Consider the following 121,896-nt stretch of genomic DNA (forward strand, 5'->3'; position numbering starts at 1 on the left):
CCTAGTATTTTATTGTATTCTGCTTCTGTAATTTTATTGTATGGAATTGTATGGCTTGACCAAGAAGCAGGGTATAAATAGGAGAAATGAACAACAAGCATTGTAACGTGATCTATTCTTTGAGCCCCATTGGAAATTTTCAGTTACACCCCCCGTCACTCCAGATGAGATACATTTTGCTTTCCCTTGCTCCATAAATATAATTATTGACATTTGAAGGTAATTTTAATGAAGTAATATTAATTGAGCAACGGCAAGTTTGCACCTGGGCTCCATTTGGTATGTTCTAATTGACAGCCAGATAAGCACTCCGACAATAAGTGAAAGAAATTGCCTTTATTAGTCCTAATGACTAGCTTAGACAACATTGCCTCTCCTATATCCAGCTTTGGAGTGTTTTTTCCATAATTCTGTTATGTTTAGTTAGCTATTGCCATGATCAAGATAACAATCATGTTCATAAAAGTGTGGATGTGGACTTCCCTTTTATATTAGCCGATAAATCTAGCTAGAAATAACTGTATGAAAACTCTTGCTGCCTGCATGTTTTCTGGAGAGATGCAGTGACTCATTTTGGCTCTCTTTATTACGTAGACACCATTTTCAGTTTTTATGTTTGCTTCTGTGCTTCCTGTGCACTGTTGCGAATCAATATACAGCCCAATAATTCAATAAAATTGGCCTTGCGGCAACATGAACTTCACAGACAGACACGTGTGCAGGCATTCCCTCTCCGTTAATTTTTCAGCAGTGCTGATTTGGGTTGTTTTCTTCATTTTTCCATTGTGTGGTTATTAAAACTTGCATTGCAGAGTGCCCATGAAATGGGTGGACTAATTGCCAGCCAAACGGCTCTTTTTTCTTCCTTTCTTGCTTTCTAACCCTTTTATGCACTTGTTTTTCTCTTCTGTCTTTAAATGTGCTTTGGACCTTGTCCCGACCCTCTTCTTGTAAATTCTTGTTTACCAAGAATTAAATCTTGGTAAACAAGAATGCTGAGGCTATTGAAGGTATTCTACAGCTGCATCTATATACAAAAGAAAAACTAAACATTTGATCAGTTCTATTGTGAATGAGTTTATGGCAGACTCTGGATGTGAGGATCTGAGCCTTAGGGCCAAATGCTTGAAAGGACATTTGTACCACAAAGACCTGCAGCCAAAGGTTTCAATGGGTAGTTAGAATGCATACGTGACATCCAGCCTCTCTGGAATCCCTGACTGAGAAACTGCTTCTCAGCATCCAAAGCTAGTACTTCGTTCCTGGAAACACCATATAGCTGAGAGACAGTATGGGGTAGTGGCTAGAGCAGCCTTCCCCAACCTGGTGCCCTCCAGATGTGTTGGACTACAACCAGTGGAGGCTGGTGGCTCTGCTTTTGGTGGGGCTGTGAATCCATTCTGGGTATTAGTCAGCACCAGCCAGAACTCTAAAGGAGCTATCCAAGGTACTGAACCTATTTGGGGGGTAGGTTTCAGCCCCTGGATAGTCCCTTTAGAGTTCTTGCTGGTTCTGACTGAAACCCAGAATGGATTCACAGGCTCAGCCCCATCAAATAGAGGACACATTCAAGTAGAGAACTGTTCTTCTGACAGCCGATCAAATAGAACAGGGCTCGCCAACCTTTTTTGGGCCCGTAGGCACATTTGGGAATTTGAGAAACTATTGTGGACACCACCACAAAATGGTTCCCACAGAGGATGTGGCTAGTCACATAATGGCTGCCATAGGGGCCTGCCTAATCAAAAGACAAGTAATTCACTCAAGAAACTGAGTACAAGCAGAGGAAGGGTCTGAACTCCAAAGCCAATCCACATATTTGACCTCAAAGAACCACAGCAAAGTACCCATTTCAGGATGCAAACCTATGCAAGCTTACGTGGATCACAGTGGGAATTACTTCTGAGTTGGCCTCCATAGGATTGCTTTCTCATCCTATACACACATACACACACACACACACACACTTTTCCCCAGCCCCAAATGACACTCCTACCTCCTCCTCTGCCATCAGAGTCCCTGTCTGGGAAGGCTCTGTGTGTGCGCGCGCGTGTGTGTGTGTGTGTGTGTGAAGAATGAGGGAAAGGGCTGGGAGGAAGAGCAAGGCTAGGAGCTGGGAGGGAGGGGAAGTAGTGAGAGAAAGAGCAAGGCTGGAGGCCAGGAGGGGGAGAAACAGTGAGGTAAGGAGATGGGGGAGAAATGGTGAGGCTAGAGGCTCAGAGTGGAGAGAAATAGGGGTGAGTTGGGAAGAGAACAAGGCTAGGGGCTAGGAAGGGAGAGAAATAGTGAGGAAAGGGGTTGGGGGAGAGAAATAGCGAAGCTAGAAGCTGGGAATGGAGAGGGAGTGAGAGCAAAGGGGGAAAGTTTGTGTGGTTAGAAGAAGCTTGGGCAAGGCCAGGAAGCAACTCTTTCCTTCTCTTTCTGCCCACCAAGCAGCTGACCAGCAGCAGGTTCAGGAACAGGAAGGAGAGAACCTGGCGCCTTCATGTTTCCAAGGTTTTAATTAAAAATAAATTTTTGAAGGGGCAGGGAGGGGAGAGCTTCATGGGTGCCACATTGGGGACCCATGCTCTAAAGAGTGGGGTGCTACTAGTCTTGCCCATTCTGCCAAATCATGCTAGCCACACCTTCTGTCATCAAGCCAAAACCCTTCCTACCTGCTCCACTCAAGCCCCTTGAATGGATCAAGAAGGAAGCCGCTTCTCTCGGCCATGATGGCTAAATGCAGTGGAGGCTGCTGGCTCCAATGTCACTGGGCTGGTGTGTCCATTCTGGGTTTCAGTCAGAACCAGGTATGAAGCACCTTGGATAGCTCCTTTAGAGTTCTGACTGAAACCTGGAGCGGATTCACCATCCCAATGACACTGGAGCCACCAACCGCCACTGGCTAAATGGAACCTCCAGAGGGAGTATGGTGCCGGAACCAATATCAGAGGAACGCTATTGCCTTCATGCCCTGCTGGTAAGACTCAGAAGAATCTGGCTGGTTATTACTGGAAACAAAATGCTAAATTAAATGAAGGCCAGGGGATTGCCTAGGAAGGTATAGCACACATTAATAATGTAGCTCATGTATTATTGAGATGTATGGGAAGGAGGAGAAATTAATTGAATGTCATCATTAGAATGTTGGCACAGCTTTATTAGATACTGGATTAGAATTAAATCATGTGAAAATGCGCGACAAAGCCTGCTAGCTATTGCTTAAATTTAATTTATGGTGATTGTATCTTATGCTCGTGTTTAACATTATGTCTAACTTTGCCTTTCTCTTGTGTCTCTTAATTAAGGGTGTATCAAGACAATAATGTTCTTTTATTGTTTTCAAAGTTTGCTTCTCTTTTTATTGTAATATGTGTATTACCTCCCCCAATGCTAATACACCGTTAAAAAACAGATATGTTTTTGGTCCAAGTCCACAAACTGACTAGAAGGCTGAAGTGGGCCTAAGCCCAGAATACCACACCCAGTTACAACTCCTTTGTCTCCATGTTTGTTGCACAACCAGGTTCATTTGGCTGTTTGGGGTGTGTGTGAGCCTCCTTTGCCCCCTAAATATTTTTAGTAACTGGAAGTTCCCCGAGTCTGCTGATACCCCCCCCCCCCCTTATACATGGGTGGTGCCATTTTGGCTACATAACCATTGGCACTCACAGCATGAACACTGGACATAGACAGAGTGATAGTTAAGTTGAACTGCCATGTTCAGGGACAAACAAGCAGGAGAGGCCATCACCTCCATGTTCCATTTGTGAGCTTCCTGACACATTTGGCTGGCTTTTGTTGGAAACAGGATGCTGGAATCTTGGTCTGATCCAGCTGGGTGAATCTTCTTGTATGCAACAACCAAACCGAATTGCCCCAGGTGTATAGAAAGTATCTTCTCTCTTTACAGGTTCATATCCTCCAGCATACCCCTTCAAATTCATTAGCCACTCAGGGTGTGTGTGTGTGTTGCAGATAAAGCAAAATAAACATTTATTTAACATCTCTCTCTCTCTCTCTCTCTCTCTCCATAGACTACAACTCCCATAATTCCCAGCCAGCATGGCCGTCTGGAGGGCACCAGGTTGGGGAAGGCTGATCTATCAATCTATCTATGCATTTTTCTCCTAGATCTGATCAATAATTCTTTCCTGGAGGAGAAAGCTATCAATGGCTACTAGTCCTGATGGATATATGCTACCCCCAGTATCAGAGGCAGTATGTCTGTGTACACCAGTTGCTGGAGAACATGGGTGGGAGGGTGCTGTTGCACTTGTGTCCTGCTTGTGGTTTCCTGGTCGACAGCTGGTTGGCCACTGTGTGAACAGAATGCTGGACTAGATGGACCCTTGGTTTGATACAGCATGGCTCTTCTTATGTTCTTGTGTTAAGTTCCCTTGCAATTTATTTTCCCCAAAAGTGATTTCTCCACATTAATTTCCCTCTTTTCTCCCTAATTTCCCCTTTAATTAATTTTCCCCTCCCCCCTAAATTTATTCCAAGTCCCAAGAAAAAAGAAAAATATCCCCTCACTGATCCTCCTCATTTGTTTCACCTTACTAATGTCAAGTCAGTGTAGCCCATCCCTGGGGGCTGTCTTCACGAGGGATTTCCTGTGGATTGGGAATGTTTTGAGGTCGTTTGGGGCTTGTCATGGCCAGTACACTGCCAACCAGTAGCTTCTGTCTCAAAAAGCTGCATTATCTGAAAGTCCTTTTACTGTCCCCCCACAGTTAAAGCAGTTCCCACATGGTTCCTCTGCAATGTGCTGCATTCCTCTGCATTAACTCCTGAGTGTGCCCTTGTGACATAGCTGTGACATGGCAGTGATGTGGCCAAAGGGTGGGGCCACCTCTTGCCCCCATTACTCATTTTCCCTATTGGCACTACTATTCCCAGGGAGAGCAATTAGAGTGACTACAGTAACTAACCTGCCTTTCCGACTCATCAAAGTGCTATTGCGCTCTGTCGAGCCTTCAGAATTGTGCTGTACTTCCTTTTCGCCAGTGAAAGTAACTAGCCTCCCTTTACCCATCATTATGCACTTCTCTGATGTTTGCCTGATGTTGTGTTGATTTGCTTCTCTGAAGTTGTGTTAATTCACCTCTCTGATGTTGCATTACTTTGCTTCTCTAGGTGCTTGTCTGATCCTTGTGTTACTTAGCTGCTTCTCTGATGTTTGCGTTATTTTGCTTCTTTGATGTTTGTTTTACTTTGGGGCTGGTCTGATCATTGCACATTGCTTTGCTTCCCTGCTTCTCTTTGTGTTGCTTCACTTCCCTGATGCTTGCAGTAAAGACAGCTTGGAAGCTATAACTCTGTGACAGTTTGCTGGAATGGAGGCGATATTGGGGGGTGCTATCAGGGGGAGCCTTCAGATGCTGCACTAATAATCCTGGATTTTGGCTTCTTCTTGGGAAAGTGAGGGAACAATGAGCTTATACTCTTTCCTTTGGCATTAAACAAATGCCTGTTAGGGCTTTATCACAGTAGCAATCTGCTGAGGTATTGGGATGATGGGAGCAGAAAAGCCTTTCATTGTGAGCAAGGAGAAAGTGCCCAGAGAAGGATAAAGGGGGTGGTGCCACAGTTTGCTGGAATGGGGCAAAATGGGGGGGCTGCTCTCAGGGGGAGCCCTCAGATGCAGCACTGGAGAATCAGGGATTTTGGCTTCTTTGTGCAAAAGTGCACACATTGGGGAAATGGGGGTGGAGGAGCTCTAACTCTGTGACAGTTTGCTGGAATGGAATTGTGAATTAGTTACTCTCCATTCATAATAATGTAGTAGCAGGTGGGAGCCTGGACAGGGGTGAGAAACATCCTCTCCCATTGGCTGAGCAGCCCCTGCTAATTTGATGATACTCAGTTATACTACGCCCACCAAATCCAGAAGTATGTTCCTTTCAAGCACTGTGTGACCTGTGAAAACCAGATTTTAATGATGCTGTACAGTCGGCTTCTCTTGCTTCATATGTTCCCGATAGACGACAGCCAATTCCATGAAAATCCAGATAATACTCCAACGCGCTTCTAATTCTGTTGTTGCGAAGATTCCTCCCCCCCACCCCCCGGTTCCATGCTGTATACCCAGTGTTGGGTGGCTACTTTTACATATGCCAAAAAATGAGGAAATACATCAACAAAAAAGAGGATGAAAGGAGATAGGAATTTCCATAAAATTTTCAAGAGTTGATGTATTATGTTCAAAAAGAAGAGGAGGAACAGAAAGGGAGGTGGAGTTGCACTATAAGTTAAAAATACATATCTTTGCACAGAAATACAGGAGGATGAGCTTGGTAGCCCCATCGAGAGCATCTGGGTTAAAATAAATGGAGCAAAGAATAAAAGGAACATGGTGGTCGGAGTCTACTACTGGCCACCCAATCAAGGAGAAGACAAGGATGAAACTTTTGAAATGCCAATTGCCAGTGTTTCAAGGAAGCATGATGTAGTAGTAATGGGGGACTTCAATTTCCCCGATATTTGTTGGGAGACAAATTCTGCAAAACATGGCCACTCCAGGAAATTCCTGACTTGTGTGGCGGATAACTTCCTCCTACAGAAAGTAGAGGAAGGAACTAGAGGATCGGCTATCCTTGACTTGATCCTAACCAACAGAGATGACTTAGTGGATCAAGTAGCAGTTAGGGCAACTCTGGGGGAAGTGACCATGTTATACTTGAGTTCTTGGTTCTAAAGGAAGCAAAAGTTGAGTGTAGCCAAATGTGTACCCTGGATTTTAGGAAAACCAATTTTAATAAGCTCAGAACAATTATTAGTAAGGTCCCACGGCAAGCAACTCTAACGAGAAAAGGAATCCAAGATGGGTGGGAGTTTTTAAAGAAGGAATTCTAAAGGCACAATTACAAACAATTCCAACAAGAAAAAAAGCGGAGGAAAACAGAAGCCGCCCATGTGGCTTCACAAAATGCTTAGAGATGACCTGAAAACAAAAAAGGACACATACAGGAAGTGGAAGGAAGGCCAAGAAGCAACAAAGAAAGAGTACAGGCAGGTAGCACAGAATTGCAGGGGTGGTGTCAGGAAGGCTAAAGCTGAGAATGAGCTGAGGTTAGCGAGGGATGTTAAAAGCAACAAAAAGGTTTTCTTCAGATATGTGCATAGTAAAAGACAGAGGAATGAAATGGTGGTTCAACTATTAAATAAGGATGGCAAAATGATAACAGATGACAAAGAAAAGGCAGAAGTGCTCAATTCCTACTTTGGCTCAGTCTTCTCCCAAAAAAAGGTCTATGACCCCCTTGGCAAAGGCGAAGTACAGGCTGAAGGGGCAGGATTGCAGCTTGAGATCGATAGGCATATGGTCAAGGAACACCTAATTACTTTGAATGAGTTCAAATCTCCAGGGCCAGATGAACTGCATCCTAGAGTAATAAAGGAACTGGCAGAAGAAGTCTCAGAACCACTGTCTAACATCTTTGAGAGATCATGGAGTATGGGTGACGTGCCAGATGATTGGAGGAGGGCTAATGTTGTCCCTATCTTCAAAAAAGGGCAAAAAGGAGGAACCTGGGAACTACAGAACAGTCAGTCTGACATCAGTCCCTGGGAAAATTTGGAGCAGATTATAAAGCAATCAGTCTGTAAGCACCTTGAAAACAATGCAGTGATTACTTAAAGCCAACATGGATTTGTCAAGAACAAATCCTGCCAGACGAACCTGATCTCATTTTTTGATCAGGTAACCTCCCTTGTGAACTGTGGGAATGCTGTGGACATAATATACCTCGACAAAGTGTCCCATGATATCCTGATGAGCAAACTAGCTCAAAGTGGGCTAGATGAAACAACGATCCGGTGGATCCACAGTTGGCTACAGAATTGGACTCAAAGAGTGCTTATCAATGGGATCTTCTCAACCTGGGGAGAGGTAACGAGTGGGGTACCGCAGAGATCAGTCCTGGGCTCAGCGCTCTTCAACATTTGTATTAATTACTTGGATGAGGAGGTGCAGGGAATGCTTAGCAGATTTGCAGATGACACAAAATTGGGTGGGATAGCTAATACCCTGGAAGACAGAAACAGAATTCAAAGTGATCTTGCTAGGCTGGAGCGCTGGGCAGAAACAACAGAATGAAATGTAATAGGGATAAATGCCAAGTTCTGCACCAAGGACAAAGAAACCAAATGCACAGTTACAAGATGGGCGATACTTGACTCAACAATACTACAAGCAAGAAGGATCTTGGAATTGTTGTCGATCACAATCTGAATATGAGCCAACAATGTGATGTGACTGAAAAAGAAGGCAAATGTTAATTTGGGCTGCATTAATAGAAGCATAGCTTCCAAATCCTGGGAAGTACTAGTTCCCCTCTACTCAGCACTGGTTAGGCCTCATCTGGAGTACTGTGTCCAGTTCTGGGTGCCACACTTGAAGAAGGATGCAGACAAACTGGAGAGGGTTCAGAGGAGGGCAACAAAGACAATCAGGGGACTGGAGACAAAGCCCTATGAGGAGTGACTGAAAGAACTGGGCATGTTTAGCTTTGAGAAGAGAAGACTGAGGGGAGATATGATAGCGCTCTTCAAGTACTTGAAAGGTTGTCGCAGAGAGGAAGGCCAGGATCTCTTCTTCATCATCCCACACTGCAGGTAGGGATGTTAGAGAATTCCGCCACAGACTCCAGGACCCAATTTCTAAAGAATCTGGCCCCCCCAGAGTCCGTGGCAGAACGGCGCAATCCCCCCCCCCGCAGAATCCCCCCTGGATGGATCCTACCTTTGTCGGCCATCTGCTGCCCTGCAAATGGCTGCCCTGGTCTGTGGCCATTTCCATTCCACTTTGGCCGTGATAGGCTATGTAAGTATTTATTAAGTAAGTATATATTTACGTAGCCTATCAGGGCTACCACAGGGATGCAAATGGCGGCCGCTACGGTGGCCACCATTTGCGGCCGCAGCCCAGCAGTGGATGAAAGTCCGGCTGCAGGCGGCCCTGGCCAGCGGCTCCCCAGGCTCCCCGCGGAGCTGGCTGGGGAAGATTCCGGGGGGGGGGGAGGGATGGATCGCCTCACCCCCCCCCCCAGCAGACAGCCCCAGCGGAACGGGGTAAGTAATTCGTATACCCCTAACTGCAGGACACGGAATAATGGGCTCAAGTTACAGGAAGCCAGATTCCGGCTGAACATCAGGAGAAATGTCCTGACTGTTAGAGCAATACGACAATGGAACCAATGACCTAGGGAGGTGGTGGGCTTTCCCACACTGGAGGCATCCAAGATGAAGCTGGACAGCCATCTGTCACGGATGCTCTGAATTGGATTCCTGCACTGAGCAGGGGGTTGGACTTGATGGTCTTATAGGCCCCTTCCAACCCTACTATTCTATGATTCTATGTATGGATGCCAATTTTAAAAGCATTGCTATGATTTAAATAGAAATATATTGCAGACTGGTGGGTAAGATTGTGACTAGGTGACCTGGGTGCTTGTTCCATCTGTTCTCCAGGTGCTAAGTGTTGATGGGCAACTCCACACCCCCTGCTCTCCCTTCTTAGGGTTCTTTATCTTTAAAATGGACTTAGACAAGATAGCCTTTCAATTAGATGATGCTTTCAAATAGAGGCAGTGGAGGCTGGTGACTCTGATTTCAGTGGGACTTTGCATCCATTATGGGTTTCAGTCAGAACCAGCAAGAACTTTAAAGGAGCTATCCAAGGTGCTGAGCCCTATCTCCCAAATAGGTTCAGAACCTTGGATAGCTCCTTTAGAGTTCTGGCTGAAACCCAGAATGGATGCACAGCCCCACCGAAATTGGAGCCACCAGCCTTCACTGAATAGAGGACTGTCCTCTTGAACCCTTTAAATAGAGCAGGGGTGGACAGATGGTAGACTGAGCCATACTGGTAGATCTCTGGGTGATTTATGGTGGGCGGGCAAGGCTTTCTGATGGTTTATTTGCTTCTGTGAGCCACTCAGAGAGTGTATAATGATGGGTGGTCATATACATTCAAAAATAAATAAAATAAATCTGCCAAATTGGAATTTAATAGCAAATTTGGAATGTGGTCTCAACAAATCTTAGGGATGGGTAGCTTGCTCCAGAAAGTAATTCGGTGCTTCCAGATGGAGGGGTCATGGCTCTAACAGATAAAAGGCATTGTGCAGCAATTTCAACTTTTCTTAACAGATTTTCCGTAGTAAGAAAAAAGACAGAGGAAGCACTGGGAAAACATGGGAAGGTCACAAGTTGAAGATGACATTGTCTGGAGCCCCCATTGCTTGCCTTTTTGGTCTCACTTTGTTATATATATATTCAATCTTCTCTGTAGGCTCTGGGTATACCTGTCCACGTGTGGCCACACTTCCCGCATCTGTCAAATTATAGTGCAATCCTCTATATGTCTACTTAGAAGTAAGACCCACTTAGTTCAGGCAAGTGGGTATAGGATTGCAGCTGTAGTCTTTAAAGTGCCTCAATACTCTTTTGTTTCTGCTGCAACGGATTAACACGGCTGCCACTCTGGAAGGGAGACTGGGTTATTTAAGAGAACAGGGGCTGTTCTACATTATTTTTTTTACTGGCATTGTAATGCCTGTCACACAACACCCGCCCCCCAGCTGTCATCCTCATGCTATTTCTCTGTCAATATTCTGTAGTTTTTCAAACTACCAAACTTATTTTTAAACCTCTGTTGCTGTGCACCATCGAAGGTGTGCATACTGTCAGCTGAGATCAGAAAAAGGGAAACGCCTCCTCCTTCCCCCACAATTGCATTTGTGTGTGACACTCTATCACATTATAGACATAATGGGTTCTGTGCTGTATTCATTGGCATGTGCCACCACAGCAGTGATTCCATTTTGCAGTAATACCAGCATGGCAATGCTTGATACATGAGAGGAGCTCTAATGTAGATCCAGCCCTGGAGACATTGGGTGGCTGTGGATGGATCTTAGCCTTATCCATTTTCCCAACAATTAAGCTGTTAGCTTTTGAGCACTGCAGGTAAGGATATCCTTTTGTCAGACAGGACAAGGAATAGTTACTTAATTGATACCCCAAACCAGATGCCTCATGGGTTTTTTCTTTTTTTTTCATTACTGTCTCTTCTGTACATCTGGTATGATGTGACATTTTACCCATTATCTGTGTGTGTGTGTGTGTGTGTGTGAGCAAATGAAGCATCTGATAAAAGTAACACATACCACTGTGTTTTACAGAAACATTCCCCCCATCCCCATGAAGGAGGCACCATTTCTTATGTGTCATTCTTTTCAGACTAATTTGAACAGCACTGGCTGTGTAATGAAAAGGAAGGAAATCAAGGAACTTGTCTGATTTGCTATGACAGTTGGAATGTACTTATCCAGCCAATGGAGAAAAGCAAAATATAGCTGCCTTTAGTGAAGAAGAAAATAAGTTAAAGACAGACACAGAAATGTTGTGATCAGTACCAGCAAGAAGAAAACAGAGTCAATTGGTTGCTGTGTCCAAATTCAACACAGATGACATTTCTCTCTCTTAGCTAAATAATTCCTTAGGAGACAGAGTGAAAGGTCAGGGCAGATATCATTAAGAGAGAGACAGCAGTTCCTGCAGTTTCTCATAATAGGGATTTCATTGATAGTTTCCTTACACATCTCCACACAGTATAGTTTGAAATAACTCCGTATGATTGGCTGAGGTACTGGCTTTACTGTGGACCCAAATGCCTCAACATGGTAATTGTAGGTCAACCAAACCAACAGAGCACACGTAAAGGATCATGGGGCCTGTTTCCACAAGTGATTTACTCCGAACTGGCTGCATGTGGAGGTTGTTAGGGATACATGACATCATGGCCATCTAGCAGCCACCTTGGAGCTTATCGCAGAAAAACCAGATTCCCTGAGACTACTTATAGTCCAATTCTTTGCCTTAATTTGGCTTGTCTGCGCTTCTGTTGTGGTGTACACCAACCCTCCACATTTACTCCAGTGTGTTAGCCCTGCCCAGGGGTGTGCCTTTCACCGTGACCCCAGTCAAGGGGTGTTTCCCCAATGTTTTCCCTGCCAGCATTTCCCTGATGCTTCTGCCATTTCCCGGCTGTCCACCAGAGCTCTTTTTTTTTAAAGTAAAGGATTAAACTGAAACAGCGCTTTAGGACTATGTTGCGAACCAGAAGTAAGCACTCCCCATTCACCAGCCACCAACGGTATCGATGCTGGACATTTAAAGTCTTAGCCTTAGTATAAGCCTTAGCCCCGTTACTCTATCAGGGGCTAAGGCTTACACTACTAAAAGAGCCAGGTGAGATGTGCACATATAAGTTCCTGGCCAGGCTGCAATTCCAGAGGTAGTTACTGCAGAATCCGCAGTTGCGCATTTAGAAGGCATCACTATCACTCAACAGTGAAAAAAGCCCCAGTTTTCCAGCAGCACCTCTACCGCCCTCTCTCGCTATCTCATTATAACACTATTTCACATTCTTCCATCAATACGCATACCCCCTACGTCAGTATCTTGCTATCACTCTATCATGAAATAGCAGTAACATGCCTTTGTGCTATTGCGCAACAGCGCATTAGTTCAGGAGGTCCTGCTAACTCCTGTTGTAGTCAATGAGGCTTATTCCCAAAAGTGCACTATCATGTGTTTGTGCTATCATGCGATAGTACATTTATTCAGGGGTGCCTGCTAATGCAGAAGCCCGGTATTTAGAAAGGAAAAAAAAAATGGGCAGAATTGGGCATAGGTCCAGGAAGTCTACTCAGAAGTAACTCCCATTGTGGTCAATGAGGCTTGTTCCCAAATTTACTGAGATTGCCATTGAGCCAAAAACACTAAGTACACCCAGGGTACATCATCTATTCATCTGGTGAAAGGCATAGTAACTCCCCTAATAGCTGTGAAGTGCTATTTCCAAAGCTGTGCATCTTTGCTGTTTGGTTCAAGGTTTTCTAGAGTAATTAATGCCAGCTTCAATCCTTTGCATCATTGCCTAAACAAAGGGGCAGGAAAAAGGGGAGTAGAGCCTGGAAGGGGGAGCCTGTCTTATTGGTTGAGCAGCCCCTGCCCATCTGATGATGTTCACTGCCAATCCCCTTGCACCTCAGAAGCGTTTCTGTCAGTGACTTATAATGGTGTGGTGCAGTCCTTCGTGGAGCCCTGCACGGAGCCCTGCTGATTCCATGAAAAATCTGGTATTCCTGTTTGCTTCACCCTTCTGTTGTCGTGGAAACATGGCCATGGACACACATGGAATATACAGAGAACCAGCTATGGGCACTTTCTTGTGTAGAAGGAAAAGCCCTGTTGAGTATGCTCGGGTGGGTAACGAGTCCTTATGAATGGATTTTGATGGATGGTGGGTATTCCGAACCACTGGAATTTGTGTCACAGCTCACCTCAATGGATGGGACCTTGGGGAAAAAGCAACAACCATCCTGGTAATTCAAATGTAGGCAGAAGATTGAAAGCCAGTCTGGAAACAGCCCGGAGCTTGCTGGAAGCAGTTGCTAAGAGGTTTCTGGCTTGCAGAAGCAGTTTTTTGAGGATATTGCACTGCTGAATGGATATTGCTTGGGGGCTACTACTGCCAGGCTGCATGCTTGTTGCTTCCCATCTCCTCAAATGTACATTTGGAAACAATTTACTACAAAAGGCACCATAAGTCTCCAGTGCCCTCTCCTTCCAAGGAAACTGATTCCAGCACCTCTGCTCAGGGCAGTGGCAAGCCCAACCCAGCCCCGTTGCTAATCCTATGAAGGAACTCAGACTTTGTCTCGGAGGCCCTACTGTTCATAGCTCAGTGTGATGGAGCACATGCTTGGCATGCAGATGGCCCCAGGTTCGATCCCTGGCTTCTTCAGGTAGGGCGAGGAAAAAATCCTGCCTGAAGCCCTGGAGAGCTGCTGCCAGTCAGTGTTGACAATACTGGGCTAGATGGGCCAACGGTCTGACTCAGTATAAGACAGCTTCCTATGTTCTGTGTTTAATTAGTCTGCCTATGTCTCTAAAAATTAGATTAAATCCGAAAAACAAAAACATAGATCAGGGCTGCTGAACCTCTTTCAGCCCAAGGGCCAAATTTGATTCTGGAGAAGCTCTTGGAGGCCTCATTCCAGTGGTGGGCAGGGACAAAGGGGTGGGACCAAAAACGATAGGGGTGGGACCAAAATTCCAAAAATGCCAGTGTATTTTAGCTTAAGCCTCTTACTGCCAATAACTAAGCCAGAGGCATTTCAGTCTTTTAGAATGGGAAAGAAACCGTGCAAAATCCAGAGGGCTAGATTAGGATCCCAGGCAAGCTGGATTTGGCCGTCAGGCCTGAGGTTCACCACCCTGATATAGACCCTGTGTACTTATCTATCATCTATTTATCGTCTATCTATCTATCTATCTATCTATCTATCTATCTGCACATACTGTTATTACGGGCTTCTTTCTCTCTGCAACTATTTCACTGTGAGCCCCAAACCTCAAAAGTAAATACATTTGTCACATTGCCAATACACTTGCTACTTTAAAGACATTAGGAATAAACCCGGGGCTTCAACCAAAGCATGTTGTACACTACAGTTTATGCCTGTGACTTTGACCAGCTGTAATGCATAAATATAATGCAGCAACTGACCACCCATGAGTGGGTTGCAACATTTCTGCAGAGACTTTTTAAAAAGGAAAACCTTTTCTTATTGCCAAAAGCTAATCTGTCTTTAAGTGCTTTAGAGTAATGGAAAGTATTGTGCCAGAAGTGAGAAGGGAAACATAGCATAACATGCTTGTTACTGGATGTGGTCAATTAAACTTAGCAGCAAAAAAGAAGAAAAAAGTCTGTCGACTTGCTTTCTTAAAATAAAAACAGGCTATTCACAGACCGATTTATGTAACCAAGATGTGTGGTGCTGTGATGAGAAGTCTCACTGTGGGCAAAACAGAATGCGAACATTTAAGACCATTCAGAAATGTTAAGCAATAGCTGCACATGAAATATGTGCTGTGCAAGTATCGGCAAGACCTGCTATGGAAGGCTACTGTTAAGCGATATATTCAGGCAGCAGATAACGGTAGGTGCATATGTGTGTGTGTGTAAGTGGAATGCTTAAAACTAGGGCTGTAACTTAATGAATGAAAGAAATGAAATAAAATGTTAATTGATTAATTATATGAGTTTTAGTTGATTAACCTATCAGTTAAATTTGCATACATTCACATACAGGCCAAAAAGTATTTCTGAAGTCAGAAGCATGCTTCTTTCTTTTAATATGATGAGCACAGGGGTCACTGCAGGCATCACCTTGTATTAGTGTAACGTGTACTACTTTAACATGCTATATGTGGAACTGCCTTTGAAAACTGTAGGGAAACTTCACTCAGTCCAGAATGATGCAGCCAGACTGTTGCCCAGAGCTGGGTATAGGCAGCACATGACTCCCTTGTTACAACAGCTTCACTAGCTACTGGTCTGTTTCTGGGCACAATTTAAACTGCTGGTTATGACCTATAAAGCCCTGTATAGCTTGGGAACAGGCTACCTAAAAGACTACCTTTTGCCATACAAGCCTGCTGCGGTTTTAAGATCTTCAGGGGAGGCCTTTCTCTTTGTACTACTGCCATCAGAGGTGTGTTTGATGGTGACACAGGAGCGGACCTTCTTGGTGGGTGCTCCCAGGCTCTGGAACTCCAAAAGGAGGCCAGGTTGGCTCCCTCTCTGCTGTCTTTCCGCTGGCAGGCAAATGTGTTTTTATTCAAGCAGCCCTTTGGTATTCAAGTTGTTCTGTTGGTTTGGGTATTTTTTTATTATTTTATTGTTGTGTTTTTAATTGTGAACATAAGAACATAAGAAGAGCCCTGTTGAATCAGACCAAGGGACCATCTAGTCCAGCATTCTGTTCACACAGTGGCCAACCAGCTGTCGACCAGGAAACCACAAGCAGGACATGAGTGCAACAGCACCCTCCCACCCATGTTCTCCAGCAACTGGTGTACACAGACATACTGCCTCTGATACTGGGGGTAGCATATATCCATCAGGACTAGTAGCCATTGATAGCCTTCTCCTCCAGGAATTTGTCTAACCCCCTTTTAAAGCCATCCAAATTGGAGGCCATCACTATGTCCTTTCCCCCCATAAAATTTATTATACAACCAACAAAACACACACACACACCATCATCATCATCAAATAGACAATAAAAAGTTACCAAACTATACACACAAAATATTTCCAAGAAATGGACAACCCTCCCTGTATAAAGCTCATACCCTTATTCTTCTCAACCTTCCATAAAAGAGCTTTATATAGATGAAAATCATTGTCAATACACCAAATCTTTCCATAGATTTACATGGGATATTGGTCTACTGAACTCGTCAGTATTCCTATTAGCATGAGAGAAAAACAGATGCCAAATGGCATAAAAGTCTCCCTCATGTCCCTTTTCATTTCCTAAGGAATGCACATATAACGCAAGTTTTTCCCTAAGCACAATTGACCATAGCTTATCCCTCCATTGTAATGGACAAGACATTTTGATTTCTCCAACTTTGTGTGATAATTAATCTTGCTGCTACACAACAAAAACTGATTGGGTCTTTATGCAATAGTGATTTGCTAGCATCTATAAATAGAGATAAAAGACCCAAAGAGGGAGATAGTTTTAGTGATTGGTTGGTAGTTATCTCTGTTTCAGCAAACACTTTGTGCCAGAACTTGAACACTCGAGGGCAATGCCACCACATATGAATATAGGAGCCTCTGTCTTCACCACAGTGCTAGCACTTATCTGGGACATCCCTGTTAATATACAACTTAATTTAACAGGAGTTAAATACCAGCAATTTACAAGTTTAAGGTTATGCTCCCTTAATATAGGGCCATCACTACGTCTTGTGGAAGTGAATTCCATAGTTTAAGTACGTGCTTTATGAAGCAGGAGAGGGAGAAAAATGTCTCCCTATCCTCTTTCTTCACACCATGCATAATTCTGTACACCTCTATCATGTCTCCCCTTACCCTCCTTTTTCCCATGCTAAACAATCCCAGCTGTTGTAATCTCTCATGGGAAGATACTCCAGCCCCTTGATCATTTTAGTTGCCCTTTTCTGCACTTTTTCCAGCGCTACAGTATTTTTTTTTAGGTGTGGTGACTACAACTGTACACAGTATTCCAAGTTACACTGCAAGATTCTGTGGCAGGCCCCACTTGTTTCTCATATTTTTCACATTAAAACCTTAAGTCAGGGCAGTTCTCATTTTCTAAGGAAACAGTCAGTCCATAACTGTAGGTACAAATTATTGATCTCTCAGAATGGAATAATTATAGCTTCCTCCCTGGGAATAGAAATTAGTGGTGCTAAAGGCGGGAACCAGAACGGACAGCTTGGAATTTTTCTTATAATGCTGTATTCATTCAGGAATTACCTTCCACTTGAATTGACTTAAACAAGCATTTCTTTAGTACTAGCCAATATGCAGTGAATGGAAAACCATGAATTGTTTTACAGCTTTTATTTCAAAACCTTTCACTACTCGAAATGCCTTCTTAGCTGCATCGAAAGTGCTCATATTTTTATTGTGGTCATATAAAATTGAGATAGGCTGCATTCTGCTAAATTCACTTCTCTCTCTCACACACACACTTTCCATGATCTATTGCAACAAACCAGTAATGGTATTTTAGAAATACTGTCGCTGAGCTGAACATCAAATCACATATTAGTTTTTGGTACAGAATATTTTGATGGTGTTAAAAAAAAGGGGGGGAAAGGGAAGGGAAAAGTAAGTTGGTTTTACAAAATACTTGCCCTGTGAAGTGCTTTTTATATTTCAGAGGTGAAACCCACATCTACCAGTACCATTTTATTCACTGGTGCAACTAGGTAGTTTTAGACTCTGGACTTAACAGTTTTATGAGGGACCCCTTTAGATGGCCTTGTGCATTACTTTTGTTGTGAAGCATGCAACTAATATTTCTGTGCCCCCCGACCCTGCCATTCCATGCTGTAATATGCTTCTACGTTCCTGTTATGTTAGAATGGGATAGGCAGCGTGCCTCTGGACACCTTTCTTGGTGCCTGCTGAGGTGTCCTACCCTTACCACTTTAAATGAAAAACAAAACTCTTTTTGCCTGCAGCTGGGATCACTTCAAAGCAAGGTGAGGACTTCCAGCTGCTGTCATCTTCATTTCCCATGAATGTCTCTGGGCCTCACATAGGGCTCAGATACATTCTTAAGAAATGAAGATGGCAGTGGTTGCAGGCGGATGCTTTCCTCTGCACCACTTCCAGCCCCGCAGAAAAAGAGGGGGAGAAAGGATAAGGAAACGAGTAAGACAGTCGCTACTGTCTGGGGATGGGGGGGTGCTAAAGACGGCAGCGACAGCTATGGAGAGCAGTGGGATGGGGCTAGGAAGGGTAGCGCTATGTCCCATGGGGGGTTAGGGAAGTCAGCAGGATGCCAACAGGATGGGGGTGGGGAGAGAACAGCAGGAAACCGGGGGGCTGGTGGAGCCAGCTGGGATAACCTGAGGGTTTGGAAGGGGTGTGGCCTTGTATGTATGAATGGATGGGGGCTGCGTGTGTGTGTGTGTGTGTGTGTGTGTGTGAGAGAGAGAAAAAGAGATTTGGAGGGATCCTGAAAAAGTGTAAGTGTGATGAGGACGAGAAGGGAAGAACGGGTGTGTAAGCATATATGTATGCATATATGATGGACAAATGGGATGCTTGCAAGTGTATGTATAAGTAAATGGATGGAGGATTGTTGGCCAGGGGCGTGATGTGTGTGAATGAGAGCATTTATGGGTGGTGAGCTGGGGGAGAGAGAGAGGGTGTATGGGTGATGATCCAGAGTGAAAAAGAAAAAAGAATTAGGGGAATGAGTTGGCTGGCAGGGGTGGGGGAGAGAGAAAGAGTCTACTTTCTGTGAAATAAGTTTCTTGTTGGCACTGAAACCTATGGATTAAATGGAATTGTTTTGGTATGCTGGGGTTCAGACCTCAACACTGCCTTGTACTCAGTGTTTTGGGCAAGCTACTTGTCCTTTGTGACTAGTTTGTTGGCATCTCTTTAAAATGCCAGGTGCCTAGAACAACATTCTGCTGAGGGCTGTCCACCACTTGACATTTTATACACTGTGTACAGGTACCCACCCAAAAGCACATCACATATTTTGAATGGCATGCATCTGTTTAAATTAGGACTGTCCAACCAAAGAAAGACTTCTTCATTGTTTTTAATCCATCTGAGGCTGATTAGGTTACTCCAAACATAAGAGTTTTCTGTGAGTTGTTTTTTAACTTCCCTTTTGGGAATGTACAAGCCAGATTTTTTTTTAAACAATGCATAGTTGTAAATGGCAGATTATGTACGCATATGGATCTCTTTATTTAATTTATGTCCCGCTTTTCTTCCTTGAAACTCAAGGCAGCTTCCCAAAACACCTTTAAGATCTGTTAGACTGGCTAGCACTAGGGACAGAGCTTTCTCAGTAATGGCCCCTACTACTTATGGATCAGTAACTGGTTAAAGAACAGAAAGCAGAGTGTACAAATAAATGGTAAATTCTCCCAATGGAGAGATGTAAACAGTGGGTTCCCACAGGGAATGGTATTGAGACTAATGTTTTTCAACATGTTCATAAATGATCTGGAATTAGGAGTGAGGACTGAAGTAGCCAAATTTGCTGATGACACCGAATTATATAGGGTGGTTAAAACAAAAAGGGGCTGTGAAGAGCTACAGAAGGATCTCTCCAAACTGGGAGAATGGGCATCAAAATGGCCAATGGGGTTCAATGTAAGCAAGTGTAAAGTGATGCACAATGGGGTGGGTGGGAATCACAACTTCAAGAATAAGCTGATGGGATCTGAGCTAGCAGTGACTGACCAAGAAAGAGATCCTGCGGTTGTGGACAGCTTGATGAAAATGTCAACCCAGTGTGCGGCTGCTGTGAAAAAGGCAAATTCCATTTTAGGCATAATCTGGAAAGGAACTGAAAATAAAACTGCTGATACCATGCTGCCTTATACAAATCTATAGTGTGATGACCACACTTGGAATATTATGTACAGTTCTGGTCACTGCACCTAAAAAAGGATATTGTAGGATTAGAAAAAGTGCAGAAAAGGGCAACTCAGTTGACCGAGGGGTGGAGCAACTCCCCTATGAGGAAAGTTTACAACAGCTGGGATTGTTTAACTTGGAAAAAAGGAGGGTAAGGGGAGACATGATAGAGGTGTACACAATTATGCACAGTGTGGAGAAAGTGGATAGGGAGACATTTTTTCCCCTCTCTCATAATACTAGAACCCAACGGGGTCATCCCATGAAGCCAATTGGTGGGAGATTCAGGACAGATAAAAAGAAGTAGGTCTTCACACAGCACATAATTAAACTATGGAATTCAATTCCACAAGATGTAGTGATGGCCAAAAGGGGATTGGACAAATTCATGGAGGAGAAAGCTATCAACAGCTACTAGTCTTGGTGGCTATGTGCTATCTCCAGTATCAGAGGCAATAGGCCTATGTATACCAGTTGCTGGGGAATTTGGGAGGGAGGGTGTTGTTGCACTCATGTCCTGATTGTGGGTTTCCTGTGAGCAGCTGGTCATTGGCCATTGTGAGAACAGAATGCTAGACTAGATGGACTCTTCTTATGTTATTATGGTCCTCTCTCCCCAGGGATGTGTGGTTGCCCCCACCTCAGTTGGAATGTTTAGAAAGGCACTGAAAACTTACCTGTTTTGAATAGCTTTTTTAACTGATGCGTTTCACTGGTCATGCTACTGTTTTATTACTGTGGCTCTGCAAATGTTTTTATACTGCCTGAGTTATATTTGGAAACATTGTTGGCTTGTTTCTATTTTGGCTTTTAAAGTTTTATCATAATATTCTATTGCCCTTTTATTTTTATTTTAAAAAATAAATTTTTATTTTATTTTTATTTTTTATTTTTATTGTGTGGCCTTGGTCCAGAAAGGTGGCTTATAAATATTTAAATAAATAAAATATATTTTTTAAAGTAGTTAACCATGCTGGACCATAACACACAAATAAACACAAGATCCACAACTAGGTAATACTAATATGGGGCACTGGTAAGAGTGTTGGACTGTCACTCCAGAGATTTGGACTGGTACTCAAGAGATCTGTGTTCTAGTCACCACTTGGCCATGAAGTTCCCTGAGTGACTTCGGGGCTGTCACTGACCCGATATGCACATCACTGCCAATTCCTGGGTTGTTATTGGTAAGGGCGATTGTGGGTGTGCCAGTCACCGTTTTTGTTTCCTGGATTGTTTCATGATGTCCAAACCTGTAAACTCTGGGTTGTTTGTGGGTTATAGTTGCTCGCTCCCATGTGCCCCTGCCGATTCCTAGGCTAAACAATGCAGGAATCGGCTGAGACATGCAAACCAGGTTACCGACTCTTAGCCTACCCTACCTCATAGTTCTCGTGAAGATAAAATGGAGAGGAGGAAGACCATGTAAGCCACTTCGGGTTCCCTGCAAGAGGAAAAAAGGTGGGGTATCAATCTAATAATAAATGCATTTCTAAAAGCCCTTTATTAGGAACAACCAAAAATGTGCGAGCTTTCGAGTTCGCCAGTAGCCCGCCTGGCCTGATGAAAAGCTCTGCGGAACTCGAAACCTTGCACATGCTCGTGAAATGTTGGTTGATCCCCACAAGGGTAAATAAATAACGTTGGCGCCCATTTTTATTACCGAATCCGGCTTGCGGATTCCCGAAGGGAGGTAAGTAGGAAGGCGGCGGCGGCGGCGGCGGCGGCGGCGGCGGGGGGGGGGGGGAGTGTGTGTCTGGGTTTTGAAAATCCCTCCTCGAAGGCAAGATGCCCGGCGCCGGGAGGATCCCGCTCGGCCCCGGATGGGCTCCCCGCACGCACGCGGGCCCGGCGGACGGCCTATGGCAGCGGCTTCTGCGCGCCGGGCCGCGGTTGCTACGGCGACCAGCGCCCGTTTGCCTCGCATCGAGCCATGTGACAGCGACTTTGACGTCAGCCGGAGGCCGGGGCTGGGCTGGGCTGGGCTGGCGGGCCACGGAGGCGAAGCCTTGCGTGAGAGCCTGGCGCATGCTGCCGGGCGCCCCGCTGCCTCGCTCGCTCGCTCTCGCCGCCCTCGCCGCTTCCTCCCGGGCTGCCCGAGCATGGAGGACTGAAGGCGCGCCTTTCTGCAGCGTGAGGTAAACAGGCGCCCAGAGCGCCGTGGCCCCCTGGCCCCTGCCCCGCGCATGCTCGTTTTGGCCGCGTCGCGAGCCCGGGCAGAAGGCGAAGCGTCGGGGCTGCTCGGATCGGGCGGCGCGCGGCGCGGCCGCCAGCTCCCCTCGGGCTTGTGTGCGCGCGGCGGCAGCGGCACGGCGGCAGCAGCAGCAGCAGCAGCCGGGCGAAGTTAAATGCGGGATAGTGGGCAGCGGAAGGGGGAGTACGCTGGAGGGTTTTTTAAAGCCGCCCCGGGATAAGGAGTGTCAGGGAGAGCGGGTGATGGAGCCCCACGACATGCGATTTCTCTGTCGGCCCCTCCCTCCCCATCTTTCCAGGCTCCGCGGGAGTCCCAGACCTTCGGTCGAGGCTTAAATATTAATTGAATTCCTGATCCGATTAAAGGGCCGTCTTGGAAGTGGGCTTCTTATGGAATCAAATCCCACGATGTTTGAGTTCCGACGCTTCCGATCCAGAAATATTTACCGATATCTCATCGATATCGATGGGATTTCCAGCCGGACGAGTTTCCGATCGCAGCCAGAGCAGGGCTCCCCCGTGCGAAACAGGCGCGCTTGGAAGGAAGCGCCATTCAACTGCATGGCAGCGAACTTCTAAGTAAGCGCGAGTGTTCGAAGCCGCCAGCAAAAGCTCGGAGAATTTATATTTATTTATTATTCCTCCCAACCCCATTAGACTAGATTCTGTGACAGATCGGGGAGGCCTCTTGTTTTTGCTACTAGGCGGGTTGTGAGCAGAGAGGAAAGCGTCTCGGGAGGACCAGCCTCAAACCATAATCTGAAATATTCCATGATACTAATTAGTGAATTCCGCCGCTCCTTTCCCCACTCCACTTACGGCTTTGCCTTTCAGCTTCTGCTCTGGAGGAAAAGTAAGTTGCAATAGCTAAAAAAAGATTTCTCTAGTTTTTTGAACGGTATAATCTCAGTCGAAAATACTAATAAAAAAAGACTGACTCCTCCAGTCTTCTTTGTTAAGGGGGAAACACAGAAAATAGATTGCTACCGTGCACAGAACGATTGTGATCAAAACTGCTGACACCTTGAGCAGTGTTTGAATGAGAGTTAGCATGGATGACTGCCTATGTAGATTGTTGTCCGTCTTTGGAACTGGGGAAGGCTGGTGTATTAGAACAATGACATGATTCACCACTTACTTGTCTCTTTATTGCCAAAAAGTGTAAGGCTTTATTATTAATAGCAATAGTCGCAGCTCTTTAAAAGAAACAGCATGTCCATGAAATTTCCTGTGGTATACTTTACTTAAGACATAGCCAGCTATTTTAAAACACACACACGTTAAACTAATGAGTAGAAGTAATGTGGTTGAAACTTTTCAGGTATGCTAAAGCAAACATAGCTCTGAAAAGTTATTGGAAATCTTTTCCTTTGGATGCTTCCAGACAGAGGGCTCCTAGCATTACCTATCAAAAGACATAGTGCTGCTATTCTATCTTTTCCTTGTTAATGGATTTTTTTTTTCTGGAAAGGGAAAAGATGGAAGAAATGATAGGAAAACACAGCACAGTCACAAAATGAAGATGATACCATGTTGACGTGCTGTAAAATTCTATGAATGAGTCTGGGTGATTGCGCAGTAAAAACCTCATCTGGAATCAACGGTAGTCTCAGTGGGCTTAGTATGTGAGAGAATATCTGTAGATTTGATGTTCTGGAAGAGGAAGAAATAAAGTCATTGTCTTTGATCAATATACTTCTGCTAAGATGCGTGCAAGTTATTATTTCTTATTAGCTTGTGGACAGTTTTCGAAACTCTTTTAAGAAACTTGTTTTTAAAAGGTTGTTTTCTGGTGGTTGCTCATCACTGGACATCAAGGGTTGCTGCCGAATTTATTTGCTTAGGTAGAATGTAGTTAAGCAGTCTAAAAGATTGCAGCAGCTTTAGAAGTACCATTGTAGGCAGTGTAATTTTACTGATCTATTAAAATTCTACATGGAATCCCTCTGGGGAGAAATGAAGACTTTTGAACACCCCACTGTGTATATGAATCAGCTCCTAGACTTGAAGGCTAGACTCTGAACACCTTATGCTCTCAAATAGTAGACAAGTTGTTCAGTTATAGGGAAATATTCCTTTGAATAATTGCCGTCAAGTGTATCGCGTTTATAAGTAGTCTAGCCCTTTAACTTCCTGAACTGCTGCACAGTCGATGAAATTCACAATCTTTTATTTGCTTCAGAATAGTCCTGTTGATTTGTCTCTTCAACCCAACTCTGAAGTAGTCCTGTTCTGAAGCAGTGGATTGTGGGCAGCGATGATTGCAGGGGTCGCAGCAACTAAGCTCAACATTTATTAAAGCTCATTCAGATGGGCCTGAGGCCAGATTTTATAAACACATGCATTCAATCTAACTACACTCTGTATCTGAGGCCCAGTCAATGAGAGTTATTTGGTTGATCTGTATTCTTTTTGTTGACTAGTACATGCTTTGCAGATGTGTAAATTAAAATATATCCTGGGCAGAACTGCTCCCTGAAGTCCACAAAGGGTCCCCTTAGAACAATGCTGGATCCATGGGCAAGACTCCCTCAATCCGCCAAAAGGCTCTTCTGTTTTAGCTCTTGCCAGTGAGCAAGCAGGCAGTGGCATCTACTGCTCCTCCTCCTCCTCCTCACCACTACCTTTGTCTGGGCCAGAGTGAAAGGCAGGTAAACAAGCAGGTTGCAATGGTGGGACAGAGGAACAAGTCCAGACGGCTTGCTGGGGTGTGGGCCCTCGGCAGGTGCCCAATCACGCCTGCCCTTGAAGCCGCCCTGTCCTAAAAAATGGAAATGGCTGTCACCCACTGTCCATCCTTAAGATTGGACTTGGCCCTTTGTTAGGGGATAGGACCAAAGAACCAATGCATGCTGTTGTAGCTAGCACGCATTAAGTTTGCTGCCTGGAAGCTGGAACAACCGGGGACACTGATACTCTGAAGCCAAAATTAGTCTTCAGAGACCAGAATTTCTCCAACTCCAAGGTCTTACCCTAGAATAAACCCAAATCCTAATGGGTGTTATGAGAAAAACAAGTTTGTGGATTTTTGCAAGGTTACAAAATCATAGCATGGTAGAGTTCTGTGTGGCATAGCTTGCTTAAGACATCTCTCTTCATTCTCTTAAGGGCAACTTCAAGTGTGCAAGTGGTTGCCTATTTTCATACAACAAAAAGATTCTTCTGCATAGTGGGCATCAGGTGTGGATGGCGTAATATATGTAACCTACTTCCCATCTGGATCCAGCCAGATTCCTTAGAAAGGCTCCATGCCAGTGCCTGGCATGGGGGCTGCCCATGTAATTGGGTAATCCAGATGGGTAAGCGGATTACCCACATTGTAGCTCTCACACTGCAGCATCTACAAGATGGTCTAAAGCAGCCTTCCCCAACCTGGTGCCCTCCAGATGTGTCAGACTGCCGCTCCCATAATTCCCATCCAGTATGGGCAATTGTCCACATAGGCAGGGCACCAGATTGGGGAAGGCTGGCCCTAACGGTGCTGATTTGATAGGGAGAAGGGGACGGCGAGGATGAGATGGCTAGATAGCATCACCCATGCAATGAATATGAACTTGAGCACACTCCGGGAGAGAGCGGAGGACAGGAAGGCCTGGCATGCTATGGTCCACAGGGACACGGAGAGTCGGACATGACTTAATGACTGAACAACACCACCACCTTGTACCTAAGTGCTCTCTATTGTAACACGTAACTGGATATAGTAGGCTGTGGTTTACATGGATAAGCATGTTTCAGTGTGGGCTGATCCTCTTTCAGTTCTTGGTGATGGGACCAGATGAGATCCTTTCTGTATATTTCAAAGCCTAAATTATGCATCTTTATGTAAATCATTCGGCTCAGTTTAGTTTGATTTCCATATTGGCTATAGGCGATAGCAGAAATGCAAAAATACAGTGTATAAAATGATGACAAGACTCCTGTCTTAAAGATCATTACAATGGGCAAAGAGGTGGATTATCCAAAATTAGTTCTCATTACAGCAGCCATGGTAGCAATTCACAATATGAGATTCAATAAAAGCTACATGAGATTTAGATAATGTTAAGCACAAGCTGCTGGTTTGAGTAATACTTGTTGAAATCTGTTAGCTAACCAAAAAAGCTATCATTTAGAGATAGTACCAAATCATAGTTAAACATAGGTCTGGCTTAATGGCATATGGTAGACCTTATCTATATAATTCATAGTCAGGAGTTAGTTGATCATCCCTTTTTGACTGCCTTCCCATTGACTGATTCTCATGAAACACACTTCATTGGAAAGCTCTTGACATGCAGATGCCACGAATAACAACACTTTTTATTGATGTCCATAAAGCTTTTTTTTTTTTAAGAATTAGGCTATCTTCTATAACAATGTACTATCAAGTTTTATTTTTAATACTAAGAAGTCAAGTATAAACAAACATAATTAGTGGGAAATGGGAGCAAAATGAAATATGAACACAAAAAAGGTCTCTGTAGACTTTTATACAGTACATATACAACAAGTACAATGATATGCCAGTAACATACGGTCTGTAAACAAATAATGAAGGGATCTGCGTTGTCATGAGTCATGCGCATTCAGTGGCAAACCTCAAAATTCAAGTTGTTGATGGACCAGAACAAGGATGTTACAGTAGCCGCCCTGGAGTTTACACTAAAAACATTGTATTTGAGGAAGTTTTGTAAAGATAAAAGATGTAACACTTTGAATGTTTCAGTAAATGCAGTTAGTTAAGTTAAACTTTTTGTTAAATTTTATTTTTCTCTACAAACTGTGTTTGTGGGTAACCAACTGGTTTGGTTTATTGTATTAATAAAATAGAAGAGCCTTTTGGTGAAAAGTAACCAACGAGCCATCATATTTTAAAATGGTTTGAAAGCAAAACTGGTTGGTTACATAGACCGCAACCAAATACTGTACAACCTTCATTCCCTTCCGCAGGACTTTTGGCATAAAATCCAATTGAAATGGAGACTGTAATGCTGCAGTGCTAGATTAATTCATTTATATTTATTATTAACATTTATATACTGAAACAACAACAGGAAGGCACTCATGAGCACACAATAAACAGGCACTTTTGTGACTTGTCACTTGTTTTTCTTTAAACATTTATATACTGCTTTATTTTCTAAAAAAAAACCCATCACAGTGGTGTGCAGCATTTTAAACCATAAAACAATTAAAAATAACATTAAAATGTTTAAACTACATAATTTTAGAGATTAAAAAGATGTGTCTTCACTCCCTTTTGAAAAGCCAAGATGGGGTGTATGTGTGTGTGTAGTTCTTGAGGGAGCAAACTGCATGCCACAGTTCGGGGGTGGGGTGGGTGTGTAAGACACAAGAGAAAGCCCTCGGTCCATAGGCTGTTGTGTTGAATATGCTTGTGCCTGTGGCCCCAGTGATCACTTTGCAGCTCTGCCAGCACCAAAGGTGTTTACAGTTTCCATATCACTCATGGTAGTTACAGTGTTTGGTTACTGTGGTTTCTCATTGCTACTACAATCATAAAATAAGCAGTAGCCATCCAAGAGAGATAAGTTAAAGACCGAGCCGGAACAATCCCAGGGACATGGTTGCCCAGCATATAATTATTTGAGGCTGGTGCTTTGGAATTTGACACAGTTGTTCAGTGCTGGACAGGGTTGTTGTTGTTCAGTCGTTCAGTCATGTCCGACTCTTCGTGACCCCATGGAGCATAGCACGCCAGGCCTTCCTGTCCTGCGCTGTCTCCCGGAGTGTGCTCAAGTTCATATTCATTGCATCGGTGATGCTATCTAGCCATCTCATCCTCTGCCATCCCCTTCTCCTTTTGCCTTCAGCCTTTCCCATCATCAGGGTCTTTTCCAGAGAGTTTTCTCTTCTCATTAGGTGGCCAAAATATTTGAGCTTCAGCTTCATTATCTGTCCTTCCAATGAGCACTCAGGGTTGATTTCCTTTAGTATGGACTGGTTTGACCTCCTTGCAGTCCAGGGGACTCGTAAGAGTCTTCTCCAGCACCACAGTTCGAAAGCATCAATTCTTCGGCGCTCAGCCTTCCTTATAGTCCAGCTCTCACAGCCATACATTACTACTGGGAAAACCATAGCTTTGATTAGATGGACCTTTGTCGGCAAGGGGATGTCTCTGCTTCTGACTATGCTGTCTAGGTTTGCCATAGCTTTCCTTCCAAGGAGCAAGCGTCTTTTAATTTCATGGCTACAGTCACCGTCTGCGGTGATCTTGGAGCCCAAGAAAGTAAAATCTGTCACTGCTTCCAGTTCTTCCCCTCCTATATGCCAGGAAGTGATGGGGCCAGATGCCATGATCTTAGTTTTTTTAATGTTGAGTTTCAAACCAGCTTTTGCACTCTCCTCTTTCACTCTCAACAAGAGGCTCTTTAGATCCTCTTTGCTTTCTGCCATTAGGGTGGTATCGTCTGCATATCGGAGGTTGTTGAAAATTCTCCCAGCAATCTTAATTCCGACCTCTGATTCATCCAACCCGGCGTTTCTCATGATGTACTCTGCATATAAGTTAAATAAGCAGGGTAACAATATGCAGCCTTGTCGTATTCCTTTCCCAATTTTGAACCACTCGGTTGTTCCATGTCTGGTTCTTACTGTTGCTTCTTGACCCTCGAACAGGTTTCTCAGGAGACAGGTAAGGTGGTCTGGTACTCCCATCACTTGAAGAATTTGCCACAGTTTGTTGTGATCCACACAATCAAAGGCTTTAGCGTAGTCAATGAAGCAGAAATAGACGTTTTTCTGGAATTCTCTTGCTTTCTCCATGATCCAGCGAATGTTGGTGATTTGATCTCTAGTTCCTCTGCCTCTTCGAAACCCAGCTTGTACTTCCGGTAGGTTAGCCCCCAAATAATCCTGTGATGGCTCCTTAGTTTCTGAAGAGTTTTTGCAACTCCAGTCGAGGATGGGGTGTCGTGTGGCTTCCTCAAGAGACATCTGTACTGGCCAACCCAGATCATAGCAGGAAGCCTTGCACCTTTACACAGGTATGAGCATCAGTGTTGCAAAGGGCTTGCACAGCCTCTGTGGGGCAGACTGCTTCTCGGAGAGTGTAATCAGGTTTGTCTCCAGGTATTGGTTTCTGCAAGGTCTGGTGCCGGAGAGAGGGTCATAGAACACATTGTACCCCTTTAATCCACAAGGAGTGCAGGAAGAACACCACACGGCCATGTGTGCAGATACCAACAGTGTATACACCCGTCTGCAGTGCAGGTAGACATGGGGGATGCCTTGTGGATGTTGTTCAGCTTGGCTGTGCATCACCATGATTTGATAACCTGATTTGCAAGTAATACTGGATGCTGTCAGTAGGGATTCTTGGAGTTCTTCAGTAGGGTAGACTACTCCTCGAGATTATTCCACACTCTCAGGGCTAACTTTTATGGCAAAATACTGGTTGTTAGGAAGCTGCCTTAATCAAGTCAGACCATTGGTCCATTAAAGGCAGCCGCCGGCGAGATCACATCACTCCAGTGCTGAAGGAGTTGCACTAGTTACCAGCTGTTTTCCGGGCCAAATTAAAGGTGTTGGTTTTGACCTTTAAAGCCCTATATGGTTCCAGCCCAGCCTATCGTAAGGAGTGCCTCCAGCAACACCAGACAGGCCGCTCAACAAGATCAGCCTCAGATGGCCTTCTCTCTGTCCCATCAGCCAGGGCAGCTAGGCTGGTGAGGACGAGGGAGAGGGCCGTTTCTGTGGTGGCCCTCACTCTGTGGAACTCCCTCCCTAGGGAAGTCTGCCATACCCCCTCTTTAATGAGCTTCCACCACGCATTGAAAACTTCGTTGTTCAGTCAGGCATTTGGAGTGGGTTAGGGAAATTTTAGAAAATGATGTTTTAATGTGTAATTTTATTGTTTTTAAACTGTTTGTATTATTGTAGATTGCCCAAAGTGTCCGGGTGGCTGGCCAGCTGGGCAATTAAGAAATTTCATTCATTCATTCATTCATTCATTCATTCATAAATAAAGATAGATAGATAGATAGATAGAACTCAGAATTGTCTACACTGCTTGACAGCAGGAGTTCTACGTTTCCAACAGGGGTCTTTCCTCAGTCCAACCTGGAGGAGTCAGGGATCAAAGCTGAGTCCTTCAGCATGCACAGTATGTTCCACCTTAAAGATGTGCCTCTTGGTGGGTGAGGTGGGTGACAGCAGTGGAGGCTGGTGGCTCTGATATCAGTGGGGCAGTGAATCCACTCTGGGTTCCAGTCAGAACCAGTCAGAACTCTTCGCATCTTGGATAGCTCCTTTAGAGTCAGAACTAGCTCCTTTCAGTCCAAACTCTTTGCACTTCAGATGGCTCCTTTAGAGTTTTGACTGGTTCTGACTGAAACCTGGAGCGGATTCACCACCCTACTGACATCAAAAACCACCAGCCTTCACTGGGTGATAGAGATGCTCTTGAGGCCTTTCACCACCTGCCAGAATGCCCCCCCCCGTTTACCCTCCCCAAACTCTTTTGAGGTCTCCATTGTGACCTTGGTAGGAGGAGCTGCTCTGGCACTTTCTGCAGCAATGAGGGTGGCAGGAGATCTTCTCCACACTTGTGGTTCTGTCTGTGGGCACAGAGGAGGAGATCCGTTGGATCCTATGTTGTCCCAGATGCTGTCTGGGGGTGATAGGATTACGCTTCCCAAGTTTAAAAGAGAATAAAACCAAAGCCAAAACCACAGTAAAAGCCAGCAACACTATAAAGATCTAAAAACGCAATAACATGTTTAAAAAGCAAAAATGAAGGAATAAAAAGCTGTATACTCTCTGCTGAGAGTAGCTTTGAACATATAAAATACTGGGGGTGGAGGTGAAGGAGAAATTATTTCCTGTTTTTGTACTTCCTCTCTTATCCACAGCAGACCCTGACCATCTTTCTTCACTGTGAGATGAGCAAGCTGGAGATGGAGACGTCTTTCACATGTGAGCACATGAGGAGATGTGCAAACTCTGCTTTGGATGTGAGAGTGAAAACATGGGAAGAAGCATGAGCTTCATCTCTCTTTTCATGTCTCCATGATGTCCTCAGATGCCCTGTGGTCTTCTCTTCAAGTTCTGAACAGAATCTATTCATTTAAAAAGAATTCTAGTACAGAGATAAGAGCTGACCTGCATATTCAGAAAGAATGTGGTATTGCGCTCCTGGTCACATAGTTAGATACTCCCCCATATCAAACACTCCAAATAGAGAGCTAGCTTGTCAAGGGAAAAGGCTAGACTAGAATCCTTTGCCCACACCTTCCACTTGATCCTGTGATTCTTCCATCCACATTCTGAGATGCGCAGCATAAGAAGAACTGTGCTATGCGATATTGAAACACGTAGGTTGGTTCTCAGTTTGAATATGGGAGGACAACCATTTCCAACATATTCTTCTGCATCAGAAAATCTCACTTTTGCTCTGAATATACCAAAAATGGACAGAGTTGCTTTTTTTCTTGGATGCAAAAAATCTGCGTCATTTGGCTCCCACTGACTTTTTAGATAGTGCACTACCTAACATAATTTGGTCAGTACAGTGTGACATGGTTGGTCCCAGTAAAGATATTGCTGTGTTATAGATTTGGGATTCTTTTCCTATGGACCAACATGGCTATCTGTATTTTTTCTGCATAATTTAAAATACATTCCCATCCCACTTTCTATAGTTTCCTTGACATTATTGACTCCCCAGGTTATACAAGGATTTGGCACGTGCCTCTCCCATTAGTCTTAATATGAGTTGCACGTGTCAATCCGTTGCACGCACTCCAGCATGAAACTGCTTGCCTTGTGTATAGTCTCATCTTTTAATCCAGGGAGATGACAGGCTTTTGGTCACTGTTATAAGAGAAAAACCAGCATTAAAGTGCACTTGGGCCTTATTAATTGAATTAATCAAAACAGGTAGAATTAACAACCACGCTCAAATGCTCCACGTAGTTTATTTGTATTACTGCTTTTTATGTAATGTGTGTGTGGTGACCATCGAAGAGTAGAGGTATAAAATACCAAGAATAATCTACATTAGTTTTTTTTTCTGTTACTGAAATGTCTGGTTCCCTCGTGCGGCACATAACAGACTCCTCAAACTGTTGTCGTCTTGTTATTTCTGCCCTTTCATCCCAGTTCTTTTCCCAAACTATTTTTATGACTTTAAAAAAAGTGCTTTCTGTGTGTCCTTTTTCTGGTTGGCCAAGTTGCCAACCTTGCAGTATTATAACTTGCCCTATTGGGGCTGGCTTTGAATTGTAGAATCAGTTTTGTACCTTCTTTTTGCTGGCTGTAAAATCATGGTTGTCCTCGATTTCCTCTCCTTTGCCAATGGGGGTGGTTGGATGGACACTCCTTTTCTTTCTTTCGGCTTGGTTTTAATGCTCAGCTACACACCTGCACAACTGTGAATAATTTGTATTTTGTATTAAAGCCTTCATTACTGCGCTGCTGCGCAGCTGTGTAGAACTGATACAGAGAAGAAACCTGTGCCTGCCCTCAAGGTTTTCACAAACCCGTTATTTGTAGCAAAACAGGAGGGGAAAAAATTATGTTGGTTGCAACACCACTCAAGCGTTTTTGCTGTAGGATACCTGCATAGTAATATAGCTGATACGGACTGGCTTCAACATGCGGAGTTTGACAATCAGTTTTACAAATCTTCACCTTTTTCCTCAGTGGGTGGCTGGGGGGTTCAGAGGACAAAGAATTATACTTGACACTATAACGATCGCCCTACAGAGCAGTGGGGTTCTCCATAATGGTAAAGTCGTCATTTTTCAGTGTTTCCTTTTATTTAAAAAATGCATTTCTGTGCTGCTATGCACCTGCACGTGCTTGTTATTTTTAAAAACGGACTTGGCCCATGCATCCTCCTATTTATCCTGCAAATGAAGTGCTGTAACATTGCTTGTGGCACTGCACCACATTATAAATAAAGGTGACAATGCACACCTGACCTTTAAAACTCCTCCCAGTTCTCCTGCACTTGCAACATTTTGCATTGCTGCGTGGCACTTGCATTATAAACAAGGCGTACACACCACTTACATAAATTCCAGATGTAAGGCATATGGGATTGTGAATTCAGATTCAATCATTGCCTCATAATCTCTAGGAGCCACAGGTAAAAAAAACCTGCACTCCGGAATGTTTTTGGTGTTCCTTTTCTCAAGAGACTGCTCTGCAGGGGGTCTGAAGTCTTTACTGCTTTTGATACTTCCAACAGTTAAATAGAAAAAGAATTGCTTGGGATACATTCTTGCTGTAGTTTTAACAGAGCAATTGTATGCTCACATTAAACTGGGGGTAGAGGAGAGATATGCAGTGGTTGTGAATATATGTAGCCCTTCCCACTTGGGGGTTACACTGGAACTATGTGGCTATGTTCGGACGATCAGAGGGGGGAAAGAATCCACCGTGGCTTCTTTTCTTTGCCCCATGCGTGCTGTGTGTATGACTGACATTTGCATAAGTACCCACACACTGCACGGGTTGCCGTGATGCCCAAACCCAGCATGGTGCGTGGTAGGAGTCTCTTCTTACCCACCTCACAACCCCTACTACAAGCCATGGGTTGTGGGGTGGGTAAGAAGCCACCCCTGCTGTGCACTACGCTGGATTCGGATGACACAACAACCCACACAGCATCGCAGGTAATTATGCAAATGGTGGTCACGTGCACAGCACATGTCGGGGTGGGGGAAGATGCCATGGTGGCTTCTTTCCCCCACATGATCGTCCGGATCTGGACACTGTGTGGTGACAGCTTGTTCTGCTCCTTCCACCTGGGCTGTGATCCTGCAAGGCAAAAGTGCTCATGAGTGTCAACCGTCTCAAGGCAAAGATGCTCATGAGAGAGACATGGGAGACAGTTGTAGCTGTTCTACTTTGCAGGTTGGTTGCCCTCTTCCCTTGCTTACTTGTGTGGGATATTCTGTCCTGACCCCCCAGTTTTTGGAGTGGGGATGGATTTTGGATGTTTGTGTCCAAAGACCTTAAGGTGAGGTAGCTCTCATGGGTTCAGCAGAGAAGTGTTAGGAAAGTGCTCAAGTTCCCATGTTGTCTTCTGGAGGCAGGTTGTGTTGTGCAAAGGGCCCTTCCTCTATCGTTCCCATCACCAAAGTTTCCCTTTGTAGGCTCTAACTGTGGACAATATGGAGCCAGAGAGATATACTGATGATTGGATGGTTATATATTGATAATTGTGCTGTGATTGGATGCTGAGTTATGCCCTATCCAATGCTGTGTCCCAGCCTTCCTCAACCTGGTTCCACAGGCTGGGGAAGGCTACTCTGACCTGGTGATGTGGGTGTGGCATTTATTTATTTATTGCATTTATACCCCACCTTTTTTCCTCTTGCAAGGAACCCAAGGCAGCTTACATTATCCTCCTCCTCTCCATTTTATCCTCACAACAACAACCCTGTGAGGTGGGTTGGGCTGAGAATCTGTGACTGGCCCAAAGTCACCCAGTGAGCTTCCATGGCTGAGTGGGGACTAGAACCCGGATCTCCCAGCTCCTAGTCCAACACTCTTGCCACTACACCACGCTGGCTCTCAGTTATTGAAATCAATGGGAGCAAAATTATTTGTGCCAGGTTTGAGTTTGGTGTAAAGTTGCACCATTGACTGGGATGTGGACTGGGAGGGGCTGTGGCTCAGTGGTAGAGCACCTGCTTTGCGTGTGGAAGCTCCCAGGTTCAATCCCTCGTATCTCCAGATTAGCGATGTCGGAGAAATCCATTTGCGGGGGTAGAGTTCGATGAGTTTTCCTAGGTTTGTTCCCCGCCGCCCAGACTTTGTTCCGGTTCCCACTGCAGCACCTGACCCAGTCTGCAGCGAGTTGGGCTAGTTCACAGATTTTCTGGACGTTTTGTGTATTTTTCCCTGCAGGTTCTGTAATTCATGTAAATTTCTGAGCAATTGGTGCGAAATATGGCCAAATTTGTACACATTCAATAGTAATTTGTGCAAATTGCCCAGAAATCTGCTCAAATTGTGGGACCTGCAGGAAAAAAAGCGCAAAGCAAAGTTCCCAGAGTTGGGGAAAAGCTCGCAGCTCGGCTCACAAATGCAAACCAAGTCATACATACATGCTCTGTCGAACTTTATCAAGTCAAAAAAGAACTGCATTTCCCAGTGACAGACATCTCCTCTCCAGACAGGGCTGGGAAAACTCCTGCCTGAAACCCCGCAGAGCTGCCACCGGTCAGTGTCAATAATACTTGGCTAGGTGGATTAGTGGCCAGACTCAGGATAAGGCAGCTTCCCATGTCCCTATTGAAGGGGCACAGGGAAAAGTGTGAGAGCGCTCCTCCCCTGTGTAAGTGTGAGAGCGCTCCTCCCCTGTGTAAGTGTGAGAGCGCTCCTCCCCTGTGTAAGTGTGAGAGCGCTCCTCCCCTGTGTAAGTGTGAGAGCGCTCCTCCCCTGTGTAAGTGTGAGAGCGCTCCTCCCCTGTGTAAGTGTGAGAGCGCTCCTCCCCTGTGTAAGTGTGAGAGCGCTCCTCCCCTGTGTAAGTGTGAGAGCGCTCCTCCCCTGTGTAAGTGTGAGAGCGCTCCTCCCCTGTGTAAGTGTGAGAGCGCTCCTCCCCTGTGTAAGTGTGAGAGCGCTCCCCTGTGCTGCCCCCGTCCTGCCCACAACTCCACCCTATTACAGCCATTCCACTGGTGTGTCTTCCCCCGTGGACCGGCTCTACCAACAGTGTGTTCCACTGGTGCATCCGAGGTGTTTCCCCAATAATGGCAGCGGTGATCTGGCGTTGCAGGGTTACTGCCGAAACCTATAGCCTAGCTTTTTAGACTTCAATCCCTATCACCCCCAGCCAGCATGGCCAGTGCTGAGAGCGCATGCAGTTGTAGTTCGACACATCTGAAGGGCACCAGGTTGGAGAAAGCTGCTAGAAGAAGAAGTATGGGATTGCACCCGAGTTCTTTCTCCCTAAATAGCAGGGAGTAAAAGTTGAGGTTTGAAGGACAGCAATTTTTGTAATTCTTTTTCACTGACCAAATAGTTTCTGCCGTCAGATTTGTATTTTTGTCAAAAATATGTTACGGAAATATAATTAGAAATGGAAGTTCAGGGATGATGGATGTAACATTTCCCAAAGGAACCCTTGTGAAGAAGCATCAAAATAGGAGCTAAAATCCTATAGTAAGAGGGGGGGGAATGTGCTCTTTTGGAATTCCTTTTCTATGATCTCCGTGCTTCTTTCGACTTTCTGATTTATCTTCATCCTTTCGGTAAACCTCATGTCCATGAAAACACATATTTAACGTTAAACTATCCTCCCCTTGGCGGTAGGCATTCAGGCTGATGTTCGCTACTGGATAGATTTCAACTGTCAATATGGCATTGAGATAATGTTAGGAATTTTGACTTTCACCCTGATATTAGTAGTGCTGCTTATTGCTGGGACTCTATTTGGGAAGTAACACACTAAGGTCCAATTCCCATGACTGCCAAACTCATGGCAGCCATGGTTTTTTTTAACATTCAGCCCACAAAAGCATCTTATGCATAGTGCACAGCTTGACTGCTTGTGGCAAAAAGCCAATCAGCAGGCACAAGCATGGTGATCATGTAAGGGCTCAATCCTATGCATGTTTAGACTGAAAAATCATATGCATGTTTAGATATATTTAAGTTGTGCCTTGAACTGGTTTTAATTGGAAGGGGGGAAAGGAGAAGGGGTGGATTCCTGTGGGCAATGCCCATATCAACCCTAGGCCTTGCTTGTGACTGATTCAATACATTTTCCACCTGAAGGCCTTATAGGGTTTCTATTTTTGATTCTGGCAGAGCACTTGCGGTTTTAAGAATAACCTAACATAATTTGACAGCGGGTGTGTGTTGAAGGAGGTGCTAGGAGCATCCTACATTAGCAGGAGTCTCTTTCACTGCTTAGACAAGATTACTGCTGTTTCTTACCTACAGTGGAAAAGAGGCCTCTGTTTCTTACCTACAGTGGAAAAGAGGCCTCTGGCGTAGGGATTAGTGTGTATGGGTGTCAGGAGCGCCCTAGTGGCCTCTTTCAGTACACTCCAGTAGCCAACTCAAGACACAGACGAAAGGATTCTTTTAAGGCTTTAATCCTTTTATAACTTAATGACTCTTTCAGATGCTATCACCAGCAACTAAGCAATGAACAGCAGAGAAACCTACGCTCCGGGTAGGCAGTTGGTCCCCGTTTGAAGGAGAATCACTTGCAGACCCTGAACTTATGGGCTAGGGAGAGATCCTCCCTCTTTCCCTTGGGTCCACGGGATGCGGCCGTTACTTGCGCGCCAAATGGGCGCTACGCCTCCTTTCCGCGCCCTCCATCGCTCGTCGCTCCCTGTGTCTACATCTAGCAAGCCCCCCTCCTGCACTCTCTCACTGCCCGGGTCACTATCTAGGAGGAATCTCTGCCAGCTGCTGTGCCTGTGAGGGATGAGCTGGCTCCTCTGCCACGGATTGCTGATCCTCCTCAGAATCAGAACTGCTCTGGGGTTCTTTCGGCTCAGTTTCCACCCTGACAATGGGATATAATGCCCACCAGAGGACTTGGAGATACTCTCCAGTGGCGAGTGGATTCGCAAATGCCTGACGCTGCATGTATGTTTGCTTTGAGTATGCTTAACCCTTTGATGAGTGTTGAAACCAAACCCCTTAAAAAAAAAAATTCCCCTCTGCTTTTTCCTCCTCCTCTGTACTTGTATAGATAAGCAGAGGCATTATTCTGCCATGGCTAGAAAGAAGGTCATCGTCAGCCCTGCAAGGTGGAACCCAAAATCCTGGATCCTAACAAAACCTCCCAGGTTACTTTCTCTCCTTCTCATCCCTGTTTATGGGCAGGTACATGTGCTGTAACAAGGCAGGGAGAACAACCTGCAGAAACTAGATGTGTGTAGAGCAGGCCTGCCCAATGTCTGACATCCAATGCTGAATTCAGCCCAACTTCCATGTGCTTTTTCTGTTACTGATCTCCCTGTTTTTTAATTTTTTTAAAAAAATTATTCCTAGTGTCAAGCTGGCACCAAAGCAGGAAGTTCATCAAGCCCCTGGTGGGCTACCATATATAGCTGCCAAGGTATGATCAGGTTGGTTGGTCTTAAGTTGGGCAGGGCTGGTATAAGTAGGCTTAGAGCTGGTGCCCACATTGGTGCCCACATGAAGCCCGTGGGCACCAATGTGCCTGCAGAAACCTCTCTTGGTGCCCGTCAGGCTCCCTGTCCCTCTTGTTTTGTTTTGGGTTTTTTTTAATTAAAAACAATTAACTGGGAAGCTGAGGGACATGCTGCAAAATGAAGTGCTGCCCTCCAGCACCATCTTTATTTGGGTTCAAAAGAGTGGTTTTGTGTTTTGAAGCTCAGACCCCACCTCTAATACTTAAATAGTTAAAATGTATTTAAGTTCTTGGCAAGTTACTTTTCTCTTAGCCTCACCAGTTTTCCTTCTAGGAAATGACTGTTTTGTGACTGGCCATGCTCACCATGGCACCCATTTTATGAATGAGCAAGTCCCCTCCCCCCAACACTGCCATTTTGTGAGAGCATTCATGACACTCTTTCAAAATTCCAAATGTGTCCACCAGCCCAAAAAGGTCAGAGACCCCTGGCATAGAGTTATCAGTCACTTTTGGAGCCCTGGGAAAACATGGCCTTGATAGGGTGGCCATGTGTCCTGCTTTACAGAGGACAGTCCTCTATTTGAAGGGTTGCCGGAAGACTGTCCTCTATTTTGAAGGTGTCCTCTGCTTAAGGAGCTGTCCATTGTAAGTCCAGTTTAAGGAGAAAGAACCCTGAGAAGAGAGAGCAGAGGCCTTGAAGTTGCCCATCAACAATTAGCACCTGGTCAGCAGACATAAGTCACCTGGTCAATCTTCTCCACTGTGGTGAGACATACTGATTTTATATTTAAATTACCATGATTATTTCTAAATTTTCATCTGTACATATAAATTAGCATATGCAATTTTTATGCAAATTGGTGTCATGGGGGTTGCATCTTCTCTTTTTTTTTTTTGCAGTTTATTGAATAAGCATGGAGGAACCGCATGCAGATTGGTGTGAAAACCCTGTGATGCAATCACTCTGCCTGCCTACATAGAATGCTATTTCATAGTTCTTTAGTCATGCTGTATTACTTTCTCTGGACTGTGTTAAGGGCTTACTGAAATCCCATGTGAAACATAAAGCTGGTTGAAAGATACAAGCTTCCCAAACTAGCAAACTTTTATAGCTTTTACTGAGTTGCAAATTTAGAAATAGCTCAGCGGTATCTTCCTGGGAATGTTTAAAATAGATATGTGAGCATTTGTTCCAGGGCTCGAGAAACACTAGTGAACTCTTAAACATAATAGTTCTAGCAGGTGCTGTTGAATAACCAAAAATCTGCCTTTAAGGGCTTTGTGCTGGTTTGTATGATTTTTTTTAAAGTGGGAATTTGAAAGGACACAAGATTAAGTAGCAATTATATTATATTAGACAAGCATGTAAAATAATGTAATTGCCGGCATTTGCATTGCTGGGTGGTAAATTTAAGATAGAAATGTTACTTGAACCTAGATCATAGTTGGATTTTTGGTTTTTAGGATTCCTTTGACTAAAAAGGCAGTGGTGTGGAAGAATTGCTATGCAGGTGTTGTGTGTGTGTGTTTTTACCAATGTTTTAGAAGTTCCAAATGCTCCTGAGGAAGTTGAGCCCTGGAAACATTTCAAAAGAAACATTCTGCGTGAACTCATGTCGGCTAGGAAATTCAAACGGTTCCATGTTTTGGGGGGAAAATTGGAAGCTCTGTCTGTTGACATTCTCCAACTCACTGATGCTTCACTCCTCGCGCTGTTCTTTTGTGAAAAGTGGCAGCATTATTGCAGGTTTCTCGATCACTGGCTTTATCATTTGGGTTAGTGGAGGCCCAATTAAAGCAATTTGTATTTTGGTGGTGAAGCTAGACTCTTTCTTCTGCCAAAGCCTCCCCCGCCCCCCAACATCACAGTTGTTTGGCAAGTCGTTGAGAAACCATTTTGACCTTGCTAATGTGTTCTCATTGACAAGTTTGTTTGCATCCTTATATACACATTGCAGCCAAGGTCCAAGTGAGAAGTGTTATCCAGTGGAAGAAGAATTCGTGGTCACCTCCTCTATGTGTAACCTACTTAAGGCCAATTCACACACACAGTATCTGGGCTTGTTCCAAACCACTTGACTTTGGTTTGTCAACCTGGCTGGAATTGGCTCCATAGTGACTGGTCATATGATTAAATTTGTTTGATTGTTATATTTTTATCCCATTTTTCAGACAAATAATTGTCTCCCAAAGCATCTTTCATCAGTCAAAAAATGAGCCTTGGGCCTTGCCCTCAAGTTTACAAACTTAAGAAAGAAAAAGAAGAAAAGGGAAGGGAAGGGAAACAGTAGAGGAGGGAGATCAGTTTGGCAATGCCAGGATGAAGGGGTGGGTTGTAAATAGACATTGATATCTAGTTGCAGCCAGGCTGATCTTTCCTTGCTTGTGTTCTTTCTTGGGCAAAAATGGCACAAGTACCCAGTGAACCGCAGTTCTCTCAATTGTGGCAGACGCCAGAATGCCCTTCCTCTCAGCTCTGCAGTCCCAGGGAAAACGGCAGTTGGAACAGAGTTCCTTATTTCTGATGCAAAGGAAGAAGTAAGCTCCCTCAGCTGACAGCTGGCCTTCCTGGAAGAGAGAGGGTGCAACCAGGGTTGGTATCAAGGGTAGGCATGGTCGGGCACCTGCCGCGGGGGACCACATCCCAGCAGGGGCCTGCTGATAAGAGCTCCCTGGACTTGCACCTCCTCTTCATCATTGCAACATGCTTGGTCTCCTGACTCTTGCTCTGGCTCAGAAAATGGTGGTAGAGTGAAAGAAGAGCAGGAGATGCCACTGCCTACTTGCTCACTGGCTCTCTGCCTGTCAAGCAAGCATGTGGTATCAATACTGAAAGAGAGGAAGAGGAGCAGTAGCAGCTGGTGACAGTGATGGTGCAAAGGTAGACTCGGTGAGGGAGGAGGCCCACTGAGGGTGTCTTGCACAAGGATCCTCAAAAACCTGGAGCTGGCACTGTGTACAGTCTCCCTGTGGCGCTTGTTCCTCTGGCTGATGGTAGAGGCTGATGTGTCCTTCTCCATGTTCATATCCCCAGACCATACAGCAGCAGCTATATCAGTGTTTGCATGCAGCCGCTGATGGGCATTCTAGTGAACTGGGCATCGGACAGACCCTTTCACATAAGCAGTTACTCAAATTGGATTCACAACAAAAATAAAAGCAATTTGAAATACACCTCTCACAACATGGTTATGTCAGTTATCCCTAAAGTTTGCTTTTGGGAATTACAGAGAATGTTCCATGATTATCAGCAGACCCTTAAAAAAGTAAGTATATTATCGATTTTAGCCCAACCTTGCTAGGCTGGAAAGAGTTTTATTGAGAGAAAAATTGCTTGCAATAAATTGCAAGGGGAAAATATACTCCTCTGTGGTACATTAAATCACTATTGGATTTTTCAAGAACACCTGAGTACTGATGTCAACCCTGTCAAAACTCTATAGCCTGTGACCTTCTGTCTCAAGAATATAGAACTGGGCCACACTGAATGGGCCCCCAGGCACATTTTCACAGCCTGCTACAGGTATTCTTTCCTTTGTTCTGTAAGATTTGATGACAGCATCATCCTTTCATTGAGGCATGTCTTGTTTATGTATTGATCTTGAAGATTTATACCCCACCTTTTGATCAGATGATTCTCAAGGCAGCTTATAACAGATTGCAATAATACAAAGCAGGCAAGCAAACAAAGAACACACACATATACTTGCAACCCAGCAGGCCCTTGTCTTCTGGGTGATGGATGGGGCCAGAGCGTGCTTCCCTTCAGCTCTGCAGTCCCAGGACAACTGGCACGTTGGAGCCCAGGATTCTTTCTGGCAGGGCAGGAGGAAACAAGCTGCCTGCAGCTGCACCTTCTCTGGCTGATAGACAGAGCCGGGCTGGTCTTCCTTCCCCTTGCAGTGATGTTCTTCCTGGGAGGTGGGGGTGCAACCACCCAGTAGTTCTCTGACTGACAGATGGGGCCAGAGCGTGCTTTCCTTCAGATCTGTATTAATCTCATCTCTGCATTCTCAGCAAGCTTCCGCTTACGCACTGACCACTCAGTAAGGTTTCTCCTATGTACCAAACTTATGACTAGCCCTTCCATCAAACAGTTTCCCAGGTATACTGTTCCTTCTTATCCCTTGCTGTGTCTGTTCTTGGAGATATGACTGACTTTTATCTGTATTGTACTGTGTTTGTGGCAGTGAAGTCTGTGACATGGATCGGCTGAGCAGGTATCCTGTGTGATGTCACAGAATATTTATTTATTTCATTTCTATACCGCCCAATAGCCAAAGCTCTCTGGGCGGTTCACAAAAATGAATCTTCATCAACATTCCAACTTCTCAATAAAGAGACCACTTTCAGAATGTTTGCATTTGGATTCAATGAGGGAAGTGAAAGCTGTCCCTATGGCTGGGATTAAAGCTCATCACAGGCCCTAAGGACAGGAGTAGCTTTGTGGGGCAGGCTAAGGACGGGGAAGGAATTCTGGGAAGTAGGTGAGTTAAAGGCAGAGAGCCCAACCATGTTTAGCTGAAGGAAGGTGCAAAGTAGGCAGTGAACTGAGAAAGATGAGAGGCATGAGGAAAAGGACAGAGGAGAGAGGGAATTCACTGAGGCAAGAAGATGCTAATGAGTGTTCTGACTTTACAGTGCTTAAGGTCAAGAGGGGATGTATGCTATAGGTGGCAGAGGAGGGAGTTAGGAATGCTAGGGAGGCTCATCCAGAAATACAGTGGCTAAGGAAATTGGAACACTGAAGGGAGAGGGCTAAAAAGCAGAAGGTGACAAAGATGTGGAGCTGAAAAAAGGAGGAGTTAAGAAGAGAGTAAGCCTGGGGTAAAAACAGGGAGTCAATCCAAACCTGAACAAAAACCTGGAATGAAACTTTATTTTTTCCTGAACCGGAACAGAACCTGAACCATTATCTGAAAGCCTGGTGAATCTGAACTGAAAGAGAACCCCCCCCCCCATATATGTGTGTGTGTATTATATATTGTGCAACCAGTTTAGAATAAGGATTCAGCCAAACAACAAAGCACCTGATGTGGTACACTGAGTGGCTCACTGGTTCCACCAAAACCAGAATTAGCACATAAAATAAAACCAGTATCTGGGAGGATTTATGTATGTTGACTTTGTACAGGCTTCTATACCCTGCTGTCTTCAAGAGCTGGGCCTGGGAGGCATTACTCAGGGTTTCGACTGGAGGCCTGGCCTGCTTCCTCTTTGTGATAGGGGTTTGGTCAACATACAAGTGGCAACATGGAAGGGATGGATATGCAACATGTACGTGAGGTGATACAACAATACAAGGCAGGTGACATAGGACGTATTTGGTGTCTGTCAAATGGTTTTTACATGCATGGTACAATGAGTATATAATGAAAATACAAAATGAAGAAGGAATATGTTTGAAATAGGGATTAATCTCTGAACCCAAAATTAAGGCAGGAAAACAAGAAAGACCAGGATTACAGAAAGACAGGAAAAGCAGAGATATGGCTCAAACGTGGCCCATTCAAATATATGTGGACACAAATCTTGCTGGTGGAGGAGGTGACAAACCTAAGGATTTTCAGAGCACCTATTGGAGAAAGGAAAGGAGTGAGGAGGACACTTGCTGAGCAAATTATCCTTACAAATAACGTGCCTTATATTTACATTTTCTCATGTGAACCAGAACTGAATTGGTTGGTTATGTGTGCCGAACTGGTTACAGAAACCTAATTGGCCTGAATCCTAACCAAATTGGAACAATCTCAGCTGAACATGAACCAGAATGAAACCAAAACATTTAACAGTTTTGACTCCCTGGGCAAACCTGCACATAGTGCCGAGGGACAAAAACAGCTGTGCACTATTGGGAGAAAGAAAGCAGAGAGGCAAAGGAGGTTTGGCAGGATGGGGACTGTGGACTAGGGAGCAAAGGGGGCGTAGGAATTCTGCCAACATGGCTCCTACTGTTACTCCAGCTTTGGGAAACTCTAAGGTGTCAAGGAAAAACAAGAAACAGCAGAGGGTGTGCTGAATTTCATAACTTGATTTAAACTAACCAACCAATTTCTCAGCTGTAGGCCTCCAGTTCAGTATTTATTCCTCTCATCTCCTCACCTGAGTCAGCCATATTGAATAGCTAGATAACCTATGGTAATAAAAGAGGATGTGTGTCTGTCTGTCCATCCATCTGCGCCATAGCACCCAGACAGTAAAACCTACACACATGAAACTTGGTATGCATATGAAGGGGACCCTAGGGATGTGCATCACAGGGTTATTTTGTTTTTGAAATGCATTAATGTATTTTAATGTAAATGTGTTCATGTGGTTGAAGCCTGCAGTACCATTTTTAGCCATTAGGGGCAGACTTCTTTAACCAGCACATAGCTTTGCTGTCCATACAGTTTGAAGCCTGGAGAGATTAGTAGGCTGAGGGACAGAATTATTTATTTATTATTCAAATTTATGTACCACTTTCCAAAAAGGTATCAAAGCACTGAACATAAATACAATGACATAAAACCGACAATAAATATAACAATAAACAGCACAATACAAATTAATCAGGAATAAAACCACACACTCTGTGTGCTACAAACTATAGCTCGCTGGGTCACACCTCAGGGAAAGCCTCTGTAAAGAGATGAGTTTTAAGAAAACGTCTGAACATCAGAACTGTGGGGCCTGTCTCATGTCAATTGGTAAAGCATTCCAAAGCATATGCCTGCCCCATCCCCCCTGCCATGGGGCAGCCCCCCCTCAGGGGAATGGAGTAGGGTAGACCCCTCCCACAGGGGGCTGTGGGGGTTGCCTTATGGCAGGGGCCATGCCTAGGGATGCAAGCACATATGGCTTCCCTCAGATGGGGCGAGCACAATATACCGAACTCTGACAGCTGTGTAAGTTTGCTTCAAGGCTTCACTGTATCAAATGAAGGGCTCTTCCAACCCGTGTGACGCCGGGTCTGTTCACTCATATATAATATAACAGACACGTCCTGAACTTCTTGCTGAAGTTGTTGTCAGTTTCCTGGGGGCCTAACTAAATGTTACAGACTAACCTGCATCTTTCCTGTAGATTTCTATGGTAACATCTAGTAAAAATAAATGTGTGATAGGGCACCATCACATTCAGTTTCCCCACCTTTGGGAGGGTGAGGAAATGCTGAACGTAATGACCTCACAGCATGCTTTTTTTGCTAGACGTTTCTGGGGGAAATGTATGGGGGAGAGATGGGTTGGCAGCAACTGCACCGGTCAAGTAATGCCTAGTTAGGCCCTGAATCTAGGCTGATTGGCTTGTCTTCAGCTAGATACATGTAGCCTGACTGAACTTACATAAATCTTCTTGGTCCTTGATGCTGTGATCCAGTGTTGCTTGGCGTCAAGTAGGTGTCAATGCTGAAAGTTGGCCTTCGCGGCCATGAGAAGTAACTATGCCCAGACATGGATGTTGAATGCAGGAACTAAATAAGTCAAATTGCATGCCTTGTTAGGACTCTTAACTCTTAGGGCAGGTATCTTAGCTGGAATGACTAGATCATTTTCTTTTAGGCATAGAATGCCCATGCCACATTTTTCTGGTTACATCAAACAAAGGTTTAGTTAAGTAAAAGTGTGAGTTTTTGGAGCTTCATTTGCTGTTGATTAAGCTACTGGAGTGTTAGATAGGAATGGTGATTAAGAGGAAGGATACAGCAGTCAAACAGAACAGTGTGTTTTGTTCATTTCTTAAATTTATATACCACCTTTCTGCAAAAAAAAAGGCACTCAAGGCAGCTAACTTGTCCTGAGTTTTCTGCCAGCATCGCTCTGCTCTTGGTCCCACTTGTTTCATCGCCCAACTTGTTTCATCATTTGGCTCTGTTTAGCGGGAGAGGATGCTCGGGAGTGATCTGGTCAACCACCTGGCTCATTTCTTCTTTCTAGAGGTACCCTGAATCCACATCTATTCAGATTTTACTTCTGGTTTATAATGATTCTGAGACTCTGATTTGGTGATCAGTCATGCCCTGAGCATGAGCCAAACTCATTTGATATGTGCTGTATCCACAGGAAATGGTATGGCATAAGTCTATATGCATTCTAGTACTATCTCTTCATTCCTGGTGATCCCCCAGTGGAATAGCGTAGAGCCCGTCCTGATCTCAGCCACAGATTGTGCCCATGTAATTCCATGCAATTCCTCTTTAGATTATGTCTTTCAGAAAAATCTTTCAGTTATGTCAATCAGAATATCGGAATAGGCCAGTGGCTTGCATTTTTCTAGCTCTTTCTTGCAGCCCTAACCTCTTAGGACCCCTTAGGAGCAAGTGGTTTTTGCTAGTAGATTATTTGGTTGATGGTTACTGGGTGGTCCTCGCCAGCTCCCACCCAATTGCCTGTCCTGAATGTCACCTTCTATACTGAGTAAATTGGCCCCCACAGGTTTTGCCATTAAAAAAGAGAAAGAATTATGGCAGATTTGTGCCAAAATCAAAACATTGCTAGCAGGAGTGCATTGAAGAAAGAGACATGTGGACATGGTGTAGTGGCTAGAGTGCTGGACTGGGAGTCGGGAGATCCGGGTTCTAGTCCCCACTCGGCCATGGAAGCTCACTGGGTGACTTTGGGCCAGTCACATACTCTCAGCCCAACCTACCTCACAGGGTTGTTGTTGTGAGGATAAAATGGAGGAGGGGGAGGATTATGTACGCCACCTTGAGTTCCTTGGAGGAAAAAAGGCGGGATATAAATGTAATAAATAAAATAAATAAAAATAAATTTACTGTGCCTCCAATGACTTGAAAGTACCAGTGATATTGTTAATAATATAATCAAATCCTGCAGCTCTCTATCAATATGAAGAAATGAAAATGAAAATGCTCACAGCCTTTTTCTATCCTTTCTATATGGGCTAAGATTATGTATTCCAGATTGCCTTCTAGACAGTGCACCTGGTTATTCCTCTGATGATAAGAACTATGATCACCTTTTATTTTTTTACCTTTAGCTCATTTATTTATTTATTTATTTATTTCTATACTACCCAGTAGCCAAAGCTCTCTAGGCGGTTCACAAAAATTAAAACCACAAAGTGCAGCATAAAACAATATAAAATATGAAAGCTTAAGCCACAAAATAACAGTACAACCAGAATAAAACCTAGCTGCAATGTAGAGATTTGAAATACAGATTTAAAACACCGGAGCTAAAAGACAAGGAAGCTAAAATGCTAAAATACTGGGAGAATAAAAAGGTCTTCACGTGGTGCCAGAAGGAATACAACGTAGACGCCAGGTGAACCTCTCTAGGGAGCTGCTTCCATAGCTCCTTCCACAGCTCTAGCTCATAAATTCTGGTCAAATTAGAATTGGGCAGGGGTGATAAGACGTTATCGAAATAGTAGGGAAAGTAAATGATAGTGCCATTTACGTAATTAACATCATTAATGGTTATGTTTATCATGTAAATGTGTTGGCTCCTTTCCCAAACATGTTCCTACTTATGTTTTCAGTGCAAGCATATACAGGGCCAGTTCGCACGTCATGACAACCCATGATTTAAACAACCCATGGGCCTTTGAGGACAAGAAGCAGAGAGTGGGCATGCTGCCTGCAGCATGCCAGCCACTTCCACTTTTACTCAACAACCTATGATTGGCCCATTCGTAGGTTATTGAGCATGATTGCAAATCCAGAGCTCTGGTTTGTTTAGGGGCTAAAGAACTCAGCAGTCCGGGTTCACACGTCACACTAAACAAACAACGAGCAGGCCGATCGTAGGTTCTTGATTAAAAGTGGAAATGGAAGGCGTGCAGGAGTCAGCATACCCGCTCTCTCTCAATTGCACAGGACAACTTATGGGCTGTTTATACCATGGGCTGTCATTACGTGCTAACCAGATCAGAGTGTACTTTTATTCATTTCGTTTGAAGATAATTTAATTTGTATTTCCCTGCTTAAGAGAAAGGGCATCCTTCAGTAAACAGGTGCTCTTGTTTACCATTCTAAGGATCCACTTTAAGGAGCAAGCAAATATAGAAACATGAGCAGTGTTGATTAAACGGTATCACATTCTTCTGTTCTTTGCAATTGTTCCAGAGCAGACTATTTTTAACATGTCCTGTTGATATACGTTTTATTCCACAAAGACAAGGATCCAGTTTTCCATGGTCCATTGCACTGATGCAAAATGGTCCCACACTGTATTATGCCTAAATTTGGTTTAACTTACTTTACAATGACTGACAGGGTGAGTGCATAACGTGCAGCTCTGTGTTGGCAGTGCTTCTACACATCTCTCTAATATCAGTACTTCAGTCCACAGCGATGTGCAGTATGTTAATGGCAAAGTATTCACATCAGTGGGTTGTGAAATTGGCAAAACACAGGCTTCTCTAACCACACACACACGCACACTTCAAAAAGGGCTTTTAGCTTTTTTCCTCTATTCCAAATTTGTAAGTAATTGATTGGCAAATAAAATCTCTACTGTTTTAACTGGAACATCTAAAGCTGCAATCCTGGGCACACTTACCTGGGAGTAAATCTCATTTGGATAGGATTGGGCTGGAAGGGGTGAAATGCCTGTCGTTGTAATGGAGAATGGCTGAGGTGATTGTAAGGACCTTGACTGGAATGATGGGAGTTGTAGTCCCACAGCTAGAGGGCCTCACATTCCCCACCTCTGTTTTCTGTAGTATCTGATTATTGCTTTATAATTTAATGTATTTTAAAAGTATTTTAACCCACCTTTCAGGGTGCACTGCCCTCACAAGGTGACTTACACATTGTGAGACAGAACATGAACATGCAAATTACAGATATATATACATCTAAAACAGCAGCAACAACAGCTAATTATTTTTAAGCACCAAATGCAGACTGGAATAAATGTGTCTTGAGGTTTTTTCAAAAACCAGCAGTGATTAGGCCAGACGTATCTCCCTGGGAAGGAGTTCCAAAGGTTTGGAGCCACCACTGAGAAAGCCCTCAGTACCCGCCAGCCTAATGGTTCTTGCTGATGGTCCGTAGAGCTGGGCCTCTGATGCTGCTCTTAATGCTTGACCTTAATCCAACTCGCATTCATGCTTAAACCTTATCCAACACTCTCTGATGTGCTGCTGGTGTCCAATAAATGTTCTGTTACAGCTGTATGGGAAGAAAATGTATTTTAATGCTTCTGAACCCCAAACTTTAAAAATACTAATTGCCCTCCCCTTTAAATGAAGCTGTTTGTAGTAGCTTCCGTGGGAACGAAGGACATTCTGGAACCACTACATGGCCGTGATAAATTTGGTAATAAAACCTAGCCAGCTGGCCTTCTGCTTCATCTGTGTTAGTACACATTGTTCTTCATGCTTTTCATTTTGTTAAGCTTTTTCTATTAAGCTGTCAGTATTACCCAACTCACAAATGATCGGCTGTCTGTAACTCACTATTCCTTCCTAATCAAGTTTATCTGATTTTGCTGGTGGGTAATTTCGTTAAAATTTTGCATTGTTTTGTTAACATGTACAAATTTAGAACAATGTTGTACTCGCCCTCCTTTCCCTAATATGAAAGTTAGAGAACAGTTAGAAAACAGTTTGCTTCTTATTTCAGCATTTCTGAGGCTAATTTTGTAGATGTCCCAAAGCAGAAGATAAAACATTTTCAGGTGCCTGAAAAAAAACTTTTTATTATGCCCAACGTGTTTCGGAAAGGACTCTCCTTCCTCAGGGGCTGCTTATGTTTCTCCAAATGTGTTGCAAAGAATCCTTCCAATGCTTCTGATGTCTTAAAACTTTTTTAATAAACTTTTTTTAGGCACCTAAAATATTTTCTCTTCTGTTTTGGGTCACATAAGTGCCTTCCCCTCTTGCTGTTTCCATGTAATTTTGTAGATAGTTAACTGAGATTTCTACATGAGGCTATACAAAAGAAGTGATTAGTAACAGTGATTCTGCTCACTGTATTGTATATCTGATGAAATAGTTAAATTTTATGTGCGAATGTCTTTATTTATTTTAAACATTTTCACTCCACCCTTGTGTAACTTAAGGCAGCGTCCAACCCTAGATTTAAACCACAATGAAACAAGCAAACTCCTGAAACAAATAACAAGTTTATATGACAAAGCAGTTCTAAATGGGGCTGGCCCTACCATTAGGCAGAGTGAGGCAGCTGCCTCAAGCAGCAGATGCTGGAGTGTGTGTGGGGGCAATGACAGCAGCCTTCCACCACCTGTTCCTCCTGAGTCCCTCAGCTGTTCCCCTCGGAGCCGTGTGCTACACAGCCTGCCCTGCACTCCCTAAGCTCGCCTTCTGCCCTCAGGTATCCTGGAAGACACGATCCCATCGACAGTGTTGAAGTAAGAGTCTCCTTCCAGGCTGGTCAGCTTCTGGTGATGGAATGGAGGGTGTCATCTTGTCTTTTGACTCAGGCAGCAAAATATCTTGAGCTAGCCCTGGTACTAAAGAACATTCCCAGCAATGTCGCTTCCAGAAATTGCAGAAAGTCAGCGGCAAAGAGCCAGCGTTATTTAGGGCCCAAAGTCATTATGAATAAGTGGGCCTCTCATTACATTCCAAAGACCAGGAGAGAGGTGCATATATACACCTCTTGCAGAAGATAATTCCACAGTCCTGGGGCCACTACTGACAAAGGACCAAACTGATTGGGGGCAGGGGTGTTGATAGGCATGGGCTCATGGGGCCCCAGCCCTGACTCTGTTTCCTATAGCTCTTTTCCCCAGAGACCTGAGTGTCCATTGGTGCCAATGAGAGGCTTTTTTCTTAGCCTAATTGCCATGCCGGGGGGGGGGGATTTTCAGGGGGGAAGGAAAGCTCCCCACATGCTGAAACACCCCACCTCCTACAAAATCTCTCTCTTCATGGCAAATAAGCTTAGGGGGAAAAAAGTTTTCCACTGGTTTGATCTGGGGCAGGCTACACATTAATTGAAGGTTGTATTTTATTTGAGATTATTTGGATGAGAGAAATTAATTGGCTGGCTTTGCCTCCTGTGAAATTTAAATAAATCCTAGTAAATATTGCTACATTTGCATATATATGCAGATATTTGTTCGACGGGCCTGGGCTCCGAATCTTTTAAGTGCCTAGCAACACCCCTGATTGGGGGTAATTGGGGCAGACATGGTTCTTTTCCAATGTTCCCCCCATTCACATATTAAGTGGGAAAAGGGTGTAGGTCTTACTTTAATAGCACAGGAAGTGTGTAGGAGAGGGGCACCAAACCTTCCCCCATTGCATGACTCACCTTCTTGCATTATATTACTCTGAGCATCATTTATATATTGATTGAAACAAATTTCCTTCGGATTTCCATTCAAAACTCTGAAGGTAGCAAGCAGCAAAATAAAATACAATTAATTGCAAATGCAAAGGATAAAACAGCAGACAAAACAGTTCACACTAAAATGTCAGGGAAATGGGAATGTAACAGAGGCCAAATAAGAATGGTCTTCACACAGCAGTGGAAAGCCATCAGAGACGAGGCAATAAAATAGTAATTAAAAAAAGACAAAGAGGAGACAAGATGGGCTTCTCATGGAAGGAAGTTCCATAGCCTCGGCTGTGTCATAGAGGAGAAGACCTTCTCCTGCCTCCCAACCAAATGCAGTTCAGAAGTTGGTGGGATGCAAAGGAGAGCCTCTCAAGAAGATTTTAATGAACAAACAGACTCATATTGGGCAAGTTAAAGATGATCCCAGTGGTTTCAGCAGTGGGGTGGGCGGGCTGGAGAGGCACTTCCTATGTTATGTAGTCTGTGGAGGGCTTGGATGACCAAAACCAGCACCTTGAATTGGACTTGGAAGTCAAGATGAATATCATCGCATTCGCCTGTCTCCGTCGAAAGGTGCCTAGGAGTATTCTGCACTAGTTGGTGAACAGGAGTGCAGCCAAAATAGTAGCAGTGTGATAAAATTGTTTTGGAATATGTTATCCCCAATATGCTCTTCTGACATCTCTAAATGTGCAGGAGTGCTTAGATTTTTTTTCCACTCTCACTACCCCCAAAATGCTAATAAATCATGTTTTAAGCTAGAGAATTCCCTTAGCATTCTCTGTGTTGCAGTCCATTGAAATTTCATATCAAATACCATTGTCTCAAATGAACAGTAGTAGAATTGTCTGTTGAACAACAGAGAAACTATCTCTATAAAGCATGCTTAAGATAATTGGGTTTTGGATATCTAATGGGAACATTGGATAATTCAATTACACTAGCCCTGAAAGACATTGGCATTGGTTTTGCTCATTTACTTTTTTTTGGCGACAGCTGCTCTTTATTGAATAGATAATACATGCCAACATTTTTTAATGCCCTGGAGAAATTAATGAATTTGGAATATGTTACTTTGCCAGTGAAGAAGCATGATGTTCAACTATTAGGTGGCCTGTGTTCAACCACATCCTCAACCAAGTTTAATTTCAGGACTTGGGTTGATATTAATTCCTATTTAAGTCAATGGCCTTAAACCAGCTTAAATCTTAATACTTTGGATTTTAAAAAAAAATCCAGCCAGGTCCATCAATATCAGGAAGCATGGTTTGCCTGAGGCAGGGATGGAGAATTTCTGGCTCATGGGCCAATTTTGGCCTGCTAGGCCATCCCTTCTGGCCTGCTGGGCCTTGTGCAATCCCCGCCCCCCTCCCCAAAGCCCATTGCTGAACAGCAAAGCCAGGCACACTCTCAGCTGGCACTTTTAGCAGCTGGCCGAGTTCACTTCTCCTGTGCCTTCCTCAAGCAGAGGAGAGCGAAGTAGCTTCCCAGCCAAAGTGCTGGCTGAAAGAGCTCTGGCCAGTGCCTCAGCCTGGGACCTGGTGACATTGCGGGCGGGGCTCCACCTCCTGATTTCATCCAGAATGCTGGGGCGGGGGGCAGTCCATCCCCTGGGCCCAGTACAGTTCCCCACCCTTGGCCAAAGGCAACCTAGTAAGTTCATGGCAAAGGCGAGTTCCCAGTCTTCCTGATTCTTAATTCCTTATGCACTTTTTTCTGGAAGTTAGCCCCATTGAACCCAGTGGGATTTATTTCCAAAGCCACCTGTGCCCTGCCTGTGTCCTGTCCCTGAAATACCTTGGAAAATTCCACCAACGTGTGTAGCAGGGGCTTCCAGAGCAGCGGCGCCTGTGCCCTGCTCCGTTGGCTGACCCCATCCAGCAATGAAGGAGGGGCCATGGCTCAGTGGTGGAGCACCTGCTTTGCACACAGAAGGGTCAGGTTCGATCCCCGGCATCTCCAGGTAGGGCTAGGAAGGACTGGGGAGCCATTGCTGCCAGCCAGGGTTGACAGTGCTGGGCTAGATGGACCAATGGTCTGGCTCAGTATAAGGCGGCTTCCCATGTTCCGTTTTTCCTAAACATTGTGGGGCTAAGATTGCACTGCAAGAAACCTGGTGATGAAGTTACCAAATACGATAAATGAATTATATATATATATATATATATATATATATATATATATATATAAATAATTATGAGCTTTTGTAAGGGATGTGACTTATTAGTTCAACAGTGAGAAAAGTTATATCATTCTCAGGAAGAATTGCCACAATAAAACAGTACCATTAAAAAATGTGTTTTTTTTAAATTTCGGTATCTTCCAAATAAAATTTCATCACAGCAGATGAATAAATGGCAACAACTCTTGTTAAAATAGATATGGAATGGGAAATAGTAAGACCAAATGCTATGGTATTATATCATTCAAAAGACAAGGGGTGGGGGCTGTCAGCCTCTAATCTGAAATTATATTACATTGCCAACTATATCAATAGATATTAGAACTGAACTCTTTAATTTCTTTGTTTGAAAAAGCCTTGGTGAAGGCATCTTTACATGCTATGTTGTGGGGAAATAATGTTTCTAGAACAGCTGAAGCAAAAAAAGTTTTAATTTCAAAATTATTAAGGTTATGAGATCAGTATAAAGCTCTGCTGAGTCTATCATTATGACCATTAAGTTTCTAAACAGAAGGCTGGAAAAAGTTAAATCACATTTTAAAATCCAGAAAGGAACGCCTACTTTAGATATGAAGATTTTGTAAATCTGAACAATATAATATGTTACTTGGAGATAAAGACAAAATTAAATGACACATCTCCCCTATGGTTTGAATATTTTCACAATCGTTTGCTTGTTACAAAATAATGCAGAACAAATCTATAGCTCAGAGATCTCATGGATTATGAAAAATACATAGCAAAGGATAAAGAATATTTATTACCTAATTGTATAAATTACTTCTAAAATATGAAACTGAACCAGAGCAAGTTAAAAACTATTTGGGCAACCCTTTGGATGTCTACTAAGTAGTCCTACTGAGTTCATTGGGCTTACTCCTGGATAAATGGGTGCAGGTTTACAACTGATATGATAAAATGGACATAATTTTGTGGGGCGGGGGTGGAAAATTATATCTTTAGAAGTATGGGATAGCTTGTGGAGTAGTGATAATAATTTTCCTTTAAATATGTCTGTCAAAGAAAATCTGTATAAAGTAATGATAAAATGGTATATAACTCCAGTTATCATAAATAAAATTAGCAAGACCTATTCAATTAATTGTCAGATATGTCAGAAACGAATGTGACATTTCTACTGTATGTAGTGGGAATGCCTAGTGACAAAGAAATGTTAGAGAATGGTTAATTGGATAATTGAGAAAATATTGGGTAATGAAATTTCATTAGCCGCAAGTGTTCTATATGCAAGAATTTATTCATCAGTCACAAAGCGTTAGCATCATTTATAGTAACTGTGGCAAGAATACTTTATGCAAAAAACCCTGCAGATTGCAAAAATTACCCTCAGTTGATGAATGGTTAAGGCTGCAATCACTTACCTACGCATATCCAGCACTGAACTCAGTGGCACTTTCTTCTGAGTAAACATGCAGATTGCTGTATAAATGAAGTATGGGATCTTGCTATTATGACAAAGTTAATGCATTATAACAGAAAACAGACAAAGGTGGGATACATTTGTGGAAAATTGCTTTAGCTTTATTGAATTTTTAAAGAATTAATACGGTATATCCAAATATTCAGTTTGGTTTCTCAGTAATATGAAATAGCATTGCTTGCTTGTATTTAGCCAACCATCCAACATCAGAGTAATTCAAGTCTATGCCCCAACCACTGAGGCTGAAGAAGCTGAAGTTGATTGGTTCTATGAAGACCTACAACACCTTCTAGAACTAACACCAAAAAAAGATGTCCTCTTCATCATAGGGGATTGGAATGCTAAAGCAGGAAGTCAAGAAATCACCAGGATAACAGGCAAGCATGGCCTTGGTGTACAAAATGAAGCAGGACAAAGACTAATAGAGTTTTGCCAAGAGAACACGCTGATCATAGCCAACACTCTTTTCCAACAGCACAAGAGGCGACTCTACATATGGACATCACCAGATGGTCAATATCGAAATCAGATTGATTATGTCCTTTGCAGCCAAAGATGGAGAAGCTGTATACAGTCAGTAAAAACAAGACCTGGAGCTGACTGTGGCTCAGATCATGAGCTGCTTCTTGCAAAATTTCAGCTTAAATTGAAGAACGTTGGGAAAACCACTAAACTATTCAGGTATGACCTAAATCATATCCCTGATGAATATACAGTGGAGGTGAGGAATAGATTTAAGGGATTAGACCTGATAGACAGAATGCCTAAGGAACTATAGACGGAGGTCCGTAACATTGTTCAGGTGGCAGCAACTAGGGATGTACGAAAGTCACCTTTTCGCAGCTTGGCTTCGCGGTGGGGGGGAGGCGCTTCGCTTCTCCCCCCGAAGTGCAGGCGAGGGGGGGGAGGCTTCCTGCCTCGCCCGGCCGAAATTCAGGCCGGGGAGAAGCGCCCCGTCTCCCCAGCTGCGAAACAAAAAGTTAAAACAAACAAACAAACAAAGACCCCGTGATAGGCTACGTGACGATTTAAGTAGCCTATCATGGCTAGATTTCCAAAGTCAGCCGTGATAGGCTACGTAAATCGTCACGTAGCCTATCACAGGTGACTTTGAAAAAAAAAAAAAGCGTGTACACAAATGGCGGCTCCTATGGGGACCACCATTTGCGTACGCACTTTTTTTTTTTTCACAGTCACCCGTGATAGGCTACGTGACGATTTACGTAGCCTATCACGGCTGACTTTGGAAATCTAGCCGTGATAGGCTACGTAAACCATTACGTAGCCTATGCACGGGTGTGTGTGTGTTTTTTACTTTAGTTTTTTCTTTTTTTTTGCAATGGTGGCGGCGGCGGCAGCCGGTCAGGAGACCGGCCGCCGCCCCCGCCCGTGACGAACTGCTGCCAGGACCCGCCGCCGGGAGGGACATTCGCCAAAGGTAAGACCCGTCCTGGGGGGGCGGAGAATTTCACCGCCGATTTCGGGGGGAGACATTCGGGGAGACATTCTCCGCCATCCCTAGCAGCAACTCAATCCATCCCAAAGAAAAAGAAATGCAAGAAAGCACAGTGGCTGTCTGATGAGGCTTTACAAGTAGCTGAGGAAAGAAGGGAAACGAAAAGCAAGGGAGAAAGGGGAAGATATATGCAACTGAATGCAGAGTTCCAGAGAATAGCAAGGAGAGACAAGAAGGCCTTCTTAAATGAACAATGCAAAGAAATCGAGGAAAACAATAGAATGGGAAAGACTAGAGATCTTTTCAAGAAAATCGGAGATCTCAAGGGAACGTTTTGTGCAAAGACGGGCATGATCAAGGACAAAGAAGGCAGGGACCTAACAGAAGCAGATGAGATTAAGAAGAGGTGGCAAGAATACACAGAAGAACTATACAGGAAAGATCTGAATGTCCCTGATAGCCATGATAGTGCGGTCACTGAACTTGAGCCGGACATCCTAGAGAGTGAAGTCAACTGGGCCCTAGGAAGCATTAGTAACAACAAAGCTAGCGGAGATGACAGTATTCCAGCTAAGCTATTTAAAATCCTAAAAGATGATGCTGTTAAAGTGCTGCACTCAAAATGCCAACACATTTGGAACACTCAACAGTGGCCACAAGACTGGAAAAGGTCAGTTTACATTCCAATTCCAAAGAAGGGTAATGCCAAAGAGTGTTCAAACTACCGTACAATTGCGCTCATTCCACATGCCAGCAAGGTGATGCTCCAAATCCTACAAGCTAGGCTTCAGCAGTATGTGAACCGAGAACTACCGGAAGTACAAGCTGGGTTTCGAAGAGGCAGAGGAACTAGAGATCAAATCGCCAACATTCGCTGGATCATGGAGAAAGCAAGAGAATTCCAGAAAAACGTCTACTTCTGCTTCATTGACTACGCTAAAGCCTTTGATTGTGTGGATCATAACAAACTGTGGCAAATTCTGAAAGAGATGGGAGTACCAGACCACCTTACCTGTCTCCTGAGAAACCTGTACGAGGGTCAAGAAGCAACAGTAAGAACCAGACATGGAACAACCGATTGGTTCCAAATTGGGAAAGGAATACGACAAGGCTGCATATTGTCGCCCTGCTTATTTAACTTATATGCAGAGTACATCACGAGAAACGCCAGGTTGGATGAATCACAGGTCGGAATTAAGATTGCTGGGAGAATTATCAACAACCTCAGATACGCAGACGATACCACCCTAATGGCAGAAAGCGAAGAGGATCTAAAGAGCCTCTTGTTGAGGGTGAAAGTGGAGAGTGCAAAAGCTGGTTTGAAACTCAACATTAAAAAAACGAAGATCATGGCATCTGGCCCCATCACTTTCTGGCATATAGAAGGGGAAGAAATGGCAACAGTGACAGATTTTATTTTCTTGGGCTCCAAGATCACCACAGACGGTGACTGTAGCCATGAAATTAAAAGACCCTTGCTCCTTGGGAGGAAAGCTATGGCAAACCTAGACAGCATAGTAAGAAGCAGAGACATCGCCTTGCCAACAAAGATTCGTATAATCAAAGCTATGGTTTTCCCAGTAGTAACATATGGCTGTGAGAGCTGGACTATAAGGAAGGCTGAGCACCAAAGAATTGATCCTTTCGAACTGTGGTGCTGGAGAAGATTCTTACGAGTTTCCTGGACTGCAAGGAGGCCAAATCAGTCCATCCTAAAGGAAATCAACCTTGATTGCTCATTGGAAGGACAGATACTGAAGCTGAAGCTCCAATATTTTGGCCACCTAATGCGAAGAGAAAACGCCCTGGAAAAGACCCTGATGCTGGGAAAGATTGAAGGCAAAAGGAGAAGGGGACAGCAAAGGATGAAATGGCTAGATAGCATCACCGATGCAATGAATATGAACTTCAGCACGCTCCGGGAGAGAGCGGAGGACAGGAAGACCTGGCGTGCTATGGTCCATGGGGTCACGAAGAGTCGAACACGACTTAATGACTGAACAACAACAACAACGACAAGATAATAAGATAGATCAAGTAATTAATTAGATCTTTCCTTAAAATGTAATTAAGATAACAGAAGTAATGTTCGAAGCAAATGTTATTTACTACACTGACGTTTAGGGTTTTGTTTATTTATATAGAAAGATTTTTATGTAATTTTTGTTTTTAGGCAATTTTTAAAAAATAAATTAAAAATAAACTGGCATTAAGTACTGTGAAGTAAGACTTAGCTTAAAGATCTCCGCAATTAATTTTTTACTCACATTTTGGAGTTGGGGGGGGATGTGTTTGTAAAAAGGGGAGCTGAATCCCGGGCAAGCTTCAGGGAGGCGGGGCCATGAAATTTGGGGGCCTCAAACTCACCACCCTCCATTAGGGGGCTCCTCCTACTGTCTGACAACCATCATTTATTTCTCAAAGGCCCAAGAGGTGATGCTATAGTCTCACTCTGATGGTGATTTCTAGGGGGGGAAATGGCCCCACTGGAAGAATTTTGTCAGAGGGCAGTGAGTTTCACCTCGACCCCCAAATTTCCCCTCTAGATCAGCCAGAGCACTCCCCATTTCACTGCCTGTGAGCAGAGTGCTGAAATAGGATTTCCATTTCAGCTTGTCCCAAATAATTATGCAAAGGTGGATTTGCAAGAATTAAAGACACATTGGACATAATCCAGCCAAAACTGAATGCTTGAAAGGCCTAATGGGTTCAGTGGGAGAGTTAAGTGTGTGTGTGTGTGTGTGTTTGTGTGTGTGTCTGCCGCTGAAATTGGCGGGACTCAGAAGTGGCCATTTTATGCCCATTGTTTTTACAGGCGTGGACAATGCATTTATACAAGCTGTGTTGGTGCCAAGGTTAAGGCCAGCCAGCTGTGTTTTGGTTTGGGATCACTTTAAATCCTAATTTCAATTAAATTTTGTAGTAATGGCATTGCTGTTTCTAATGCTGTCTAATGCTTGAACTGACACAACTTGCAGACCCGTTTGACGTTTCCATTTTGCTCTGCCATGCAATCATCCTCTTACATAGTGTGGTTTTTACACTTCCTGTGCAGTGCTGCCTTCATTGGCTTCTAACGACAGGAAGCCTAGCCATTGCCGGAAAAGGGCGTGGTAGCAAAACAAAGCACTAATTCCTGACGCATTCCAAGAGTTTGGGATGGATATTGGTGGCCATTGACGTGCGTAACATAGGGAAATCAGGGAGCTGTGAAGAGAAGGCTCCATGTTAGACTATGCTGTTTGGGTGGCTGTCATTTTTCCAAATCTCACTTCTGGTTAGCGGACTGAAAAGAAGAAAAACTATTGCCAGGCAGTCCCCAAGATGCTGGCTAATTTTGTTGGAAATGCTAGTAGTTGGGGCCTGCATTCATTATGGAACATACAAACGACAGGATCTTTTTGTCTTTTCTTTTATTACAAGTGGCTTTGCCATAATTTGTCCAGTTTCTTGTGCCATATTGAAACCTCTGCCATGCTCCTCTGCCTTTTTGCTTTATATTTCAAAAATGAGGCTATCATAACCAGACTGAACACATCTGTTTTGATCTTGGGTATTTGTTCAAGGCAAATGGTGTTCAAGGCAAATGGTGGAACAAACACCATTTGTTCAAGGCAAATGGTGGGATCACCCCCCCCCTTTAATGCTTAAGGCCCAATTCAGATGTAATGGCATGGGGTGTGGAGGGTCAAGCTCCCTTTCTGCAGCACCGCAGTCCCAATCCGACTCGGGACCCCCATGGCAGCTTTTCTTTAAAGAAAAAAACTACAGGAGATCTGTGATTAATTACACTCAAATCATATACAATGTTTATGCAGGTAGACCCAGATCACATTTTATTACTCAAATATTTAAATTGCTAGCTTATACCAAATAGGAAACTGCTCTTTGCTACAAATCATAACCAGAAACATTGTGTTTCTTCCATTTTGTCTAAAAAGCAGGGAAGAAGGGAAGACTACATGAACCCAAGGCTCACCATGACACATTCTTATAAGGACTTTGCATTTTCTCAATTAAATTCACACATGAATAGAAACATAGCAACATAGGAAGCTGCCTTCCACCACGTCTGACCATTGGGCTATGTAGCCCAGTGTTGGTGACACTGACTAGCAGCAGCTCTAGCAGCTTAGCTAGACATTTCAGGGGATATGTGGCAGCTACTCATCTATATTTTCCTGACAATATCTAACAGAAGACAAGCATGACATAATATTATTGGATTCAGCATTTCCCTGCCACTAAATTGGAGTGGATATGGCTGGGTAAATGCTGAACATGATGATACCATGTTGCATGTTTCTTTTATTAGACATTAGTAGAGGAGATCTAGTGAGGGAAACATAGGTTAGCTGTGTCCACAGATTGCCAGTAATGTCTGATTATTCCATTAATCTCTAAAACAATCACCCAGATCCAGCTGTGGGTGCCAACAGAACCAACGCAGAAGTCCCCTGCTATTCACTCCAGTGAAGGGAGCTGCTCCAAGGCTGGCCCAAGATATTTTGCTGTCCAAGGTGAAGGACAAGATGGCGCTCCCCCCATTCCATGTACAGGAGTTCACTGGACTGGCAGCTGAATCTTACTACAACACTGGCAACGTCCTCCACTGCACCAGAGGGCAGCAGGCTAGCTTAGATGACCCAGGGCGGGCTGTGTGGCATACATAGTGCTGTCCTCCAAATGCTGCCTGGGGCAACCACCTCACTCTGCCTAATGGTAGGGCCAGTCCTGGGCTGTTCTGTTCATGCAAAGGGATGTGCATGTAGAATTGCTCCTCCTTTCCACTGTCCACAAATGCTTTGCTGAGAAGCATTGCCATGTGAGGCCCTGCTTTTCTGTTCTGGATTGGTGGCTATATTTTATAGCTCCCTGAACATCAGTTTGGTACTCAAGTTCAACACTCCAGCATTAGACTGTAGCTCCATTATGGAGATGAGCTAGGTAGTGGTTCTCAATCTTGGGTCTCCAGATGTTGAACTACAACTCCCAACATCCTAGCCATGTTGGCTGGGAATGATGGGTATTGTTGTGCAATGTCTGAGGACCAATGGCTGGTTGGGAACCTTTGACCTAGACAATCCCTATAGGTCCTACTTGAGGCACACTGAAGGTCAGCATAGCAGTGGAGGTGGTGTTGGACCATCCTGAACCACGTTATATTGGGACTTCCTGTATTAAACTGAACTGGTGGTCAATCCTGATCGCCAATGCAAAAGCATATAGGTCTATCATCATATGGTTCTTGCAGACAGACCCCTTCCTATCAAAAGGCATTGCGCGCCTATTCTGTGTTTTCTTCCTTAATGGGCTTTTTTGCTGGTAAAAAAAAAAAAGACGGAAGAAACTTTGGGAAAACATGGGAGGGTTCCAAATGGAAGACATCATTGTCTGGACCCCATAAAATTCCACAAATGAGGCAGGAGGATTGTTTGGAAGCACCCGCAGAGATGCAGGGGACAGAGCAACATACCTATCGGTACCCGTACCATCATGGCCAATGGCATCTTTCAGTTCAATACCAGACATTCAGGCTGTGCATTGAGTAGTCTTTTTCTGTCTTAGTAGTTTTCAAGATACAAACACAGCTGGTCCTTCCTCTTCCTGCCATGCTGGAACAGCAGAAAGAGAAAAGGCAGACACAGCAACAGACATCACAGCTCTAAAGTGTCCCTTATTTTTAGAATGAAGAACCATCAGGGACTTAGATAAGATCTCCTAGCATGCACCAGCTTCCCATTGGTGTGTGGCCCCATCCAGTGAACAAAACCAAGCATGCACCAGGCATCCTGAAGTTCCTGAGGCCTGAGGATGCTCCCAGACTGAGGATGCTCCCAGACAGAGGGCTCCTACCAGTAACAGTCAAAAGGCATTGCACAGCTGTTCTGTCTTTTCTTTCTTAACATATATTTTCTGGCAAGAAAAAAGACAAGAAGCGGTGGGAGAACACAGGAGTGCTACAAATTGAAGACAATGTCGTCTGCCTTCCCCGTACCCTCCCCCTATTCTGTGACTGAGTCTGGGGGCATCTCTACACCAGCCTAAAATCCTGCATTTAAAATGGGGCTTTCTGCTTCCGTTTTAAATGCAGGATCACAACGACTCCCTTTTTCATGTGCTTCCTTTCTCCCCACCCCCTTCCCCCTCCTTCTACCTGTATCCGAGTCTTCCATTATCTTTCATTGATCTCGCTCCTCTTCTTGCCGCTTTTACTCTTTTCACAGAGGAAACTGAAGCAGAACACAACAGGGTAATTTGATAGCTCATTATCTGCGATCTATTTAAAAACAGAACAAAAGGCATTTAGTTCAGGAGATGCCTTGGAGGGTCACGGTGTCATGTAAAGAGCCTGCAAACTTTCGTGAAGGAGCAACCTCGATTGCAGGATAAAAGCTCAGTGTGAAGGAGCCCTGGGTGATTGCACAATAAATGCCTCTTCTGTAAACAACCTGGGGCATCCAGAGAGTTGTACATACTTCCTTTAAGTTCCCTTTCTTAACTCCCTCAGTAATGGACATGGGACTTACAACAGCTGAAACCTGCAATTGCCTTTTTTGGTTACGTGAAAGTGGAAATTCTTTTTAAATCTATAAAAAAGTGAATGGGATCTGTAGGTATTTGTATGTGTGTGTATATTATTTTTGGCTATATGTATAGATAGCATAAAATAAAATCCACCCTATTGAAGGAATGTGTTCATGTTTCAGCCTATTATAAGTATCGCTACAAGATTCATCTTCAAAGGCTAAGCCAATAAATCCAAGCCAACAAATTTGCTGACCTAATTTTAACAATCACAAAAGCTTCAGTTCAGCAGTGAATTGGGAGATGGGAATGATTCATAGCTCACGATTTTTCTGATTCCTAACGTTTGAGGAGAGCAGTAACTCCAGGCTTCCCCTGGGTAGCTGTTCAGCCGGCTAGAACATTATCTTTGTTGCAGTCAGGAGGAAATGTAAGTCGATCTTGCAAGAGGGAGTAAATAGAGCATCAATAAAAAGTCCCCTCTCTTTGCTTTTAAACATCTGTTCTAACTATTGACAGCTCTGATATGAAATTAAAATGCAAAGCAAGGGATGGGAAAGGTGATTCCAGGGAAAATAAAATTCATCCCAAACCTGTCACCATTCAAATCAAACTGAAGTAACAAATGGTTTTTTTAGGTTCACATACACACTTGTGTTACTCTCTCATTTCCTTTGAACTAGCTGTATAGTGAGTCAGCCCACTAATTGATCAAGTCCGGGGGCGTTGCTAGGTTCTTAAAAGATTCGGGGCACAGGCCCATAACAAAATTTGCATGTATGAGTCTAAGCGCATGTCTAATATATATATATATATATATATATATGCGCGTATTTGTGTGTGGGGTGTGTGTGTGTACATGCAGTGTGCTTGCGTGTGTGTATAGGTTACAGACAGACAGACATAGAAAGTGTGCACTGACTCCCCACCCCACTTCAACTCAGACCCCGATTCAGCATTTTGGAAAACATCCCGCTTCTACTCTGGCCAGTTTGTAGTCGGACCACTTCAGCTCAGCATCAAACCTGACTCAATGTTTGGAAGAATGAGACTTTATGTTTCCTGTTGACTACCATGGGAAATTAGAAAAAAAACTAACTTTTTTCTCTTGGTCAGAACTGGATGATAATTTCAGGCATAGTAGCCACCTAGAAGGGGATTACACCTGCCACGTGTCAGAAAAATAGGTGCAGGGTTTAGATTTTGATTTTCTTTTAAAGTGAACTGCAAATAACGTTTTAATTCCTTGGAAGAATTGGATAAAAATTTTAGGATTCATTGCCCCATCAGAGGAGATCCTGTCTGCCAAATTTCAGAATGCTAGCCACAAGGGGTTTTGTGCAAGGGTGGCCTTGACATTGTGAGGTCTCCCAAAGAGGACATACTTATCTCCCTATGTTCCTTGTGGACCATTGTTCTGAAAATTACTGACAGCCTAGAGTTGTCCCTAAGTAAGAAACCAGGAAAGTTTCAGAAGGATAGGTGCAGCAGTTCATGTGGAAGGGGAGTTCTCCAATATGGGGGAGGGAGTGATTTGCTTTCCCTTCCCTTCACCCCTTCCCCAACTGTTTTTGGGTAAATTTGTATGAAAATGCACAGGTCATTAGAGGTGTCCCCCAGGCAAGAAACCTGCAAAGTTTCTGAAGGATGTACATGCATGCGAATTTAGAATTACTAGAATTTATTTAGATTTCACCAATGTTAGTAGCAGGGGAAGATGGGTGGGAAGGTGTTATTGCACTCATGTCTTGCTTGTGGGTTTCCTGTGGGCATCTGGTTGGCCACTATGTGAGCAGAATGCTGGACTAGATGGACCTTGGTCTGATGCAGCACGGCTCTTCGTATGTACGAGTGCCTCTGAGCATGTGCAGAATGTTTTTCTTTCACCACTGACCACTTCATTCTCCCCCTACCAATTCTATTCCCCTCCATGCAACCATCCCTCCTCATCTTACCATCCTCCAGCAACTCTTCATAAAAACAGATGTCTTGTTTTGTGCAACTCCTCTCTACCTCCTCCTTCTTATGCACAAGCTCTCATTGTATCTTCCTCCCCATAACTTCATTTGTGCCAAAACTTCACCAGGATTCAGCCAATGAGTCTGTTTTCAAAACTAGGGCTAAGTTATGGAGAAACTCTGAGCATGAACTAAGTGCTTTTCCCTCACCACTGAAGCTAGAGTTCATGCAAAAAACAAACAAACCCCCAAATGACAAAACATGCATAGGACTGAGCTGAAAGGGTAGTCAGTTCACTAGACGGAATTGGGTAGGCACTGTATTCAGCTTGCAGTACCATGCTCACAACTCAGGGCTTATTTCTCAGTAAACATGCAGAACATCAAGGTGCAAACCTCCCTGCAAAAGTAACTTGTGCTTCCCATTGCTGGATAATGGCAACTGACAAACAAAACAGTCCCAGATTTGTTTCTCTGCAGCCATGTGAACCCACTCTTCTCAAAGACTTGAGTGAGGAGGAGGAGGAAAACAAACCCTCTTTTCTGTTTGTATAAAGTCAAATACAGTTCAGAACTTCTCTTGCCCACTGAAGATAATTCTCTTTAAGAATTCCCCAAGATATGCTCTGGGAGGAATAAAGAAGAGAGAGAGAGAGAGAAAGAAAGAACAGGATAGGGGAGGGGAGGGGAGGGGAGAAGAAGAATGGTGATTGGAAATGTGCATGGGGGTGGGGGGTAGAGAGAATTTCCTAAGTCAAGCGGTTCCTTTCAGAGAGGTAGTACTTCAGAGGAATTTAGGAGGCTGTGCAGGGTTTGCAATGATTGCACATACTTAAATGAGCTTTATGAAGTGAGGTGGTGGAGGGCTTTTTCTGGCTTTTTTCAAACTGTAGAACCTATTTAAAAGCCCCAGCAGTTTCTTGATCATGACGCCACATAGTCCTAACCCTCTCTTTGGGATTATTTGAGTCCTACAGCTATTTCGGAGAAATTAAAGTGGAGGGGGAGAAAGAAGTTTGTGGAGGCTAGTTGGATCCTTTGCTGTACTGAAGCTACTAAACTTCTGCAGAATCCAAAGGTTCCAGTGCGGGGCAGTGAAATCAGATGCTGTGTGAAATACCAGTATTTCACATGGAGCTCTTTCTTCCCTTCCTTCTCCCTCTTCAAAATTTCATTGCAGGCAACCTCCCAACAGTGGGCATGTAAGAGCAGAAAAGAAAAGTAGGGGGAGAGAGGTTTTTTGCACCTCAAAAAAACCCTACACCAGAGATTAGAGACAGTGACCTCCTGATGGTCACCTTAAACACCTTCTGATTAGGATCTCTAATCCGCTGGGTGACTTGACAGTTTTTGCTTTTTGTTTTAGACTTTGAGAAAAGGAAACCTTAAGCATGGCTAGAGCAAAAACCACTGGACCTAACTGCCTGGAATTTGGTAGGTTCAGTCAGCTCCACAGGGCCTGCTAGGTCCCAAAATTCCATGAATTTATGTGGAAGCACAAAAAAATATATAGTTCTTTGACAGATTTTCTTGGAAAAAGCAAATTTTACCTGTGGCTAGCACAAAAGCCACTAGACCTAACTGTCTGAAATTTGGCAGGCTCAGTCATCTCTATAGGGGCTTCCAAGCCTCCAAACGTCATGAATTTATCTTATAAACTAAAAATGTTATGGCCGTTTTTGTTTTCTAATGCAAGTCAATGGGAATATGTAAAAAAAAATGGCAATTAGGGCAGCTCAAAAGATTCGGGGCACAGCTAAAAAAAGATCCGGGGCCTGTGCCCAGGTGGGCCCTGTGGTAACAACGCCCCTGATCAAGTCCAATACTGATTTGCTCTGATTGGCAGTAGCATTTCATGTTATTGCAAGCAGAGGTATTTCCCAGCCCTGCTGACACGAGATTCTTTAACTGGCAATATTAGAGACAGAGGGTTGTGTCCAATGTTAGTCTTAATTTAAGTCCAACTCATTTCAGTGGGTCTACTTTTAATAGGGCTAACATTGATGCAACCCTGAACTTACAACCTGTGCATGCAAAATCTGCCGAGCATGTATTCTGCCACTGAGGGCCAAATTAGATGTTCAGTTAATACGTAGCATGCAGCCACGTATCTTATTTTTACTGTAATTAATTACAGGGGAGTGATCCTTACTGGGAATGTAGCATGTGGGGAGAGGAGGCTTATCTCCTCCCTTCCCAATGCAATATGAATCAAAATAACCCCCCTCCCCAACATACGAGCAGCTAAGAGCCTCAGGAAAAAATTGCCCGTTAGCATCAATGCAAAGACTTTCTCTTTTTCTGAGTGTTCTAGGCATGGTGGGGTGGGGGGCTTGTCATATGGGGGATGAGAAAAGTTGCAGCTGCTGAAATCCTTTCCTGTACCAGCACATTAGCTCTTCATTTGTGGGCAGAGGAACAGGCTCCATGTGCATCAGAGACAAAAGTATCAGTCTGTGAATTGGGAAGATTAACAGACAAATGGCTCTAACTCAGATTAATCAGTCAGTCAGCAGTCATGGTTGGTGAAATTCGTTGGACAGATCCAGAGCATTCTTTTGAGGGCGGCACTAGCAGATTCATTAAGGGTTGCCTTCTCAAGCCACGTAGACAGTATGATGTTTAGCTGCTGCATGGTTTTGCACCACCCAAAGGGTGAATTTTTGCTTTTTGGAGCTTCACATTTTTGTTCTAATTTAATTTATAAACTCTCTCATTATTGCTGCTGCTGCTGCTGCTGCTATTATTATTATTATTACATCATCATCATAAACTACTTATACAAAGAAAATTGGTTAGCATTATATTAAAAGGAAAGGAATGTGTATTTATTCTTCTGAATTATTTTTCATACCTGGGTGAAAAGATGAGATATTTCACCTTGAATTGTAATGGTATTCTTTTCCTTATTGCTTAGGCTAGTGTGTCTTGTTGCCATGACTACAACCTTCACCATATTGTGCTTATTTTACAGTCATTAATAAGAGTAAAAGAGCAGATGTGTAATTATGCTATTCTTATTCAATCCATCAGATTGCAGATGGTATTATAAAACTGTTTCATTTTTTACTTGTTTATTTATTAATTTCTGTACTAACAGATTATTCACGGAAAGCCAAAGATACTTGAGGAGAAACTTCTACTTACTATTTAGGGTGAGAGGAATATACATCTACCTAATAGAAATACAAAATAGAAAAGTAAATTAAGCCTTAAAATTAAAGAGATTAAATTAAAATTAAATCTCTGATATTCATCAGAGAGCTGAGAACATGGTCTTAATAGTAACACTTTCAACTTGAAGCCACCACTTACACCTTGAGAGGTCCCACAAAATCCAATTATACACTAAGGGCACAATCCTATACAGGTTTAGACAGAAAAATGTCCTACAATTCCCAGCATTCCCCAGCCAGCCATACTGGCTGGGGAATGCTAGGAATTTCAGGACTTCTTTCTGTCTAAATATGCATAGGATTGCATCCTAAGTAACATAAGGGCCTCAGTCCAGCAACTACCCATGCGTAAAAACTGGTGGCCCTCGATATAGATTTACATCCCCATTTGTATCACAAGATGCATCCAGCCAATTCAGTGGGGTTTGGACAAGCATTGCAATGTGGATAATGCACATCCCCATCAGCAGTACATACAGTTAGGGCCAGAAATATTGGAACAAGGATAACTGTTTTGGCAGTTGGCCTCTGTACACCACCACATTGAAGTTGAAAGGAAACACACCCAGATGGGAGTGAAGTCAGAACTTTCAGCTGTAATTCAAGGGGTTTGACAAAAGTGGGGCACTAACCATTCAGGAAGGACAGCCAGGGGCATACACACACACCCATCGTTGGTGGCTCATAAGTAATGGAACGAATGGCTGACAAGCAGCTGCATGGCCAGGTGTGGCCTGTTTCCTGGGTGCCCCATGACCCATCAAGCAGATAAAAGGCCTGGAGGTGGTTCTGGGTGTTACATTTGCATGTGGTAGCTGTTCACTGGAACTCCCAACATGAGGTCCAAAGAGGTGTCCATGCGAGTGAAGGAGGCCATCATTAGGCTGAGGAAACAGAATAAACCCCTCAGAGAGAGAGCAAAAACAGTGGGAGAGGCCAATACAACAGTTTGGAACATCCTGAAAAAGAAGGAATTAACTGGCAAGCTCAGCAACAGCAAAAGACCTGGCAGACCACGGAAGACAACTAAAGTGGATGATCGCAGAATTCTGCTCATGGTGAAGAGGAACCCTTTCACAACATCTAGCCAGGTCAAGAACGCTCTTGCGGAGGTAGGCATGTCATTGTCGACATCTACAGTCAAGAGACGGCTTTATGAATGTAAATACAGAGGCTTCACAACAAGGTGCAAACCACTGGGAACGCTCAAGAACCGAAAGGCCAGATTAGCCTTTGCCAGCAAACACCTACAAAAGCCTGCCCAGTTCTGGAATAAGATTCTGTGGACTAATGAAATCAAGATTAACTTGTACCAGAATGATGGGAAGAGAAAAGTATGGAGAAGGGAAGGAACAGCTCATGATTCAAAGCATACCACATCATCTGCCAAACATGGTGGAGGCAGTGTTATGGCATGGGCATGTATGGCTGCCAATGGAACCGGGTCACTGGTGTTTATTGATGACCTGACTGCTGATGAAAGCAGCAGGATGAATTCTGAAGTGTATAGGGCTATACTTTCTGCTCAGATTCAGCTGAATGCTGCCAAACTGATAGGACGCCACTTCATATTGCAGATGAATAATGACCCCAAACATACAGCAAAAGCTACCCAAGAGTTTCTCAAGGCAAAGAAGTGGGATATTCTTCAATGACCAAGTCAGTCACCTGATCTCCACCCAATAGAGCATGCTTTTCACTTACCGAAGACAAGACTGAAGGCAGAAAGACCCCCAAAAAAGCAGCAGCTGAAGGCAGCTGCAGTAAAGGCCTGGCAAAGCATCTCGAGGGAGGAAACTCAGCATTTGGTCATGTCCATGGGTTCCAGACTTCAGGCAGTCATTGACTGCAAAGAATTTTCATCCAGGTATTAAAGGCGATCCTTAAGTTTGAAATGATGTTGGTTTGTTCCATTACTTATGAGCCCCCTACGATGGGTGTGTGTGTATGCCACTGGCTGTCCTTCCTGAATGGTTAGTGCCCCACTTTTGTCAAACCCCTTGAATTACAGCTGAAAGTCCTGACTTTGCTCCCATCTGGGTGTGTTTCCTTTCAACTTGAATGTGGTGGTGTACAGAGGCCAACTGCCAAAACAGTTATCCTTGTTCCAGTATTTCTGGCCCTGACTGTAGAAGGCTGCTTACATAGGCAGAACTCTTGCTAGATTGGGGCTGAAAGCCTATATTCAGTGGATTGAGGCAACTTACTATATTCATAGTTCAGGCCTCTTAGAAATTGTGGGATTGAGAGATAGCATAGGTTTATTTAAGAATAAGATCCATAGTCTTGGGCCAAAATTCTTAACTGTAGTTGTGGTCCTACTGTGGCCAGGGTAAGGGATGGCCGCTGTGTCAACTTGTCAGTTTCATCCTCCACTTTGGCACTTCCTGGGGGTGGGGGGGTTTACAGGAATTGACAAGTTCTTTGGAATATGACTCTGCTGGGCCAAAGGAGGAAGTATGGGGAGAGAATGAAACTGAAAAGGATATTAAGAAGAGGGGAATATGCCTCTGGGGAGCTACATAGATGACAGGCGGAGATGCCATCGTGTGGTCTTCTGCAAGGTTGCCAATAACAGCTTTTTTAAAAAAAAACTTATGACACCATTTGCACAAATTTAAGGATTCCCCCACCTCACACATAACTGTACAAATTGCTACCATTAAAGAAAATACAGAATCTGTATTGGCTCAACTCGCTACAGATCGAGTTGACGCCATCAGGGGGAAACGGAACAAAATCCTCAGGGCTGAACCAGAAAAATCAATTGAGTTTTCACCGCTCCTCCACAATGGAATTCTCATACATCTCTACCTTTTAGGGTGTTTTTACCCTCCCAAGGAGGATCACAAGTAATTGATACAATACAATAGCTTTCCCCAACCGGGCACCCTCCAGATGTGCTGGACTACAACTCCCAGCATCCCCAGCCTGTGGGATTATGGGAGTTGTAGTCCAATACATCTGGAGGGCAACAGGTTGGGAATGGCTGCAATACATTAAAAATCCCAATTTTAAAATAGCAATACAAAATAGCAGATAAAATAGTCCTTAAATATAAAAGCCATAAAATAACCCCAATGCAGAATAAATTTTTAAAAAATCTCAGGTTTTCCTAAGGACTAACAGAGAGGTGGTGCCTCACCATGCAGAAAAATAGGGATACCATAATTGGCTCTGCCTGTGTTACTAAAAACCAACAGGGCATTTGCCTGGAATGGGTGGTTCTGTTGTTAGGGATATCCTTTGAGTTTGGCTTCACCCATTTCTGTCTAGTTGTGGTATGGTTACTATAGCAGAAGCTCGGATCTCAGAGGAATACTATAATTCCATAAAATGATCAAATTATGTATTAAAAAGGAGTCATACAAACCCATTAAAACGATCACATGTGGCCAATGCTGCAATAATATTCGAATTCTGAACTGATAAATAGAGAAATCATGCTTTCGCTGCTTATTCAAAAATATAACCCAATGATGATGTATGCAAGACTCTCAGCTAGACAGCAGTGTGAGCTCACCACTGAATGCATTTTCATTCTCTGGTAATTTGGCACCTAAAACTATATCCCATTATTCATCTAAGCAGTAGGCAGAGTGAGATGGTGTTGAAGTTCAGACTGAAGACTTTGGTCTCCATTAAAAAGATACAGCAAGGAGTCCCCCTGCCATTTGGATTTCCTAACTCTTGGTGCCTCTCTTACACCTCTGAATCTAAAGTAGGGTTGTTGGAGCAATCTGTTTGTGGGGTGGAGTTTGATGAGTTTTCATTGGTTCGGTCTCCCAGACTTTGGTCCATTTTCTGCTTATTGGCCTGACTTGGTCTGCAGCAAGTTGGGCCAGTTAGTGGATTTTCTACGTTTTTCAATTTCCGCAAATTATGGTTGCAGTTTGCACAGATTTGTGTAATTTGCACAAATTGTGCAAAGTACAACCGCAATTTGTACAAATTATGCAAATTTTGGCAGCAATTTGTGCAAATCTCTATTTGTGCGAACTGTGACCTGACAAAAGAAAAAAATAAGCAACAAGTCCCCAGAGTTCTGAAAACTCACAGCTCAGCTCACAAATGCAAGCTGAATCAGGCAGGCAGCGGAACTGCATTGAACCCCCAAAGGGCTGGATTTCCAAGTGATGGACATCCCTACTCTAAGGCTGAAATACCAAACGTATGTATTTGAAAGTAACCTCCACTACAATTAACAAAAGTATTTTTTCCCACATATATGAAAAGTAAGAGCTTTAAGCTACAATATGATGGTATTTTTGGAATTTGGGGCTTCACCCCTTTTGCCTTTGCCCACGCCCACCACTGGAATGTGGTCCCCAGGAGCTTCTCTGTAATTCAGCCCTTCGGTACCCCATCCCCATCTTAAAGATAACAGGAGGCCCTTTCTATTTGCACGATGGCCACTATTTTGTCAGAGATCTGATTTTGAGAGCAACCAAGCCCTAACTCAAACCCGCCTCTTATTCAGGGCAGACATATTCACTGTATAGTTGTAATGGAGTTTTTGCTCACCCATTACATTGCCAGTGCAACACTTATGCAGATCTGTGGCTTGAAGGTTATGTCAAGGTTCATTCTGTTCTTGAGAAAGCAGCTTTGCCAGTTAACCTCAAATCTTCCCTCCTCCAGGAGATTTCTAAAAGCCTTGTCGGTTACTCTTCTCCTGCTGCCAAGGCATTACTTCTACGGCTTGGCAGTATCCATTCAGGAGGCAACAGTTTTACAGAATATATATTTGACCTCCATTACCCAAGGTCTCTTGCACTCTGAGGTGTCACTTCTCTCTATCCCCCTTCTCCCCCTTTTCCCGTTCTTGGGTGTGTTTTAGCTAGCATGGGGCAGGAAAAGGTACCAAAAAAGCAACCAAAATAATAAAGGATCAGAGCTCCTTCCATACAAGCAAAGGCTAAGATATTAGAGGAATTTTAGTTTATGGAGGGAAAGACAAGGAAAGGGAGATTTATGGAAGTACGAATGGTATGGTGAAAATTGATAAAACATATATTTTTGTCCCTCTCTCATAATACTAGTACTCAATTGAACTGATGGGCAGGAGATTTGGGCTTGATGAAAGAAATTACTTTTCCACACTGTATGTAATTAATTTGTGCAACAGGATGTGGTGATGGCCGCAGGTTTAGTTAGCTTTAAAAGGAGATTAGACAAGTGTATGGAGGACGTGTCTATTAACAGCTAACAGCCATGACAGCGAGATGTTCAGTGGCAATGTGCCATTCAATACTACTTGCTGTTGGGGAGTGGGGAGGGGTTCGGTACTTTGGCGACCTGTTCCTTTCATGCCCTATTTGTGTGCGTCTTGGAGACATTTCTACTTTGCCGATCTGGGAAGCAGAATGCTGGACTAGTCCTGCTGCCTTTCCATTGAAACTTATTGTTGCCAGTAGGACCTCCAAAATGGGGGCTTTTCCTTGTGGAGCCACATTTATGTCTCCCTCAAGAGGGGCTAAAAGAAGCCCACACTTCTGCTTCTCACTGAACTACCTTTTGGGCATCAGACTACACATTGTGTTAATAGTGTAGCATGTAGCTGAGGTGTTGTGTTTTTTGCTCTAGAGTAAGTTCATGTGGCCCCAATTAAGATTTGGACCACCATGCACTAGGAGGGTGGATTAAACCTCCCTCCCCCATTTGCTTCCTGAAATCCAGTGCCCTCTGTGCGTGTGCAGTTGAAAAGAATGGTGCTAATGGAGGCTTTTTTCCCTTTTTTTAAAATCCCCATGTGTCTTTGTGGACTTGGGGAAGCAAATGGTGGGGGGAGACTTAACTCCTCCCACCCCAGTACACAGTGTTCACAATCTGAATTGGGACCACTTACTTTAGAGTAAAAAAAGAAAAGAAAAGATAAGCCTCTGCTACAACCTGCGCAAACTAATGCAATGTATAGTTTCACCCTGGGTCACTGTATTATTTTTTTCCTTATATTTTTAATATGCCCAATGATAAGAGTTCTCTGGACACAGCTGACAAAGCTAAAAGAATAAAATGTGATACAAAAAGCACAAACAGCACAGGAAAAACAATATATAAAAATAGCCATAAATTCTAGTCTAAAAGCCTAACGTGCCTGGGAGAAAAGACTTTGCCTGATGCCTTAAAGATAGCAGTGTCAGTGCCAGGTGAGGGGAGGGTATTCCATATATACAGTGCCACATCTGAGAAGGCCCTCTGGGCATTTCTGCATGCGGCTTTTATCCTGCGCATTTACCGAGGCTTCTGTTTCCGGATTCTTTGCAGGATTAAGATCAGCTCCTTTACACATGCTTTTTTCCAGGTGTGTGTGTGTCTTTCTCTGCCTTTCTATATGTTTCATTATATAACTACTAGATGGCAGTGTGGTATAATGGAACTGCGCAATTACAGAAGACTCTCTTCCACCATTTCTAAATAATATCAGACTTACCTCTTTAGGGAAAAAAACCTGTGATAATGGTTGAAAAACACAGGAGAGGCCCTGGAGGAGGATGACGTCATGTAAAGGACCTGCAAACTACTGTGATTGAGCTGTCACAAGCACTTAATAAAAGCCTTGTGTAGAAAGGCTCTCTCTTTTCTAGCCATCCACCTCTTCTTTTGGTGGGGGCACCCAGAGGAGGTCCTCCAGAGATGACCTGAGGGCTTGAGTACAGGAGGAGATGTTCCTTTAGATCAGCTTTCCCCAACCTGGTGCCCTCCAGATGCTTTGGTCTACAATTCCCATGACTCCTGACCACTGATTTTCTGCAGTAAGAAAAAAATATGGAAGAAATCGTGGGGGAACGTGGGAGGCTTATGAGTGGAAGATGACACTGTCTGGACCTCCCATAAAATTCCACGAATGAGGTAGGGTGATGGTGATGGTGCAATAAAAAGTGGTGTCTGGAACCGCCCAGTCACAGCTGGTATATCAGCATAGGCTGATAAGTATGGCCTCTTGTGAGTTTGCTGTGTGCTTTCTTCTTTGTGTTGTCCCACATCCCTCTCCCTTGCAAATGGCTTGTTCCCGTCACACAAACACCAACACAAACCTGTTAGAGATGCAGTTATACAAAGACTGACTGTGGAATCACTGCAACCATAGTTGAAATCCTTCACCTGGCAGGATCTGTTGTCAGTGGACTCAGCATATCACTTCCTAGCGTCTGGGATACGGAGTGCAGTGGAGGTTGGTGGCTCCGATATCAGTGGGACAGTGAATCTGCTCCAGGTTTCAATCAAGACCTTGTATAGGTCCTTTAGAGTTCTGACTGGTTCTGACTGAAAAACGAAGCAAATTCCCTGCCCTACTGGCATCAGAGCCACCAGCCTCTGTTGATGGAGTGGGCTGTTGGCTTGGCACTCCTTCCTTCCCTATCCGGTACTGGCTATTTCCATGTTAAAAATGCTGTTTGTAGGCTGTATTTGGGCTGCCACTCCACAGGGGGAGAGCCCTGGAGCTTGCAGCTGCAGGAGTTGGCTGATGTGCTCCTAACCACTGAGCCATCAAGGCCTTCGATGAGTGAGGCACTGTAAGACCTTAGCCTGCTCATATACATTGTGTGTGGGAGATGCAACCTGTGTACCATGGTGTCATGATGTTCCTGCCGTCATTGCATGGTGATTGGTGCCCTGCCTGCATGGGTACTACAGTGATTGTAGTAATTTAGAGACATTTCCTTACAAGAAACATTGGGATGGGAATTTGGAGATGATCCCTGGAGAGTGGGGTGAGAGGGTGGAGCCTGGACTAGCTGGGAGAGCTCCAACAAAGAACTGCTTGTTGTTACAACTCTGTTCAATACAAACCACCATGTTATCTTCTTAAGATATGGACCCAAACTTATTGCATGGTGTCAGAAGTGGAGGCCACAAGGATTCTGAAACTGTGTAGCTTTCTTCTGCCTTGGGCTAGCTGAGTGCTGTGGGCAAGCAGGGCCCTACACAAGGCCTGTGGCCTGGCCTTGATTTAGCAGCAGAACCACCAGCTTCTGCAGCACAAAGGTAACTATGGAGCTGTTACAACGCCCATCCAGCCTGCAAATGTCTGGGAATGTTGCAGAAAACTGGAGAAAATTCAGGCAAAGATTTGAACTCTATTTGGCAGCCACAGGGGCTGAAGGGAACTCTGATAAAGTAAAATCGTCGATACTGCTTCATGTGGTGGGGGAGGAAGCACTAGAGATTTACAATAACTTCCAGTTTGCGGAAGGGGAAAACATGAAGTTCAGTGCAGTAATGTTAAAATTTGAGGAGTATTGTATACCCAAAAAGAATGAAAGGCATATTTTTTTTTTACATGCACCCAGAAAATGGATGAAAGTGTAGAGCAATATACTATGGAGCTCAAAACTCTTAGCAAGACCTGTGCCTTTGGGTCCCTGACAGACTGATCAGAGACTGGATTATTTGTGGTATTAGGGAGAATGCAATACAAGAAAGGCTGTTGCATGAAGAAGATCTCACACTAGAAAAAACTCTCAAGATATGCAAGGGCAGCAGAGGTAGCGAGGGCCCAAGCAAAAGAACTGTGGGCAGCTGAAGAGACTGACCATTCATTAAGCAAGCAACAACAGGGCCAGCAAAATTTAAATGTGAGAGTGCAGCAGCCACTAGGGATGGGCGAAAGTCCCTTACCTGTTCTCGAAGCTTGCTTCGCGGTGGGGGGGAGGCGCCTCGGTTCTCCCCCCGAAGTTCAGGCGAGGGGGAGGAGGCGCCCCGCCTTGCCCGGCCAAAATTCAGGCCGGGGGGGAGGCGCCCCATCCCTCGCCGGCGAAATTCAGGCCGGGTAGAAGTGCCCCGTCTACCCGGCCGCGGAAAAAAAAGTAAAAAACAAAAACAAACACACACATACCCGTGATAGGCTACGTAACGATTTACGTAGCCTATCACGGCTAGATTTCCAAAGTCAGCCGTGATAGGCTATGTAAATCGTCACGTAGCCTATAACAGGTGACTTTGGAAATCTAGCCATGATAGGCTACGTAAATCGTTACGTAGCCTATCACGGGTGTGTGTTGTTGTTTTTTACTGCACTTTTTTTTTTTTGCAATGGCGGCGGCGGCAGCCAGTTGGGAGACCGGCCCCCGCCCCCCACGAAACGCCGCTGAACCGCCACCGGGACCCACTGCCGAGAGGGACATTCGGCCACGGTAAGTCCCATCCCAGGGGGGGGCGGGGGGGCAGGCGGAGAATTTCCCCACCAATTTCGGGGGGCCGAATGCGTTGGCATTCGGCCTCCCGAAGATTCGGGGAGAAATTCTCCACCATCCCTAGCCAGCCACCTAACGAAGCTCCTGGGAAAGGAAGCAGAGGGTGGAGTGAAGCTTGCAGAAACTGGCAGGCAGCACAGGCAAAAACAGCGTGTTGAATTTGGGAAGGTCTGTGGGAAGCACAACCACTTTGCAAAATATTGCAGGTCACAAGTACTAAAACGTACATGCTGTTGAGCAGGAGAAACAGGTTTTTGTGGATGTCGTGGAATCAGACAGAGAGAATGGGAAGGACTGGAATCTGCCAGTGGAAGTACAAGGAACAATGGTGTCCTTTAAGCTAGACACAGGTGCTCAGGTTAATGCGTTGCCTGAAGAAGTTTATGAAAGGCTCCAAGTAAGGCCAAAAATACATCCCACAGGTATTCAACTAACTGGGTATTCTGGAGTAAAGATACCAGTAAAGTGGCGCTGCATTGCCATCATCAGGTGCAAAGACACTGTGCATAACTTGGCATTTATTATAGTTCCTAAACAGGTGACTCCAATTCCAGGTTTGGCGGCATGTGAGAAGCTGAACCTGGTTAAACGGGTACTGGCCATACAAACCAATGGGGGAAAAGAGTATGAGACACTTCTTTTGCATTATGAAGATATATTTGAAGGATTTGGGTGTTTACCAAGTGAACATACCATCCAAATAAATAAATAAGCTTCCCCAGTGATCCATCCATGCAGAAGAGTGCCTTTTACACTCCGTGACAAGCTCTGGAGCTCTCGAGGATGGAGGCTTTAAAGGTCATAGAGAAGGTTGAGGAACCCACAGAATGGGTGGGCTCTCTAGTCATTGTAGAGAATGGCAAGATACGGGTATGTCTTGATCCCAGAAGCCTCAACAAGTCTATCAAGACAGAGCATTTCAAACTTCCAACTAGGTAGGAAATCATGGCACAGTTTGCAAATGCCTGTTTTTTCAGTAAACTTGATGCGTCCCCCGGCTTTTGGCAATTAAAACTCACAGAGGAGAGCTTCAGACTCGGCACATTTAATACGCCCTTTGGCAGATATTATTTTCTGCAGCTCCCATTTGGTGTGGCTTCAGCATCTGAAGTGTACCATAGAACTATACACATGATATATGAGCACATTGATGGAGTGGCCACCTCAGTGCATGATATCCTTCTGTGGGGTTCTACCAAAGCTGATCTGAGGCTTCAGAAGGTCTGAGATGCAACAAGAGCAGCAAATCTGAAATTAAATAAAGAAAAATATGTGTTTGGAGTCACTGAGCTGACATTTTTGGGAAATGTGATCTCTACTGAGGTGGTAAAACCTGACAAGAGAAAGGTTGAGGCCAATGAAATGATGCCACGGCCCCAGTCCAAGAAAGATGTACAGTGATTCCTAAGGATGGTTAATTACCTTGGGAAATTTATACCAAGTTTGTCATCTAAAGCAACACCCCTCTGGGCACTTCTTGAAAACAAACATGAGTGGTTCTGGGATGCACCACAGGAGGAAGCATGGACCATCTTGAAACAGGAACTTATCAAAGCCCGTGTGTTAAAATTCTATGATTCTGGCAAGCCACTCAAGATTTCTTCTGATGCCTCACAATCAGGGCTGGGTGCAGTGATTATGTAGGACCATGGTGGTTGCTGGCAACCAGTGGCATATGCATCCAAGGCATTGACAGAGGCAGAAACCAGGTATGCCCAGATCAAAAAAGAGCTGTTGGGCATCCTGTTTGCTTGCCAGAGATTTCACCAGTTTATCTATAGACAGAAAGTGCAAGAAGAAACTGACCATAAACCTCTGATAGCATGGTTTGAGAAGCCATTAAATGACTGCACTTTGAGAATCCAAAGAATGATGCTCAAACTACAAAAATATGACTTGACTGTGTTTTACACACCAGGAAAATTGATGTCCACAGCAGATGCACTGTCCAGGGCCATACAACCTTCATTACACCCAAAGCATATTTCTGACAGGTGCAGGCATATGTAGATCTGATAGTACAGTCACTTCCCATATCTGATAGAAAATTCCAGCTAATCAAAGTGGAAACGGAGAACGATGAGGCCATAGGTCTCCTAAAAAAACATATACTTGAAGGGTGGCTACAGGACCGCTGCAGCTGTGATCCAAGCCTATGGGAGTACTGGCACTGCAGGCATGACCTCTCAGTAATAGATGGGGTGATTTTCAAAGGCAGCAAGGTAGTGATTCCAAGGATCCTCCGGCATGAAATGCTCAGAAAGATCCATGAAGGTCATCTAGGAACTGAAAAATGTAAGAAGAGGGCATGGGAGGTCATGTATTGGCCATGGATCAACCAGGATATTGCTAACACAGTAGCAAGCTGCTTCACTTGTTTAAAGTTCCAGCCATCCCAGCAGGCAGAGCCTCTGCTTCCACACCCTGTCCCACCGAGGGTATATGTGAAGGTAGGCACCGCCCTCTTCACTTGGAATTCATGAACATACTTGATTGTTACTGAGTATTCCTCTTTGTATCCGGAGATCTGCAATCTGAATGGTACAAGCAGTGCGTCAGTGATAGCTAGCCTGAAGGCAGTGTTTGCAAGGCACAGAATTCCATGTGAACTGTTTAGTGACAATGTCAGTTGACAATGTCAATGCCTCAGTTTTCCAGTTCAGAGTTTAAGCAGTTTGCAAAGGACTGGAACTTTCATCACAGTACATCAAGTCCCCATTACCCCCAATCCAGTGGTCTTGTGGAAAGGTCCATCCAAACTGTTTAAAACGTGATGAAAAAGGCAGCTGACAGCAGAGGGGATTTATATAAAGCACTATTGGCTTACCGCAGTACACCACTGGACAGTGGCTGGTTCCCTGCACAGTTACTCATGGGAAGAAGAATATGTTCTACAGTACCCATAACTGCGGAATTACTTACAAGGCTTGACCATATAGATGTATGAAGAAAGAAAGAAAAAGAAAAAAAGAAAAGTTCTGAAGCAACTGCAAAAACATCATTTTGACAAAAAAAAAAAAAAAGAGCTCCCTGGCCTGCAACCAGGTGACAAAGTGTGCATGAGAAATTACAGCTCCAATATCTGGGATCAGAGGGGCACTGTCCAGCAGCTAGTGCATCCATGATCATATTTAATTCAGACAGATCAGGGAGAGACTTTTCGGTGTAATCGTCGCGATCTCCAGGCACTCCCCCAAAATTACACAGTTGCTTCAGCAGGTGAGAACGAAGCAGATTGTACATCAGCACTGCTTGCATGGTTACAGGAGCAGGATGAAAAAAGGGTTGTTCCTCAGCATGACATTACGGAAGACAAAGTGAAGGAAGGTGAGATGCCCCAGCGGTCAGGAAGGCTGGTGAAAGCTCCACAGAGACTTACAGAAACTTGCAGAGCAGCCTGGTATAGAGCAGGGAAGTGAGTGGTAAAGACTCACTCTAAAGTGATGTGCTAGTGACCTCTCCTCTACAGAATTTAGTTCAGAGTTGACTGTCCATGTTTGTTACTGTTGGTTGAGAAAAAAGGAGATGTAGTGATTGTAGTAATTTAGAGACATTTCCTTACAAGAAACATTGGGATGGGAATTTGGAGATGATCCCCGGAGAGTGGGGTAAGGTGGGTAGAGCCTGGACTGGCTGGGAGGGCTCCAGCAAAGAACTGCTTGTTGTTACAACTCTATTTAATAAAAACCACCATGTTATCTTCTTAAGATATGGACCCAAACTTATTACAGATACTGTGGGGGTGTTGCTTTCTCGGCACAGTGTCGTCATTGCTGGGTAATGACAGAATTGCCAGGGTCACTATGGGGGTGACTGTTGGTGTTGCTCCGTTATCTCTCGTTTCTTCTGCTTTGCTGCTGGGCGTGCATAGATGTGCAACCGAGTACATAACGCTGCTGTAGCAGTACCATAGGATCATTCTGTAAACTGAGTGGCAGTAATGCGTGGAGCCAATGTGGTTTCTTCATGCTCATTTCTGGAAAAGAGATCTGATGGGATGTAACGCATCTGAACATATGAATAAAGACTGGTTGCTCTTGCATATCGCATGATGCATTTTCAGTGGTTCTGCAAAGCACCCATTTACTGTTTGGGAAAGGATCTGTCCCCAAGCTCATAGTGCTTGCTATTAAACACAAGGCACATGAAACTCGAGCTGCACAGTTATCTTTTCCCTAATGTTATAAGCATCTTGATCTCTCCTGCCGGACTCAAGCTATGTTACTTCCAAATAAAAACTCGAAGCCTGTTTGGACTTCTTTATCTGTTATTCTTACTATATGGGAACATGCTAATATTTTGGGAGGCGAGGGGGCTGGATGCACTGAGCCCTGCTACAAATGCAGAGAACAGTCTGCTAGTTGCAGAGGGAGGGGAAGAAGCAGGGAACATGTATTGGAGACACAAAGTAGCATGCAAGGTTCATTGGCATCATAGGAAACCTGCTGGATGGGGAAGTAATGAAGCAGTATCTTAAGAAAGAAGACGTTTTTGGTACCCCCCCCCCCATCTGATCATTTAAAGGTGTTTTGACACTTTATGTTCAGTCTCTTGTGGAGATGTGAAGGCCTGAGAAAAAATGGAAAAATGGGGTGGGGGGGAATAGATAAAAATGAAGGGAAAACCCACCCATTTCCTCTCCCCGGGGATTTTTTTGAAAATTGAGGGGATTTTTTTTCTGTCCACGTTTTTTCCGGGCCTTCCCATGTCTAGTCTGTTGTCAAAGGGTGCTTCCAGATGTAAGGCTCCTAACACGAAGAATAAAACGGTCTGTTTTCCTGTGGTTAAAGGGGAAATGTGGTGTATTATGAGATTAGGACACACACGCACGTATTTCAGTGCAATCCTATACATGTCTACTCAGAGGTAATCCCCACTGAGTTGCTGGTAAGTGAGTAGGATTGCAGCCTTCAGGCAGTATATACACAATAAATGGCACAGAATACTCCCATAAGGTTGCACTGAGAGAGTAGGGGAGAAACCACCATTTAGCCACCCTGAGTGTGTCAGTCAGGGGCTTGTTAAAGTGTGTTAAATAGGAACTAATCCTCTTCAGTATCTTGAGAATACTATCTGTGATATGAAGTATGGATTCTAATCCACATTAGAATCTCATCATGTGATTTTGATATTTCTTCTCATTTTCTTAATGATTAAATTACATATTTGTGAGGGCTTTTTAAAATCATGTACTTCAGCCCATTTCAGTGTCTTATAAATGGCTGCAAAATATCTTTTTAATTAGAAATCAGCTTGTAGCAGGATTACTATTTCTTCCCTACGCACATCTTTGGAGCTAGTTTTAATTAAATGATTTATTGTTGTTTAATGATCAAGGCAACATGTAAGCCAGGATATAGAACTTCAGGCTGGGGGCCAAATTTGGCCACTGGGGGATCTCAGTCCAGCCCTCTGGAGTTACCCAGATGCCTCCTTCCCTGGGGCCCACCCCATTCTCTCTGATCAACTATCATTTGGCAGTTCCCCAGCTTTTGTGCAGGTTTTTCACATTCTAAAAGGTCGAAACGCTTCTCCTAAGGCTTACTTATTGGCGGTAAGAGGTTTAAGTTTTACTTATGCTGGTAGTTGGGGGGGGGGGGTTGGGGCCTCACACCCTGTTGTCTTTGGCCCCACCCACCACTAGAATGTGGCCCTCTAGAGTGTCTCCAAAATTGAATTCTGCCCTTGGGCTGAAAGAAGTTCTGCACCCTGGCTGTAAGCTAATAACTGCAATTTCTGCAGAACTGTAAATAATTTTTGCCAGATGAAACACACGATTATAAATGTTCTGATCATTCCAGGAGATGCACTGCACAAAAACCAGGCACCTATTTCAAATGATTACTCAGTGTTTCAAAAGAGAGAATTTGCATTGAATAGTAAGCAATAAGATGTGTCTGTGTGGATTAAATGCATTACTGATCATTGCGACTCATATCAGAACAGATACATCCGCATGAGTCTTGGGACTTGCAAACTGTGTTACATTCCGAAAAAAAATAAATTTTCTTCCAAGACCTGACTATTAAAATATTAGCTTTGATTCACAAACAAGCAATATGATTTGGACATTTTCCATACTTGCTTGAAGCATTTATTGGCTTTGAACTTCCCTTGCACAATGGAAGGACATTGACAAACTGGAGAGTGTCCAGAGGAGGGCAGCCAGGAAAGGGGTCTGAATGAGGAATGATGGAAAGAGTTTTGTATATTTAGGCTGGAGAAGAAAAGATTAAGGGGAGATGTGATAGCGGTTTTCAAATATCAGAAGGGCCACCATATAAAAGATGGAGCAGACTTGTTTTCTGTTGCTCCAAGGGGCAGGATTAGAACCACTGGGTGAACATTCCAGGGGAAAGGCGTAGATTTCAGTGGAACATTAGGAGAAACTTCCTAATGGCAAGAGCTGTTTGATGGTGGTGGAGCTCTACTTTGCTGGAGGTTTTTTTTAAAAAAAATTCAGGTTTCCAAACTCAGCAAGGAGGAATAGAAATAAAGTGTGTAGGGGGTGGGTAGGGAGGATGATAGAAATAGAGAGAACACAGACCAAAGGAAGAAAAGTGGGGAAATTGGGAGATGGGGTGCAGGGTTTGTGGGGTAGAGAAACAGAAAATGCGGGAGGGGAGACAAAATTGTAGTTACAGAAACAGGGTAGAGGAAACCAAAAAACGGGGCAGCTGAGAGATAGAGGTTTGGAGAAATGCAGGAGAGGGAGAAATGGGGGTTTGAGGGAGAGGGGTCACTATGAGGTTCAGGAAGAGTGGAGAGTGTTGCGGAGTGGAGACAGAGGGCTTTTCTATGTGAAGCTTTTAAACCGCACCATTACCAAGGCTTGTGCTTCCGGATTCTTTGCAGGGTTAAGATTGGCTCCTTTACACACGTGCACACGCGCACACACACGGGGTTTTCTTTCTCTGGCTTTCTCTATGTTCCATTATACAACCACTCGGTGGCACTGTGGGATAGCAGAATTGTACAATTACATGAGAGTTCTATGGCGTTATAGAGACCATTCTGAGAAAAATACTACGCTTTCCTCATTAGGAAAAAAACCACGATAATGGTCACAAAGCACAGGAGAGGCCCTGGAGGATGATGGCATTGTGTAAAGCAGGGGACCCCAACTCCCGGGCCACGGACCGGTCCCGGTCCATGGCCTGTTAGGAACCGGGCCGTAGAGGTGTGCGAAACCCCCTTACCTTGGGTCCACGGGGGGGAGGCGATTCGTCCCTCCCCCCCAGAATCCTTGCCGGCCCTGGTCGGCTCTGCTCCGCAGCAAGTCCACTGAGCTGCCGGCCGCCTCTGCATAGTGGATGCCATTTGCATCCCTGTTCTTCAAGTAATAGGCTACGTAAAGATTTTTTACAAACTACCGTGAGTGAGGAATCATGAGTGCACAATAAAAGTCTTGTGTAAAAAGGCTCAGAAAGGGTGGCATGATAAAGAAAGAAGGGAGTTGGGAGAGATCTGTAGTGGTACATGTGATTGGGATACCTGAGAAAAATGGATTATTCGAGAAAGAGTTCAAAAGAAAACAATGGGTTAAAATTGTAACAAATGCTTCCCCATGGTTATTGTAGTGATGTAGCCCTTTGAGTTAATACAAAATATAAAATTGGTCTTCAGAATGCTTTGAGTTGTATACTCTTTACCCACACTAATAAGCGCTTAACCATCAGTCATTGTCATTGGCAAAGTGCAAAGTGTTGCCTTAGCTCATGTAAATTGAATATTATTGTCAACGCTGCAGTGTGTATGGTTCAGCAATACTGTGAATTTGTTAAAAGAGTGCTGGCGAGAACTTTCATGCAGCCTTTTTACAAACTAGACTAGTATGGTCTAGTGGTTAGAACATAGATTCTAAAGGATTCTTATCTCATACTAGCAATCCTTGGAAGACAGTATCCATGTGAATCCATTGTAGCAAAAACAACAGGGTCTCCCGGCATCTTTAAGTCTAATAGTGCAACTCTATACATACTTAGTCAGATGTAAGTCCCTGTGTGTTCAGTGGGGCATAATCCCAGGTAAGTGTGCATAAAATTTTGGCCTTAGAGATATATTCTGTCATGAGCTTGTTAGGCTAGAACTAAGAACTCTAGATGCCAGGGTAGTGAGGAGAAGCCCTTGGAAACACACTCTGATGAATTTGCAACACACTTTGCAGATAAAACCACTCATATCTGCTCCAATTTGGAGTCCACATTGAGAGCAGATTCTCTGACGATGCAATTGAAGAAACTGCTTGGCCAGTTTTTCTTCAGTGGATATGGACAAATTTCTTGGAGGACTAAGACCAGCCACTTGTTCATTAGTCCCCTGTCCATCCCGGCTGATAAGAGCTGCCAGAGGGGGGTGGGTAGTGGAGGAGCATAAACGCTCCTTTGAAAGAGGTCTATGTTTCAACTCCTCTGAAATAAATGATTGTAAGACCTTTCCTACAGAAGCCTTCATTGGATCCCAAGAATTATCAGCCAGTTTCCAGTCTTCCTTAGAGCAAGTGATGGTGCCACAACCCCAGACTTTCTTGGATGAAGTTGATTATTTGGATCCTTTCCAGTATGGATTTAGGCATGATTTGGGGACAGAAACAGCCTGAGCGTTAACCTACACTGTGGACTACATGCAGGGAGTCTGCCCTTCTTGGTTCTGCTGGACCTCTCAATGGCATTCAATACTATTAATCATGGTATCCTTCTGGGATGTTTGACTGATATGCGACTTAGCACCATTTTGCAGTGGTTCTGGTCCTGTTTGGCTCAACATACCCAGAAGGTGGTGTTGGAGGACTATTGCTTAGCCCCATGGCCATTTGCCGATGAGATTCCTCAGGGCTCTGTTTAGTCTCCTATTCTTTTTGAACATCTGCATGAAGGCACAGGAGAAGGTCATCTGGAATTCTAGGGCTGGGTCTCATCACTATGCTGATGTCACCTAGCTGTATCTCTCTTTTTCCATGGCTACGAAGGAGGCTGTGAAAGCCTTGAACTGTTGTCTGGATGTAATGAGGGATTGGGTGTGGATGAACAAACTGAAGCTCAGTCCAGCCAAGACAGAGGTTCAGTTGGTCAGTAAGCAATCCAGCCTGGGATTGGGGGTACAACCTGTTCTGAATAGGGTTGCACTCTCTCTGAAGGACCAGGTTGGAGTTGCTCTTGGATCCAGCATTGTTCCTGGAGGGCCATGTGGCTGCTGTGGCCAGGAGTGCCTTTACCAAGTATGCCAGCTGTGGCCCTTCTTTGGGAAGGGAGATCTGGCCACAGTGGCCCATACTTTAATAACCCCTTGGTTAGACTACTATAATTGACTCTGTGTGGGGCTGCCCTTGGAAAGTGCTTGGAAATGACAGCTAGTGTAAAATGCAGACTGTTGTTTGGCATGTGCTTTATAGGCCATATAACACCGCCATTGAACTAGCTCACTACAGTGGCTTCCAATTTGTTTCTGAGACCAATTCAAATTACTAGTTTTGACCTATAAAGCCGTAAATGGGTTTGGGCCAGGATATCTGAAAAACTACCTCTGCTGGTATGAGCTTGACCATAATTTGCAATTTTCATCAGAGGCCCTTTTGTATGTTCCACCACCAAGAGAGTTCTGGGCTAGGTGGTCTCTCATTCACAAGTAAGACCAGTTGAGTCAATGGGACTCGCTCCCAGGAAATGGTGCATAGGATTTCAACCTTAAATACTTACTTTGTGGCGCTTACTCCCATTAATAATGCATTAATAAATTGGGTATTGTGCTATGTACTGCTGCTCTTTGTGTGTATATGTGTATACACGGAATATCATGATGAGCTCCTGCACTTCAATATTTACCACCACACCACTGCATTTTCTGTCATGATTGCCATTGAATAGTCATTGCGAGGCCTATAATATAATGAAATTCTGGGCTTTTGTGCCATGGGATGTCTTGGCACCTACATGATCTCTGAAGGCTTCTGGACAGATCACCTGGCTTGGCTTATGTCAGGACCTATGGTCTGCTACACAATCCATGGTAAGGATTCTAAACCCCAAAAGAAACATTCAAAAATCCTTATCACTACAAGACTTCTTTAGGCCAACTCAGGTCATAAAAAATTGTGCAAGTTTGCACAGTGTTTTGTGACGTTTGAATTGGCCTAATAATAGTGTTACAGTGATAAGGATTTTGGAATGTTTCTGTTGGCCAACACGGCTACCTTTGCTTTCTCTAAGCTCCTTCAGGTCCCTCACTTTTTCCCATCATAGAACCTAGAAGGAATAACATTAAAAAACAACAACCATCTGTCACTGCGGCCTTGATAGACAGACTCCTTTTGAAAGAATGGCACAATATAAAGTCACCGCCAGCTGGAACAGGGAGAAGGGTCTGCCAGCTCCCCTGCTGTGCTCTTAACACTCATGCCTGGCCTGCACTTTAGCGAAACAGATGAAGGTACAAAAGTTGTGTGAGTTCCCATAATACAGTGTTATGGTCCAGCAATCGCTTTGTTCTCTGTAATTATCGGGCTGCAGCAACGGATTCTATAAAGTCAGCTGATTTTCTAGCATCTCCTCTCTCCAGGAGGCAGAACAGTATTTTGGGGTTGTTCACAGGATCACATAGGTGCCCTTTAGATGTTATGATGTACTTGGTTATTAAATTCTGTTTTCTAGCTGTTTATTGCCTGCCTTTGAATGCTGTTGTGTTGATTTTGTTTGCTGCTGCTGCTGCTGCTGTGTTTAGCCTCAGGACAGAGACAGTTCTGCGTAACAGCTGGGTTTTACATCTTCAAAACATGTTCGTTTGCTTCTTCACCCCAGCCGTCCTAGGGGCAGTCCTAGATGCAACCTAAAACCATCACAGCGCCTTGTATATCCTAATTTGACTGTCTGCAGCCTCCCCCTGCGTTCCATCTTCTGACTGTGACTAAATGCAGACTCTGCGGCCTCAACATCAGCCACTTTTTTCCTCCCTCCCCCTTTGTGGGGGGGCGGCGGGTTGTGATGAAGAATTCTGGAGAACTCAAAAGCTTGATAGCTATTTTGTGACCTTAAGTTGGCCTAATCACAGTATTACCCTAATGTGGATTTGGGTTTTTTTCTTATAGCCAACATGGGCTGCCTTTGCGTTTTATGATTGTATTCATTTTTAAATGTTTTATGGCTGTTACAGTTGTGAGCTGCTTTGGGGGCTGTGAAGTTGAAAAGTAGCATATACATACTTAAATAAAGGAAGGGGGGCTGTTTCCTGTGAATTCATCCCATGCCACTGCTGTAATGTCAATAGCTCACCATCCCATGGATTGGACAAATGTGGTGTGGTGGGAATCCACACAATTGGCTTTATCCACATGTGGTGATGGGCCTTTCAACACCTCATCAGCACGTAGGGATGGGCCCGCAGAAAAGCAGCTCCCAGTGGTGCCGTTCGCTAACTTTAGACTCTGGACCTAATGGTTGTACGGGTTAGATCAGCCTTCCCCAACCTGATGCCTTCCAGATGTTCCAGACTACACCTATTTATTCATTAATTCATTCATTTCATTTCTATACCGCCCAATAGCTGAAGCTCTCTGGGCTGTTCACAAAAATTAAAACCACAAAGTGGTTAGTTAAAACCATAAAACCATATAAAATAGGAAAGCTTAAAATTACAACATAAAAGTACAACCAGAATAAAACCTAGCAGCAATGCAGAGATTTAAAATACAGATTTACAACAGCAGAGATAAAAGCTAAAACTTTGGGAAAATAAAAAGGTCTTCCCTTGGCACCAAAAGGAGTACAACGTAGGCGCCAGGCGAACCACTCTAGGGAGCTCATTCCACAGCCGGAGTGCCACAGCAGAAAAGGTCCTTTTCCTGGTAGCTACCTACCTCACTTCTTTTGGCAGGGGCTCCCAGAGAAGGACCCCAACGATGATCTTAGGGTCCAGGCAGGTACATGTGGGAGGAAGTGATCCTTCAGATAACCTGGTCCCAAGCTGTTTGGGCTTTGAATGCTAATACCAGCATTTTGAATCGGGCCCAGACATGGAGGGGCGCCACCATTCCTGACCAGTGGCCATGCTGACAGGGCTGACGGGAGTAGAAGTCCAAACATTGGGAGGGCACCAGGTTGTGGTAGGCTAGGTTAGACGGTAACATGTATTACTTCACATCCTTTGTAATGTGGTAAGCCAGCCCTACCACATTTGGGCGCCCACCTGTTCATTATGGTGGGTGGAGTCTTGGACTTCTGCCCCAAAGTCCTACAGTGACAGTACAACTGGCAGCTCCCACACCACTGCTGTAATGTCTAAAGGGCACCTTTCTCTGTTGTTAGCACTTGAAGGCTCTTTTAGCAAGTTAAAGCAGGGCTTCATAGATTTGTCCCTTATGGCACATCTACACAAGACGTTTTTGAGGAATCAGATGCATGTCAGATGGTCTTCAGACCCCCACAGTCCATGCCATGCTGGTCTCTTCCTGTGGTGTTCTGCTACTTATCTATTCTGCAGAGAAGGGCAGTACTAGGAACACCTCACAGCCAGCTCAATCTGCACACTATTTGGAGCATCAGTGCAAATATATCTCTTCATTTCTGCTATTCAAGGGACAATTTCTGTGGCTCCACTTTCTGCCATTTCCTGCTGCAAACCAACAGCAGGAAATAGGTACAGAGTGATACAGTTCTCCAGATCACCACAGTGCATGCCAGTGGCCATTTTGAATATTCAAGCTGCAGTGGGCAAATGCCGTGGCATATTGTGTCATCTGAACCAGACAAGAATGGGTTGAGGTGTGGTTAACAAACCACCCAGAACCCATGGGCTTTTTTAGGGTTCGTTGAAATCTGGCTTGTCCTTGTGTCCGAACCCATCCCCACAAACAAACCATTGTTTGTCAAGTAGCTATAAGCCACAAATAAAAGCCATGGGTTGTTATTGGCTTGTGAAGAGTGGCTTGTTTAAACCATGGCTTCTCATGATGACTGGACTCAGAACAATGGTTTATCTTTGGCTTGTTTGTGCTGTTCTTTGCCCTGAAACAGCGGTGCCCAGAAAGAGCAGCCTGAAAATGAAACTGCTCTGAAGGTTGGCAAATGGGCAAGAGAGGAACAAACTAGGAATAGGGAAACAAGCCATAGAAACATAGGAAGCTGGCTTATTATGACCGGGTTCGCATAGAATAGGGAAAACGGCTAATAAAAATATAGGAAGCTGCCTTATAATGATAAGGTTTGCATGATCACCGCGGCTTGTCATAGCTTATTTAAGCCATGACAAGCTGTGGCGACTGCAGGTGCCATCCTGAATATTCAAGCTTGTTGTGTCGTCCAACCCCGGGGGACCATGGCTTCTGTGAAGGTTAAATAACCCTCGCAGAACCCATGGCCTGATTAAATAAACCATGGTGGGCTGTTTGATGGTGTCCAAAGGTCTGTATGATACAACTGAGTCAAACTATTGGTCCATCTAGGCTAGTGTTGTTGACACTGACTGGCAGCGGCTCTACAGGGTTTCAGGCAAGATTTTTTCCTAGTCCTACCTAGAGATGACGGAGCTTGAACCTGGGACCTTCTGCATGCCAAGCGTGTGCTCTGCCACTGAGGTACAGTCCTTCAGAGGTTGGTTTGCTCATCCCTAAGACAATTCATGACTAAAACAACAAAACATGCTTAATCTAAAATATGGCGTAGCATTATGTGCGAACGAAGGCACAGCGTATTGCTGCTATCTGCCATCTATAGACCCTGCTAATCCTCTGTCTTGCCTCTTATTCTACAATATCATAACTATGAGTGAAATAATTAAGCTGATTGTGAGTACTGAGAAAATTGTATAAAAATTAAGGGGTTGTTTTAGCCTGTGTGGTGTTGAGACACTGTGAGATCTTACTTCTCCTGCCCCACAGTTAGTATTACAGATGCAGAGTTTCCTTAAGACACCAAGAGCTGCTGCAACTGTTAGGGATTGCTCAAACAGGAAACTGTAAACGCGCCTGGTTCTGCAAGGGGAAATCATAATAAAAATGACTCCAGTAAGTCACGAGCAGCTTGGGGTACGAGGTTGGAACCTAGCTAACCAAGCTACTGAGGAAAGGAGTGTGAAACATTAGCCCCTATGATTGGCAGGCACTATGGAGTAGGGGTGCACGAAAGTCACTTACCTGGTCTTGCAGCTTGCTTCGCGGTGGGGGGGAGGCGCTTCGCTGCTCCCTCCGAAGTTCAGGCCGGGGGGGGAGGCTTCCCTCCTCGCCCGGCCGAAATTCAGGCCGGGGGGGAGGCTTCCCGCCTCGCCCGGCCGAAATTCAGGCCGGGGAGAAGCGCCCCATCTCCCCGGCCGCGAACTTCAAAAGAAGAAAAAACAACGCCCCTGTGATAGGCTACGTGACGATTAACGTAGCCTATCACGGCTGACTTTGCAAATCTAGCCGTGATAGGCTACGTTAATTGTTACGTAGCCTATCACAGGGGCGTTGTGTTTTTTTTTACTTTGCTTGTAATGGCGGCGGCGGCAGCCGGTCAAAAGACCGGCTGCCGCCCCTGACGAAGACCTGCCGAACCGCCGCCGGGACCCGCCGCCGGGAGGGACATTCGTGAAAGGTAAGTCCCATCCCAGGGGGGGGGGCGGGGGCGGGGGCGGGGGGGGCGGAGAAGTTCTCCCCGAACAACCTTCGGAGGACCGAATGCGTTGGCGCTCGGCCCCCTGAAGTTTCGGGGAGAAATTCTCTCCCATCCCTACTATGGAGTAGTTCTCAAAAGAGAAATTTCAGCCATATTTTGTTAATGGGGGGTAGAGGTCGTTCGATAGTGAAAGCAGGGCAAAACTGCCTTCCTTTTTTTGCTTTTCAGGTGGCTACAACATTCATTGGCGCTGAAGAAGCCTCATTGTAGCTGGTGATCACAATGTTTATTTTCTAATAACATCCCAGAACAACACTGCATCCCAACTAGCATAATTCCAAGCTATTTTGCAGCTCCCACAGCTACCAGTAGGAGCACTGATGAGTTCCTCCTCCTGCTAGAAATTCATTTCAGTGCCCCCGCAGATTGCCAAGATGACCCCCATTTCTGCAGCTGTAAAAGTGGAGGGGCCCCATTTTCACTGGTATGGAAACCCTAGATTGGCAAGATTGGTAAAAATGTTGGTGTTTGCCTCTTAATTTTTACTTGCTGTCTTTTATTATGGCTGTCTGGTGTTAGATTGTACACCACCCTGGAATCTGATTTGAAATATTTTAAATAAATCAATTAATAGTTGGCAACATCAATCCAAAGTTAACTTGGTTGAATTCATGTGTACGCACATAATTCTCTCACATAGAAATCACTGGAATTTGAAGTGCTTAATGTTGGCTCAGTCTGCCACTCACTTTCTGGCACCCGCGATAACATCCCATCTGATAAAACAGTGGCAATGCAAGCGTTACCATGCCTAAGCCAGGGATTGGTGCAGGATGTGTCTGATATCAGTAAGTCTGAAACCCCACAGACACTGTGCTCTTTGTGATCCTGATTCTAAAATCACACACTCCTACTGATGAGAGCGCTGCTGTTTCTTCCCCAGCCCCCCACTGGGAGACCACAATGGAATGATAAGGAGAAGTGGAAGACAACGTAGTGCAGCTGTAGCGCATCTATGCCAGAGCAAATCTAAAGGGACAGAGCCTTCTCTGTTAATGTTGCAATTCATAAAAAATTTTGTAAGCTCATAAAAAAAGACAGCTGTATGCAGCTGCTCCTGTTTGGATTATCTATTGCTGTTGTTGTTGTTGTTGTTGTTGTTGTGAAGATTTGGGGGGTGAAGGGTGGGCAAAAAAGGTTTGGTCTTAGAGTATACTGTTTCATTAGCAGATATTGAGGTACAATTTCATAGTACCTCCATATTATATTAATAGAGGAAGCAACAGAACCCCTGTCCAGAGGGATCATGGGAATGTTGACATGTCCATTTTTGTCCTGTGTAAGTTGATAGTTCCTTATATTTATTCATTTTATTCAGAATATTTTATATTACGAGGGTGCAATCCTATGCATGTTTAGACAGAAAAATGTCCTATAACTCCCAGCATTCCTCCAGCCAACCGTGCTAGCTGGGGTATGCTGGGAATTGTAGGCCTTTCTTCTGTGTAAGCATGCATAGGATTGCGCCCTAAGCAGCTCACATAAAAAAACAAGAGAAAAACAAGAGAAAAATAATAAATGTATTATTATTATTATTATTATTATTTTAAAAATTTTGTGGGTTTTTAAAGAAACTTTATTTATTTATTAAATGTATGAACCAGCCTTCACCCAGAGGATTCCAGTGCAACGTACACAAAATAAACAATAAACAAATCCAAAATAAAGCCATTCAATTACACCTTTAAAAACAATTAAACAACATTTAAACAAACTAATTCAATAAACATTTTTAATTTGCATGTTGTAAATTACTGCTGGCTTGATTTAACTACATTGTTTTAATTTTAATATGTGTTTCATCTACTTGTATATATCTTATGTTATCCCCTGTAAATGTTGTGTGGGGTTTACTACTCTTTTAATGATTTTTGCTTCCCAGTTTTGCTTCATATTGTACCCTCATCATGTGACTGGGGTGGGAGGGAACGAGGCTGCACTCACTGGCCTTGCCCCCTCCGTCGTGCCCTCATTGCCTGTCTGCACCACCTTCCGCATGTTGGTGAAGGACTCTATGCTCCCCGTGCGATTTAGAACCCTGATGGTGCAGGGAGGGTACACAAGTAAAGCAGGCTCTCACTTGGGGTTGGACTCGATGGCCTTGTAGGCCCCTTCCAACCCTACTATTCTGTGATTCAGACCGTCTCCCTCCAACGCATGAAATATGGCGGGGATGATCATAGATGACCGGGATGCCCAAATATGGCTGTGGCGATGGTAACGAGTTTACCAACTGGTTAGAACATAAGAATATAAGAAGAGCCGTGCTGGATCAGACCAAGGTCTGGATCACACAGTGGGCAACTAGATGCCTGTGGGAAACCCATAAGCAGGATATGAGCATAATAGCACCCTCCCGCTTGTGTTTCCCCACAATTGGTGCACATAGGCTTACTGCCTCTGATACTGGAGGTAGCATATAGCCATCAGGACTAGTAGCCATTCATAGCCTTCTCCTCCATGGATTTGTCCAATCCTGTTTTAAAGCCACTGAAACTGGTGGCCATCACTACATCTTGTGGAAGTGAATTCCATAGTTTAACTATGTACTGCTGCAAGACGTAGTGATAGTTAGATGCACAGGGTGGTACATTACTGTTTCCTAAGTGATGACGTCTGTTATTCACCCAGTGACAGCTCTACTAGTGCAGTCAGTGCACAGTACATTTACAAGGATCTTAATGCCATCACTATGCCATCTTAATACCATCACTATAGACAGATGCTCAGGAACAGATGGGGGATTTATATTTCGTATGTTATTGGCCTCGATGGAGGTGGTGGGGGACACATTAATTCTATTTCTTGGGGTGTTTGCAAAGATCGTGTTGTTTTCAATATGCTTATTTTTCATTCAGAACAAATTCTTCTGGTCTGCCCAGTGTAGTGGGGGAATGTCTGTTGCTAGGAACGAATGAGCATTCCTAGGGTAATAAAGGCAACATAAAAACAGAATGTTTAAATTAAAGGCTTCTAGTACAATACATGGGATTTTGCTTTTGTTAAACTACCTTTTCCATAACCCGACTAAATTCTGCCCTGAAAACACTGGCTTGGAAAATGAAGCAGGCCCGTTGGACTCCAGTGGAAACTCTAGTATAGATTTGAAGTACATTTAATGGACCGAGGCATTGTGTCTCTGAAGACTTCATTTGTAGTGTGTTAGCTACGGTTTTGTTCAGTGGCCCCTGAAAGAAAAGAGCAGCTGGAAAAGGTAATAATATCTTGAGCTTATGCACAGCGAGCAGATGAAAATTAGAAAAACTGGAGAGCTTGAAGTGGTAACCTGTTGTGAATTATTTACGCACATCCTTCGTATTGGTTCACAGTGTTAATCAGTCACATACAGCTCCCTGCCTTCGAAACCAAGGGCTCGTAGAGGCACATTTGTGTGATGTACAGGCATTGAGTGTGGACTGTTGGAGTGAGCTTGCATTAACTATCATGCCCTGGCAACCTCAGGACTCTAAGCTATTGGGAGAGGAAGGAAGAACCTTTAGAAAAGGAAAATACAGCGATGTAGCTAGGTGCTTCACATGAACAGTGAAGCCATGCTGAGCATCATTAAACAGCTAAAAGCAATTAAGTGTTAAGGAGGAATACGACAAAGAAAGCGTGTGTTATATTGTTCATTGCGCCGTCTGATTCTGCAAGGGGTTGGATAAGGGAAGGCCAATGGTGAGTAACTATACAGACTTCCCCACAAACTGATGGGGTCCCCAAGGAATTGGATCGGGCACATGTCACATAAGAACGAAAGCTTCACAGTCTGGTTCAGATGATGCTTGACTCTATCTCTTCGCCCACTCCATCTAAGGCATGATGTCATGAGGGGAACGCTCAAGTCCAGTGATTTGTTAGATCCCTGTCTTTGTCTGTTTCTTGATAGGGTTATGACTTTGGCCACACAGTAACTAAATATGATTCTTGACTGTCAGCTATGGAGTCAGGTCAGAGAATCCTGTTTGAAGAAAGTATCTCTTAATGTCCTGCTCGCTGCACCAACTCAGAGGACGTTGGAGCCAAAGCTTATGCATGTACTTGTTCAAAGGAGTTTTGTGGTCTAGAATGCATGCATGAATGCTTGCATGAAATTCGTGTTTATGAGCTCCCAGACAGGATGGGCCAGATTGGTTGAGCTCTCAGATTAGGGGGCACACAGTGCTGTAGATGGGGCATTGGGGTTAGCAATCCCCCCCCCAACTCATGCAAAGTTCTTCCTGTTCATGAAGTGGGATCTTCATAATTTGGGCTCTCTTCCTGATTAAACTCACTTACCAACATAGGCAAAATTACAGGTATCAGTTTATTTTATGTTTCTGTGGCGGTCCATCGTTTTGCTTCTTAGCTTTTGTAATTGATTATCTAACCTCTAACTGCTGCATTTGGTTTCTCGTTTTGTTTCCTTGTTTCCTTACTGCTGTGTGTTCTGAAAGTTGAGCCCTTTGTAGATGCTGTTTGGACAAGTGCACTGAGGAACAGGCAGACATACTTCGAGAGTTGAATTAAATAAGGATAACAGTTGTAACAGACAAGTTAGACTGCTGTGAGAGTTCAGTTGGAGGGAGAAAAGGCCAAGGAAGTAAAGACAGAATTTAAGCACACAACACAACCCACATTTCTTAGCTTACCCTAACTTACTGTTAAAACCTTATCAAACAGGACATAAATTAAAAATACGTAAAGCCAATAAGAGCCGGTGTGGTGGTTAGAATGTCAGACTAGGACGAGGGAATCCTGGTTCAAATCCTCACTCAGGCATGAAGCTGTCAGAGGGATCTTGGGCCAGTCACACCTCTCAGCCTACCATCCTCACAAGGTTGTTGTGAGGATAATTCGGGGTGGGACGGGACAGGAAAGATGGGATTTAAATGAAATGAAATGAAATGAAATAAACAAAAGATACACTAGCAGAAATCCAACAAGTGAGTGGGGGCAATCCAGTGTTTTTGCATTCAGTGTCACTTATACAGCTTCCTAATAGTTCCACATTAAATTACAAATGCTCTTAATGCACATTTTGTAGCATGCATGGCTTTTGGACTTTGATTACCTGCATTCAATCCTGGTCATAAAAATTACTTTCCATAATCCAGTCATGTCCTAGGAGATGGTGACCTTGAGTGCTGAGGGATAATTGGTATCTGAAAGGACCATTTTTGAACCATGAAATTGAGGGGCCTTTTCTTTTGCAGATGTTGTCTTGTAGAGCTCTTAGAAAAACTCATTTAAGCTGCCCTGTAGAGCTGAGAGTTTGGCCTCTAAAATGCTGTTTAATGGTTAAAAGGTGGTAATATTTTCTATCCTCATAGTGTAATGTGGCTATAGCAATTTTCTTTCAACAAAAGTAACAGTGATAATTAAAAATTGGACATAAGAGCTGCATTTGGGTATATTTTTTCATGGTCATTTTAAGGGGGAAGGCTTTCCAGTTATATATATATATATATATATATATATATATATATATATAAATAAAATAAAATAAAATAAAATAAAATAAAATAAAATAAATACTTTTATGCCCCCCTTTAAAAAATGGTTTTCAAGGAATCTTGGCTAAACCAATTTATAATTACTAATTGGTTTTGATACCAGGCCACTAATGGATATGAAAAATACATTTCATATTTAAACTGTAAGCTTCTATCTTAATGAATCCTCCCAGTTTAATTTTTGCTGTTAAAAAAACTATGCATAGGGAAAAAGTAACCTCAGAAGTGCATGACTTTAATATTCATCATCGTAAGAAGAGCCCTGCTGGATCAGACCAAGGGTCCACCTAGTCTGGCATTCTGTACACACAGAGGCCGATCAGGAACCCACGAGCAGGACACGAGTGCAACAGCACCCTCCTATCCAAGCAACTGGTGTACATAGGCAGACTGCCTCTGATACGAGGATATCGGATATAAGAACATCAGAGCCTGATAAGGAATACAGCCCCACTACTGGTATAAAAATAACATTTATTAAATGCAGAAAATGTTGTCTTTACAGCAGACTGACATCATAAGAGCAATTGGTGCTTAATATGAGTTCAGTCATTTCTGTTCCTTGGACTGGCTGTCAAAAGACCATAGGAAGCTGCCAGCATACTGCTCCATCCAGCTCAGTATTGTCTGCTGAGGGTCTCCACCCTGGCTCCCTCTAGATGTTTTGGTCTACAATTCCCATCATCCCTGAGCATTGGACATGCTGGCTGGGGCTGATGGGAGTCCTGGGCCAAAACAACTGGAGGGACCCAGGTTGGGAAATGCTCATCTACGCTGGCTGACAGAGGCTGTCTGGGATTTCAGATGGGAGTCTTTCCCAGCCTTTCCTGGAAATGCTGGGTCTTGAACCAGTGGAGGCTGGTGGCTCTGATGTCAGTGGGGTGGTGAATCCGCTCCGTGTTTCTGTCAGAACCAGTCAGAACTCTAAAGGAGCTCTCCAGGGTTCTCCTTTAGAGTTCCGTTTGGTTCTGCCACTAACATCAGAGCCACCAGCCTCCACTGGACCTTTTGCATGCAACACATTTGTTCTACCTACCCTTGAAGTTCATGGCACCAATGGATGGATCTGTGACTGGGTTGGTAGTTATGGGTTGTGGGGAGCTAAGAGAGAAGGGACACAGTATGGAGGGAATAATGTGTTTTGCATCTGTGAAGCACATAACCTGAACATGTGTGTGTGTAGCGGGGTGGGGGCAATACTGGCTAGCCCCCCCCCCCGATGTCAGCATGCCTGCTTGCTCCACCACTGAGCACGATGCATTCAGTAGAACTCCTGAAAGGAACCTCCATGCTCATACAGCTGCACATGCATAAGGCCTTCCATGCTTTGGAGAACCTTGCATGACCAGCTAGATCAGCCTTCCCCAACCTGGTGCCATCCAGTCTTTTGGACGACGACTCCCAGCATTCCTGGCAATTGCCCTGGGGCTGATGGGAATTGAAATCCGAAACATATGAAGGATACCAGGTTGGGGAAGGCTGGGTAGTATTCACCTTGGGAGGCACTCTTTCCCTCTAGCAGCAGCAGCAGCAGCGCTGGCCCCGAGGGGCTGGGTGAGGGCACTCGCTCACTGTGGCTGCTGACGCCTTGCCCTCTTACTGCAGTTGCTGAGTAAGAAAGGGCATTGCAGCCCCGTCTCCTCCATTCTCAGGCGAATGGCTGTGCAGGGCTTCATCCCCCCAGAAAGGAGGAAATGGCAGCAGTGAAGGAGCCGGCCCAGTGGCTGCAGCCTGGCCGCTTTTCATTTGCTGCTCTGCTGCGGATATGCGGACACGACGCGCATCTGTCTCACCTCCACCTCCTTGTGAAGAATCCGGAGTTGGGGGTGGACAGCAAGGTGGCCAAGTTGGTGGAAAACATGCTCTGGAAAGAGAAGAACATAAGAGCCATGCTGGGTCAGACCAAAGGCCCGTCTAGTCCAGGACAATAGGTTTAGGTCAGAGAGACTGGAGGGCAAGAGAGGCAGGATTTCTCATACTGATTAACAATAACAAGCAAGATCTGGTTGGCAGGTCTTCATTTATTGGTAGTTTTTTTTAATTAATATTTTACTGAAGAATATTTACTGAATTTTTATTAACAATTTACATGACATTTTATTTCAAAATGCAGTTAACAAAAAGAAGAAAGTGCATAATAATAAATCACGATTACTAAAGGAACAAAGGAATTCACTTATAATTCTTAATCTATAACTAATATGCTTATGGAACATCAACAGTAAAACTGTCAGTGAAGTAGGAGCTCAGTGCCTAATGAAAGTAAAAATACAAGTTATACAACATAAAAGGAGCGTGTGGGAGTGTATGCCGTTTTGTATGTATGTTGTATTAATCAGAAAAATGTAGGCATATATATTCTCATAGTCTCCCAATTTTTATCAATCCACTGTTCTTCAGTTGGTTGCTTTGGAGACCAAAGTCTTCCTTTTCAATTTATTATGAAGAAACATGCAACGTACCATATTTTATCATCAATCTTAATTAGTGTGGTCCCCTTGCCGAGAACGAAGGCTAGCCTCCAAGGGGGCTGTACATGGTGCTTCATGTTGTCAAGGTTCCACTTGTGACCCGGACCCCCTGAGCAACGCCTTAAGGATCTCTTGCCTCCTTAAGAGTCCCACCTTCCTTCTTTTAAACTTCCCCTTCCCAGTAACATGGGGTTTATGCTGTAGACATGGGGTGACTGACACTCTAGACACAGGGTTTAACCACGACAGTTTACTAGTAGGTTTAAAGCAAACAACTATTGTATTTACACAATAGAGCTGAGTGATACAAAAAACTTTAAAAGAAAGTAAAAGTTGCAAAATGCAAGTTCCTTTACCCTAGCTGTCCTTAGACTCCTCTAGGCTGCTTCTTCCTGCTCACTCTTCAGACTCTGTTCTCACTTCAGGCTCTGGCTGTCTCTGCCATGGGCTGCAGCCTGGTCTTTCTGACTCTTACTGGCACTCTCCCTCTGTTTATATATACCCTCCTCCCTCAAAACCGAAAGTACTGCTTCAAACTTGAAGAAATGAAACTTAGGCGGAGAAATGGAACTACTCCTCTCAGGGTTACGAAACTCCAGGCCTCTAAGCCTGACCTTTTCCCCCTTTGCTTCTGTACGCCTCAAACATACATTCACCAGGACATCTCTTGCTTCCTCCTGCTGCAGCCTCTCATGCCCCTCCCAATCTACTGAAGGTCAGGGACACCCCCACACACACACACAAAGTAGCATTCAATGTGATGCAAGTAGCTTCAGCCAGAAGTGAAAATCAGCTTCTCCCCACTTGTGTGTGCAGTCTTCTTTGGAATCGTGGTTTGAGTTACGCTCTATGGACCACGTTGAGCTAATTCAATGAAAATGTTAATTATCAACAACAAAACCATCTTTTTATAAGCCTCTTCTGAGGCCCGTAATGTTCATCATCAGCCTCTAGTTTTGTAAACAAGAAATTAACTTGTTTTTCTCCTCCCTTCTTTAGATAAGATCCTGACACCAACATGGGAAAACAGAACAGCAAGTTACGCCCCGAAGTCATGCAAGATTTGCTAGAAAGCACAGACTTTACAGAACATGAGATCCAGGAATGGTACAAAGGCTTCCTGAGAGACTGCCCAAGTGGACATTTGTCCATGGAGGAGTTTAAGAAAATCTATGGGAATTTTTTTCCTTATGGGGACGCTTCTAAATTTGCTGAACACGTGTTCCGTACATTTGATGCAAATGGTGACGGAACAATAGACTTCAGAGAATTTATCATTGCCTTGAGCGTAACGTCCAGAGGGAAACTGGAGCAAAAGCTGAAGTGGGCATTCAGCATGTATGACCTGGATGGAAACGGATACATCAGCAAGGCAGAGATGTTGGAAATAGTCCAGGTATGTACCACTTGCAAGATACATATTTGTTCTCTTTTCTTTCCTTTTTTTAAATGGCCTTATTGTTTTTACAAACAAGGAACAAGCAATAAATCCTCCATTATTCTTGGCTTTCCATATGTTGTCTTCGGTATAAGAATGTAATACATGCAAATCTGACTAACATTTATTTGCTGGTTACAATAGAAACCCCTGAGGGTCCAATCCTATGCATGTTTTGACAGAAAAAAGTCCTACAACTCCCAGGTTTTCCCAGCCAGCCCTGTAAACTGTATCTTCTCTAACTACTTCCTGTTGTGCTAAATGTTTTGCACATCAAGCGGATAAATTGTGAGGCTCTGCCAGCTGGGTTTCCTATCTTTATGACTAAAAATGTGACTTTGTGACCAGTATGGCTTGGGGCTGGGCTACCTGAAAGACCGCCTTCTCCCATAGGAGCCTGCCTGGGTTTTAAGACTATTGGGGGAGGCCCTCCTCTCGGCATATTTGGTGGGGGCGCAAGAGAGGGCCTTCTCGGTGGCTTGCTTCTAGGCTATAGAACTCCCTGCTGAGGGAGGCTAGATCGGCTCCCTTTTTGATGTCCTTGTGCCAGCAGGCAAATATGTTTTTTATCCAAGCAGGTCTGTGGCATGTGCGCTGTTGGGTTGGTTGCTGCTTTTATTCTGTTATTATTGTGTTTTTAATGTATTTGTTTTATGATTGTTTTAATTATGTTTTATTTTAAATGTTGGCTTTTATTGTTGTTAGGTGCCTTGAGTGCCATTTCCTGGTAGAGAGGTGAGGTACAAATCAATCAATCAATCAATCAGTCAAATAAATAAATAAAAGGACAGGTCTCTGGCTGCTTTGCCTACAAAGGGAGCTCAACCCTAGTTTTCAGTGTCAGAACCAAAATGAGTACCCTCCCTTCCCTGTGTGGACTAGTCCATTTTACACACAGTCCATGATTTCCCATTGTTGGATGTTGGGTATGTGTGCGTGTATGTGTGTGTAATGAAGTCAGTGAAGAACCAGTGTGGTGCAGGGATTAGAGTCTTGAACTAGGACATGAGAGAACAGGGTACAAATGCCCATTTAGCCCTGAAGTTCAGTAGGTGACCTTGGGACAATTGCCCATTGCGATTGCATAACTTACCTCACAGTTTGAGGATAAAATGCAGTGGGGAAGAATCCCATACCCTGCGCTGAGTTCCTTGGTGGGATAAAACTGGAATAGATAATAATGTCCCATGACGTCACTTTTTTCCAGTATGGGGGCTCATCTCTGCATTTAAAACAGTGTGTACTTTTGCAACAAATACGAGGTATCAGGAGTGGGTTGCTGTTTTTCCTGTTGGGCGGCCAGTCTATGTTGTGGCTCATTGATGCTTCTATCAGGGGCAGAAGACAAGGCTGTGGCACCCATCATACGTGGTGAAACATTATTTTTTCCAGATTGGAGGTTAATGTCATCAGAACTATGAGGCAGCCCTGGGTTTCCTTGTCAGTTTGAGAGCTCTAAGTGGCTATTGATATATATCACTGTGTTCCTGATTATGCCGTGAACCTTGAGCTGTATGTACCTGTACCTGAGCCTGAGCTAGCCTTCCCCAGCCTGATCCCCAGCAGGTGTCTTGGACTGCAACTCTCACCATTTCCAGCCTGCTTCTCCTAGCATTCCTGACCGCTGCTATGCTGGTTGGACCTGGTGGACATTGAAGTCCAGAACATCTGGAGGGCATCAGGCTGAGGAAGTGACTGTATTGGCCCCAGGAGCGTAGCCAAGTCATTTGTAGCGTTACAGGGGCCTAGAGATCCATAATGCTTGCTTAAGTTCATTATTGGTGCAATCCCCATGCTAGTAAGCCTCTGAGCATGTGCAAATGAGTCAAAAGGCCAATAACAGCCTTCTCAGAACATTCCTTGCTAATGAGGAGAATGTCTTATCACTGATGTGCCTGAGAAGCAGAGTTTGTTTACCTTAAAGCTACAGGTGGCTGTGCTTGAGAACCAAGTGCTGTTAGTTTATGCTGGGAATGAATGCTAGGGGTGTGTGCTGCTGAAACGCTGCTTATTGCTAACCAGTAGAGTATAAGACCCATTGTACCCAGTGGCTCGAGGTTCAGAGAAGCTGTCTGATCCAACCATTGGGTACGCCTGTGTGCTGTAAGTTACTCAATAAAGTCTCCTTGTAAGCAAACCTTTGAGTCTGATTTATCACTATCTTGGCACTTCTAACCTAAAAGTTCAGCGCTCACGGCTGGGGTGACACAGTGACTTAGAAGCAATTTTCCATCCAGGCATCTTATAGAGCCATCCAGGCATCTTCTGCTTAGCTTCAGCAGTACACAGGTGTCATGCACCTTCAGACCATTATATTCCATGCATGTCCTATAGCTACAGTATATGAAGCAGTGCAGGGATGGGGCAGGAGAGGGGACGTTCTATATGATGGTGGATTTTGCTGATCTGTATGCAAATCCCTCCTCAAAACTCAACACTTCCATGAAGCCTTTGGCTAGTTCCTCTGCCCTGCTGCAACTTCGCCTGTGACGAACCCGAAGCGGTGATGTATTCCTGTTCAGCCCTGCCACCACTTCCTCTGCTGTTTCCCTGTATTTTAGATTGTAAATTCCTCGGGGCAGGCACCTGTCCTCTTCTACTCTGTGAAGCACCACGCACACTGACGGCAGACTGATGATGATGAGTTGGATCCAGATTTATGCTGGATCGACTGCGCTGGCAGATGTGGACTTCCCTGCCCCTTCCTTCCCATGGCACCCGCTCCAGCGCCCTGAAAATATTACACAGATAACAGGGACCCTGCTGATTGGAGTGAGCTGTAGTATGGGGATGCGATCCCCAAAAATCAGGCAGGGGGACTTTCTTCTTGCAGAAGGCAGATCCTGGATCCATCATCATCATATACCACCAGAGTATTTTTGTGGGGGAGGCAGTATTCAGCCTAGGGCTCCTCTATTCCATGTGACTTGCAAGGGCCAGATGAACTAAATTTATTTATTGCATTGCCTTTGTTCTGTGGATGTCAAGGGCAGTGTGCATGAGGATTCCCAGGGGGTCTCCTATACAGCCCCTGACCAAACCCAGACCTGCTTAGCTTCAGCAAAGTTGTGTCTTTAGATCCTGGCATGTTCCCAGAAAGAACTGTCAAGGCCCCAGCAGTTGTCATAGTTGTCAAACATTGGCATCCAACATTTCTCTTTAGCTCCAGGAGTAGCCAATTATAACGAATTTTCCCCAAATCCCATCTTTAATGGAGGGCTGCCGTTCAGTTCAGCTGTCGTAGCTAGTAAGCCTCTCCAGGTTGTCCTCATTTTCAAGATGGAGTTCCAAGCTTAATGTTGACTTTTATTGCTGTTGACAGCCTGTGTCATAGCTGCAGCATTGCTCCGTGAAAGTAGACTGGGTGTGAATTTCCCAAGGTAATGGCAAGATGGACAGGAGCACCAGAGGGAAGCATCTGTTCCTGCCCAGCAAGTTGCAGTCTCAGATCTGCTCTGCACAATTACAAGATCTGTGGAGCAAGGTTGCCCATTCACATATATTTAAACACTACAGAGCAGATCAAAATTGCAATGGGAAGAAACTCACTGACTTCTGGAGGCCACTTTAGAGCAAACTAAGGCTGAAATCCTATAAACGCTTACTTGGGAGTAATTCTCAATCAGCATAGTGGGACTTAACTTCTTAGTAAACGATTACAGCATTGTATTATGCTATTCCAACCCTACTATTCTATGATTCTATAGGGATGCTCTGACTTGGATTCCTGCATTGAGCAGGGGGTGGGACTCGATGGCCTTGTAGGCCCCTTCCAACCCTACTATTCTATGATTCTACTTATTGCACTGTAAGGCCACGATTCTGTACTCACTTAGCTGGGAGTAAGCTTCATTGAACTCAGTGGGACGTACTTCTGAGAAGACATGTATAAGATTACACTGGGGCAGAGCAATCCTCAGCTGTATCGGAGAGCTCCGATGTCAGAGCCTCCAAGACATCCAAAGCCCCTCTGGGCTTAATGCTGTCAGGGCAGAGGAGAGGGCAGAGTGGCATTTCTGCTTCCCCCTCCCTCCCCAGGGCTGTTTCTCCCCCCCACACACATTCCCTCCCATTCAAACCAATGGGATGGAATTGATCTATGTCATCTTCAGGGCTGGTGTAGATCAGTAGCTGGGTGGGGGTATGTCTGCATGCCAGGAGAGCTGCGGGTCTTGCAGATCCGCAGTCTCTCCCAGAAAGGCTGCTGGCCCACCCCAGTCCACTTCCTTTCCCCCCATTCTGATGTCAGAAAAGTGTGGTTTCCTGTGATTTCTTTCTTTTGCTCCCCCCCCCTTCCTTCTCCGCCTCTTCTCTCTCTGACCTTCCAGGCTGGGGGCACAGGTGTTTGCTCTTTCGTTCTTGCCTGTGTAATGCAACACAAAATAGTTTGAACAAAGTTCTTTTTGAAACTCTATGCTGTCCCAGCATTTTTATGCAAGAACATTTATAAGTAGAGCTGTTTTATTTCTTTCACTGAAGAAGGGTGTGGTCTCCTTTATTCTCAGGTACCCTGTATGCATGTGGGACTGTTTTGCCTTTTTGTTTTTCTCTTCTAATTCCCTTTCTAACAGGGGGCAAGATTACTAAATAATCCCATCAGGATCTCCCCCTCCAAGGCCAAACCTCTGCCCTCGGATAAGAAGTATACTTTAATTTATGTGGACGTGCATATTACATAGATGTAAACCAAAACACATACATGAGGGACCAATTGGCATTGAACTGTGGGGCTTAGGAAAACCTGACACCCCTCAAGCTGAGAGAGTTAGAGACCACAAGGAGGTCCTTGAAAGCAATTCCTTGTTTTATTAAAGAAGAATTCAAATTGAATTAAGATCACCAATCAGAGGAATTAGAACCATACATACATATATACATATGTACATATATATGGAATTACAATCATTCATTTATGCTGAGAAGGTTAAAGATAAGCATTTAAAGCATTTAAAATCAGTAGTGAAGCCAGGTACACTAGAAAATTGTGTGTATTTGTGTGTGTGTTCAAAAAAAGGGGTGATGGAAGTGTAGCACCTCAAAGAGCACAGTTTAACTTCTAACTGTGTGTAGCTGTAGCTAATCATGGAGAAGTGAGGGGGAGAAGTTTCAGCATGGGATAATTTGAATGGGGGAGAAACAGACTCTTTGGGGAAATCGTGAGTTTTGGAGGAGGGGGTTAGAGCAAATGCAGGGGTTTTGGAAGTGGATGGAGAGGCATGAAAGAACAACAGGGAGCTCCAAAGCCAAGGATTGTTGGAGTTTGGAATGGGGTAAAATATTAGGGAAAAGGGAGGAAAAGAGAATAATTGGAGTATGGGCCACTTAGAAGAAAAATAGAAGCTAATACAAAGATTTACCTCTCCGTATCTGCTGACTTATGAAGTGATGGGAAGTTCTATTGAGCTCCCTTTCTGGAAAAGAGGAGGAGAGTAAAGGGAGGAAAGGCCAGAGGGGGTTGCTATTCCAAGTAAAAAGTGTGAGGGTCCTTCTTGGATGGAAGGAATCCTCTTTCCCCCTCTCTCCCGATTTGCATGATCACAGAAGGCCCTATTCACACACACCCAGGGGTGGGGGGAGGGTGGTTAGGGTAGCTATGGAGGGGGGGTAACGAAACCACTACACGTGGGCCCATCACATAACCGGGAATCATGCAGCGCCGTGTGGTTCCACTAACCCCTCCCCCTCCGTAGTTACTGGGCGAGCTCCCTTGAGTGGTTTGTGTGCGACCGGACGTCCTCTACAGCACGACTGGGCTGCCAGCAGCCACTCCATCATCCTGAATGAGAGCATGACCATTAAGAAAACCTGCTGTGGCTAGAGCATCGCCTGCAGTAGCAGACACTCTAGCCAGCGGACTCTGTAGACGTGGCCTGGAAGTCCTCCAGAGCCCATTTTAACCACTGGGGAGCCTAACAGATGACACAATAAGCCTCCCCAGGACCCCTTAACCCTTTTGCAGGGGGTGTTTACCTGGGGTGGCTTAGCAACCACGTGGAATGTGGTTTTCTCTCCCTACACAACACACTAAGCCACCGCAGTTAGCAAAAAAAGCCTAACCACCATAGCTTAGCATTATATGTGAACAGGGCCAGAGGGGAAAATAAGCTACAGTAACTTATTCCCCTCACCCTCCGCGCATGCCAGTCACGTCCTGGGGGGATTCGTATAATTACCCTCAGCAGTGCAGCTTGTCCTGTCGTGCAAACCCGGCAGGGGTGGCTTGTTGCCATCAGTAACAAGCCACCCAGAACCCATGGGCTGTTTTAGGGTTGTGGGTAGCTTGTCAATCAGCCCAACAACCCACCCTCACCAGGTTTGCACGTAACGAGAAGCTATGGCACGCCCCCACCATGCCCCAAGTATACAAAATGGTACCTGCCACCACAACAAGAAGCCCCGCGGGGAATTCATCTACAGTGGCTTCTGGTTAAAGTGCGAACTGGGTCACTGTGTGTCCAAGTGGACTTGTGCCTTCCATGGAAGGGTACAGAACTCCTTGTGGGTTGGAGAGCTGTGTATGGTCATTGGAGCCCCAGGGGCAAAGAAGGGATTGCTGTTTATTCAAGGTGGTACAATTTTATTACGCTCGGGTATCTTCCTTCCTTAAATCAAAATGATACAAATGATTTTGATTTAAAAAAAAAACTGGTAAGGTTGTATTTCTGTCATTGTTGTACGTATTTATTTATTGCATAGACTCGTAGAATAGTAGGGTTGGGAGGGGCCTACAAGACCACTGAGTCCAACCCCCTGCTCAATGCAGGAATCTAAGTCAGAGCATCTCTGACAGATGGCTGTCCAGCCTCATCTTGAAGGCCTCCAGTGTGGGAGAGCCCACCACCTCCCTAGGTAATTGGTTCCATTGTCATATTGCTCTAACAGTTAGAAAGTTTTTCCTGATGTTCCGCCAGAACCTGGCTTCTTGTAACTCAAGCCCATTATTCCATGTCCTGAACTCTGGGATGATCGAGAAGAGATCCGGGCCTTCCTCTCTGTGACAACCTTTCAAGTACTTGAAGAATGCTATCATATCTCCCCTCAGTCTTCTCTTCTCAAGGCTAAACATGCCCAGTTCTTCCAGTCTCTCCCCATAGGGCTTTGTTTCCATGTCTATACCTCCCAGTAGACGAAGCTTTCTGGGCGGTTTTAATTGTAATTGTAAGCTGCCTTGGAAATATGATTTAAAGGCAGGATATAATAGATCTTTTAAATAAATGAATACAATAAAATTCCATGCAACAAATCTGCAATAATTTTCACAGCAGGACACGCTGATAAGTTTTTGCATTCGCCTGTCGGTAATTAATGTTGACATTTCATTTGCTCATCCCACGCTGTTTTGTATAACTATTGGATGGGTGAGGAAAATCTGTTGCTATACTGCCAATTTGGCAGGGGGGTGGGGAAAAGAGATTTGATTACATTAATCAACCATTAATATTCCATTAAGCTTTTCTTTATAGATAAGAGACAGCGCGGTATAGTGGTTAGAGTGCTGGACTGTGACTCGGGAGATCCGGTTCTAGTCCCCACTTGGACATGAAGCTCACTGTGTGACTTTGGGCCAGTCACTGACTCCCAGGCTAACCTACCTCACAGGGTTGTTGTGAGGGTAAAATGGAGAGGAAGAAGACCTTGTAAGCCCCCTTGGGTTCCTTGCAAGAGGAAAAAATGAGGGATATTAATGTAATAATAAACGAAATTAAAAAAAATAAAAGGGTATATTCTGTTTAAAGGTTAAAAGCTCTGTTGGGTCTGAAAATGGAAGCAAAGGAACTGGATGTCTACAGAAGCAGGATTCTCTGTGTGCTGTGGGGGGCAGGGCAGGGCGGATTAAGGTTGCAATCGTATGCACTCTTACTCGGGAATAAGGCTCATTGAACTCAATAGGACTTTTGAGTAAAGATGCATAGGATTGTGCCTCACTTTGTGGAGGGAGTTGCATGCCAATTCCCTGTTGGACATTTCTCTTCATGTGCTTTAACCTCTATGCAGTTTCCAAAGAGGACATTTAATAGGGGTGACTAGAGGAGATATGGTAATGGTGATTGAGATTTGTACGTTTCGGATAATGAACCGAGTGACATTTTTCAAAAAGCCATGTTGCCGCTGATTTGGAAGATCTTGCTTGACCAAAACCTCAGAGGGCCTTCTAGAGAAGAAAACAAGAATTTCAATAAGATTAGCAAATATTTCTTGGGGTGGATCTGCGCTTCCCTAAGCTACCTGAATGTTTTACCTGCACCCTGATCTGGTAAAACAACGAAGGAATTTTGAGGGAAGTGAGATGAATTTTGGCAGGACTAGCAAGAAGTCCACATATCCCTAGATCAAATCTACGTATTTATTATTTGATGCATTTATACCCTGCCTTTCTCTCAAGCGGGTAAGAATAAATAATAAAATAAGTGCTGCAGTCTTTGCAGGCTCGCTTGGGATTCCAGTGTACTAATTCAGGTGCTTTGTTCATTAGGCATTTCTAATACTCTAAAGCATGAACAGCATAATTTGAAACCTCACATGTGACAATTACACACATGTTTTTCTCTGCATTTATACAGATTGAGAAACTGGTTGCAGATTCTCAGGGCATGTACGCTACCATCTGTACATGCAGTAAAATATTTGTTTGTGTCTGTACATGTGTGTATGTGTGTGTAAACTCATGTAGGAAACTCATAATATATGATGTCCTCCATGCATTGGATCCATGCAAAACATAGTAACTGGCCTTTCCCCTGACATTAATTCTCAGACATCAAAGCAGAGGAATTATTGGATTCACGTGATGACACTTTAGGTTTCTCTTACAGTGTTGTCAGCCAGAATATCTTGATGTATATAGGTTTGTCTGGCCCAATTCTGATACTTTGTGAGATCACCCTCAGTGTGGTACAAGTTTTGTATGCTGTTTATAATCTGGTTAGTTTACTGTAATGTGCAATCTATGCGGCTGCCCTTGAAGACTGTTTAAAACAGGGTGGTCAACTCGCAGCCCTTCAGATGTTTTGGCCTACAACTCCCATCATTCTTCACCATTGGCTGTTGTGCCTAAGGCTGATGGGATTTGCAGTCCAACAACATCTGGAGGGGCACAAGTTGCCCACCCCTGGTTTAGAACTTCAGTTGGTCTAGAGTAGAGGTCAAGACTTAATTCTGGCTGGGGATGATGGGAGTTGCATTCCAACACGTCTCGGAAGTACCAGGTTGGGAAAGGCTGCCTTAGCTCAGCTGCTAGAAGTCACCTAGGGTGATTCTGACAGCCTATGGGTCACCCTAGAGCAGTCTCCAGAATCATGACCCTTTCTCATGTCCCATTTCTTAGGCAATCTACAAGATGGTTTCTTCAGTTATGAAGATGCCAGAAGATGAATCGACACCAGAGAAAAGGACAGAGAAAATCTTCCGCCAGATGGACACTAATCGGGATGGTAAATATCTTTGGATGATTTTCTTTTTAACTCCCTTCTCTTTGTTCTGTCTTTCAAACTGCTCTCAAAGAGCTGGACTGATTGAATAAACAGAAGAATGTCACTGATATGTAGATCGCAACTGGCCTCTAAGGATCTGTGAAAGGGTGAATGTTTATATTATTATGGGAAAAGCAAGGAGTGTTGAATGTTAGCCAGCAAGAAGCCCAGTCCATAGAGCAAGGCTCCAGTTGCACAACAGGAAGGTGTCCTGGTGATATTATGCTTCCTGGCCCCTCCATGCTCTGCCTCTTCTCCCAAATCCAGGGCTAGGAAAGAATTCTAAATGATCCTCCACCCCCACGAGCCTCTAGGTCGTGTCACTTAGAGATGAATAATAACTGGCAGACATTTATGTGGGACGAATTCAAGCAAGTATTTACTTTTGAAAATCGATCATGTTGCAACCCACAGTCAGATATATATATGACATTAAAGGTATGTGCCATTATGAAAGGTGTAGTAGGTATAAGTGCTAAGAACACACACACACACACAACAACAGTGCCCAGTGTAGGAGTTTTAAAAAACATTTTGGCTGGCTCAAAATAATATTTTTTTCCTGGACTCTAGATAATTTCCGATCAGTTTCAGAAAAGCTTTTGGAATTGCACAAAATATGTAGTAGTTTTCCTGAGCTAAACCATATCTCCCTGATCCAGTGTGGGAGATATACCTCTGGGCAAAAGGTTTCAGTGTGTGGATCTAAGCTGGTGGGTGTAAAAATGATGGCTGCACAGGTGACAGGAGAGATCCTTGCTTTAGAGCCTCTGTTAGATGGTCAGGTCACAACCTGGAGATATGGTAAGGACCACATCTCAGTGGTAGGTGTGCTTTGCATGCAGAAGGTTCCAGGTATAATCCCAGTTCAGAAAGGATCAGGTAGGACATGATGTGAAAGACCTCTGACTGAGACCCTGGAGAGTCGGCGCAAGTCAGAGTAGTTAATGCTAGACAAATAGATAGAAAAATTGACCTGTTATAAGGCAACTTTCTATATTCTCCCTATACCTTTAAATCCACCATAGAATTGCAGCCTTGTCTTGGCCTCTTCCACATCACCAGTCCTTTCCCCTGCTCCTTTACCACCTGGTGTAGTGAGTGGAACACCAGGTGTGCTATGCAGTGGGAGCAAAAGATGTAGCTATAAGGACTGGTGGAAATGAGTGGAAGAAACTCTGGTTGCCTCTTCTTGCAGTTCAGTGGTGAATTTAAAGGTGAGGGGCACCTTTATGGCATGCAACCTTGCCCACTGCTGTTCTGAATGGGGACTTTATTTCTGAACTGAACACTGTTAGCACTACATTTGCCTTTTGATATTTTTGATATTTTGAGAACCAAGCAATACTAACATTTATTTGACTGACTGACTGGCACATTGGACAGTGCAGTCAATCTGGTACCTTGAAGATTGCCAAGTTCACAACGGTAAACTGTTTTAATCAATAAGGGAAATTCAAAACATCCAAATAATTAAGACAGTTGCACGAATGGGAATATTATTCTGAGAGGGGCAACGTCGATGAAACTGTGCATTTGGTTAACAGGAAGCTTTTGCACACATGGAGTTGGATCCAGATTTAGGCATGTGCAACTGGGCTGGCAGAAGTGGAATACCCCACCCCTTCCTCCCCACAGCAGCCCCTCCAGCCCTCTGGAAATGCTATACAGATGGTCAGCGGACCCTGCTGAATGGGATGAAATGTGGGGAGGGGGAGTGGAATCCCCCCAAATGGGTGGAGGCAATTTCCATGAGCAAATCCCTTCCATCAACAGAAGGCAGATCCTGAGTCCAACTCAGGGAAAATAGGTACTTTTGCCATATATGGTGGCCTACACATAGGAATAAAGAGAAGCAAGCAACTCTTAAAATGTTATGCTTCAAATGTATGCTTTTATGTATTTTAGAATTCCAAACCACCATCTCTATTTATTTTCTAGGAAAACTTTCTCTGGAAGAGTTTATTCGGGGAGCCAAGAGTGATCCGTCTATCGTCCGTCTCCTTCAGTGCGATCCCAGCAGTGCTGGGCAATTCTAAAGCAGTTGCTTGGATTATTTTGTGTCTTTGTTTTTGTTTCTTTTCTCTTTTTGCCAAAACAACATTCGTGGTGGTGTTGCCTCTGTATGGCCAACTACGCCTTCTTTTGTGGCATCTTTAGCTTTCTTTGTGGCAGATCAGGTAGACGTTGTGCTCACTCTCCAAAATCATCCCGGATACGGAGAGGGCAGTCTGCACAACAGTGTCGATTTCCAAATGGTTGTAAAGATCTGCGGACTGATCCTAAACATGTTTACCCAGGAGTAAATCCCACTGAGTTTTAACAGGACTTACTTCCTAGCATGCTTAGGATTGAAGTCTTAAATTTTGTTTTGTCAGTTCCAAGCTTAAAAGAAAAAAAGGAAGAGACATGGGCCTTGTTCCAAAACTCTGTAGGGCTCTGAGACACGCATGGAGCAATGCGCAAGAAATGTCTGCCACATTCATTTCAATACTGGGGGATGCTGAAGAACATTCTCTGACATTGTAGTGAATGAAGAAGCCTCTGCTCATGGGGAGCTTCATGAGTGCACCAGAGGCGGGGCGCTTACATTTGTATCACAATCAGATCCAGGGTCAAATAGTTTTATACGCAACGTTCTGTTTCCATGTTCTGCTAGAAGTAGACTGCAATGACTCTCTGGTAAATTCTTACTTTAATAAAATGATCTCTGGTTACGGCTTAGAGGTAAGCTCACAGCTAGCTGCCTAGAGATAAATGCCACCCTTAACTCCTAGTACAGTAGCCAAAAGTAAATGCAACACGTGTGCACAGATTCTAAGAAATTCTTACCTGGCAGGTCTGAAATTGGCTGTTCTAGTAGGTGGAGGATTCACCCAGCCAGTCTGAATGACACAGTCAAGGGTCCATTGGAAACAATGGCTACAAATTTAACCCATGCACAATTGCTTTATGGAAAGTAGTGTGCTTTATGGTAGAAGGCAGGACCAGTAAGTACTGGGATCAGCATGAGCTGCTAACCAGTGCTGATCCATCACTCCACAAAAAAACACAAACACACACGTTGGTACCCTTCAGTGATGCCTTCAGAGCGTTGCTGTGCTCTGAATGCTGCTGTAAGGTGAATAGAGGAGAACCAAGTTGTTCAGCTGCCTTTATACCAGGTTATACAACTGAATTTGAAAACAGCAACAGGATATTCATTTAGGGAGAGGGCAGAAGGGAATGTCAAGCAGAAGCTGCAATCCTTGTTTTCGATTACCATTTTGGATCAAGAAAGACAATTGTGTATGTTGAAAACTGAGTTAAGTGAGACAGACATAAGGGGAAATGCATGTTTTGATGGGTTGATGGTAAAGAAGCAGCTTCTACAGATGGAAGCCATCTTGCCTCAAAGAGACCGACAAAGAAATGGCAGGATTTGGTGGTTAAATGATAAGAGAAGTTGGTTGGAAGGTGTCTTTTCCCCCTTCTCTTTTAGGCAGTGGAGGCTGGTAGCTCTGATGTCAGTAGGGCGGTGAATCCGCTCCGGGTTTCAGTCAGAACTCTAAAGGAGCTATCCTTTAGATATACTTCCACACCTTGTATTGTTCCCTTAGAGTTCTGACTGAAACCTGGAGTGGATTCGCTGCCCCACTCACATCGGAGCCTCCAGCGTCCACTGATTATAGGTAAAAAAAAGTTGAGGATAATCAGGTGGATCTACAGCAGGGGTGGGCAGAAAGTAGATCGGGATCTGCCAGTTGATCTTTGGGTGATTGTCAGTATGTTCGCATAGATTTCTGTCTCCCAGTGTTTAACCATAGCAGCAGAAATGGCTCCTTCCTGCCCTAAATTAGACTTCTGAAATGAAGAAAGCTTGGGGCAACCAGGAGTGGATTTTGGTGTGGAAGGACTGTGAGCTCCACTCAGTTCTGGCACTGAGAACAAATTCTACATGTATTTCTTTTGCACCAGGCTCTGTTTGGTTCATCTTGAGGTTCTAGTAGGAAACAAAATAGATTTCACAGTCCTGAAGTCTGCCCCACCTCTGATCTACAGTATACCAGAAAATGTGTGCTTCCTAAGTATATACCTGCCAGCTTATGTAAAAGCAGGAAGTATTTGCAATGGGTGAATCAGCGGATAGGATGGGTGTACTTATGTTTAATCCTTTTTGCACCTGCCAATTTTCTGCAAATGCCCCACCAAGGTCATTCCCCCCCTGCCACTCTGGTTAAGGAGCCTGGTTGGCAGAAAAGTAATGGAAAAGGGAAGGGGCACCATTTGCAAGGAGAATCAGCAGGCAGTAAACAGACCTCTGGGCCCACCAATTCTCTCTTCCAAATGCCCTGCCTGTCTGTTGGGCAGCAGGCATTTGCCTTGTAACATGTAGTTCTGCGCTGAAGAAGAAAAGAAGAAGTTGTACGTGGAGTGGTAGGGGGAGTCACTTTAGCTGAAGCTCTTGAAATCATGGCACAGTTTAAGCAGCTGATGTGGAACGACGTGTGTTGATCTGAGTGCAATTTGTTTTGACCAGTGCAGAGGGGGAAAGCTCATCACAAGAGGGGGAAACTCATCACAAGGTGGCTTTCTTCATGTTGCAAAGTGATGTTGTGAAGTGGCTAGTTTTTTCTTTCTAATGCATTTTGGGTTCCAGTCATCATGTGTTTGCACCATATGGTTGCATTTTCACACTACCATCTGAATCACGCCTCAAACATGGCCCTGTGAATTGGCCGTTAAATAATCATCCTGAATTTATCACGGAGCACCTGGGACCCCAGGGACTTTTAAGGGGGAGGGGGGTGGGAACACACGCAGGAACACTACCATCAACTACTGTTTTAATTATAAAATTGTGGGAGTCATGCTTCAGTACAGCTTCTAGGTGTCTGCTGAAACATTTGGTACCATTTTTGATATATTTATATATACATATATATATATATTAAAATATTTTTTAAAAATATACCAAAAAAGCTATAGGAGAAAGATATTGAATGTTTTATCCTTTTTTTCCCCTGAAGGCACCTGTTTCTCCGCCTCCTCCTCCTCCAATACAAACCTCAGATACTTAGGTGGGAGAAACTAGAGTCAAAGGACTGAGCGCAACTGAATTTCACAAACAAGAATTTGAAACCCCTCTAAAAGCCTGTAAGAAGGAATTTGTTGGCCAGTTTTTATGCAGAGCAAAGGCAGAATGCATCTGTAGGTAGAACTAGAGCTGCCTGTCGAGAGGAGGGGCTGACAGGGATTTGCCAAGTGGTCTTGTAGAAGCAGGTGAGCCTTAATGCAAAGTGGCTTGGAGAAGATAGGCTAGTTCTGCTGCAGCTCATTTTACGCAAGATCATGGGGTGGGTGGCGGCGGCGGGTGTTTCCAACCTAGGGTTGGATCCAGAATTATACTGAGAATAGACCCATTGAATCCAACCCCTCATGTTTAACTAAATGGGTATGCACTGGCCATGATGCTTTGTACAATCTAGGTAGCAGAATGTATATTTGTCCCAAAAGCAACTGAATCCCCAAAGAGTTGCCCAGATCCAGACTTAGGGTACAATCCGATATACACTTATCTGGGAATAAGTCCCATTGAGCTCAGTGGGACTTACTTCCGAGTAGATGACCCTAGGATTGCACTGTTAAGTCACAGTTAGACCCATTGAAATCAATGGGGCTTAATTGTTTTGCTCAACATCTACCTTGCTGGCTCCAGGTTGTCCAGCTTCCAGAGGCAGGCCGGCCGCACACCTCTAGATGTCCGCAGATGGGGTGCAAACGGTGCCCTTCTGTTGCTTGTCCACAGCATACAGGGCTGAGTGAACTGCCATGTGTGTTTCAACTACATGTGTTGTGTTCACATATAAAGCCGAGGAAAGGGGGCTCTGCCCTTGGATGAGAAGAATTGTCACCCTCTCTCCCACAGCCCCTCACTGAACTCCACTGCAGTTCAGCCATTTTCTCCCAGCTTGGCTCATTCGCTCTCCTCCCTACTTTTAATATGAAGAGTACACACACACACACCTCTGCTTTACATATGAATAGGACAGATATGGAGTGAAGCGCTGTCATGTTAAGTTTGGGCCTAAGGTAGGTAGTGGATATCATCACATGTGGTGGCAGGGAATGCCATGCATTAATTGCATGGTGTCGCTTCTAATCCCATGGCCAATAGTATCAATGAATTCTAGGGGTGGATCCAACTTTGTCATTGCACCTGTGGAATGGATACTACCGGTGGAACAGGACTTCTATGTCCTCTCTGCAGTCCCCCGCATGCCCTCCAAAGGAGATCTGGAAGTGGGGGGGGGGGGCCGCTACAGAGGGGAGGAGAAGATGTGGAAGTCCCACCAGCACTATCTGTTCTGTGGACACAATGACTGCTGGATCCAACCCTTGTCGTTTGAGATGAGGAGAAAAATGACTCCCTCTCCACACCATAACTTGATACTCTTTTATCATATTATTTTCCCCCTTCCTCTGAAATAATCTTATGTTTTGGACTACAACTCTCAGCATTCTTGACCACTGGCTGGAGCTGATGGAAGTTGACCAAAACAACTAGAGGACACCAGGCTGGGGAAGGCTGTTCTGGACAATATGGCCAAGGTAGAGAAGTGTGATGTAGAAGGAAAAGGTGAGGGGGCGTGGAAAGAATCACATCAAACTGGTGCCCCAAAAAGAGGGAAGAGGTGAAATTTCGTAGGTGCTGAAAAATATGTTTATTTACAGAGTCATTCCCTATTATTCCAATTGCCTGATGTCTGTCAAATTTTTCAAAGGCAGCGATGGTTAGTTCTCAAGGTACAAATTATCCCCACCTCACCCCAAGCATGGACAGATTAGTTTATTTCCAGTCTGTCACTTTCACAGGTGTTTATTCAGCGGTCCATCCCATCCCATTTCTGCATATATATTTTTGGAAATTCGCATTTGAATACATATTTTAAATGTTTTTTCTCTTAAAATGCACATTTCTAAATTACAAAATGGCTTGTGGCACCTTCAAGACTAACCAGCTGAGGTCGCAAAAGTGTATGCTATAATACAAAAGTGTGTTATGTATGCCATAATAACGTGGTCTTTAAGATTCCACAAGACTCTGGGTTGTATCCCATGGTGTCGTTCTGCCAGCACAAAGCACCTATTGGTTGTGGAAGCCCCATTTTCTTCGATGTAGAAGTACTTGAATTCTGCTTGTGTGAGCGGTTGCACAGGCTGTTGCACATACCCTTTCACAGCTGTTCTGGAAGCTCCTAGCTGTTGCACAGCCTTTCCAGAAGCCTTGAGCTAGTTGTACTAGAAGTGTTTCCAAAGCCACCACACTAGTTGATCCACAAGCCTTGCACAACTCATTGCAGCTTCAGTTGGCTAGGGTTGCTTGCGCTAGTTCTGCCAGTGGCTACACAACTGCTAGCACAGGGGTGTGGAACGTCTTTCAGCCTGGGAGCCAAATGCAATTTCAGAGGAGCTCTCAGGCCACATTCCAGTGGTGGGTGGGCCCAAGGCAAAATGGGGTGGGCCCAAAAGCCCAGCAGGTTGTAGCTCAAAGCTCTTACTGCCAGCAGCGAAGCCTCAGGAGAGGCAGGCCAACTTCTTAGAATGGGGGTGGGGGGACACAAAAGCCAGGAAACTACCAATCAGTTGGGAAGGGAGTGGGGACATCTGCGGAGCCAGACTGGGGCCCCAGGGGCAGGATTTGGCCGGTGGACCAGAGGTTCCCCACCCCTGTGCTAGCAGAGCAACATCACAGTTTGTACTTTTCCTTGTAGTGTAACCTTAGATGCAACCCTTTGTGCTGCAACAAAGTAATTTGGCTACCTCTCTGAAAAAAATCTAAATGCATTTTGTATCAAAATGCACCTTGCTAAACTTACCTTGTCTCAAAATATGCATTTTGGGCATGTTTGTTTTTTGAGCCAAGAACAGCGTTGCAAAATCAGGAGAAATGAGAGATCTGGAGGGTAATTATGTTCTGATCAGCACACTAATCTGGCAAGTGTGGATCAGTTTGTATCGGACTTTGCAAAGAGCAAATTCTTCAAGCATCCTGACTGTCAAGGGCTCCTTGGAGGGCTCTCAGTCTAATCCAATAGCCAAGTCCAGACACAGACAAAGGGATTCTTTTCAAAGCTTTATTCTTCTTTTGCAACTTAACAGCTCTACAGGTAGCAACTAGATCTGAGCAGCAGCATCCCTATGCCCTAAGTTAGAACAGTTGGTCCCCGTTTGAAGGGCAATTACTGGCAGACCCCTGAATATAAGGACTAGGGAGAATCCCTCCCCTTTTCCCTTGGATCCTCTGGGCGCAACCGTTCTTTGAGCGCGAACCATTTGGCACCGCGCTCTGCGTCTGCGCCGCACATCCCCCCCAGTCTGCTATCTGTGCTGAGTCACTCCCTGGACTGCTTTCTAAACTAGGAATGTGGGTGGGAGGAAGCTCCGTCAGCTGTTGGTCCTGGGAAAAAAGGAGCGCGCTCCTCTCCCGAAGGAGCGACTGCTCTTCCTCAGCATCAGAACTACTCTGGGATTCTGTGGGCTCGGTGTCCACTCTGACACTGACTTACAATTCCAACTTTGTGTTGCAGCCCCAGCACATAAATGCTTAGGGTGGGATTTATCCACTTCACTCCTGGTGGAATTCACAAAACATGGCGCTGAAACCCAATCATATCACTAGTTTTAAGCCCTGCTGCCAATATGATGGCCCATCTCTGGAGAGTTTTATCCACTTCATGTTTGCAAGGAAGCTTAAGAATCATTTGATATTACTCATTTCGACTTCAGGCAATCACTGCAGATTTCAAGATAAAAAAGTAAGCCTCCCAGAAATCTAGTCATGTAAGGCTGTGCCCACAGTTAGTTCTTTCTAAAAAGCAGCCACATGCGTCTTGATCTATGAAAAGTGTCGCCTTTTGTTTAAGCAGCTGTGTTCATCCATTTGCTGTAATGCATGAGAATCTTTTGTCCCAGGGTGTCGTCACCCAGTTTGGAGACACTGTGTGTAGTTCCTTCTCTGCTTACTTAAAACCAGAAGAATAGAATCAATTCTAATATTAATATGGGGAAACGAGCCATTCGGATGCAAAATGCAGAAGTCCTAACAACAGCTACACAAAACAGAAATAAGTGGAGATTTTGACAAGCAGATCGAAATCTTCTGGCCCAACTGTATACATGTTTACTCAGAAGTAGGCCTACTAATTTCAGTGGATCGGATCCAGACTGTCCCATGAACAGAAGAAGTCTTTTCGTTCATGGAACAGGCTGTGATCCAGCAGAGGCTCCCTACTGACAGTAGGGCAGGGGAGAGAGACCATTTTGCCGATTCTCCTTCCTCCTGCGCCCCACCCCTGCACCTCCTCTCATGCTGCTCTACAGCTTCCCCAAACTCACCAGAGAAGATTTGCAGGGGGAAGGAGGGATCATCAAAAATCGCCTCCCCTGCCCTTTTCCTCCAGCGTTAGCGGATCTCTGCTAGTCATATGTCTGGATCTATTCCAACGGGACTTGCTCCCAATTTGTCCATGAAATTGCAGCTTATGGCCAAACTAAGATATGACCTTATTCATGTTGTTAGCCTTGTGTGATTGCTATTGTTTTTAAAAAGTAGATATACAGGGCTCGGGCTGGTTCGAGATAGTGGCATGTGGAGCAGTAACCCTTCTACCTGATCCTGATCAGAATTGGACCTAATTCTTATCAGGAGCAGGTAGGAGTAGGCATGAGGGTGATCAGGACCATGGTGCAGGTGAAGGTTTAACCCCTCCTCCCATGCCATGGTCCTAGTTTGGCTTCTCACTGCACCGGCTATTTGTTTAAAATGATCAGCCAGACAAAGCCAAACCACAGGATACGTCTAATTTTGCCCTTAGTAACAGCTTTGCCCCCACAGCCAAAAGTGCATTTACTGGTGTGTGTGTGGGGGGGGCATGTGCTTAAAATGGTGGTAAGCAAGCTTTCAAGTGACTGATCTCTTTGTCATACTGACTGCTCTGGAGATTTTTCTTTTTCTTTCAAAAGGGCGGGGCAGGGGGGAGATGCTGCCAAGGCAGGCCATAGTGTTTCCCCAGCTATTGGTTGATATTTAATTGGGTAGGTTTGCAGACTCTTGGGTACCAAGATGAAGAGGCACTTAGATTGCAAAGACAAGGCTGTGCCAGGGAGGTTTCAGGTGAACATAAATGGCTTCCACAGAGCAGCAGAACATGAAAAAGACACAAGTCAAGCATGTCTGATTATTTGAAGTCTTGCAAATAAATTATCAAAATTTCTAGCCCACAAAACGTTCCTGCTTGACTGCATATCCCTGTTAGCACAGAAAAAGAAAGAGAGGGAGGGACGAGGAAGAGGAGAGAAACTCCAATTTGCCTGTGTCACCGGGAGGTGATGTTTACTCCTGATTTACAACCATGTTGTGTTTCCATTGTTGTTTGGGACTTGCAGAGCATTCGGAATGCAGCTAATGAAAGAAAGGTTAGTTCAGAATGGAATATGATGGCTTCAGTCCTGACTTCCACTCATAGAATGGTGCTTTCCTGCCTCCCCCTTCCAGCTGTTGCAGCCCCTGCCTCCAACTCCTCCTAAAAGCTACTCCTGAGGGTTGGATGACCCTTTGGAATGCCAAGGAGATACAGCACAGGGGTGGCTGAGGGGACAGACCACAACAGGGAGGGGGAATTGGTGAAAGCCAGGGATCTGCATAAAATGATTCTGCTCACACACTCAGACACAGAAGTGGCTTCTGCTGACATCGTCCAGTCCAAACCATTCTGGCTCCCTTCTGCTTTTTCACCCTCGTTCTCATACAAGAATGTGCAGGCAGCGTGAGGGTCCCCATTCCTGCTTTTTACAGTTCATGGTCCCAATCCAGAAAGTCATCGATCTGAGCACAGCAACCTGCCACCTTCCAGGTGTTGGACTGCATCTTCCATCATCCCT

At 44.3% G+C, this 121,896-nt stretch overlaps 1 protein-coding gene across 6 annotated transcripts; it reads left to right on the forward strand.

Annotated features, from left to right (window-relative positions):
* The first annotated feature begins 14,804 nt into the window (after positions 1 to 14,804).
* Positions 14,805 to 115,358, forward strand: NCALD (neurocalcin delta). 6 transcript variants are annotated; one of them, XM_084849000.1, is made up of 4 exons: positions 14,805 to 14,999; positions 101,065 to 101,461; positions 110,829 to 110,934; positions 112,915 to 114,646. In XM_084849000.1, exons 2-4 carry the CDS (start codon positions 101,084 to 101,086, stop codon positions 113,010 to 113,012), a joined length of 582 nt encoding a protein of 193 aa, XP_084705126.1. In that variant the 5' UTR covers positions 14,805 to 14,999; positions 101,065 to 101,083; the 3' UTR covers positions 113,013 to 114,646. The 6 variants fall into 6 exon arrangements, with proteins under 6 accessions (XP_084705126.1, XP_084705121.1, XP_084705124.1 ...); XM_084848995.1 differs by lacking the exon at positions 14,805 to 14,999 and adding an exon at positions 21,957 to 22,134 and having other exon boundaries at positions 112,915 to 115,358; XM_084848998.1 differs by lacking the exon at positions 14,805 to 14,999 and adding an exon at positions 22,218 to 22,768.
* Positions 115,359 to 121,896: the final 6,538 nt, after the last annotated feature.

The sequence above is a fragment of the Heloderma suspectum genome, chromosome 4 (genome assembly GCF_057233095.1).
Source record: "Heloderma suspectum isolate Gila_16-S chromosome 4, 16-S_ref, whole genome shotgun sequence".
In the NCBI taxonomy this organism is placed as follows: domain Eukaryota; kingdom Metazoa; phylum Chordata; class Lepidosauria; order Squamata; family Helodermatidae; genus Heloderma; species Heloderma suspectum.

What these genes read in the sequence shown, in the direction of transcription:
- NCALD (XM_084849000.1), top strand. Translation starts at nt 101,084, where the DNA reads ATGGGAAAACAGAACAGCAAGTTACGCCCCGAAGTCATGCAAGATTTG. An exon ending in AGATGTTGGAAATAGTCCAG is followed by an intron (nt 101,462 to 110,828) that starts GTATGTACCACT and finishes CCCATTTCTTAG; the next exon opens with GCAATCTACAAGATGGTTTC. An exon ending in GATGGACACTAATCGGGATG is followed by an intron (nt 110,935 to 112,914) that starts GTAAATATCTTT and finishes TTTATTTTCTAG; the next exon opens with GAAAACTTTCTCTGGAAGAG.